General features: G+C 41.5%; 4 protein-coding genes across 6 annotated transcripts in view; 2 read left to right on the top strand and 2 right to left on the bottom strand.

The window, feature by feature from the left end:
* The window catches only part of bnip2 (BCL2 interacting protein 2), a 102,494-nt gene extending 101,155 nt beyond the window's left edge, over positions 1-1,339 (top strand). For all 3 annotated transcript variants that reach the window (XM_039772952.1, XM_039772950.1, XM_039772951.1), the window contains one exon: positions 1-1,339. This exon is cut by the window's left edge and continues 339 nt beyond it. The gene's annotated coding sequence lies outside the window, so the exon portion shown is untranslated.
* A 19,691-nt stretch (positions 1,340-21,030) lies between these two features.
* gtf2a2 (general transcription factor IIA, 2) lies at positions 21,031-33,610 on the top strand. Its single transcript, XM_039772949.1, has 4 exons — positions 21,031-21,294; positions 28,703-28,807; positions 32,020-32,146; positions 33,098-33,610. The coding sequence occupies exons 1-4, from the start codon at positions 21,223-21,225 to the stop codon at positions 33,121-33,123; spliced, it is 330 nt and encodes a 109-aa protein (XP_039628883.1). The 5' UTR covers positions 21,031-21,222; the 3' UTR covers positions 33,124-33,610.
* Positions 33,611-42,852: 9,242 nt separating this feature from the next.
* Positions 42,853-44,524, bottom strand: gcnt3 (glucosaminyl (N-acetyl) transferase 3, mucin type). Its single transcript, XM_039772489.1, has one exon. The coding sequence runs from the start codon at positions 44,263-44,265 to the stop codon at positions 42,976-42,978; it is 1,290 nt and encodes a 429-aa protein (XP_039628423.1). The 5' UTR covers positions 44,266-44,524; the 3' UTR covers positions 42,853-42,975.
* A 5,259-nt stretch (positions 44,525-49,783) lies between these two features.
* LOC120541377 (proprotein convertase subtilisin/kexin type 5) lies at positions 49,784-141,483 on the bottom strand. The gene is made up of 16 exons (XM_039772941.1): positions 141,250-141,483; positions 128,596-128,799; positions 121,311-121,379; positions 118,083-118,125; positions 109,233-109,378; positions 104,175-104,369; positions 95,720-95,806; positions 92,691-92,889; positions 89,214-89,437; positions 82,382-82,621; positions 75,509-75,754; positions 72,141-72,336; positions 69,289-69,491; positions 63,877-63,977; positions 60,685-60,856; positions 49,784-50,463 (listed from the first exon to the last, which is right to left on the bottom strand). Exons 1-16 carry the CDS (start codon positions 141,419-141,421, stop codon positions 50,069-50,071), a joined length of 2,892 nt encoding a protein of 963 aa, XP_039628875.1. The 5' UTR covers positions 141,422-141,483; the 3' UTR covers positions 49,784-50,068.
* Positions 141,484-144,179: the final 2,696 nt, after the last annotated feature.

Below are 144,179 nucleotides of genomic sequence, written 5' to 3'. Positions count from 1 at the left end.
ATTAAGACCTACTTTACCCTCTGTCAGTAAAATGGCACCCCTAGAAAGTAAAAGAAAGCAACAATAAATATTACATAGAGTTATTATATAGATTTAAATTACTGCTGCATCATGTATTTTGTATGTTTTTAAAGCGGTAGACACACCACCTCCAGAATGGCAGCCATCATAACAGAACCATGATTACGGAATAGAGTCATTATTTTGATTTAACATATTTGCCACATCATCTATTTTGTGTGTTTTCAGAGAGGAATAAATCTCCAGAATGGCAGCCATAGTAATGGAAGATGCAAGTCAGAGTTGCTGCATCTGATGATTCTTAAGTCCATACGAGAAACGATACCATCAGGACCATAATGACAATATGGCAGCCGGGTGGTCTAAGCCGACAAGTCGTTTTGTTAGGCAGTAATCTTGATTTTCATTTCCTTGCCTTTGTTTTTTTTTTTTTTAACTTTTAATCCTTGGCTGCTAACTGTTACTTCTTTGATCGGCGGACGTATGTTGCACTGTAATGTCTTGTATTAACTTGAAGTGTCGAGGTATACCTGCCATGCTAACGGACTTACAGGTCAAGTTGCTCAGTTGGTTCAGATTCACTGAATTTATGAAGTTTGTATTTTAAAATTTTTTGGAGACAAAATACATTTAATGTTTTAATATTTTAAAGAGGATCCAATGAAAAATCTCTGAGAGGAACCTTTAATTTCTGAAGTGCTCATTTCTACAGAAGGAGTGTCCTATGGAGAAAGGCAAGTACGGTATGGCATTTGCAGTGATTCAGTTGTCACCAGCAGACGTCTGGATGCAGAATTTTCCTAATTAAGAGATGTGCTGTTTTTGTACACATTCTCTATATATTTTTGTGTAAATATATGTATGTGTGCTTATATGTTTTAAAGCACTATATTTTGTTTGAATAATGCATGTTCTTCAATACCAGTGAAATATATATTTATATTTATATTCAACCATGACAAAGGACAAAGATTTAATATATTTTTTATGGTAGAAGAGAGCCTGGGGAATGTTATCTGTATTAGTGAACAAAAATGTTAAGTCTAAGACTGCAAGGAGAGACTTTGGCAAAATGGCTGCTTAGGCCGCCACTTGAAACGAGCGCAAAGGGCCTCAACCGTGTTTATTGCACATGCAGAAAAGCCAGTTAGAAACGTGTTCTGTATTTGAAAACTGAAGATGTAAGTAGCATATCTTTTTTTCTTTTTTTTGTTTCTTATGTACAAATTTACGTTTGTAGGCGATTGTAATTGTGAGACTGAAGTGTAACCATGTGTACATTTATTATTTGCTATTAAATTGACAACTGAAAAATCGAGCCGGAGAGAGAATTTGTACAGTCATATGAAGGAGTGAGTACGCCCCGTGGATATTGTAGACTTTTTCGGCACATTTGAGCAGTTTGTTGTTTATTTCGCCTTATACAATTTCTCATATTAGGAATTTATTAGTTTTCGCATACTCCTTGGGGTCAGGGCGCAGGGTCAGCCATTATACAGCACCCCTGGAGCAATTACAGGTTCAGGGTCTTGCTCAATGGCCCAGCAGAGTAGGATCTCTTTTGGCAGTGATGGGGATTCGAACCAGCAACCTTCGGGATACCTGCACAGATCCTTAGCCTCAGAGCCACCACTCCGCCCTAGTAGTAGGTTTAGTAGCAGATCTTCATGCAAACTGTGCCTACAGATTAAGGCAGTGCATGCCAACATTTTTTTGTAACCAGAAACATGTCAAGGTGCACCGCTGTTCTACTAACTACAAACGCCTTCTGTCTCGTACACGTGCTCAACTGTTCAAAGGGGCGAGACTACCGGAGAAGCCAATGAAAAAGCAGCTGCGAGATCAGCTTTCGCAGACACGGCACTTAGTGAGCACTTTGGTGGCATCTCCCAACTGCTCCGTACCTTTGCCGGCCCCTCTCTTCTTCTTAGGCAAGAAAAAGGCAAGCTCGGTTAGGCTAAACAATGTTTCGGTGTATTCCTTATTTAATCAAAATCGCTAACAACCTACATAGGTGGGACAGGGCTGTAGATCGATAGGTAAACTGAGAACAGTAACCTCTGCTGTTGATCCAGTCTGTCTATCCGTCTCACTTTCTTTATTTCCGTTACCCAAGGTACTCCTCCACTAAGGGCAGTTGTTCGCCCAGCACCGGGAGAGAGCAATCCAGTCTCTTCTGAAGTGTCCAGTACGCTACAAAAGACCTGAGTGTCCAGAGAAAGTAAAGACTACAGACAAGTGGCTCCTTACGTCCCAAGTCATTATGGCACTTCGAGAGGCTGGTCTTGGACTGTAAGCTGTGCCGACTGCACCGTGTTCTTGTAGAGGTTCATGACAGCAGGTGGGGAAATGTGAGCTAACCTCACATGTCTGAAGAAGCAGAGATTCTGGCGAGCCTCTTTGAAAAGAGACCAGTTGTTTTGTATCCGCTTGAATTTGTCCGTGATGATAACTCCAAAAAATGTAAAGCTGCCCACCCTACCGCTGGCGTTCCCTCCGATGTAGACATCAGTATGGTCCACCTTCTCTTTCTTGATGTCTTAGATAGATAGATAGATAGATACTTTATTAATCCCAAGGGGATTTGACCAGCTCCTTGGTTTTACTGAAATTAGCCCCCTTAGTATTATGGTTTACCCCTAGAAAAATGAGCCAAAAACATTGAATTTTTTCAACAATAAAAACAAAATGTTATTAAGTGGAACAGAAACGTAAATATCAGAATGTCAACATGCACACACTGGCCACTTTATTAGGTACACATTGCTAGTACCAGGTTGGACCCCCTTTTCATTCCAGAACTGCTGTAATTCTTTGTTGCACAGATTCAACAAGGTGCTGGAAACATTCCTCAGGGATTTTGCTCCATATTGACATGACAGCATCACGCAGTTGCTGCAGATTCCTCAACTAACATCCATGATGCAAATCTCCCTTTTCACCACATCCCAAAAGTGCTCTATTGGTTTGAGATCTGGTGACTGTGGAGGCCATTTCAGTCCGGGGAAATCCTTGTTTTGTTCACGAAACCAGTTTGAGATGATTTGAGCTGTGTGACATGGCACGTTATCCTGCTGGACGTATGCATCAGAAGATGGGCACACTACAGTCATGAAGGGGATGGACATGATCAACAACAATACTCAGGTAGGCTGTGGTATTTAAACGATGCTCAGTTGGTACTAAGAGGCCCAAAGTGTGCCAAGAAAATATCCACCACAACATTACACAACCACCAGCTGCAGCCTGAACTATCGATACAAGGCAGGATGGATCCCTGCTTTCATGTTGTTGACGCCAAATTCTGACCCTGTCATCCAAATGTTGCTGTAGAAATCGAGAGTCATCAGACCAGGAAACGTTTCTCCAATCTTCTGTTGTCCAATTTTGGTGATCCTGTGTGAATTTTACCCTCGGTTGCCTGTTTTTAGTTGACAGGAGTGGCACCCGCTGTGGTCTCCTGCTGCTGTAGCCCACCTGCTTCAAGGTTTGACATGTTGTGTGTTCAGAGATGTTACAATCAAAGTATGTAGAAGAGCAAGTAGTTGTTTGAGTTACTGTCACCTTTCTATCAGCTGAAACCAGTCTGGCCATTCTCCTCTGACCTCTGTTATCAACAAGGGATGTTCACCCAGAGAACTGCTGCTCACTGGATATTTTCTCTTTGTTCAGATCATTCTCTGTAAACCTTACAGATGGTTGTGCGTGAAAATTCAGCAGTTTATGAAAAACTCAGACCAGCCTGTCTGGCACCAACAACCGTGCCATGTTCAAAGTCGCTTTAATGACCTTTCTTCCCCATTCTGACGCTCAGTTTGAACTTCAACATCTTGACATGGTCTATAGGCCAAAATGCATTGAGTTGCTGCCATATTTGTGTTAACAAGCGGTTGAGCAGGTGTACCTAATAAAGTGGCTGGTGATTGTAACTACAGTACAAGAGGTATGTCTGGTGCCTGCTGCTGTCCTGATGCAGATTTAGTTCACATCCTTTGTGTGACATATTTTGAAACAGTCGTCAAAGCACAGCTCGTCGTCGCAATTAGGAAAGTAGAAGTGTGGAAAGTTTCTTTGTGCCCTTTGCTGCTTGCACATGAGGGGGCAGAATGTCAGAACCTGATCGGTATGATCGGCACAATACTTGTGTGATTGAAGGCCACCACACCGCAACGCTTAGTGAATTCCATACTTCCCTTGACACAGTGGCGTAGCATAGTGGGGGCGGCAAAATTTCACAATAAATAATAATAATATCTTGTAAAAATTTGAACCATTTTCATTTCAGATTTTTGTCGCTCCTACGATTCGGACCGATTGAAATGAGCACGGAATTTTTTCATTACTTATTCTGTGACGAAACTGTGGAATCCCCTTTCCTTAAATGAATGTGTAATAATAACATCTTGCTCATTGTAGCGACTGGCAACACCGTCTGTACTCAGTGCAGTAAAACATATATACATGACTTTTTTATTTGTAACCTGTACAATATACAATAATGATGATTGTTCTTGCCGAAAAATTCTTTAGAATTACTGTAAATATTAGTCTTTTAAATCCATCCATCCATTTTCAAACCCGCTGAATCCGAATACAGGGTCACGGGGGTCTGCTGGAGCCAATCCCAGCCAACACAGGGCACAAGGCAGGAACCAATCCAGGGCAGGGTGCCAACCCACCGCAGGACACACACCAAGCACACACTAGGGCCAATTTAGAATCGCCAATCCACCTAACCTGCATGTCTTTGGATTGTGGGAGGAAACCGGAGCGCCCGGAGGAAACCCACGCAGCCACCGTGCCGCCCTTCTTTTAAATTGAAATACCTAAATAAGGGGGCGGCGGAATTTTCCTCCGCCCCGGGCGGCTGACACCCACGCTACGCCACTGCCTTGACACAAACATTGCGAGTTGCTGCATTGTGAACAGTGCTTAGGGGGCTGTCGTCTTTCTCGTCTTTCCACTTGTTCGCCATGTAGATACTGCACCGTGCTGAAGCTTTACGTGACTGTCGTACAGGGACATATGCATCAGTTTCATCATCCATCTCAACGTCTGCTGACCTATCCACATTGCCACCACTATCGCTTGATTCAACCAATGGCTAAACTTCAGTTTGTTCTAAAACAGACTTTACGGTTTCTCATTCGCACACCGTCGTGTTTTGGTTGAAGACTCTGCCCCACTCGGAGTTATATTTTAGCACAGCGGTTCTCAAACTTCTTTAGAATTTCTTGCACGGTGGTCCCGTTGAAAACTGTTTGATGGCTCGCAGACCCTTTTATTAAAAATTTAAAAATCAATATTTCAAGAAAATTGGAGGCGCCAAATACTTTGCACAAGGGTGCCACATACCCACTGCGTGGCACAGCATAGTATTTTTCCTATTTCTTTTTAGCAACAAAACACTATTTCACAAGAAGAATTTGGATCTTATCTAATTCTATCCACTATTAGATGTCGTTCTGCTTCAATGAGACCTTAAAATTATGTTCAACTCAAAATCAATGGAACGACCAGATCATCAAGAATCTTTTCTTCATTGTCGATTTTTTAAACCGCCTCTTAGCAATCGCTTTATTTTGAATTGTCTTATTATGAACATTTTTACTTCATTTGCATTGAGCGGGCAATTTCACCACTTAAAAACACAAAAAATGTAAAATATGTTGTTTGTTGATTATCTGTATCCACCTTTAGCGCTCTTATTTGCTTCTAAAATATACGAAAACTGTTCGTGAGTGTTTTGATTCTACGAAAGAATGGATAATGTTTGATTATGATAAACATAATAAGGGCTGGTTTGTGCCAAGCGATAACGGTGGGAAAACAATGCGGTGGCAGCGAATAACGGAACAGCGGATTAGTGGTCGGGGTAACGACGGAGTTCAGTCACTCACTTCCCCTCGGATGGTAAAGGATAATAATTATAAAAATATCCATCCATTTTCCAACCCGCTGAATCCGAACACGGGGGGTCTGCTGGAGCCAATCCCAGCCAACACAGGGCACAAGGCAGGAACCAATCCCGGGCAGGGTGCCAACCCACCGCAGGACACACCCACACACTAGCGCCAATTTAGGATCGCCAATTCACCTAACCGGCATGTCTTTGGACTGTGGGAGGAAACCCACGCAGACACGGGGAGAACATGCAAACTCCACGCAGGGAGGACCCGGGGTCTCCTAACTGCGAGGCAGCAGTGCTACCACTGCGCCACCGTGCCATCCATTATAAAAATATAAGTAGTATAAATATGCAATCATTTCTCACGGTCCCACCGAAACCGTTTCGCCGTCCCTTAGGGTACCGCGGACCCCAATTTGATAACCGCTGTTTTAGCAGAATGCTTAGAAAAATTCATGATTTTTTTTGCAGTATGATGTTATTTCATCCACTAGATGGCAGCACAAAACTGTCCTGAGAGATGTTCAGGCATAACACTGTAAAGTGGATCTTCACGCATCACCGCAAGTCTGACTCGGACATAACTGTAATTACATAAAATTTCGAGTGCATGTCACACCAAGGAGGTTAAAGATCAGGCTGTTGTTCTGCAGGCAAATCTTGTATCTATACTCCACATCTCATCACCGTTGGTAATCAGACCTTTGATGGCATCCGCAAATTTCGGTTGTGTTGTTCTCAGAATTTGAAGAAGGACCTATTCTTCAGGATTTAAATGATAAGAGATCAGAAGATAAAACCTAAGTGAGATTCATAACGAGAAAGGCAAATTGATCTGTCATCAGGCCCAAAACAAAACTGTAATTCGTAGGCAATAGAAGGTTGGATAATTTTTTTTATTCAGATATCACTAATCAATAATAAGTTGCATGCTGACAAAGTTTTATCCGAAATCTCTGATAAGCAGGCTGTGCACAAGGCTGACCTTTAAACCATCGCAGTGGTGACATCATATGCCATGCCCTTCGTTTTTTACCAGACAGAGTTCCACAAAATAACAGAGAAAAGATGTGAAAATATTTCACCCACTTTAAATACATTTTTGAATCAAAAGTCGAATCTGCATGCTTCAGAATGCCAAATAGATATAAGAAAAGATGGTTCCTGCCTTGTGAGTCCAGCACAAACACACACACACACACCCCACAACTATCCACTGAAAACTAAAGTTCACTAAATATCAGGAAGAAAACAAATCTTCAAGCTGAAAGCAAGTTACATAGTCCGGTCACAAGATGGCGCCATTCGGCAATAAATTACACACGCGTGAATTTAACGGATTAAAATCGCAAATTCGAATTTGGTTGCGTCGTATTTCAGCAGCTAGATATGGCGATGAGACCATCTGAGGAAGGAATGGACAATGACATCCTAGAAAGGGACCGGTTTTCTGGATTGGACTGCTTACACATGCAGATTAACAACATAATCAAACCACACGAAGCACACCGGTAATGGATGTCGCAGGTTATGACTAATGTGGGATTTCTCCGCGGTGTCTTCACTTTACGCTTGTGACGGAACAAATGGGGAATTAATGACTGACTTTGGTAGTGGGACAGTGCCAACTGCAAAACATTTTTTTTAAATATTAGATTATCAATTAATCCAAAGGGGAAGTTTAGATGCGTGCAGCGGCAGAAACATAAAAGCAAAAATAAAACTCATAGAACAAATAATAAAAAAGTATATTGTGCCAAAATTGCAAAACTTAAAGATTATTATCATTTAGTTTGCCATTAAATTACTTGTTAGCAGCTTGCAGAAGAGACCCCCAGAGGTCCTTTTCTCCGCACTGTGGTGTATGATGAGCCTGTGGCTAAAAGTTTCCCAAGAGAGCGCCCCCTGGAGGGGACTTTTTTCATGATGGCATCTAATTTTGCCTCCATCCTCTCTGCCACAACAGCTTCTAGTGTGTCCAGGGTTCATCCTGTGATGCCGCAGCCTTGCCTGATCAGTTTGTTCAGACTTTGTGCTTCTTTTGAGCTCAAGTTGCTTCCTAAGGAGCCCACACTGGTTACTATGGACTGGTAGAACATTTCCAGCAGCTTGCTGCACACCTCAAAAGACCTGAGGCTCCTCAGGAAATCCAGTCTGCTCTAGGCCTTCTTGTGGAGTGCCACCGTGTTACCAGACAAGTCCAGTTTCCTGCAGGGCTGTCTTAACGTATGGGCACTGGTGGGGGGCACCTATAATGTTTTGCTGTCAAAACAGGGGCCCCAGTGCACTACTTTGTCTGGGGGTCTATGATGCTGTTAAGATGGCCCTGTGTGGACTCCCAGGTAGGTGTAGCTCTGCACCACTTCCATGTTCAAATATAAACCAATATTTGCTTTAAATCAGATAAGCGTAGATGCTGACCTACTTTCCGTATCTTAAGTTAATATTATTTTATCATTTGAATAAGAGAGATTTGGCACATAATGCGGTAAAGCTCCGTCACTGTTGGATGAGCAAACCCCGCTGAATTTGCTTGGCCTTGAGTCAATGGTGTCAAAGGGGGCGGGGCCTTTAGCCCAGGGGTCCCCAACTCCGGTCCTGAAGGACCACCGTGGCTGCAGGTTTTCATTCTAACCCTTCTCTTAGTGACCTGGTTTTGCTCCTAATTGACTTCTTTTGAATTCATTTTAATTGACTTGTTCTTGAAGACTTTGGCCCCTTTAATTGATTCTTTTTCCTTAGTTAGCTGCCAAACAATAATGAAATACAGAATGAACCAAAACAACTGCTGTCCATTGTACAGTATCTGAAAATAAAGAAAGGTGAAGGTCTCAAGAATGCTGATCTGCTCAGGTCCACAAAACATTTGAACAGTTGCACTTAGAAAAGAGAAAATCAACAATTTCTGAAATGTCTGCTATTGTACAATGAGAGCAGCAACAAGCCACAGAATTAAAGAGCGGGTTTAATTAACGAAAAGACTTTGCACCTCATTAAGCAACTGGTTGGAGTGAAACGGGTTGGAGTTTGAGGCCCTGAGTTAGTTTGGCTTCTGTCGGCTCACTCGCTTCACATTTCATTTCTGTCTGGGTGCCATTTAAGGAAAGAAATGAAGCAATTCAGAGGAATGAGGAAGAAATTCAATTTAAATGAATTCACAAGAAGTTACTTAGCAGCACAAACAGGGCACTCATTAAAAAAAAGGTTAGCATGAAAACCTGCAGCCACAGTGGTCCTCCAAGACCGGACTTGGCGACCCCTGGTATATAGTGCCTTTCATATTATGTGTCTGTTTATCTGTGTCATAGTATATAGTGCCTTTCATATTATCTGTCTATCTATTTCATAGTATATAGTGCCTTTCATATTATCTGTCTATCTATGTCATAGTATATAGTGCCTTTCATATTATCTGTCTGTTTATCTATGTCATAGTATATAGTGCCTTTCATATTATCTGTCTATCTACAGTATGTCATAGTACATATTGCCTTTCATATTATCTGTCTATCTATATCATAGTATATAGTGCCTTTCATATTATCTGTCTATGTCATAGGACTTGCCGACTCCTGTTCTAGACAATACACTCCATGAGCCTTTCCAGTCACAGCCCAGCACTGAGACAGCTCTTTTCCGGTCTGCAGACTATGGTTCACTTCATATTCTCCTCCTTCTTGACTTAAGTGCAGCAGTGGACACTGTAAATCATGAAATCTTCCTGTCATGTCACGTCTCTCTGCCCTAAGGATCTCTGGCTTAACCCTACAATGGCGCACATCTTATCTCTCTAATAGGCAACATGTTTGCCACACTCGTCCCATAGAAATCCTTCGCCTCACCTGTGTCTCGTGGTGTCCCTCAGGGCTCAGTCCTTGGGCCATTACTTTTTCTACTTTGTGTCCTTCCTTTGAGTCAGATTATTCACAGACATGACCTTAACTTCCACTGTTATGCAGACGATATACAGTGTGAATAAGGCGCTATATAGGCACCTGACCCAGCACACATTCACACTGAGGCATGTGGGCAAATAACAAGGCTTTTTATTTTTCTCTTCAGCCATGGGGCACCTCTTCCTCATGTACCACAGGCCAACACAGTCCATAAAGTATGCGCAGTAATCTAAAATCCTTCTTCAGGCACCGGCGGCGGCACTACCACTCCCACTCCCACTCCCACTCCCACTCCTCCTCCTCCTCTTCGTCCTGATTCTGGCCATTGAGTAGTGGCTGCAGGCTCTTTTTGTAGCCTTCCCGGAAGTTCTCCAGGTGATATTTGGCCTAATTAGGCTGCACTTCCGGGTGTGGCTGCATTCCAGCCCACAGAGGTTTGTTAAGCCGTCCAGCTCCTCCAGGTGGTGGCCACAGAGCCCAACAGGTTTGAGTCCTGATGTCCCACACCTGTGGCCCTGATGTAACCCAGGAGGGCTGCCACCACACGTCCCGGGGGACGTACAATGCATCCTATGGCTGCTTCCCCGGATCCAGTGTTGAAGGGGCATCCTGGCTGGGCATGGGACCCGGCTGCCCATCACATGACTTAGTACACATGACTCCCCTACAGATTCACCTCCCAGCACACTCACTGACTGCATCACTGATCTTAAGCTATGGATGGAAAATAACTTTTAAACTTAATGCCAATAAAACTGAAGTGCTACTGGTAGGTCTAAACTCCCAACTTTCTAAGGCACGGATGTCGAACTCCAGTCCTGGTGGGCCGCAGTGGCCTCAGGTTTTCGTTCTAACCATCTTCTTCATTAGTGACCAGTTTTTGCTACTAATTAGCTTCTTTTGCTTTAGTTTTAATTAACTTGACTCACTCCCCTTAGTTGTCTGTTTTTCCTTAACCAAACCATAATGAGACACAAAACGAGCCGCCACATGAGCAGCTCACCTGTGCCCATCACACGATATCTGAAAATAAAGAAAGGTGAAGGTCTGAGTAACGTTGATCTCCATCCATCCATCCATTTTCTAACCCGCTGAATCCGAACACAGGGTCACAGGGGTCTGCTGGAGCCAATCCCAGGGCACAAGGCAGGAACCAATCCCAGGCAGGGTGCCAACCCACCGCAGGGCACACACAAACACCAAGCACACACTAGGGCCAATTTAGAACCACCGGTCCACCTAACCTGCATGTCTTTGGACTGTGGGAGGAAACCCACGCAGACACGGGGAGAACATGCAAACTCCACGCAGGGAGGACCCGGGAAGCGAACCAGGGTCTCCTAACTGCGAGGCAGCAGCGCTACCCACTGCGCCACTGTGCCGCCCAACGTGGATCTCTCAGGTCACCAAAACATTTTGATGATGTTCATAGAAAAAACAGAAAAATCAACAAATTTTTGAAATGTCTGCTGTGGTAGAACGAGAGCCGCAACAAGCCATGGAATTAAAGAACGGGTTTAATTAACAGCAAGAATCGGCTTCTCATTAAGAGAGTGGTTGGAGTTTGAAATCCCAGTTTAGCTGGTCATCTGTCGGCTCGTTTCACATCTCATGTCTTTTTGGCTGCCATTTAATGAAGAAAAGAATCAATTCAGAGGACCGAATCCTTTAAAATTAAGGGAAAAGAAATTTAATTAGCAGTGAAAACTGGTCACTGATTAGGAAAAGGGTTAGAATGAAAACCTGCAGCCACTGTGGCCCTCCAGGCCCGGAGTTCGACATCCAACTTCTCTGTTTCTGTTGATGGTGGTACGCTTGTCAAACCTGCTCCTGTTGTGAGACATCTTGGTGTCTTGTTTGATTCATCACATAATTCTGAGCTACACATTAGGTCTCTTTCCAAAATTTCATTCTATCATCTCCGTAACATTGCCTACCTCTATCCTTTAATGATGCTCAAACTCTGCTTCATTGCTTCATAATGTCTCATATTGATTACTGTAATTCCCTCTTCATCAAAATCAATACAGAAGCTACAGTACAATTCAGAACTCTGCAGCCACATAGTGTTTTTCTCACATGTGCCCTGTTGTCTCCTCTCCCAGCTTCACTGGTTACCAGTTCCATAAAGGATTAAATTCAAGATTCTGTTTCTCACCTTCAAAGCCCTACATAACCTCACCCCTTTCCACCTCACTCAGCTCCTAGCTCCTTACACTCCTTGTCGCTCTCTCAGGTCCTCGAGCAGTAATCTCCATACTGTCCCACACACCAGACTCTCCACCCTGGAAGGGCAGCTCCTTCAGTGCTATAGCCCCTCAACTCTGGAACTGTCTTCCTCAATCTCTCTGAGATTGTTCCTCTTTTTCCACCTTTAAATCTCAAATGAAAACTTTCCTCTACTACGAACTTTTGTCTTCTGAGTATTTTTTTTTTTTTTACTCTGTATACGTAAAGCGAGAGAAGGTTGGATGATGTGGAGATAGTGAATCAGGAAGTGCAATGGATTAGCAAGGAGGAAGTAAGGACAGCTATGAAGAGGATGAAAAATTGAAAGGCCGCTGGTCCAGATGACATACCTTTAGAAGCATGGAGGTGTTTAGGAGAGATTGCAGTGGCGTTTTTAAATCGGATTGTTTAATGGAATCTTGGAAAGTGAGAGGATGCCTGAGGAGTGGAGAAGAAGTGTGCTGGTGCCGATATTTAAGAATAAGGGAGATGTGCAGAACTGTAGTAACTACAGGAGGATAAAATTGATGAGCCACAGCATGAAGTTATGGGAAAGAGTAGTAGAAGCTCAATTAAGAAGTGAAGTGATGATTAGTGAGCAGCAGTATGGTTTCATGCCAAGAAAGAGCACCACAGATACGATGTTTGCTCTGAGGATGTTGATGGAGAAGTTTAGAGAAGACAAGAAGGAGTTGCATTGTGTCTTTGTGGACCTGGAGAAAACATATGACAGGGTGCCTCAAGAGGAGCGGTGGTATTGTATGAGGAATTTGGGAGTGGCAGAGAAGTACGTAAGAGTGGTACAGGATATGTACGACGGAAGTGTGACAGTGGTGAGGTCTGCGGTAAAAGTGATGGAAGTATTCAACATGGAGGTGGGATTACATCAGGGATCAGCTCTGAGCCCTTTCTTATTTGCAATGGTGATGGACAGGTTGACAGACGAGATTAGACAGGAGTCCCCGTGGACTATGATGTTTGGTGATGACATTGTGATCTGTAGCGATAGTAGGGAGCAGATTGAGGAGACCCTGGAGAGGTGGAGATATGAGGAGCAGAGGAGAGGAATGAAGGTCAGTAGGAACAAAACAGAATACATGTGTGTGAATGAGAGGGAGGTCAGTAGAATGGTGAGGATGCAGGGAGTAGAATTGGCGAAGGTGGAGGAGTTTAAATACTTGGGATCAACAGTATAGAGTAACGGAGATTGTGGAAGAGTGAAGAGAGTGCAGGCAGAGTGGAATGAGTGGAGAAGAGTGACAGGAGTGGTAGGAGTGATTTGTGACAGATGGGTATCAGCAAGAGTGAAAGGAAAGGTCTACAGGACGGTAGTGAGACCCGCTATATTATATGGGCTGGAGACGGTGGCACTGACCAGAAAGCAGGAGACAGAGCTGGAGGTGACAGAGTTAAAGATGTTAAGATTTGCATTGGGTGTGACAAGGATGGACAGGATTAGAAATGAGGACATTAGAGGGTCAGTTCAAATCGGACGGTTGGGAGACAGTCAGAGAGGCGAGAATTGTGTTGGTTTGGACATGTGCAGAGGAGAGATGCTGGGTATATTGGGAGAAGGATGCTAAGAATAGAGCTGCCAGGGAAGAGAAAAAGAGGAAGGCCTAAGAGAAGGTTTATGGATGTGGTGAGAGAGGACATGCAGGTGATGGGGGGTAACAGAACAAGTGGACAGAAAGATATGGAAGAAGATCATCCACCGTGGCAACCCTTAACAGGAGTAGCCGAAATAAGAAGAAGAAGAACTCTCTATGTAAAGCAACCTTGGGTTTGTGAAAGGCGCTCTATAAATGCGACTTATCGTTATTAAAAAACCGGGATAGAATTTAATATAAGGGCCGTAAAGTTAGCATGAATTGAATGAGGCTTGACCCCCACAGATCAGGCTGACCAGATTTGCATGATACCAAAATGGGACACAACTCGTTACACCAGTGAATGTGGTAGACGCAAATTAAATCAAAGGTGGGCTTCCCCAGTGGAGTTTTGTGCACCTTCTGAAAATATACATGAAATCGTAGAGCTGGCGTGGGGTGTTGATCCCCCTTTGAGTTTCAATTGGCTAAAAACAGGGCAAAGGCAACATTTTGTTAAATTCCAGGATGCGACGCACGAAAACGGAACTGTCTTGGGAAAAACGGGATATCTGGCCAGCCTGCCACCAATACATCTTGGACACAGTGATGGAATTTAATATCTGATTGCCAGGAGTTGCCACAGGAGCAGGAGGCATGAATTCACTGAGGCGTGGCCCCCACAGATACTGTATTGTAATTCTCCTCTCTTTTGTCTCCCACATAAGCTTCTTCATAAACTCCAACTTGTTCAGAATTCAGATGCCTGTCAGACCTCTTCCATGCAACACGTCACCCCATCTCTTAAACAGCTTCATTGGCTTCCTGTAAAATTTTGCAATAATTTTAAAATTCTTCTACTTACCTTCAAAGCCCTTCATAACTTTACTCCATTATAGCTCTCTGACCTCAGACCTGTTTATACACCTAACCACACTATTAGGTCCTCTCATCACCCCCACAAAACCCCCTGATCACCATGGGCTCCTCATCTCTGTAACTCACTACCACAAAACATTCGACACAGATACCTTACCTATTTTCAAGTCTCGTCTTAACACTTATCTGTTTAGATTAGCTTACACTATATGACCTTAGGCTGTATTTTTATTACTGTATTATCAGTTCCGTAGATACAGATATATGTGTGTGTGTGTGTACAGTCATGCTTTTGTTGGTTTTATGATTTTATCAACTGTACTGTGTCCTTGGGTGTTTAGAAAGGCACCTTGAAATAAAATGTATTATTATTATTATCTCTCTATTATAAAAGAAAATCTTGAAACAACACTATTGCCAAGAGATTTTTTCAAATCCTGCCCTGCTCTCAATCATTTCCGGTTAATGGCCCACGCCCGGTCCTCTCACCTCTCATTCGTGTGAATGCTTTTGTCAGACGCAGTTCCTGCACTCTCAGTTCTTATAAATGTTCACGTTTTCCTCACTTTAAGTTCCCAATAAAAAGAAGACGTATTATGTCCAAATCTTATTGATGACTTTCATCCCGAAGGGTTATCAGCAGAAGAAATGAATAGACGGCAATCCTAGCACCGAGAAACAATTAAAGTCAAATGAATTAACACAAAAAGTGTTGATTGGTTACACAGCAAGTTGGTTAAATGTGTATCAATAGACTCTGCTGAAACAGTTGGCGGTGATGGTGCAGAAAATGAAAACATCAACTTACAATATCATGTAGAATATCTACAACCGTTAACACCGTCAGGTCTTCCACCGGCTGAATTACGAAGGATGTATCGTAATGTTATTGCGCAATCTGAGTGATGGGCTATGCAATAAGACGAGATTAGTTGCATTCTAAATTGGTCAAACAATTCTGACATGTAAAATTTTAACAGGCGACAAGAAAGGTAATGTAGTACATCTTCAACATTAGACACCAAAGGAGATCTTGATATGCCATTCATATTAAAACGTTTACAGTTTCCCGTTAGAATAGCTTTTGCAAAGACAATTAACAAATCACAGGGACAAACATTCGAAAAAGTCGGTTTATTTATTAGAGAAAAAAAGAAATGATATTCACTCACGAGCAGTTTATACGTTGCGTTATCACGATGTAAGTCCAAACACGGAATCAAAATTCAATGCGATATTGACAAAATGTTAATTCCAAAAATTGTTTTCACTGAAGTTTTACAGTAAACGTGTAAGTTTAAAAAATATTTGCGTGTTAATTTCAAAGCCAAACAGAACGAAAACGTATAAAGCAACTAATACGTCTAACGCAACAGGAGACATAATTTTCTTTCAATTTATTACGTTTTACTATTTTTTACCCTGGTTAATTACTCGCTGTAATGTAAAATATTTAATTCTATTATGCATATGTAACAATTCCCATGAAAATAACAATCTATTTAAATTGTACATCCGCATCCCCATACGCGAGCGGCAGAACCGTAAAGTGGCTAGCGCATAGCGCCCAACCCGGGGGTTGGCGGGTGAAGTGAGTACTGGGCACAGCCCCCGAGTTGTTGTTAATAATAATAATATTTATTATTATCTGAGATAAACAGGGACATAATTTAGAACACTAAAATGTATTGCAGACAACAGGAGAAGGAAGTATGAATTCAATGAAACTTTACCCCCGCAGATCAGGCTGACCAAATTTTCCACATCTGTCCCACCCTCTCGAAATGAGCCTCTATCTGCCGCAGCGAGGTGTTTCGTGGGTTGTCCCCATGGCCTGGTCCTGCCACTCAGGTCCTCAAGACTGACGATCCTGCAAACCGGATCGCCCACAGGGAATCGTGCCACATGGCCGTATAGTGCTGTAACTGACGCTCCCTCACAATGCAGGTCATGTGCCTCATTCGGGACTCCATGAGCAACACAAAGTCAAACCAGCGGGACCCAAGGATTTTCCGGAGTGACACAGTACCAAAAGAGTCCAGTCTTCGTCTCAGCAGGCCACTGGATAGCGTCCATGACTCTCAACCATATAGCAAGACAAGAAGCACCAGGACTTTAAAGGCTTGGATCTTTGTCCTTTTTCAGAGATAACGGGAGCGCCACACACACCTTTCCAGTGACATCATGACCCACCCATGCTTTCCCGTCTACTGACTTCATAGGAGTGAATGTCCCTGCCTAAGTAAGTAAACCTCTCAAGAAGGTCGACACTCTTTCCACAGACAGACACACTGCTGATGCCCAAGAGGTCATTAAAGGCCTGAATGTTGTTTTTATCCAGGACACTCGTAAGCCCAGTATCCGACAGAGTACTACGGTGAGCTTGTAATATTTTGGAAATGTGAGAATGTGCTGAAAAGTCGTCATGGAGTCATGTAATTTGTCATCCCGTGCAATAAGTAGTCATGTAATCTGGCATCTTTCGGTGACAAGATCAGCAACTGCAGTTGACAAGTTTGACAGACCCTCCGACTTGAAGTCATCTAATGTGCCACCGGCTGAAGACTAACTAAAAAGTTTATAGGAATGTTAAACTTCAGGTTGGGAATCGTTTCTTCAGGTGATGATAACAATCTGCCGAAGGTAAAGGCACTGCATGGCAGAGAGTCCAGGGCAGGTGCCATCGTGATTGGACAAAATCCTAAAACATTTGTGTGTGTTTTCCTTTCGATGGCTGTTCAGCTGCAATTTCCAGAAATGAAATGGAAATGAATGAATACCTTTATCAAATTCAATAAATGCAATTCTCTGTTATTCAAGTAATTCTTTGTGAGTTGTGGTAATCAAGTCTCAAAGACACATGATATCCAATATGGTGTTCCACAAGGCTCTATCCTGGGTCCGCTGTTATTTTCAATCTACATGCTTCCGTTAGGTCAGATTATCTCAGGTTACAACGTGAACTACCACAGCTATGCTGATGACACACAGCTGTACTTATCAATAGCTCCTGATGACTCCGACTCTCTCGATTCACTAACACAATGTCTTACTGGTATTTCTGAATGGATGAATAGTAATTTTCTCAAACTAAATAAAGAGAAAACTGAAATTTTGGTAATTGGCAATAATGGATTCAGCGAGGTTATCAGAAATAAACTTAATGCACTAGGATTAAAAGTTAAGACGGAAGTAAAAAATTTAGGGGTAACCGTTGACTGTAATCTGAATTTTAAATCGCATATTCATCAGACCACTAGGACAGCATTTTTTCACTTAAGAAACATAGCTAAAGTTAGAACTCTTATATCATTGAAAGATGCTGAGAAATTAATTCAAGCTTTTGTTTTCAGTCGACTAGATTACTGTAACGCACTGCTCTCAGGACTACCCAAAAAAGACATAAATCATTTGCAACGAGTGCAGAATGGAGCTGCTAGAATCCTAACTAGGAAAAGAAAATCCGAACACATTTCTCCAGTTTTGATGTCACTACACTGGTTGCCTGTGTCATTCAGGATTGACTTTAAAATACTGCTTATGGTTTATAAAGCCTCAAATAATCTCGCTCCATCTTATATATCGGAATGCCTGACACCTTATATTCCAAATCGTAACCTTAGATCTTCAAATGAGTGTCTCCTTATAATTCCAAAAGCTAAACTTAAAAGAAGTGGTGAGGCGGCCTTCTGCTGTTATGCACCCAAAATCTGAAATAGCCTGCCAATAGGAATTCGCCAGGCAAATACAATAGAGCACTTTAAAACACTGCTGAAAACACATTACTTTAACATGGCCTTTTTATAACTTCACTTTAACTTAATACTGATACTCTGTATGTTCAATTCTTCATAATAACTACTCATGGTGGCTCTAAAATCCGTACTGACCCCTACTCTCTCTTCTGTTTCTTTTTCCGGTTTCTTTGTGGTGGCGGCCTGCGCCACCACCACCTACTCAAAGCATCAAGATGCACCAACATTGATGGACTGAAAGCCAGAAGTCTACGTGACCATCATCATCAGGTCCTTCGATGAAAACGCTAAATACAAAGAGGACTGTTTGATTTATGTTAGGTAGATTGCCCAGAGGGGACTGGGCGGTCTCTTGGTCTGGAACCCCTACAGATTTTATTTTTTCTCCAGCCTTTGGAGTTTTTTTGTTTTTCTGTCCACCCTGGCCATCGGACCTTACTCTTATTCTATGTTAATTAATGTTGACTTATGTTTATCTTTTATTGTGTCTTCTATTTCTCTATTCATTTTGTAAAGCACTTTGAGCTACATTTTTTTGTATGAATATGTGCTATATAAATAAATGTTGATTGATTGATTGATTGATATTTAAATCTCATGATTTGGGCACACTGCCCAGGGCTCTTCCTTGCATTGAAATGGGTTCTTGGGACTTTGAAAAGGTCCTAATATGTGGATAAAAGGAAGAATCTTTAATGGTAGTAGTTTACTTATAGCGGGATACTGACATCAACAAAACGTGACCTCAGGCCATGTTGCATGCAGAAAGAGTGTTAAAATCAGGAACCCGTTGGTATTTCTCAAATGTGCTACCATCTATGAATGGCTACTTAAGGGACCTGATACATATATAATGAATAAAGGCTCTACCTAGGACTGTCATGTAAATCTGGGCTTCTTAACCACTTTGGGGTCGCGGGTTGCAACTATCTATAATACTAGTAGGGGGTCGCCGATGATGATGCTCTATTTACCATGATGAGTCAAGAAGACACGGGGAAAAATGGATCGCGACACCCAAAAGGATGCGAAACTCTGATGTAAAATGGTTCTTTTGGGAGGCAAAAGTTGTTCCCCTATGACATCGCTACTTTGTGACTACTTTGGCAGCTTTATGAAGTGTGCTGCAATGGCTGAAATTAATGGGTGTATTGGCTTTCATTGGGTCTCTACTTCTTTTTTTACACTGGCTGTCCTTTCCTGCTTTGCGGCCAGTGCTGCAGGGATTGGCACCGCGTAGTCAGACATTCAGCTGAAAAAGCGCCTTAGAAAATGGATTGTTGGATGGAGTTTGAACGTTTACCGTTTTCGAAGCGCTAAGCAGGTACACGCTTGCTTCCAAAAAATAATTTCTTTTCTTATTGCGAGTTAAAAAAAAAAAAAGGTGGGTATCTTCGACAGAAGTCGGTTAAGCTTTGCATATCCTGAATGAGCAGGTTCGCTACAAAGTAGACAAAAGAAACAGTAAAATAAAAACGTTATTTAAAATCTGTCAATTGATCAAATCACAAGAGCATGATATGTTTATTCAAAGTTAGTCGGGAAAATCCGTAGAGGCTCCGGCTGGAATGGCAAATAGACGGAAATCTAACTGATCAGTCTTCACATCCACGCACACTCCACAGATCTTAAGAACTTTTAAACAGGCCAATTTATCTTGTCGGCGTCAACCAGGAAAGCGAAGTTCACAGAAAAAAAAAAATCGAAACCCCGGGAAAGCCTTTTTAACTCCTGACTCCGCGAGATCACGGGGGAAAATGCGAAGTTCACACGCTGTCTATGTCTAAGAGGAAGAATATACGAATCCAGCTATTTTCTCAACATGCTTCTTCCAGTTCAGCTCTCGTTTTGTGGATGGCATGGAGATCGGCAGGATCGAGCACAAGGCAGGAACAGCAGTCCTGGTTGTGGTGCCAGTCCATCGCAGGGTACACGATATCCATATTTACTGTAAACGGGAGGTCATCGTGTCTAACTAACCTAACCTTTCTGGAGGGGCAGACGGGGTACCGAAAGAAAACCCCACGAGCAGAGTAGGTAGGCTATGATGGTATCTGAAGTAATCTGAAACTGTCTGATGCCGCAATAAAAACATTGTTCAATGTTTAGAATAAAAAAACGAAAATTAAACTTCTTAATACGTCGAAGCAACAGAGACTGTCCCCCCTTGACACGTCACACTTGCTTTTGGCGACACCGTGGACGCGATCATTCTTGTCCACATCTTCTCCGCCAACATATATCATTTTTGGATAATACTCTCAGAATGACCGACAAACATTATATTATTCGGCGCTTTTACGCGATTTTCAACTATATATGTATACGGAATGCCAGAATCGGTAAATTTATAGATTTAGAGACTTACCGGTAAATCAGAGATAGTTCAGTGGACCGGGCCTCCATAATCGCACGCAAAACATTTCTATCCTAAAAATAATAATACAATGATCATTCTCTATAATTAAAAAAAAAAAACACAATGCAACCCCAAATTAACCGGGTTTTCGAATGTCATGTTTTGTTATGTAAGCACAATCACCACAACGTATAGCTCTTATTGTAACGTCACATTTTACAAACTTTATTTTAATATAAATTATGCTTTGCCAAACGTGATCTTGCTCAAATTAAGCGGGTTACAAAACCATATGATATAAATTATGTTTATGAAGGGAGCCGTCGCTAAACTGTGCTGGCGTGTTATTTATAGGAGCCTTGTGAGACTCGAATTGCACTCGATGTTTTCGCGCTGCTTTTAAAACGCGTCTCGGCGCAGACGTGCATTTTGATCTCTTCGTCTTGCCGTAGCCGGAGGCGTTGTGTTACTGGGTTCGTTTTCAAAGAGACAACACAGAGTACAAGTTTAGATTACAATTATCCGTTTTGCTGTATTCAACTATTAATAACCATCATAATTTAAATCTGCAGCACGGCATTTGGAAATGGCATACCAACTGTACAGAAATACAACGCTCGGCAACAGCTTGCAAGAAAGTCTGGACGAGCTGATTCAGGTAAGGGGGTACGCCGTCGTCGTTGTTTTTTTTTGCCGGTAATAGAAATATGTGTGTCAAAGTGTGTGTTTAAAGAGGTGAAGTATGAATAGCCAATGTTTCAACTTATAAATAATGACGATGTATTAATGTGCGTGAAAGGAAGACTGAGATGTGCACATGTAGAGCTGGGACGGCCCGTCTGCTGGATACTTTCTTGTTTTCTGTTGGTCGTTCTTCTGTTTAGGTGGATTTCACTGCCTGTAGTCTATTTATACTTTTCAGTTTATTGTGAAAAGCACAGTTTTTTTTAAATGTTTTGATATTTTAATGTATTGGCTACGTACACGAAGGCTGTAATGGCGATCATCTCCGTGAACACGAAAAACACACGGGAAGCGTCAGTTCGTGAGCAGAGCAAGGTCATGGTGTGATTAGGAAAGACGGGATTTACAATATAAAATGATTACAGTTAATAACAGCAGCACACCTTACCAATTCAGGCAAGTAGATTCAATCAAAGTAACAGACTGGATCGAATCTGTGCGGCTCAACCGTATGTCGTGCGAGTGACATCATAAGGTTAACGAGCGCTCGGCCTTCTTGAGAGTGTCCAGGCGCGGCTGCTCTGCGCATCACATCTTGATGCCCTTCTCCCAAAAGAGCTCCGTGCCAAGGCTGGGAGTGCCACCCCTCTGTGCGAAGCGCACTCATCAGGAAGTTTGTTTGCACCTGACTGCGAATTATAACAGACACCAAATTAACACCTAATAAACAAACCCGTCCCTTACAATGTGTATATCTATACTTATACTGAGTATTCTGTAAAGCCCTGAAAAAGTGGGATAGTTCAGTTTGAAATCTTTTGGAAGCATAGGTTAGAAATGTAACTATCACAAGTAGTGGTATTTTGCGCGATCTGTTAAATTTCCCCAATATTAATACTAACAGAACGTGAACTTTATTGCCAGGCAACACGATTACTAGGAATTTCCCCTGGTCTAACATCCATATACATAGCAAGCACACAGTGCAGTTAAGCAAAGCAATATACCATGCATGACCCCATCCCCACTAAATATACACTAACTTAGTGTGTTTACATGCACACGCACAACTGGTGAAGGTGATTAACCCAGTTATGGCAGAAACATGATTTCCTAAAAATCTGCGTTTACATGAGCAAGTAATCTTTTGGAGTTCTACTTTGACAGAACACTCCAATGTCATTAAACTGTTAAAAAAAGACAGCGCGAGTTAAAACGTCATCATCAGGCGCCATGAATAAAAAAAATGCACAATGCCTTTGATCATGTACTTGTGTTTTGTCAAGCTGACGCTTTATTTACAGGCTTCTGTTACTGGATTGCAGTGAGCCCTACAAAGGTTTGCTATACCAGTGGTTGTCATTCTTGTCTTACACCCGCTGGAATAATAATAATAATAACGCAGGTATTTTTACTTCAGTATAAGTATTGCATTAGGTCACATGTTACTTTAAAAATAATCGGACTTCGTAATGCACAAGTTACTTTTAATGTTACTCTACTGCTCTTGGGATTGTGTTGCTCAGTTTAGCACTGTATGATAAATTTAGTCATTTCTAAAAAATGGAGATAAAGTATTTCAGTCTGGAGATGGAATAATGTGATTGTGTGACATTTCTTTCCTCTGAAAATTCATTTTGTGGATACCTCTACCTGTGACTGCTGAATGCACGTCATGAAAGCTGATAAGTGTCCATAACAGATGCACAAGTATGAGGGGAGAGACGGAGACAGAGAGAGAGAGCATTGTCTGGCAGCTTGTCTTCATTCAGAAGTTGATAATGTGGCTGATGTCCAGGTGGATGAGCTTTTTTCTTTTTTCTCAGTCTTTTGGGCCGTATTCCCCACGTGAGCTTCCATACCCTGTGATGTTATCCACAGATCACTGAATGGTCGCTTTGATGATGGATAGCTCAGAATTATGTGACACCTTATTGTATCAATGGTGTTGGCCTGTACTGTATCCTGTTCCCTATGGATAGACGCATCTCATCTGACCTATGATTTATGAACTGGTCGTTCTAATATAGGATTATAATGTGTGTTATACACTGAGACAAAAGTATGTGTAAACATTGATAAAATGTATGTAATGTATCAAACTCTCTAATGTGGAGTCTCCAAGTAGGGCTGTGGGATGTGAGCTTAAATTGATCAAGTAATTAGTTTTACAGAAGATGAAAGATTTCTTCGTTTTCAAAACACCTTAAAGATTAAAAATCAGCACCATATACCAGGTTTCTGTATTGTCTATATTTTCTCACAATAATAATGTTGCATATTAGCAAAGGAAACCTTTTTTCTTTTAAAATATAACAATTTACAGTAATCCCTCCTTGATCGCGGGGGTTGCGTTCCAGAACCCCCCGCAATAGGTGAAAATCCGCAAAGTAGAAACCATATGTTTGTATGGTTATTTTTACATATTTTAAGCCCTTATAAACTCTCCCACACTGTTAACATTATTAGAGCCCTCTAGACATGAAATAACACCCTTTAGTCAAAAGTTTAAACTGTGCTCCATGACAAGACAGAGATGACAGTTCTTTCTCACAATTAAAAGAATGCAAACATATCTTCTCTTCAAAGGAGCACCGTCAGGAGCAGAGAATGTCAGAGAGAGAGAGAGAGCGTGACAGAAAAGCAAACAATCAAAAAATCAATACGTGCTGTTGCACACCGCGATAAAGCAGTCGCAACAGAAGGCAGCAATGTGAAGGTAGTCTTTCAGCATTTTTAGAGTATTGTCCGTATCCTCTAGGCAAACGGCCTCTGTGCAAACAGCCCCTCTGCTCACACCCACTCCGTCAGGTGCAGAGAATGTCAGAGAGAGTGAGAGAGACAGAGAAAAGCAATCAATCAAGCACCGCTCAGGAAGCACATCACATATCATTGAGGAGTTTTATTTAATACGTAATATGTGCTCTGATTGGGTAGCTTCTAAGCCATCCGCAAATAGCGTCCCTTGTATGAAATCAACTGGGCAAACAAACTGAGGAAACGTGTACCATAAATTAAAAGACCCATTGTCCGCAGAAATCCACAAACCAGCGAAAAATCCGTGATATATATTTAGATATGCTTACATTTAAAATCCGCGATAGAGTGAAGCCGCGAAAGTCGAAGCGCGATATAGCGAGGGATCACTGTAATGGATAGTTGGGCCTAAAAAAAGTCATTGTTCTATATCCCCTCAACATATATTTGAATTTGCATAGTTCAGCACCTTGTCTGCCTTGCTGGCATTTTTCTCTGCCATTCAGTAAACGCTTCTCTCTCTCTCTCTCTCTCTCTCTCTCTCTCTCTCTCTCGTTCTAAGGAGTGATTTTAATTTTTTTTTTTTCCCTTGGACGTGGAGCTATTTCGACTACCTTTGCTTTACAAACCAAATTAAAATGGATGTCACATTAGTACTTAAAAATGTTTCAATCTATACTAATAAAAGGCAAAGCCCTCACTGACTGACTGACTCACTCACTCACTCATCACTAATTCGCCAACTTCCCGTGTAGGTAGAAGGCTGAAATTTGGTAGGCTCATTCCTTACAGCTCACTTACAAAAGTTAAGCAGGTTTCATTTCGAAATTCTACGCGTAATGGTCATAACTGGAACCTATTTTTTCGTCCATATACTATAATAGACTTCTGCTCGATAGCCACGTAATTTAGTGCCTGCCCATATAAGGCCGTCCGTCAGCGGCAATCCAATAGAAACACTGCTGCTAAATATTCACGGGTGGAGGACTGTGCTTGTGCAGAAGAAGATGAGATGGTCAGGGTGGTGTTTGGCAAAAACTCAGTGAAACTGCAAAAGAAACTTTTAAGTGCCGGGTCTTAGCTAACATTAAATACAGCCATGGACATCGCACGAGATGGCACCAGCACAGCTGGGAACCTTCGATGCATGAACACTGAGCGGCTCACGTGAACTAACGCACTGCACAGACAAAAAGCAACAGTTCCAAAGAGTGCTGAACAAAAACCGAATTACACAATTGAGAAGGCAGAAAAAAATATGAATCATGTGACACATACAAGCATATTCATAAGTGCAGCTACTGCGGAAACAAAGCACACGGTGGAAAAAGTGAATGTCCCGCTAAAGGAAGACAGTGTAAAAAAAAAAACCCGTGCATGCAGTGTGTCAGGTCTCAGATAAAGAGGATGATGAGCTGTTTATTGATGCAGTAAGAAACAAATCAATGAATGAAACCTGTTATCTTTACGATGATTGACAAACACGGAATGTAACTTGAACACAACACATCCTACAAATACGAACCTGATTGAAAGAAATAATGATAATCAAATCCTTGATGACAGCAACACTCATAACACTCACAAAACAATTACTGTATATTAACAATCATGTTACGTTATTTTTAAAATGTTCCCTTTTCTTTTTCATAATTTCTTTAACACACTACTTCTCCACTGCGATACGCGGGTATATGTATATATACCCCGATCTACATACTCTCAAATAGACAAACCACACACCGTGGCGCAATGGAAGAGGCTTCGCCTCTAGCGCCGACGTCCCAGGTTCAATTCCCGAGAGGGGGTGCACTGAGTATGTATGCCTGATGACCCCAAAATTAGGGCGAAACACATGTCGCATACTCTGCATTATTTCACAGTAAAACTGTTTCAATATATATATACATACATACATATATATCGGTGCTTCCCGATTCATTTTACCCTCGCATCCCCTTGGTTTGAGACGTATGAAAAAATATGCGGTTAACGCAGAAAGACAGATCACCAATTGAAGCTTTATGAATAATGGATACTTTATTCGCCATCAATGATTGTTTTGGTAAACCCATACTCGGTGTAATCATTAGATGAACGGTAAAAAAGTAAGAGCGAGGGGAGGATGACTTATTGAGGCACGCAGGCGAAACCACAATAGCACGTGAGCCCGATGTACTGTAGTGCGCGTCAACTCGATCTGAATTGCGCGATCACATTCGAAAAAATATATCTTTTCAAGTTCTATTTAGTCGACACAAATATCTTTGGTTGGAATGTAAGGCAAATTTACTCTTTACATTTTTATGGTAAGGAAAAATTTATGCAATGATGCCTACATTTAACTTGCATTCCTACCAAAGATATTTCTGTCGACTAAATAAAAATTCCTTCTATTTAAAATTTAAATAGAACTTAAACAGATATGATAGTTCATAATATACACGCAGACTTGCACGTAAGAGAAATTTTTCTTCCTTGATGGATTCTGGCACCCTCAGCAACAGTTGCTCGCACCCCTATGAATATATATATATATATATATATATATATATATATATATATATATATATATATATATAAAATGTGTGTATATATGTGTGGGTGTTTTCATTACTTCTTTAACACACTACTTCTCCGCTGCAAAGCGCAGGTATTTTGCTAGTACATTATAAAATTATAAGAAATAAGCTACACTGTAGGATTTTTGGCTATACTGAGCATTCCCTATCATGGTATAATTTAAAAAATCTGATGATTTTACTAGATATCGATATGATGCATTTATATATACGTTTTTAGACTGAAGCATATTTTTTGCTTAACAAATATACTACTAATTATTTAGACTGGTGCTTGCTGATGCTCCGCTTCTCAAACTGATCAGACAGCAGGTGTTCATCTTTCTCAAACTGATAAAAGCACAGGTTTTGCTTACTCACTCGTACTGCCACCTCTGCACAGTTTCTGTTTCCTTTTAAGTGCACATATGTTTGCAAGTTTTCCACTCGTTTTTTGCATACTTGGTAGTGTTGGGCGTGTGCTAGAGTTTTGACTTTGATATCAATACCAGCTCTCAGACCTCAGTATCGGTGCAAAAATGGTTCCCAAGTACTTGGCGATTTTTTTTATTTTTTTTTTTCTCTTTCAAATTACTGATCACAATAATACAAGGTAGACTTGAACTGGAGAATTTTCCCTCTTAATGTCTGATTGGCCATTCAGCTTATATGTGGTCAGTTTGTTTTGCAATTTATTGAGGTAAAGAATGGTGACCAAGTACTTGTGCAGGAATTTTGGTATTTGCTAGCAAGGAAGGATTATTTGTGTGGGGAGGTTTTTTAAAATTGGGAGTGCAGCTATCTGAAAAATATCATTTCTTTCTTGGTATTTTATGTGTTACCAATACGGTAGTTTTGTTTGCTTGATTTTCTGTGTAGGGTATTTTTTTTATGATGTTAAATATTGTTTGTTCACAGTCGACGAAACAGATACACAAGTATAGCATGTATATCTGTAATTCACAAATTAGCCAAAAACATGTGGTGTATAAGGCAAAATGTTGGAAAATGGCATGAAGGAAACGGTTTAGATCACCAAGCACCAGATGCAACTGTTCACCTCATTCATACTATTGAGTGAAAGGAGCCACACACTCTGGAAGAGAAGGGCATATGGAGCCTGGCACATCTCTTGAAAACCTTCTGGAACAGTGAAAAGAAAGTTACATAGCTCTTTGTATCCTTGCTGCTTTGTAGTTGACTCCTTTTGTTTTTTGTATTGTCTAAACAATAGTTTTGTTCATGTCTGAAATGTTTGTGCTTTGAGTATGTTGTGTAAAATAAGTCATAAGCATAGCCTGTGAACATTTCTGTTGCTGCTATTTTACTTTTAGTTAAAAGAAATAAAAATCAGTAGGCCCCTTTTCACTTTTATACATCGTGCAAAAGAATGCAACAAATTTAAAGTCTGACCTTTTTCATTTTTTCATTACCTCCATTGCTTACCTCAGATAAAAATCTGAATAACATTTGTTGATGGCATTAAAAGTACACTGAGCAAAATTTGGAAAGGTGGTGCTGACTAATCGGCACATTTATTGAGATTAATATAATGAAAAAAAAAAATTACACATATCTTCTGTAATAAAACTTAGATTTAAAGTGAATGCAAATTGTTTTCTCAGAAGTGTCAGATTTTATTTATTTTTTTGGTCCATTCCTCACTGTGACAGTGTCTCCTCCTAAGAAATACATTATACGACTGTAATTATTTGGACGTGGTGATGCCCATGATTTTTGTCAATTATAAAGTCCACTTAGTTTCAGGGTCTCAGGGTCTGGCACCCACTGCAGCAGTATTAGGTACAAGGCACAAACAAACCCTGGATGTGCCTTCAGTCCGCTGCATTCACTCCAGAAATCATACTGAGCGATGTAAGAGTCGCCAATTAAATAACGAAGTGTGTGGTCATTTTTTTCCCAGATTTATTTTTTTGGGTTTGCAATAATTGAAGAAATGATATAAAGGCTAAATTTGCTTCTCCTTGAAACTATGCTACGTGTTCATGTATGTTTTTTGTTTTGTTTTTTCTTCTTCTTCTTCTTCTTCTTTCTCCTCCTTAGACCCAGCAAATCACCCCTCAGCTTGCCCTTCAAGTTCTTCTTCAGTTTGACAAAGCAATAAATACAGCACTGGCACACAGAGTTCGAAACAGAGTAAACTTTCGGGTGAGTTTTCTGCATTTGCTCATCACTAAGATTATATAAATAAAGTTAATTATTGTATTATCCTTGTGATTAATCAGTTCCATTATCTGTAATTGAAAAATATTGATTTCTTATAATAAAAATGTTAAGTAGTCATCATTAAAGATGAATTAAATAATAATAATAAAACCTTTATTTACCTGACACTGTGGTCCAAAGTAGCTTAGCCTACAAGTACAATTCTGTTGTCTGTCTGTCTATCAATCAACAGGTGCATCTCAATAAATTAGAATATCATAGAAAAGTTAATTTATTTCAGTAATTCAATTCAAAAAGTGAAACTCCTATATTATATAGATTCATTACACACAGATTCGCTCCTCAGGTCCTCCCTGTGTGGAGTTTGCCTGTTTTCCCTGTGTCTGTGTGGGATTCCTCCCCCAGTCCAAAGACATGCAGATTTGGTGCATTGGCAATCCTAAATTGTCCCTTGTGTGTGCTTGGTGTGTGTGTGTTAGCCCTGTGGTGGGCTGGTGTCCTGCCCAGGGTTTGTTTCCTGCCTTGCGCCCTATGTTGGCTGAGATTGGCTCTAGCAGACCCCCGTGACCCTGTAGTTAGGATATAGCGGGTTGGATAACGGATGGATGGATGGATGGCATTACACACAGAGTGATATATTTCAAGCATTTATTTCTTTTCACTTTGCTGATTATGGCCTACAGGTAATGAAAACTCAAAATTCATTATCTCAGGAAATTGGAATATTACACAAGGCCAATAAAAAAAAAATGATTTTTAATACAGAAATGTTGGCCTACTGAAAAGTATGTCCATGTATGCACTCAATACTTGGTCAGGGCTCCTTTTGCATGAATTACTGCAGCGTGGTGTGGAGGCTATCCGAATGTGGCTCTGGTGAGGTGTTATGGAAACCCAGGATGCTTGGATAGCGGCCTTCAGCTCGTCAGCTGCATTGTTGGGTCTGGTGTCTCTCATCTTCGTCTTGACAAATACTCCGTAGATTTTCTATGAGGTTTAGGTCAGGTGAGTTTGCTGGCCAATCAAGCAGAGTGATGCCATGGTCATTTAAACCAGGTATTGGTACTTTTGGCAGTGTGTGCTGTTTAATTGGACTAGGTGTATTTTTCCTTGAAGGCAGAAGCAACATTTATCTGTAAAAAAAAACTGCTAGTTTTTCCACTTTATAACCGTAGAAGAGCACAGGCAGTTCATGTGTTACAAGCATACTAAACATATACAATAAACAGGAGCCAATGCTACTAAAAAAGGCCTACATTTTATTGAGCAGGAACAAGAAAGCTCTGTAGTGAAGGTAAGACATAAACCGGTGCTTTAATCCTTCTATATAAAAGCGGTTGGGATTGTCCTTCCGTCCCGTGTGTGCTATGAGGTGCGGAGTTTCACACACGCCCCATTTATTTTGCAATGCACAATGGGATTTGTAGTTTCATTTTTCCAGGTAAAAGATGATTTTCTACTCCAGACTGTGCGATATCTTCTTCTTCTTTCTTACTATATAAAAGCAGTCGGGATTGTCCTTCCGTCCCGTGAGTGGAAAGCGTAGCGGTATTCCGCTTATCACAGACTTACTACTTGCAGCTTGCGGTACGAAGCGACATGATGTGAGCAGAGTTCTGGTGCTCCCATCATTCCCTTGCTTTTGTGCGCGATGTGCTGGAAAAATAGACAAAATTATATCTCTGGAAATAATTAATGTTGATGGAGTACAAATGCCTCACCGCGTAGTAAATATCAGGGGGGCTCAAAAGGGCGACCTCAATATAGAAAAAAAATTTAAATTTCATCACAAAAATAACAAAATACGAGTATTAAAGTAATACCGCTCAAATGCAATATAACCAAATTAATGAGTTTGTATAAAATATCAAATTGATCTACATATTGAATTGCCTTAAGAAGTGGTCAACTTAAAAGTCGGTCGCTTTAAAAGGCGGGTCAGCCTAGTAAAATATATTTATTCAGAAACAGCAGAAATGATCGCGTCTGATCCCAAAGTGGCATTAATTCAGTCTCCTATGATGAAGTACACAGTTGTTTGTGTATAATTATGCATTTTGATTAAAGAAATTAGTTAATTATGTGACATTGTTTGTTTAATTTAAAATAATGAACTTCTGATTTATTATCTTGATATTAGTAGGTAGCAAAAGTTTGCATTATCTTGTTGTGAAACTGGGAATGTTATAAGCATGTCTCACATTGTCATCCTTGAATAGAAAAGGCAGTGTGTCAACATTTATCTCATAGGATCCTGGAGGCAGATGTTGCCAGTGTTCCCTGTCCCTTAAAAGGTGGTGGCTGCCCCGAGATGAGAGCATCAAAGAGATATTTGGTGGGAAAATAGACATGAATGCGATGTGATCATAAAAATGTGTTACTTTGTTTGAGCTGTTTTCCCCTAAATAAACTTAAACTTTAAACTTGGAATAAAATGCTAAGAACACTCTGTCTGCATGTTCAAGCTAAGTGTTTCATTCAAATATAGTAAAAGATGCGGCCATTTCAAACAATGAGTTTTGTTCACTAATAACATTAATTACATTTACATAGCGCTTTTCTAACCAACTCAAAGTGCTTTACATAGACAGAGGGGGAGGCACTTTAGCCACCAAAAATGGCAGCCATTAATGCAGCAGTATGCTTATGCTCACCAGACATTGGCTACTAGGTGGTAAAGGATTAAGAGACAGCCAATTAGAGACGAGGGATGATTAGGGACCAGAATGGGCAAAGTCATACTTGTCAGTTTTGTCAGGGGACACCATATTCTTTTTCGAAAGATGACCACAGATAGTCAGGACCTCAATTTTATGTCTCCTCCAAAAAATGGCACCAATTCTTTTCCGCACAGTGCCCCGTCACTGCACCCGGGCATTGACATCTACACATGGACTACAATGTTGGCACCCCCTAATTGGACTCGCCCACACCTCTTCCGGCAGCAACCCAAACTTTGTAGTCCATAGTATGTTTTTAATTGTTGTGCGTGTTTTTTTTTTTTTTTTGTTCCAAATGTATACATTACAGGGGAAGTTTTATGCAATGACAATCAAGCATAATTTTCAGGATGGATTTAAAAAATCTGTTTTAATCAGAGATTCAGTCCATCTCATACTTCAGAGATCCAATTAACATTTCTAATCCTAAACCACACTAAACACCAGTAACTTTTACCCTTTTCTGTTTCCTAGGGTTCCCTCAACACCTACAGATTCTGTGATAATGTCTGGACGTTTGTGTTAAATGACGTTGAATTCAGAGAAGTTACTGATCTAGTAAAGGTTGATAAAGTAAAAATCGTTGCTTGTGATGGAAAAAGTAAGTATGATCACTATGATTTCATCTCCTGCTTTTTATTGTTGGCTGTTGTATTTTATGTTTGCTGAAAATATGCATTGCCTTATGTGTTGTGTGTGTGTGTGTGTGTGTGTGTGTGTGTGTGTGTGTGTGTGTGCATTGTTGGAAATTCCGATCCTTGTATTTACAAAGAAAAATGTCACATCCTAAACAGGTTTCATGGTCTGAGTTCAATTATGGTAACCTGTTATGAAACAGAACAATATTAAAACAAAAACAAGCTCTCTGTATTAAAATACACAGAAAAATCTGCGGAGAGAGTGTCGACCTTGTCGAGAGATTTACTTACCTCGGCACCGACATTCATGTCTCTGGTGACTATTCCAATGAAGTCAGTAGATGGATTGGGAGGTCGGGGTGTCATGAGGTCGCTAGAAAGAGGTGTGTGGTGCTCCCGATATGGTCCAAGTCTTTAGAGTCCTGGTGCTTCCTGTTTTGGTATATGGTTGTGAGACATGGACGCTATCCAGTAATCTGAGACGAAGACTGGACTCCTTAGGTACTGTGTCTCCCTGGACAATCCTTGGGTACCGCTGGTTTGACTTTGTGTTGCTCATGGAGACCCAAATGATGCACATTACCTACATTGTGAGGGCGCGTCAGTTACGGCACTATACGGCCATGTGGCGTGTTTCCCCGAGGGTGATCCAGCTTATAAGATCCTCATTATTGGGGACCCGAGTGACTGGACCAGGCCAAGGGGTTGCTCGCGTAACACCTGGCTGAGGCAGATAAAAGGTCATTTCCGGAAGGGTGGGACTGGACTGTGTGTCTGCCTGGGAGGGGTTGCCAACCGGGATCTCGAGCAGTTTCGTCTTGTAGTGGCTGTGTCAATACGCTGTACCAGTGCATGCTCCCCAGCTTGACCTGTGTATTAAAATCATTCTTCATTTTTTTTTTCTTTCTCCTCAGATACTGGTTCAAATACAACCGAGTGAAATCATGTAGCTGCATCTATGTAGTAATTAATACTAAAAATGAAGTTGCCCTGCCAAGCCAGAGACATGCTTCAGAAAATTCAAGTTGGACTATATTTATATTTATTGCAGTGAATTATCTGATTTAAAAGCCTTCAACAACAGTATAATGGATCTCAAAGCACAGACGTGCTGGAGGTGTTCAAGTGAAATGAACAATGTATGTATTTTTTTTTTTTTAAATGAGAGATTTTGTATTTCAAGCTCACTTTTTTCCTTATGTTAAATTTGTTTAATAAACTTTTATTTAAAATATTGGCTTTATAAATGTTTCTGTTCAAAGGAAAGTGTTTGTTCAGTTCAGCCTACTTCTACTTTGTGTATCAAAGCGACCTCTGCAGTTGTGTAAAATAATGTCACATGAAAAGTGTAATGAAAGGCAGTATTTATCACAAGTCATTGTAGAATAAGACGAATTATTGCAATAAATTGCCTTCATTCTCCAGTGTATTTAATGTAATTCTTAACTTCTGTCTTCTCCAAAGATATGCAGGTTAAGGCCGTGTCACATTAGATGATTTCCCAGCCATTTTCAGTCGTAGCCTTCATTTGCATACTCTTAGCCGGTCGGAGCCAGTTGGCAGTGTGCTCCCCGTGAAGACTGAGACCAGCTAGTCTGCCACTGGCTAGGACAGAATCAAACAGGTTTGGTTTTCTCTTTGGTCAGAGGGGTGGGCTGTTTACGTGCGAGAGTTGGCAGCCAATGAGCATTCAGCTGAAAGTCCAATGCACGTTTTGAGCTTCTCAAATAGAAGAGCAGCTCATCTGTCCGATGTCTTGTGTTTTATGTACTGAAACATAATATGGGATGTGAACGGAACCCGGACACAGACAGGCAGACATGTTGTTTTCCACCACCACACGTTTATTTACACTATATACAAAGTCAAAAGTCAGTGCACACAAACCCCAAAGTCCAGGCCTCTCTCACTCTTGCCTTTCTTCGGACCGCCTCCACTCTCGCTCCTCTTGCTTTGTTCTTCTTCCACCCGACTCCAGCCTCAAATGAAGGGAGGTGGCCCCTTTTATCCACACCCGGATGTGCAATCACCCACCGACACGCCCCAGTGTGGCGGAAGTGCCGGCTGTACTCCCGGAAACACTACGGGTGTCACTGCTTCTCTACCCCCAGCACTTACTGGTGTGGCGGAAGTACTGAGGTCCAGGGCTCCAAAGGCATCGGGGCGCTCCCTGGCGGTGACCACGGGCCCCTACAGGGTTGGGCTTCCAAGCCCGCCACCCGTGGATGTGATCCCAGGTGGGCGCACACCCTCTTCCGGTCTTTCAAGGCTTACCAGCTGGGTCGTCACCCCTGGCATCCCTGACAGGGGGAAGGATTGAGTCTGCAGCTGAATACACTACTGCTGTTAGCCCTTTGTTAGTAGCCTGCACAATATTGGCTGTCAGATTAAGGGTTGAGCTCAACTACACTGGAAGATCAGTACACAATCAGTAAATGTGACACAGGCTGCAATTTTTCAGTCATGTAATTTGACATGGTGTAGTGATCAGTGTAGGAAGTGTGATTGGTAAATCTGACCCCCTCCACGAGTAGAAGTCGCTTAATGTGAAATCGAACGTAATATGGATTGGCAATGCTAAAATTGGCCTGCACTTGTTTGTCTGTGTGTGTGTTCACCATACGATGGAGCTGCACCGTCACAAGGTGTTGTTTCTGTCTTGCACCCAATGCATGCTGGGATAAACTCCATCCATCTGCCCTGTGATTCTCCTCAGTGTAAGTGGCTTAGAAAAATGGATGGAGAGATGGTTAGACTTCCCAGCTCTTTTCCTTATTGTGACTTTGGCTCCAGTTTGCCCCTGTCATTCAGAAGATTATTTCTTTAATATATCAAAACATCCTGATAGTTTAGAATTACCTTACTGATCAGACCTTTCTTATTCATGCAAAATTGTAATAGCCGTTTACTTAGGCTGCATTTACGTGATATCGGAGCTTGCAGCGTGCCAACTTGTCACATCTCTTCTTTCTACTTCAGAGCGCTCACGAGAGTTTCCATTCAGATTTTTGGGTGATGTGCGAGGACTCTTTGGATTTATTTGGTCTGCAAAAAAAGCAGTTAATGGTAAAACTGTTTTTTGATTTTGTGATTCTGTTTTTCAGAACTGTTGCTATTACCTTGGCTGTTTTTAAGTTGCATTGTGTAATACAGCTGGAGAAGTATATTTCTTTTTTTGTGTCTCTTCATTTCAGGCTGCAAAGCAACCAAATGTGAATCTTTTGAAGGGGGCTGATTCTTTTCTAAACACACTCTAAATCTGCAAAACGTTCTAAAAAAGTATTTTTACTTTGTTGTTATGGATGTTCAAAAATGGCAAATGTGTCCATTTCAAATTAAATCTATGACACAATAAAGTGTGCCGAAAGTGAAGGCGTCTGACTACGTATTTGAACTTACCCAATGGATTCCTTTAAAGAGCAAATGTTATCTTAAAGTCAGGAAGTTGTCTTTGTTTAATGGCTGATAAAGTTGACAGGCCAGTCGCCCTAAAGATCAGATTCATCACTGGAGTCTGATGGTCTGTTAAAGGTTGCCTCATTTCTATTCTCGCCCATCGGCTCTCAGCTGCCGTTTTTCATTCTCCCATTTAGGGACTGATGGCTTCTCCCTTTCTTGAAGGTGTGCTTGCATCAGAAGACTGCCCAAATTTCAGGTTGTGTTTATGGCTTGCCAGGTGCTTGTCCTCCCCATTCTGAAGTTCAGATTTATTTTATTTAATGTAATCTCATCTCTCTATTATACATCGATCAAGTGAAGTGGATACCATTCATTGATGGTCTCGTTACAATGGCACCTGACATGGAATCAGATATATTAGGTGACAAGTCAGTTCTTGAAGGTGACGTGTTGGAAGTAAAAATAAATGAGCAAACATGAGGATCTTGAGGGCCAAATTTTCATGTACAGATGATTGGGTCAGAGCATCTCTAGATTAGCAGGTCTCGTGGGGTGTTCCTGGTATGCAGTCTTGAGTACCTACCAAAAGTGGTTCAAGGAAGGACAACCGGTGAGCCGGCAACAGGGTCATAACCACCCAAGGCTGGCCCCAGAAGAGCTGCCATAGTACAAATTTCTGAAAAGCTTAATGCTCTCCATGAGAGAGGCGTCAGATCACACAGTGCTACTTGTGGAGCTGCAGACTAGTCCAAGTGCCCATGCTGACCACAATCTTCTATGGAAAGCTCCTACAGTGGGCAGAAGTGTGTCACAAACTGGACCACGGAGCAATGGGAGAAGGTGGCCTTATCTGATGAATCGGGTCGTCTTTCAGTTCATATGGATGTCTGTCATTTACCCGAGCTAGAGATGGCAGCAGGACGTGCTATGGGAAGCAGACAAGCCACTGGAGGCAGTGTTCGTCTGGGAGACCATAGTTTGTGGCATTCATGTGGATGTTACTTTGACAGGTACCACCTACCTGAAGATTGTTGCAAACTACGTACACCTCTTCATGGCAACGATGGCATTGGCGTGTCTCAGCAGGGAAATGTGCCCCGCCGCACTGCAAAAATTGTTTGAGGAACATGACAAAGTTACAGTCGCCTCAAAGCAATGAGGCAAAGTGTCAACACCCCCAAACCGGAACTCCCGATTTAAACCGTATTTCGTAATGCATCACTCCTCATAGCCGCCTCCCTGCTGTGCAACGATATGTTGGGGATGGGGTTGGATGTCCCCATTTGGGGGTTGAAAGGTGGTTGGAGTTCTAAGCAATAAGGACTGTGGGGGTAGGAAATCAAGGAAATCCCAAACGTGCCATACTTTGCACCTCATCACTCTTCTTTGTACCTCGTATATTTTGTATAAAGGTCACAGTTCTGCACGGTGCGGTGGTGGGAATGCAACACACTTAAGTGGGCAAGGAGCACAAGTGGCCCAGGGCTTCCATCGTACAGGACCTCGTGGTTCCTGATAAAGTTTCTGTGGATGGGAGGAGCAGATGACACTGAGTGCTGAAAAGCTGCAGCTGATTCAGTGTCGGACCCACTTTGGTGCTCATTAGGAAAGAGAGGATCAAATAACCAGAACTCCTGGAAAATTAAAATTATGAAGAAAATGAAAATCTTAAAAAAACAAAGAAAAAAGCACAGAATTAACCCCATGTTACATACACAAGTGCTCAGTACATTGTAATAAAATAAGTTACCAAACTTATTTGTATAATTTTCAGAGATGTGGATTCGAGTCGTGAATTTGATAACTTCAGACTCGACAAAATTAAGAAGACTTGCCACTCAACTTGGACTTGAATAGCAGTGACTTCCACTCAGACTTCGACATCGGCCTTATGAATCGAGAAGACCCAAGTACCTTTTGTGCCCCAGCTTTTCAATGATGGCAGAGAGAAGGTGCTGGAAATGTGCGTCCAGAGATTATACAGCATAACTACAAAACTGGAAAACTGCTGCGTAAGTGTGTTACGTTCACCAAATAAATCAATAAATGCAGGGGGCGTTTTCTTGTAATTCTGATGTAGTATCTCATAACTACAAGACAAGAATTTATAATTATCACTCGGTGCCTCATTATTATGAGATAAGAATCTTGTAATTAAGACTTAGTATCTCATAACTGTAAAATAAGGATGTTGTGATTATGATGTAGTATCTCATAATTACAAGATAAGGTCCTGTAATTACAAGGTACAATCTCATAATTTTGACTTCGCATCTAATAATTACAAGAGAAAATCTCATAATTATGATATGTTGTAATTAAGATGTAGTATCTTATAATTATGAGAAGATCTTGTAATTATGACTTGGTATGTTATAATTATGAGATAAGGATCGTGTAGTTATGATTTAGTATCTCTAGAACAAGATAAGGTCCAGTAATTACAAGGTACGATCTTATAATTTTGACTTAGTATCTCAAAATTACAACACAAGATCTCATAATTATGATATAATATTGTAATTAAGATGTAGTATCTTATAATTATAAGAAGATCTTTTAATTATGACTATAGTAGGTATATTATAATTATGAGATAAGGATCATAAGGATGAGGTAGTATCTCATAATTATGTCTTAGTATCACAATTAAGAGAAAAGGATCTTGTAACTATGATTTAGTATCTTAATTATAAGATAAAAGACCTTGTGGTTATGATGTAGTATCTTATAATTGCAAGATGAGGTCCTGTAATTACAAGGTAATATCTCAAAATTTTGACTTAGTATCTCATAATTATGAGATAAGAATCTTGTAATTAAGTAGTATCTTATAATTATGAGATCTTGTAATTATGACTTATAATTATAAGATAATAATCTTACATTTATGATGTAGTATCTTACAATAAGATAAAAGTGTTATAGTTATCACTTAATATCTCATAATTATGAGATAACAGTCTTGTAATTAAGACTTTGTATCTAACCAATTATGAGAGTACACTTGACTTGAGCGTTCATAGTTTTCATCCTCTTTATTTCTCTGTAAGTTTACCATTCGTGTGCTCAGAGGTTGATGCGCTTGTTGCTTCCTGAGCAGCCCTTCTTTTTTCCACCCTAGCGGCCCGCCTCTTCTCTTCTTTCGTCGGCATCTTTTCTCGTTAAAACTGATTAATTCAGTGTTTGTGTTGCAACTACTTAGTACATTTTCTTTAACTTTTCACTTAAGCTGGCACTTGAGCCTTCAATCTGTCTTAGGAATGATTTAAGAGAGGTAGGGGAAGTGATGGTGAAGGTGGTAGGGATGAGAACGGCGCCTTTACGCATGCGCCGCACGTCCGCCCTGCTGGCCGCTGCTGAGAGTTGATTCTACAATAAAATAAAAATAAAAAGAGGAATAAAAATCATCATGCCGAAAGCAGATAGTAGACGTCACGTAGTATATGTGTAACAAATTTCAGGTCAATAGTTCAAACAGTTTGTGAGCTACAGGTGATTTAAAATCCCGGAGAGACAAACAAACAGCCACGATAGCGTATTCTATGTAAAGATCTTTTAATTATGTCTTGGTATCTCACAATTATAAGATAAGGATCGTAAGGATGAGGTAGTATCTCATGATTATGTCTTAGTATCACAATTAAGAGATAAGGATCTTGTAATTATGTCTTGGTATCTCACAATTATAAGATAAGGATCTTGAGGTTATGATGTAATATCTCATAATTACAAGATGAGGTCCTCTAATTGCAAGATCTCATAATTATGATATAGGAATCTTGCAATTAAGAAGTAGTATCTTAGAATTTTGAGAAGATCTTGTAATTATGACATAGATTCTCATAATTATAACAAGGATCTTGTGGTTATAATTTAGCATCTTATAATAAGATAAAATCTCATAATTATCACTTAATAGCTCAAATTTTTGAGATAAGGATTTTGTAATTATGATGTAGTGTCTCAAAATCATGAGATAAGATCTCATCAGTATAACTTAATATCTCTTAAGTATGAGATAAAGATCTCATAATTACAACTTAATATGTCATAAGTAAGACAGAAGTGTTTTAAAGTGGTTCGATAAATGTCCATCTACTGGTATTGTGGAGGACGTGTTTGTTTGACCACTGTTTCTTTAACTGTATGGTCTTGTGACCCAGTTTTACTTGATAAGATTATTGTTGACCCACAGGTGGATTGGGGTTTGGCACAGGGAGTCCTTCTGGTTGGAACAAGCATGATGGCAGAGCAATGGAGGCCCTTCATGAAATGTGCACAGATACCAATGGGGATGAATGTCATGCAGTGCTGTCGATCGCTTAAGTGGCCCGCTTGCCCAGTCTCGTGGCCCAGTGGTTGAGAAGCCCAGCATTAGACCACTGAGGACTTTAAGAAACCTGGAAAAATATGAAAACTCTGAGACAAACCATCGACCACCGTTGGTAGAGTTGAACCTTTTCAAGTCGGACTGTTCGTCGAAATCTTCAGCAAGCGTTATCCAATCACCCGTCTACAATATAAATTGTGCATACATTTTTAGAACTAATTTATCATCTTTTTTTGTTTTTTTCTTTTCTTTTATTCAGTTAATTAAATTGTTAAGTGGAAACTGGTGAAAGTTAAACTATTTGAAAAATGTATTGTTAATGGTGGAGCTCATTTGAATAATGTTCATTTAAGTTAAGGTAAATAAGCTGCACCGATTTAATTAATTTTTAAATTTCTTCCTTTTATTAACTGGCACCATGAGTCAAGGGACTGCATTACATAACCTTTCATTCTGCCCTTTCAAAAATGATTACATCCTCACGCTGCACCACAAAAATGTGTTTCTCTCAGCTTTACTGAAGTTAAACAGATATGGAAAGGCACTCTATAATAAGTAGATACTGTAGATAGAAAGAAACAGGCTGGACGCAGACAGGCAGACGTCATTTTGTCACCCAACACACGTTTATTCACAGACTATATAAAGTGAAGACGCGCACAAACCAGTGACTCCGTCCAGGCCCTCTCATACACAATGCCTCTTCTCCCTTCGCCACCTCTTTCCTCTCCTCCCAAGCTTTGTCCTCTTCCACCCGAGGCGGCCCCTTTTATAATCACCCGGATGTGCTCCAGGTGCCTCCCAGCAATCTTCCACCAGCACTCCCCAGTGTGGCGGAAGTACCGGCTCTGCATCCAGAAGCACTCCAGGTGTCCCTGATTCTCTACCCAATGCACTTCCGGGTGTGGCGGAAGTGCTGAGGTCCTGGGCTCCATAGGCATGGGGGTGACCATGGGCCCCTACAGGGCTGAACTTTAAAGCTCTGTGCCCCGTGGTCCCCAAAGCCACCAGGGCGGTCGTCCCCTCGTGGTATGGAGGAGGCGCAAGCCCTCCTTCCGGTCCTCCTGGGCATCCTGGCTGGCTAGCAGCCCCAACCACTCACCACAATAGATACTTTATTAATCCCAAGGGGAAACTCACAAGCACTACACAATAGAGAGACATGTGAAGACACTATATGATACACACTTTATTTGTCCCCAGCAGAACGTTTGGCTTTTTACAGAAGCCCTTTCAATAAACAAATAAAGTACATAATGTTATTTGTGATAACGATAATGTCATCATCTACTACCAAACCAAGCTACGGGTTCGCCACAAACAAACACAGGATGGCCAGTTTATGAAGAGCCTGCAGGATTCTGGGAAAAGGTCTTGAGGACAGGCGAGACAAAGATGAACCTCATCAGAGTGATGGCAAGAGCAAAGCGTGGAGACCACAAGGAACTGCTCAAGATCCAAAGCAGACCACCTCATCTGTTAATCATGGTTTGGAGTGATGGCTTGGGCATGTATGGCTGCCACAGGTCCTGGCACACTTCTGTCCATTGATGATGCCACTAATGACGGCAGTGGCACAATGAATTCTGAGGTGTGTGGAAACATCTGATCTGCTCAAGTTCCTGTACTGTAAATCCTCCAAACTCCTTGGACGGCATTTCATCCTACAACAAGATAATGAGCCGAACACGCTGCTGAGGCCACACAGGAGTTTATCAAAGCTAAAAAGTGGAAAATTCTTGAATGGCCAAGCCAGTCACCTGATTGAAATCCAGCTGAGCAGGCCTTAAGAGAAAACTTAAGGGGACAAGCCCCCAAAACCTGAAGATGGCTGCATTAGAAGCTTCATCACCAGAGAAGACCCTCGGCATCTGGTGATGCCTATGAATCACAGCCTTCAAGCAGTCATTGCATGCCAGGATACGTGACAGCTTTAATAGGCCTGCCATTGCTGTGTCCCAAACATTATGGGGGGATCAGGGGACCACGGTGTGACCAAAATGTATGCAAATGCCCTTAAATGAAAGTCTGCAATGTGCACTTTAATCACATATGAATTGTTCAATTTGTGATTTGAAGCTGTGGGGTAATGTTTGTCTCAAACATTCCGGAGGGCTCCGTATATCACATATTTAATGAATAACATAACAAGGTGACTTTTAAACGTAACGTTCCCCCACACTACTCTGGGTATGCAGACTCCATGCTTGTTTTCAGATTCAAGACGATCAACGAGGATGTTTAACTCTTTTTAGCACATTTGTATGACATTTTGGAATGTTTTGCAGATGGAGACCACCGAAGTGGACCTTCGTGTGTAAGCGTGAGTTTTTAAAAAGCCTGAACTGGTTTACTCACCTTCTCCCAGTTTTGAGTTTGCATGTGGATGTTCTCAATGGCTCGTGCTGCTTTAATACACAATTGGCAGCACCTAGTGAAGCATGAAGGCACACGTCATATAGTCAAACAGAAGGTGGTCTTTATTGCACAGAATGGTAATAAAAAGTAAGCACCAAAGTTTAGAAGTTCCTTTTGCATAAATCATTTGCATAATCCATCCATCCATTATCCAGCCCACTATATCCTAACTACAGGCTCATGGGGGTCTGCTGGAGCCAATCCCAGCCAACACAAGGCACAAGGCAGGAAACAAACCCAGGGCAGAGTGCGCCAGCCCACCGCAGGGCACACACACCCTCTCCAAGCACACACTAGGGCCAATTTATTAGTGCCAATGCACCCAACCTGCATGTCTTTGGATTGTGAGAGGAAACCCACGTAGACACGGCGAGAACATGCAAACTCCACACAGGGAGGACCTGCGAAGCAAACCAAAGTCTCCTTACTGCGAGGCACCAGCGCTACCCACTGAGCCACCATGCCACCCATTTGTATAATAAAAGTCTCAAACCTGCTTAATCCAGTTCAGGGTGGTGGGAAGCCAGACGTTATCCCAGTGACCAACCCTGGATGAATCACCGGTCACACTCTAAGGGTGTTTTTCCCACCTTATTGTTACTCTGCATCATAAACACCACGTCGGATTCCATCTGCTCCTTTCTAGATGCTCTTCCCATAAATTGCTTTATACCGGAGATATTCTTCAAGACAATCGATGGCAACGCTGTCCACCGTCGGGTCAAACTTATTGGCAAAGAGATGATGCTGTCGTAGCATCCATTGGAGGTCTCCCGCTCCGTAAACGCAGACGGCTCTGCGATGAGTCCCAGTGCATCGTGGGTAGGGGGAGCCCTTCCTGACGTCTCCCTCCAGGTATGCCCATTTCACCAGCCGGGCGATAGCGCTCATGTCGCTGGTTTGGAATTTGTCGTTTGGGGGCACGGACCCCGGCACACCGTGCATTCTCTGTAGGGTGGCCCAGACGTGTTCATCCGGGCTGTAAGTGTCTTTGGCCCACTCTATAAACATCTGCGCATCCTTGTCACTGAACAGGTGCTCCACAAACTCCCTGCTGACCACGAAATAGGCGTTTCCGGTGAACATGGGGGAGCTGATGGGAGGTGAGGTCTTTTTGGTGTCAGTGCGGGAGATGGAATCCTTCACGTCATAGTGGTAGACCCAGCGATTTTTCTTGTGCTCCGAGGGACTCTCCGACTCGAGACTGTTCATGCCATTGAGTACTTTGAGGTTCTGGACGATCTCCGCGTTAGTCTTTATTGGGAAGTCCGTGCCACAAGTGTTAATTAAGTACCTCCAATGCACATCTTTGGACAGCAGATCCTGCATGCAGTTGAGGTCGGCTTGGACCCTTGACCACGAAGCGTAAACTACTCTTTCCAACTTGCTGGCTATAAAGATATTGGGCAGACAGGACACGATAGCTCGCACAGCCTGCTGGAAGTTCTCGGAGGACTTCCGGTCGACGTGCACACAGTAGATATTCTGTGGCGAGTAGATGGACCTCAGGAGCCTCTCGAACATTTCGATCTTCTCGTGCACCACCATAGAATAGGCAATTGGGAACTTCTCCTCTTCGTCACTCAGTGGGGCCGTCAGGAACTGTCTGGTTTCCACAAAGTGCCGACAGTCCACTGTCATGTTCAAATATTCTCCCTCGGTCATCAACGTTCTTTTATTGCCTTTCACAAGTCGAGTCAAAAGAGCCCGCTCGATTTCTTCATGGTCACCACGGATGATCCGGGAACAGTTGAAAGTGTCCTGTTGGGCTCTGCGGAAGAGCATTTGAGAATTGTCCCTCAGATGAAGTATGACGTACGCCTTCTCCATCAACCAGTGCAGCATCACCAGAAATAAGACAAGAAAAAACACCCAGCAAGTTCTCTTCAAAAGCTGTTGGAGTCGCTGATACCTTCTCTGCTTAGACATCATCTCTTTGATCTTAGCTGATTTCTCAAATCCTAAACTGAGCACAATCAGTTCTTATCAGAGGTCAGCCGCTCATCTAAGTGGAGGATGAAGTGCCAGCCTTGTTTCCCAGCAAGGTAGAAACACCTGACCGCACCTTAAATGTCTTCCTCCTGCATTCATTTACATCCCAAAAGTTAATATTTGACTATCCCCTCCTTCAGGCCATCTCCTTGGATTTCATAACAATCAGAAAGAGCAGCCGGACAAGGTGAGTCAGCAAACAAAAGATAAAAAATGAACTCTCCACCATGAAGGCGAGCCCTGTGCCCGTGGGTGATGTCGGCACTCTTGTGTTGGGAAACCGCAGGCCGCTTTTCAGAGGAAGGCCAAGTAAGCAAAATATGAGTCTGAATAGTGGAGGACAATATTCGTGGTCAACCTCCAGTAAGTGTGAGGGTGCAAGGAAGCCATGGCAGGAGATCCTGGTGGGCTCCCATGGCTCAAGGTTTTATTAGAGGTTTAAGAAACCTGTGATTAAATTCTGAGGTTTGCGCCTTTATTCTGCCATGTCAAATTAATCGTATGAGCTGGGAAGCCATCCGGCCCACTGTGGGGGTCGCCTACTTACAGTGTCCTGCATAATGTTTGGGATAAAGACACACTTGTCCTTGATGTACCCCTCTGCTACAAACTTTAAAATTACAAATCAAACAGTTCTGGCAGGATTAAAGTACACACTCTCATTTAAGAGAATTTGCATACATTTTGGTCACCCCGAACCAAACCCATTACAGGGCACCATCATGTTTGGGACACAGCAATGACAGGTCTGTTAAAGCCGTTGTATGTAGATCTTTGTTGCATATCCCAGCATACAATAAGTGCTCTGAAGTCTGTGATTCATAGACAGCACCCGGTGCTGAGAGGCTTCTCTGGTGATAAAGCCCATAATGTAGCTAATCTTCAGGTTTCGGGGGCTTGTCCCATTCACTTTTTTCCTCAGTAAAGTGGAACCTCGTGTCACAAACGTCTCGGACCACGTACAAATCGGGTTACGACCAAAAACTTCCCAAAACTTTTGCATCTGTTCATGACCACACACTCGGGTGACAAACAAGCCAGTTTCTCTTCCGGTTCAAACGCACCGGTGATTTCCACACGTGTTCAGTCTCTCCCTGTGTAGTGAGCGAGCGAGAGAGAGAGAGAGCAAGAGAGCGAGCGAGCGAGAGAGAGAGCGAATGAGAGAGAGAGAGAGAGCAAGAGAGTGAGCAAGAGATAGAGAGAGCGAGAGATAGAGAGAGAGAGTGAGCAAGAGATAGAGAGAGCGAGAGAGAGAGAGCAAGAGAGAGAGCGAGAGATAGAGAGAGAGCGAGCAAGAGAGCGAGAGAGAGAGAGAGAGCAAGAGAGTGAGCGAGCGAGAGAGAGCAAGAGAGCGAGCGAGCGAAAGAGAGAGAGATAGAGAGAGCGTGAGCGGTTAAAGAAGCCAGTAAGGCCGAGAAGGCAGTTAAAGAATGCACCGGGCTTGTTTTTAAAGAGACTGCTTTGAGCATTGTTTTAATCTCGTTGTATTTAATGATGACGTTTTTCTATTGAATCTTAACCTCCACTTCACTTCTGTTTTTATGGGATCATTTATTTATTGAAGGATTCTGAAAGCACTGCACTTTATTTAATTTGGACTTTGTTTTTGATTGTTATTTTGTTGATTTTAATAAAAGCACTTGGCACTTTTTGCACCATCCAATTGCTCCATTATAGTGCCTCACTGTCGTGCTCATCGGTAACATTACTGACGGTGAGGGGTATAAGGGCTCCCGGAAGCGAGATGGGAGCATGCAGTGTCACAGACTTTACCTTAAAACTGTAATCTCCTCTCCACCCAGTTCCTCCTCACGTCCTTCATGCCAGAACACGACTCATGCACGGTTAGTTTTCTTGGTTGATTATGGTTCGGTTTTGTATAAATTACAGATTTTTCAAATGTACATTTTTTCCATGTGCTTAAAACTCATTAAAAAAAGTGTTTACAGCAATCGGTTGATAAGGCTGTAACGCGAACTCTTGCAATGTTAGTTTTCTCTGTCCAAGTTTTTCTCAGTGTTATTCAATGTTTTTACATTTAGTTTACTATTACACTGTGCATTCTATGGTATAATTAACTATTTTGTACTTAAAAATCTTAAAAAAAATATATATTTACTTACAGTTTGTACGGTCTGGAATAGATTAATTGTATTTACATACAATCCTATGGGGGAAATTACTTCGGGTCATGACCAAATCGGGTTGCGACCAGAGTTTTGGAACAAATTACGGTCGTGACCTGAGATTCCACTGTATATGGAAGTCCTGCTCAATTGAATTTAAATCTGGTGACTGGCTCTGCCATTCAAGAACTTTCCATTTTTTTCAGCTTTGAAGAACTCTTGTGTTTGACTTGTAATTTTAAACTATAGAGCAGAGGGTGTACGTCAAGCAGAATCTTGTCCCAAAGATTATGCATACAGTGCCAGTTCATAGTCACCATTTAACCTAAAGAGAACATCTTTGGGAGGTGTGAGGAAAAACACAAATGGGCGTGAGAAGACCCACAAAATTTGACTAAGATGTAGCGTCGCTAGAGAAAGTCCAGAGAGGAGCTACTAAAGGGTGTGAGCTTTGAGGAGAACGTGAAGGAGCTCAGCTAGCGATGGGCATTCCAGCTCAATTTACTGAATCGATTCTCTCAAACTACTCATTTAAGTAAATCGATCCTCTTGATTCATTTGATTCATTTTTAAGGATAGTTTAAGTTCCTTTGGGTCCCCACTCTCAATACCTTACAAATATTTAATTAAAAATGAATTGCGATAATTTGGAATTTTATATGTATGCATTTACCATTACAATAATCCATAGAGAACCACAGACATGTGGAATAAGAGACCAAGTCTTGTGGTCGACAATAGGACTTTAGGGGCCTTCAAAACTCAACTTGATGGCATTTTAGAAGAATTCAGTAGATAGGTCTGGTGAGCTTTGTTGGTCTGAATGGCCCATGCTTGTCTAGATTGTCCAAATATCAGGGTAAATGTTCTTCATACAGAGAACCACAGACACTTGGAATAAGAGACCAAGTCTTGTGGTCGACAATAGGACTTTAGGGGCCTTCAAAACTCAACTTGATGGCATTTTAGAAGAATTCAGTAGATAGGTCTGGTGAGCTTTGTTGCTCTGAATGGCCCATGCTTGTCTAGATTGTCCTAATATCAGGGTAAATGTTCTTCATACAGAGAACCACAGACACTTGGAATAAGAGACCAAGTCGTGTGGTCGACAATAGGACTTTAGTGGCTGTGGTGTAGTGGGTCCGCAGTTTAAATAATCCATTTGGCCATGTCAGTCTCCGTGGGTGCTGATGAGGTAATTGGAGTGAGTAGCACCTGCCCATGAGGGTGCGATCTTTCTCATTTGCTTAATCAGCTTCCTGCAGTGCGTGATTGAGGCACTGCACCCACGGAGCCGTATAAGAATGAGCCGGCACAGAGAAACAGGAGAGAGACGTAAAACAGACGGAAGGAAAAAGGAAAGAGAAGGAAAAGAGAGGAAAGGCTTGAAGAGCGACAGCAGCATCGGGGGGTTAAAAAGAATGGACGAGCCAGCCACCTGAAAGAGAGGTCAGCGCGGTCCGGGGTCCCGTGTGGAGCAAAGGATCAGCACTTGAGGGACGGATAATGACCACTGACAATGTGTAGGAGTGGGTTCGATCGAGGTGGAGTCCTTCCTAAGGATTTGAGGGACGACTACGAGTGCAAGAAGGAAGACAAGAGGACAACCGACCCCGAGGCAGCCAAGACGAGAGGACCACGACTCCTGAAGTGTCTTCAGCTGAGCAAGCCTTTTGTGATCTGGAGAGCCTGGAAATGAGCTGTGTTTGGCTGGTGTGGCCGCAGTGAGTGCTGCAGGTTGTAATCTCGTTTTAGACCAGCGTTACATACTTAACTTTTATCGACATTTATCCAACTCTTATATTTATTTTTGTAGTATCAGAATGTCGTTTAAGTTCATTTGTTTTGGTTTCAATAGATGTGTTTTTCATATTTTCGATTCTTGTCTTTTTTTCACATCTTCACGTCCTGCTTTTTGTTACTTTATGCCCCTAGGGGGGGCCCGCCCCACAGGTTGAGAACCGCCGTTTTAGACATTTGGTTTCTACCTTGTCTTTGTGGATTATTTATTTAATGACTTTGAAAACTGCACTGTTTTGGACACTGATTCTGTTTGGATTTTTGTAATAAATGCACGTGCACGTTTGCACCATCCCCTTGCTTCAGGCTGATTTGTCCCCATAGACCAGCTCATCTGGTTAGGTTGCAGACGGTTTTGGGTTCTTCGAGGACTCCCAAAAAGGGAAGAGGGAGTGTGGAGCAGGACCCGCATCGTCACAGGGGCCTTCAAAACTCGACTTGAGGTTACTGTGTCTTGGAGGAATTCAGTGGATAGGAGCAGCGAGCTTTGTTGGGCTGAATGGCCTGTTCTCATCTAGATAGCTCTAATGTTCTAATAAGGAATCCAAGTGTGCCGCTCCTTGAGCCCCTTTTCCCATTCTGGGATGGCACGATTATTATCTGCGTCACTAATCTCCAGTGTCGTAGCAAAAAGAAAAATAACAGAAATGAATCAATGATGTGGTGTGCGACTAACCAAGACGACTTCCCTTCTAGCCACACAATAAGTACAGAGCGCACCAAGAGAAGTAAAATATATGACTGGAAATAGAACTGTTATTGTAAATAGTGTACGAAACGCCCAACAAAGCAATCAACTATTATGAAAAATTCCCACCCTGCAGCGCACTCGCCACACAGACGGATAACTCTACTGATAAAACATGAATTCACAAATAACAATTATCTTAACTAAGAGTGAGAACAAAGGCCCTTTAAATGATCATCAGACGAATTACTGTTCCTTCTTTCTTTATTTTTTTTTAATGTCCATTATTATTTATTACCGTATTTACGGGTGTACCATGCGCACATTTTTTCCCGAAAATTAACATTAGAAAATCAGGCACGTGTCATACACGAGGAAATGTAATTCTGTAATGTTTACTTCTTCTGCTTGTGCTCGCTCGCTCGCTCTCTCGCTCTCGCTCTCTCTCTCTCTCTCTCTCTCTCTCTCGCTTGCTCACCCACTCACGCTTTCTCGCGCTCGCTCTCTCTAAACGATTCCTATACCATCACAACGTGCATCGTACACGGGGCAGAACGATTTTTGCGATTTTCTTTGTAAAAATTGGGGTGCACGTCTTGCACGAGGGCGCATGGTACATGAGTAAATACGGTATGTCTCGTGATTTGGCTTTCGTAATGGTGTGTTTTTAGACTCTTTTTGACATTCGACTGTGTTTATTCTCCTTGTCCAGTGGAATATTGCGCCTATTAAATCTCCTCTTATTTGTCAATACACAAAGCTTTTTCTCCCAGAAAGGTAATTTGCGGTTCGAAACATCGGCAAAGCAAGCCGCACAAAATACAGAGTGGCTTCGATTCCAAAAGCGAGTCAAAACGATTATTTAATAGAACTCTTATAAAAAGACAACAGATTGGATGCTTATTTCCCATGTCAGAAATATCGGTTCATTACAAGAAAAAAGATACAAGAGATTGATAAAAAAATTAAAACAGGCAACGTACTTGCTTAGAAGGGTTGAGCGATTAGCTTGAAGCCAAAACCAAAAATGTCAAACGATTCACCTAAAGAGTCAATAAACTGACTAGACACTAGGCCACAAAAAAGGACATTGGAAGAGTTTATTTTTCTCTCTCTCTCTCTAGAAGATCTAACACTTGGTTAAGTAAGCGCTCTTCGCTTCATACTCTTCATCCTTCTCAGTGTTAGCTTTTATGAGGTTGTAACGTCGAAATATAGTGCCATCCTTGCTGGCGTAGACTACATCTGTCTCATCAGAGCTGTCGTCAGGGTCCGGGACACCATGCTCCATGTCGTATGAAGACTTGGCTTCACCACTTCCATCTAACCTCTCGTACATGTGTTTCCAGCACAGTTTTTTCCTTGAGCGGGCGTGAAGAAGTGCGATGATCAAAATTCCTGACGCGATGACCATTATCGTTACAGTGGGTATGGAAGACGAATAGTTCAAAATTCCAAGGGCCTCGCTTTCTTCCACAATTATATTTTTTGCCTGGCTGTGATCCAAATGTTCAATGCAGAATGCTGAAAATAGCAAAAAAAAATATATATATATATATACTGTATATATTCATTTACACATTCAGATATTAAAATTAGGTAATTATAAATATTGGTATAGATAATAGTCAAAGGAATGAGGAATTAATTGTTCTTTAATGTCTTATTTTGTTCATACACAGTAGCAGGGAGATGGAGCAGACCCTTACCTACTGTACAGTCAGTTATTGTCTAACCCGCTTAGTCCAGAAAGAGGTCACAGGGGTCTGCTGGAGCCTATCCATTCTAGCATAGGGCGCAAGGCAGTGGACAGGGTGCCAGCCCATCACAGGATGCACACACACACAATTTAGAATCATCAATCCACCTAAACTGTATGCGTTTGGACTGTGAGGAGCACTCGGAGGAAACCCACGGGGACACCATGCAAAGCCCACACAGAGAGGATCCAGGATGTGAACTCTGGGGCCCATATTATGAGGCAGCAGAGCTACCACTGTGCCACCCTTTCCTAAATTAACACTATTTATTATTTACTTTTAGTCAACTGTGGCTCATCCAGATATGCATTGGGTTCAAAGTGACGACCAGGCAACCCACATATCTACTGTAACAGCTTGAAGGCTTGGGTAACGGTAATTCTCCACCAAGGCATGAGGTGGCACTGTGTGCTGACGACTTCTCTTCTTCTCCTTTGGCAGAAAGGATGATTGACACCATCCTATCTGATGTCACCTCTGGAGTTCGCCCACCTGGACCTGCCCCTTCCTCTCAGAGTGCCCTAAATACGGAAGAGTCGCTATCCTAACTAGTCAACCTGAGGTAGAAGTCAAGATGACTCGATTTAGCATCATAACGCACATGGGGTTGGCCACATGGTGCCCCAAAAGTCTAACCTTGTCCTGGGGTTGCTTTTACACTACTAACATATCCAAGTGTCTTTCCAACCTGATTATAGTAATCCTTCAGTAAAGATCTTAATCCTCGCTTTAACCCTAACCTGTTATGATGAAGGGTTGCCTTTGCTTTTATGTTTTTTGATTTTTTTTTTCATACCCATTTCGGATTTTGAAGTATGGAGATTTTCCATTTTGTTAATAATTTTCATAAATAATTTTCAATAAATACATTTTTCATCAGTGTTTTGCCACCATTTTGAGGAGCGGCTACTACACCATTACTAGTGTCTCATGCTGGGAGGTCATGACCTGTGATGTCACAAGTTAAAAGTCGATGCAATACCCTTTGTGGTCTCCGGATGTTCTGACCCAACAGGGAGTAGATTAAAAAAGGAGAAGGAGAGAGGAGGTCAGAGTCGCGAACAACAGATTGAAACCGTGAATTCAGTCAGTCCGAAACGAGTCAGTAAACGTAGCAAAACCACAAAGAAACACCGGAATCGCAAGCTGTAAGTCTTATCTTCATAAAATTTGGACGGTGAACTGTTTCGTCTGGCATCGCTTTAAACTGCTGACGTGATTCACAGAGACTTCCAGGGAACATGACTCCCCACATAATAACCAGCCACAAAATAATAAAAGTAAAAAATAGCAATAACTATACAGGATTATTCAAAATGAAACAGCAGATTTCAAAAATCTATTTCAGACAAACTGTATAAAACTACGGAAGCTGAGAGAAGACGTGCAATATTGTTATTTTTTAAAATTGTCTCCTTGAGATAACAGACTAATTTTATCGAGATCTTGAGAAAACAAACTTTGTTTTCTTGAGATAATGTAATAATTTTATCGCGATCTCGAGAAAATGAAACTTAACCTTCGCTCCTGGCATCAGGCTCGCTTAGATTATATACATATTTCAGCCTGCGTCAGCCCTTGATTGAACAAAAATGTGATGCGCTGATCAATACAGTTCTGCTCTTCTGCCATTTCAAACAGGACGTGGCTTCAATAAGCTAAACGTTAGATACAATTATTTCATAATTTTGAGAAAACAAGATCTTTTGTTTTATCGGGATCTCGATCAAATTAGTCCGTTTTCTCGAGGAAACAATAAAAAAATAACTATATTACACGCCCTCTCTCGGCTTCCGTATAATACAGAAACACATTCCGCACATCACTGGATATAGGAAAGTTCAAAGTTTGGTCCTATGGTCCTTGAGGTTGCATGCACTCAGCATGAGCACGACGTGTAGCGCGACGAACATAAAAACAATCAACTGGTCCCTAGTTACTGAATTCACAGCTTCCTCAATTCGATGTCGCAGATTAGCCGGCATAGGTGGAACTAACACTCTTTCTTTAATGTACCCCCATAGATAAAAATTGCAGTAGTTAAGATCTGGAGACCTGGGAGGCCACAGAGAGATGGAAAGTTGATTCATCCGAAAAAATTAATCATTCGGGAAAATTGTCCTCTTCCATATCCTCCAGAATTGCAGTGCAAAATTCAAACCTTTTTTCTATGGTTGTCAGGATGCATTGCCTGCACTCATTGCAACTTGTAAGGCTTCATATGCAGATGCTGTCTAAGAACACGCCGTACCGTTGTTTGAGGAATTCCAAGTTCAATGCTTGCCCGTGATGTAGATTTCCTGGGGCTCCGTTTGAGCACACCTCCGATACGCTCGACATTTTCATCTGACGTGCGTGGACGACCAGTGCTTTTAAATTTGCAGATGCAACCTTCTTCTACTAATTTTTTTATGCCACTCATAAATTTGCTTATGACCGTCAGTAGAATTCACGTTGCACTTGAACAACGGACTCACACTTCGTAAATTACAGCACGCAAAATGATTTCTCTTGTGGTGTTGTCGCCATTTTACTATAAACGAGAAACAGCACTCGGTGGCATTCACTGGTACTTTTAGGGGTGATGTTAAACTTTGAAGTTTCTTCTATCCAGTGATGTGCGGAATGTGTTTCTGTCTTACACAGTTTGTTTGAAATCTGCTCTCTCATTTTGAATAGCCCGGTATTAACAGAGGCGTCCTACTTAGAGCTTACCAAAAGATTCCCACAGTTAGAAAACCCCAAATTAGAGACTGAATTCAGAATACTAGTTAGCACAAAGCAAAGATCAAAACCGGGAATTCCACATAACCTTTCAGAAAGGGGTCAGTAGGCGGAGCAAAAGTCACGCGTAAGCAGCTTGATTTGCATGTGGCTGCTTCAAATTCCCACCGTCCTTGGTAAACCTCCCAGCTGTTATGATTGGGCTTCATTTTTAATTGGTATTTCATTTTCTAGAATGAATTCTGCATATAAAATCAGATTTATTATTATGTTTTTTTGGGAAAGCTGAATTCATTCCCAGTGTCAGAGGGGAACATTTTTTGTATACTGGGGGGTTTTCATTTTTCTCTTAGGCAAAGAAACATGTAAAGGAAGGGGCAATAGGCACCCATTGTTGGGACTGGGATGATACAGTAAGAGGAATGGCACATTTCCTGAGTAATTGTGTTACAGGATACTGTTGCCGGCTGTGTACAGGATGTCGATATTTACCTGATTTGATTCTGCTGTTTAAACAATGAAAATATATTTACACTACTGCTGAATAAAACAAATTGGTATGTACCATTGTTTAAACAATTGTCCTGTTAATCTAGGCAGGGACTGAAGCAGGTACAGTATATACTTCTGCACAGTGGGTGGTGTGGAGATGGCATCTAGAAGGGAACGGTCCAACGAGAATGCAGTCAAGACAGAGGAAAGGGGCTCGCGGGCACACGAGGGTACGTGGCTGGCAAGATGCCAGGTACAGGGACAGCGAGACCTACCTCCAGCGAGGAGGAGACTGTTCCGCCAGACAGATGCCGGTTGTGGGTCCAGCGAGAGGGCTGGCATGTCGAGGTCATTGTAGCAACCCAAGGAGACCAGAAAGGACGTACAATTCACGAGGAAGAGACGCTGACAGGGATTCAACAATTTGGCAAAACATCTGCTGGGAAACGTGTGTCCAACAAACAGAGTGTATACGTGGACAGTTGAACAATTAATTGTTGTGGCAACACAGTGCTAAACTGGGCAGCGCACCACTAAAGGTTGTATCCCCTACTTTTATGTTTTTAACGGACTTTTAGAGCGTGGTCTGTGTGCTGTTATCTGTAAATCTCAAGAACTCCCAGGCACTTAATAAAACTGGGTGGCGTCATCAGGCATTTTAACTGTGTCTAGGTTAGAATTATCTGCTAGTGTGACCAGACACCAGTAACACCAACATACATCCATCCATCCATCCATTATTCAACCTGCTATATCCTAACTACAGGGTCACGGGGGTCTGATGGAGCCAATCTCAGCCAACACAGGGCACAAGGCAGGAAACAAACCCCGGGCAGGGCGCCAGCCCACCGCATTATATTGTGTTGGATTGTGTTTTATTGTGGTAAGATCCATCCATCCATCCATTACCCAACCCGCTATATCCTAACTACAGGGTCACGGGGGTTCGCTGGAGCCAATCCCAGCCAACACAAACCCCGGGCAGGGCGCCAGCCCACCGCAGGGCGAACACACACACTAGGGACAATTTAGGATCGCCAATGCACCTAACCTGCATGTCTTTGGACTGTGGGAGGAAACCGGAGCACCCGAAGGAAACCCATGCAGACACAGGAAGAACATGTTACACCAACATTACGTTTTTTAATCTGATTTTGTTTCCAAGCACTTTAAAGTGATTTACATCTTTTTTCGATGTCATCCTGGTTGCCACAGTATAATAGAGAGCATGCATGGGCTGGCGTCCCTGCCAGGCAATGGAGGCCATGGGAAGAAAAAAAAAAAAGCAGGTAAAAAAGAAGGATGTTCCCTGCCAGACCACTGGTTATGCTGGTGTCCCTGCTGGGAAGCCGATAGAGTGATAGAATCAGAGGAGTTATCCTTCTCAGATTATTTACTCCCCAAGATGCTAGATAGCTGCATCAATGGGACAGGATTTACACACAGATGCCCGCAAGGGATGCTGGGACCTGTAGTCCTATGTGACTGCCCTGTTGGTTTCTAGGGGGACCAGCTTCCCTACTTTTGAGAGCTTTTGTTTAACTGGGAAACGCTAAGAGTGCAGCAATGCAATGTGTACCAACTCTGCTTTTATACACACATTGAGTTTATAAGTAATCAAGAAAGTTGGGACACCTGCAGGAATTGTGTGCATCAACTTTCATGGCCACAAATATGTTGCAGAAAACCCATAAATTGTTAGTCCATTGGATTGGAGAGCTGAGAGTCACGTGTGCTTTGCAAACGCTAGAGTCTGTTGAGAGTTGTTGGTTTTTTCTGTGGTGTGAGATTTACAATAAAAAAATACATTTTGCTCTTAAAAACTTGGGTTTTGGTTTCCGCTAAGGAACCGTGTGGGAATTTTTAAAGCTTTTTTTCCCTTTAGAAGGGTTTTTTTTTTGCCCGCACAAGAGCAAAAGTAGCTGGGTGTTTGGAAGTGCGCTTGGAAAAGTTATTTGTACTTGTACGTGTTCTTTTTCTTGTTATCTGTATTTGAATTAGCATCGAGGCGGCAGGGTAGAAAGCAGCAGTACCTTATATCGGCATTTGTAAATAAATAACCGCGTCGTCGTAACAGCGATTCCTTAGTTTAAAGGAAAAGATAAAAAAAAGGCCGCGGCTGACTTCAAAGCAGTAAAAGGTGGAAACTCAGTAGTGCGCAGGTAAGCGGCCTGCGTTAAGACACCGATCAGGCACAAGGAGCAGTAGGAGCAAATAAGGTAGTAAAGTTTTATTTATTTGTTTATTTTAGATTAAACAGTCCTTAGCGGTCCAGAGGCAGAACAGTTAAGTGGGCGACAGCGTATTGGTTCATTAATACGGGGGAATACAAACAGTGCGAGTGAAGAGCTTATAAGTAAGAAGAGCGCAAAGCTAGAAGAGACAGAGAAAAGTAAAGTTAACCTCATAGAAAGGCAAATAGCAGGCAGCTGAGAGGGAGAACAGTACAGGAGCTTAAGGGGAAAAGGTGTAAAATATCTGTAGCAGATCTTAGTGTTACCATTTAAGTTAAGGAGCAGCTGAAAGAAGAAGAAATTTAATTTTAAGAAAAAAAATATATAGTTAAGGCAGCTTAGTAATCCCAAATCAAATTTTAATAATGAGGCCAGTGCAATGCAAGTCCTGTTGGATGTTGGACTTTTAGATGATGGTTTGGAAGAGCCAGTTGTCTATGAGGGCTACATCTGCAAGAGATGCCAGCTGATCCAGCACCTCGAGCTCAGGGTCGCTGAACTGGAGGAGGAGTTGGCTGACCTGCGTTGTAATAGAGAATTGGCGGACTTGGCCCAGGTGTCCTTTAGAGAGATAGTGTGCACCCCTAAGGAGGAGATTACAGACCAGACAGGTAGGAATAGGTGGGTCACGGTCACAAGGCGTAAGGTAAAGGGTGCACACTGTCCGGGGGCATCAACCCCAGAATTAGAAGTGTCTAACCGTTATCATGTCCTGCGGAGCTGGACGGTGACTCTGATAATTCTGAGGTGGTAGGCAGGGTTGAGGAGCCCCAACGGGCCACCTCAAAACCAGTTCCCAAAAGAGAGAGGTAGTGATAGTTGGGGACTCAATCATTAGGGGATTGAAGCGCAGGTGTGCTCCAGAGAGAGAGAGTCTGCAGGTGTGTTGCCTTCCGGGAGCACAGGTGGGAGACCTCCTGGAAGGGTGGATAGGCTCTTGGCCAGAGCGGGTGGATCCAGTTGTCATTGTCCACGTTGGAACAAATGACATACATAAGGGTAGTCTGTCAGTTCTGCGATCCAAATTCAAAGAGTTAGGTACCAAGCTGAGGAGCAGAACTGACAAGGTAGTCTTCTCCGAAGTTCTGCCTGTGCCACGCCAGTCCAGGTAAGACTGAGGAGATTAGAAGGCTTAACGTGGCTCAAATCTTGGTGCAGGGTAGAAGGGTATAGGTTTATGGGGCATTGGGACTCCTTTTGGAACAGATGGGACCTGTTCCCCGTGACGGGTTACATCTGAACCGGAGGGGCACCAATGTATTGGGGAGGCGTATGTGTAGGCTAGTCGAGGATTGTTTAAACTAGGGAATGGGGGCAGGGAGTTTAGGACAGGCCAGATTTAGATCTATACATGGAAGAACAAACAATGGTGTAGAAATAAAAATGCATAGTAATGTAAATTTTAAGCAAACACGTAAAGATAGAAGGATTAACACATTAAAAATAGCTTGCCTTAATGCTAGAAGTATCAAAAATAAGGTAAGTGAGTTGGAGTTGTATGTAGCAGAGCACAATTATGATATTATAGCAATAACGGAAACCTGGCTAAATAACAAAGATGGGGATGAGTGTAACATAGAGGGATACACATTTTTAGGAAGGATAGACAGAACAGAAAAGGAGGTGGGGTTGCTGTTTATGCCAAACAGGAATTAAATGTAAGTCATCTTCAGTTGGATGATGAGCCCCATCTTAGTGAGGACATGTGGCTTCGCCTGGAAAATATTAGGGAAAAGGTCTCATTTTAGGAGTGTGTTATAGACCACCCAATTCAGACAGTAATTTCAACACACATCTTTTAGTAATATCAAAAGGCAAGTTTACAGGGGATATTATAGTCATGGGGACTTTAATTATCCAAATATTAACTGGGATAACCTTACAGATGGAGGAGCACAAGAGCAGGAGTTTTAGAAGTAATCGTGACTGTTTTTAACACAGCATGTTAAAGCACCAACAAGGGGTGAAGCCTATCTGGATTTAGTATTCTGTAATAATCAGGATAGAATTGAGGGTGTAGAGGTGATTGAACCACTAGGGTCAAGTGACCATAATGTAATACAATTCTCAGTATTTTGTAAGAGTACAGATGCAAAGACTAAAATTGTTAAGTTGAACTTTAGTAGGGCTAATTTTGAGCAGATGCGACAAAGTCTAAGTAGGATAGACTGGGATAAGCTTTTAAATGTGGAGACAGTCGAGGAGCAGTGGAACAGGTTTAAAATGTTTTACATGTAATGCAGGACAGATACATACCTAAATTTGGAAGTAATAGGAAACTAAGAAAAACTCCACGATGGATTAATAAAGATTTAAAAAAGAAGTTGCAAAGGAAAAAACTGCTGTATAAGGCATATAAGACTAATGACTGCAAAGAGAACCGTAGCGTATGAGAAAATGAGGGCAACCATTAAGAAGGATATCAGAGAGGCTAAAAGACAGTTGGAGAGGAATATAGCAGATAAGGCGAAAGAAGACCCCAAGAGATTCTTTCAGTATTTTAGTAGTAAAAGAACAGTTAAGGAGGAGGTCAAGTTCATCAGGAATAGTAAAGGGAATTAAAAGATACAGACAATGAAATAGCAGATGCCCTAAACTTACATTTTTCTGAGGTGTTTACAAGTGAGCAAGTGGATAACCTGCCAGAGGTAAACACAACTACTAAGGAGGTACTGAGGGATTTGGAAATTGTAGAGGGAGAAGTGCTGCTCAGATTAAATAAGATGAAATCAAACAAATCACCAGGCCCAGATAATATTTATCCTCGTGTTCTTAAGGAGGCTAGTGAGTACATATATAAACCCTTGACACATATTTTTAGGAAGTCACTGTGCACTGGAGAGATTCCAAAGGACTGGAAAATGGCAAATATCATCCCATTATATAAAAAGGGTGACAGGGCAGATCCAAGCAACTATAGGCCAGTAAGCTTAAGCATCACAGGAAAATTAATGGAAGGAATTATTAAGGATAAGATTGAGCAACACATGACAAGGACAGGAGTTATTCTGAACAGTCAGCATGGATTCAGAAGGGGAGGTCGTGTTTTACTAACATGTTGGAATTCTATGAGGAGGCAACAAAAGGATACGATCAAAGTGGAGCTTATGATATTATTTATCTGGACTTTCAGAAAGCATTTGATAAGGTGCCACATGAGAGGTTGGGCATCAAGTTAAAAGAAGTGGGAATTCAGGGTGATGTTTTTAGATGGGTGCAGAATTGGCTCAGACACAGGAAGCAGAGGGTGATGGTGCGAGGAACCTCATCAGAACTGGCTGATGTTAAGAGTGGTGTTCCACAGGGGTCAGTGCTAGGGCCGCTGCTATTTTTAATATATATAAATGATTTAGATAGGAATATAAGTAACAAGCTGGTTAAGTTTGCAGATGATACCAAGATAGGTGGATTAGCAGATAATTTGGAATCCGTTATATCATTACAGAAGGACTTGGATAGCATACAGGCTTGGGCAGATTTGTGGCAGATGAAATTTAATGTCAGTAAATGTAAAGTATTACACATAGGAAGTAAAAATATTAGGTTTGAATACACAATGGGCGGTCGAAAATCGAGAGTACACCTTATGAGAAGGATTTAGGAGTCATAGTGGACTCTAAGCTATCAACTTCCAAACAGTGTTCAGAAGCCATTAAGAAGGCTAACAGAATGTTAGGTTATATAGCACGATCTGTGGAGTACAAGTCCAAGGAGGTTATGCTCAACCTTTATAATGCACTGGTGAGGCCTCATCTTGAGTACTGTGTGCAGTTTTGGTCTCCAGGCTACAAAAGGACACAGCAGCACTAGAAAAGGTCCAGAGAAGAGCGACTAGGCTGATTCCAGGTCTACAGGGGTTGAATTATGAGGAAAGATTAAAAGAGCTGAGCCTTTACAGTTTAAGCAAAAGAAGATTAAGAGGTGACATGATTGAAGTGTTTAAAATTATGAAGGGAATTAGTACAGTGGATCGAGACTTGTATTTTAAAATGAGCTCATCAAGAACACGGGGACACAGTTGGAAACTTGTTAAGGGTAAATTTTGCACAAACATTAGGAAGTTTTACTTTACACAAAGAACGATAGACACTTGGAATAAGCTACCAAGTAGTGTGGTAGACAGTAAGACGTTAGGGACTTTCAAAACTCGACTTGATGTTTTCTTGGAGGAAGCAAGTGGATAGGACTGGCGAGCTTTGTTGGGCTGAATGGCCTGTTCTCATCTAGATTGTTCTAATGTTCATTTCTTGCTCCCCGAAAAAGGCTTTTTTGTATAACTCTGAAAATCGCATACATTTTTATTTCATTTTTAAATTTAAATTTTAACCTCTAGCAGTTTAGAGCTTCACTTTGCACCATTTCATGTTACTCACTGAACTGGAACCTCTTAAGTTTTGATAAAAAATGGAAAAATTAAGTCTTAAGGACCTTTGGACGTTACTTTCAGGTTGTGTTGCTTTCTGTCTTTATCTTACGTGATTCTTTTCTCTAGTTTTGAATGACAAATTGATGTCATTCTACTAAAATGTCAATACCTGAGTTCCCGTTGCACAGGCAGCAGTCTGTCTGGTTTGTCTCCGTGTTGCAGCACGTTATACACCTTCGTTGCGTTGGGTGCAGCGCAAAGTCAGCTTTACATGTCAGACACTGATTGGGACTGGGACCAAAGCAGTGCCTGCAGGAGTCGTCACAGAGCTCACAAATTTCCTGGAAGAGAGAAAAATGGAGTCAGTATTAGAGATTGCATTCTGTACAGCTATAGAGTAACTAGTGACTAGCAGTGAGGTTTTAAAATCTGTACCTTGCTGCAGCACAAAAAAAAAAAAAAGGTGAGGCCTTCCAAAAGACCCACAAAATGTAAGCCAGAATCCTAACTGGACTGCCCCAAATAAAGGTCTCATTTCAGTGAACCCTGACCCTAGGAAATTGGGAGGCTTCAGGGCTGTCTAGGCATCAAAAGAAGGAAGTATTTGAAACTCCAGCTTGAACAGATGCAAGTCCCACCAGAATCTTTATGAAAATTGCAAAAATAACAACATACTCAAAAAGAAAATATCAAAAAAGGAGGCCAAACACCAATCCTCAACAAACAAGTTCTGTGGTGGAGAAGTCTTCAGAAAAAATGAGCAGAGTCTTAAGAAAGGCAGTCAGAATTTAGACTTTATTGCACAGCACAGGAAACAATTTCAGAGCACATAAAGGTGTCTCAGTTCATGAAGTGAGCCCAGTGGATTGGGCACGGCTTGTTTTTATTTCAGTTCTAGATAGATAGATAGATACTTTATTAATCCCAAGGGGAAATTCATATACTCCAGCAGCAACATACTGATAAAAAACAATATTAAATTAAAGAGTGATAACAATGCAGGTATAACAGACAATAACTTTGTATATTGTTAATGCTTATCCCCCCGGGTGGAACTGAAGAGTCGCATAGTGTGGGACAGGAACGATCTCCCCAGTCTGTCAGTGGAGCAGGACGGTGACAGCAGTCTGTCTCTGAAGCTGCTCCTCTGTCTGGAGATGATCCTGTTCAGTGGATGCAGTGGATTCTCCATGATTGACAGGAGCCTGCTCAGCGCCCGTCACTCTGCCACGGATGTCAAACTGTCCAGCTCCTAATCACAGAACATTGATTGATGTTGATTTCTGAGTGAAGCCATTGTTTTTTGGAAAAAATATTCAGCCCTCAAAGAGTTAACTAACTCTTAAATTCTTATATTGTTCAAAGCTAACTGATATAATAATAGAATAATAATTTTTTACCTTGATTACACTGCTATCGTGGGCTGCATCAGGAGTGGGCAGGAGGAGGAGTATAGGAAACTAATCAAGGACTTTGTTAAATGCTGCGACTCAAACCACTTACATCTGAACACCAGCAAGACCAAGGAATTGGTGGTGGATTTTAGGCGGCTCAGGCCCCTCATGGAACCCGTGATCATCAGAGGTGATTGTGTGCAGAGGGTGCAGAGGGTACAGACGTATAAATACCTGGGAGTGCAGCTGGATGATAAATTGGACTGGACTGCCAATACTGATGCTCTGTGTAAGAGCCGACTCTACTTCCTTAGAAGGCTGGCCTCCTTCAATATCTGCAATAAGAAGCTGCAGATGTTCTATCAGATGATTGTGGCGAGCATCCTCTTCTACGCGGTGGTGTGCTGGGGAGGCAGCATAAAGAAGAAGGACGCCTCACACCTGGAAAAACTGGTGAGGAAGGCAGGCTCTATTATAGGCACGAAGCTGGACAGTTTTACATCTGTGGCAGAGCAACGGGCGCTGAGCAGACTCCTGTCAATCGTGGAGAATCCACTGCATCCGCTGAACAGGATCATCTCCAGACAGAGGAGCAGCTTCAGAGACAGACTGCTGTCACCGTCCTGCTCCACTGACAGACTGAGGAGACCCCACACTATGTGACTCTTTAATTCCACCTGGGGGGGTAATTATTTGGGGGGTAGTTATTGTCTGTTACACCTGCATTGTTATCATTCATTAATTTAATATTGTTTTTTATCAATATGTTGCTGCTGGAGTATGTGAATTTCCCCTTGGGATTAATAAAGTATCTATCTATCTATCTATCTATCTATCTATCTATCTATCTATCTATCTATCTATCTATCTATCTGACAGCTCCTCCTGGTGGGCCCCAAAGAACACAACAAGGCAGCCCCATGGGACCATAACCCCCATGCTGCCCTGCAGGCGTCTATGCTGGGGCTCGCTAGATGGGATGTGTAGCAGACAGTCACCCACTGTCCCATCTTTCCATCCTCCTAAGCCCATCCAAGGTGTCCCTCCATGGCTACTGGGACACTAGTGCTAGTGTAACATCTGCTGTAGTGTCCTTCTGTGTCCATGTTTTGGCGTGGAAGGGGAATATTGCAGCTCCTTCCCTGACCTTTGTTTTATAATAACCTCCCAGTCAGTCAAAGAAACAGTGTCCATCCCTGTTTCCATGGTCGAGCAGCTGCACACAACCCTAAGATCCCAATATGTAATGCTAAGTGTTGCCTGGAGTGGTGATAAGCACACCACCATTTGACTTCTGGAGTAGTGGAAATGTGTTCTCTGGTGTGATGAATCACACTTCACTATCTGGCAGACTATGGGACGAGTCTGGGTTTGGTAGATGCCAGGAGAACACTGCCATCTGGACTGCATAGTGCCTACTGTAAAGTTTAGCGGAGGAGGGCTAACAGTCTGGGGTTGCTCTTCGAGGTTTGGACCCCTTGGTTTCAGTGAAAGGTCCTTCTATTGTTACAACATACAAAGACATCTTAGACAATTGTGTGCTTCCAACTTTGAGTAGACAGTTTAGTGAAGACCCTTTCTGTTCCAGGACGTCTGTGCTCCTGTGCACAAAGCCTGGTCCATAAAGACATGGAGGAACTCTGCACAGAGCCGTGACCTCAACTCTATTGAACACCTTTGGGATAAGTTATAACTCAGATTATGAGTCAGGTCTTCTCATCCAACTGACCTCACAAAAAGCTCTTTTGGAAGAACGGACACAACCTAAGACACCCTCCAAAAAACAATGTGGAAAGAAGAGTGGAGGCTGTAACATTCGGCAGGTGGGGGCCAACTCCATATTAATAGCCATGGGTTTTCAATGGGACGCCCATCACGCTCATATAGGTGTGATGGTCTGATGCCCAGAGACATTTTGTGCATGTATTGCCTTATAAAATAACGAGATGACTTAGACTGTTACTTACTTTTTTGGACAGGTACCTCTGCTCTGCACACCGAGGGTAACAGACCCCGTCCAGGAGTGTGCTTCCCCAGTCGCACGTCAGGCAGCCCTGTGGTGTTGAGTCTATAAAGTCAAATAAAGCTGTTACAACAAAGCACACCTTTCTTAAATATTTATTGTCTTTTTTGGATTTTTACACATTCACCGAGGGTGCTCAAACATGTTTGATAAGATTTATTCCACCTCATTTACGCCAGCCATGCTGCACCTACACCAGAGCAAACACGGCGCTGCCAGCTTTTTGATGGCTGTTTCCTTGACAGATTTGCTAGTAAATGTAATGCTGACCTACTGGTCAAATACACTTTGGACGATCAGATTGCTCAATGAGGTGTACAATCAGGAACTTCAGAATTATATTTATCACTTCCTCAATTATAATAAGGTCTGTCAAACTTACCAGCTAGTTACAAAAGAATTTTTTAACAGTCTGAGGATTTCTTAATAGATGTGCATTACAAATAATAAACACGAACTTCCTGCTACCTTCTCATGCAATTGAAGACCTGCACGGCATAATGACCATCTCTCTCTAATCTCCCTTTTTTTGTTTTTTTTTTACCCTTTCCATTATTCTATGGCTTTCAGGGGAACTCACCCAGACTGGTTGGAAGGTAGGCCAGAGTGTGCCAGGGGCAGGGTGTGGCAGAGCAGGACCCCAACCAAGGAAATTAGGTATAGGGCAGGAAAATAGCTGCTTCTTGAAGTGAATTGAAGGTACTTTTGAGGCAAACACCTCTTGCTTCATCTTTACGGTTCTGATTACCCTTTCAAAATGAGATACTGACACGGTCCTGGGTGGTGCGACGCATGTCCATTTATAGTGTTTGAATGGTTATTCCAACAGATATGGAAATAAGAAAAACATTCATAGTACATTTTGTTGGTAAAGAAATATTACTGAGGTGGCGCAGTGGGTAGCGCTGCTGCCTCGCAGTTAGTAGACCTGGGTTCACTTCCCGGGTCCTCCCTGCGTGGAGTTTGCATGTTCTCCCTGTGTCTGCGTGGGTTTCCTCCGGGCGCTCCGGTTTCTTCCCACAGTCCAAAGACATGTAGGTTAGGTGGATTGGCGATTCTAAATTTTGCTTGGTGTGTGTGTGCCCTGTGGTGGGTTGGCACCCTGCCCGGGGTTGGTTCGTGCCCTGTGTTGGCTGGGATTGGCTCCAGCAGACCCCCGTGACCCTGTGTTCGGATTCAGCGGGTTGGAAAATGGATGGATGGATGGAAATGAGTTTTTCAGCTTATTACCCCAGAATGAAGCATGCCACTCTCATGTATTTCATTTGCAAATGAATCATTACCCGAGAACAAGGTGCACAACTCTCACTCACTTGAGTCACAAACTAAACGAGACGCACAATTCTCATTAAATTGTTATTCTCTGACATTTCGCCTTATTTTTAATTACGCATTTTACTTGTATTGTCACACTTTGTGTACTGTGTTTTTCAGGTTATTATATCATACCAGAATTCTCCAATACTTTGAGGGGTAGAACAAGAATTTCGAGAGAAGCATGATGAAGTTATAGGTCAGTTAAATCAGAGTAGCAGAAAATGGACAAAAACAAAGTTAAGTTTAAAGGGGTAATGATTTCTTTTTCTGCAACATTTTCTGTGTGCATACTGCATTTAAAAACTAGGGAATTTGAGGAGAGTCCACTTATGACGTTCCAACTTTTTTATGATTGGAATGTCGCACGCAAGTGATTTAAAGCCAAGTAACAATTTCTCCTTTCGCATTTGAGTCCATTAAACCTTCTGGTGATCTGCTTTCATTAATGTAGTAAAATGAGAGCAGGAAAAAAAAGCATGTAAATAAATAACAACTTCCATTAACGCTATAAAGGGGGCACCCACAAGACCTGAGATTCAGACCCCCATGTCTCAGACCATTAGCTACTTCCCTGTGTGTATCAGTCAATGGACCCCATGGTATTAGTACTTTCTCTATCTGACTTTATTCATCCATCCATCCATTTTCTAACCCGCTGAATCCGAATACAGGGTCACGGGGGTCTGCTGGAGCCAATCCCAGCCAACACAGGGCACAAGGCAGGAACCAATCCTGGGCAGGGTGCCAACCCACCGCAGATCTGACTTTATTATTTAGTATCATTTTCCTTTAGCAGCTTATTGTCTGTTGTATGCGCCATCTGTTGGAGTGAAAAATTAAATGCATTTTATTAGTATATGATAGTGATGGGAAATTCGTGAATGATTCAGTCTTTTTAAAAGACCCTATTTAGTGAGTCATGTGATTTGATTCCTGAGCGCAAACCTAAGGAGGTTAATTATATGCAATCCAACATGTTAACTACATTGAAATGAAATACACTTTTATTAACCAAATGGTTGTTTGCTTTTCACAATGGAGCACAAGTTTTTGTTTCAGTTTAAAATGAAAAAAACAATAGCAAAGCTGAATGTAATACTTAAGCTTTGCTTTTAGTTTTATCATGCAATCTATGGACATAAATTAAAATGCAATGTGCTTTTGTATTGCATTTTAAACTGACATGAAAATTGTCTGCTGTAGTGAAAAGCGAATGGATCATTACCCAAGAATGAGGCATTCGATTCTTACTCATTTGATTTCTGGGATCAAGGGATCAGATCTCATTTACCCCTGCAGGAGGTTCTCATTCATTAGATCATGAATAAATCATTACCCAAGGATGAGGCACACGAATCTCGTTTATTTGGTTTTGGAAATGATTTATTATACAAGAAAGAGGTGCATGAATTTCATTCATTAGATTTGTGAATGAATCTTTACTCAAGAATGAGGCAAACGATTCTCACTCACTGGATTCATGAATTAATCATTACCTAAGAACGAGGAGCATGAATCTCATTGATTTGATTCATAAATAAATCATTACTCCAGAATGGAATATGTGACTCTCATTTATTTCATTTGCAAATGAATCATTACCCAAGAATGAGGCACACGATTTTTGCTCAGTGGATTCACAAATTAATAATTGCCTAAGAACGAGGAGCATGAATCTCATTGATTTGATTCATACACAAATCATTACTCCAGAATGATAGATAGATAGATAGATAGTGTTAGGGATTCCAGGGGCGACGACCCGGCCGGGACGCCCTGAAGGACCGTAAGAGGGTCTACGCCCGCCCTGGATCACGTGGGGGCCGCCATCCTGGTTGCTTTGGGGTCCACGGGTAGAGGGTTTGGAAGCCAAACCCTGTAGGGGCCCATGGTCACCGCTGTAATTTTATTATTTTTTTCTCCAGCCATCTGGAGTTTTTTTTTGTTTTTTCTGCCCCCCCTGGCCATTTGACCTTACTCTTATTCTATGTTAATTAATGTTGACTTATTTTGTTTTCTTATTGTGTCTTTTATTTTTCTATTCTTTATTATGTAAAGCACTTTGAGCTACTGTTTGTATGAAAATGTGCTATATAAATAAATGATGTTGTTGTTGTTGTTGTTGTTGCCGGGGCGCCCCAATGCCTTGGGAACCCAGGACCTCTGCACGTCCGCCACACCAGGAAGTGCTGGGGGGAAGAGAAGAAGGGACACCCGGAGAGCTTCTGGGAGTACAGCCGTCACTTCCGCCACACAGGGGCGTGTTGGTGGGTGATTGCCGAAGTTCACCTGGAGCACATCTGGGGCTGGAGTCGGGTGGAAGCAGGACAAGGCAGAAGGAGAGAGAGTGGAGGCGGCCCGAAGAAAGGCAAGGTGTTGTTTGGCCAGGACTTTGGGGACTGAAGGGGTTGTGTGAGCTCTTGTAAATATTGTAAATAGTCATGTAAATAAACGTGTGGTGATGACTTTCAACATGTCTGCCTGTCTGTGTACAGGCCACGTCCACAATAGATAGAAACATGCGACTCTTATTTATTTCATTTGCAAATGAATCATTACCCAAGAATGAGACACAATATTTTGTTCAATGGATTCATGAATTAATCATTACCCAAGAATAAGGAGCATACATCTCATTGATTTGATTCATACACAAATCATTACCCCAGAATGAAGCATGCCAATCTCATTTATTTCATTTGCAAATGAATCATTACCCAAGAACAAGGTGCACAATTCTCACTCACTTGATTCACAAACTAATCATTTCCTGAGAATGAGATGCATGATTCTCATTAAATTGTTATTCTCTGACATTTCGCCTTATTTTTAATTATGCATTTTAGTTGTGTTGTCACACTTTGTGTACTGAAATAGTACAATGTCAAATGAATTACCATCATAATCAGTATATAACTTATTATATATAACTAGCCAACCCGCGGCGTACCATACGCCGCATAATCAGGCTAGTTTTTTAAAAATTTTTAAGCACAGGGAGAAAATTTAACATTTGCAAAATCGGTAATGTAATAAATCAGCAAGAAAAGCAACATTGTAACAATGCACGGAACGAACCAACACACAATCGTCCGTGCGGCGTAGCGAGGTGGGAGGGGGGTGTGTACAAAGTGCAGGAGCATCTAAGAAGACGCATGTTTGTCACGGATGCGAATTGCTGTATGTAGCGTGTGCAACACTTTGCTATGCTGCACGCGGTCCTGCGCCGAAAACTCTTTTTTTAAAGACTGCTCACTTCATTGTGTTTTAACCTCAGTTGTAAAGGAATGTTTTAATGATCCCATGGGATACCCCTCGCAAACCGATATGGCGATTCACCTCCGCGAGAAACATGCCTCTATGAACAGTCAACGTCGCTCGGAGGTACATGACATTAACCTGACCTGCACTGCATGTGGCCTCTACGACAGACGAACATAAATGACGCCATTTGTTCTGTGTCGTCGCGTCCGAGTTGGTGGGCGTGGCCTTGCGAGTTGTCGTCGTATCCAATGGTCTTGGAGTTGGTGGGCGTGGCTCCTTCCTGTGTGCGCCATAGGTGTGTCACTTGTCGTCGGCTTAGTGAATCCACGCCCTTTCCGGCGTGCTTTTCATGGTTGTCTTGCCTTAGTGAATTATATATATAGATAATCTCTGAATTGCTAAATTATATATTTGTCATGAAATTAGAGAAGAACCCAACTTCCCAATCTCGATTCCTTTTGATGAATCAAAAGAATTGATTCACGTAAACATTCAAAAGAATTGAATCAATAAAGTGAATCAAAATACCCATCACCAAGACATATGACAAGCGCCTTGTTGAGAAGGACGCCATTGAGTGCCCGTGTCGTATTGCAGACTGCAGTTCCATTCTGTTGAATTAACTGAATTAGATGACGTTTCTGCACATAGATTAACACACTAGACCAACAGTCCATAACTTATCACGAACTGTACCAGCTAGTAAACTAACATTTATAAAAGTCCATCTGATTAAAGGTTAGGAGGGTACAGAATGCGTCTCCGCGCGACTTGCCTTTACAGGTTTTGCAGCTGGAGTGACACGGCTTGCACACTCGGCTCTCCTGGTAGAATCTCTCTGGGCAGCGCTCAGCGCAGAGCTTGGTGTCCTGCAACTGAAAAGCTTGAGGGGGACACAAGCAATCCTCGGGACCTGGTCCAGAACATGACTGACAGGATGGGTCACACTTCTCACACTGGGACTTTCCTCGATAGAATCTGCAAGCGAAGCAAAACAGACTGAGAGAACGGCTGCAATTTGATCCAAGTAACCCTCACCTATTGCTGTGTTTCGTTGTGCTTTGTGAACATCTCATAAATGTTTTATTAACTGTCATTTGTTATCTCTTCCTCTTTTTAGCAGTTAGAAAAGAAAGAGATGAGAACAGGCCATTCAGCCCAACAAAGCTTGACAATCCCATCCACTTAATTCGTACAAGATAACACAGGGTGGAGTTTTGAAGGTCCCTAAATTCTTATCGTCTACCACAGTACTTGGTCTCTTATTTCACGTGTCTGTGGTTCTCTGGGTGAAGGTAAACTAACATTTGTGAAAGATTTACCCTTTAACAAGTTTTCAGCTGTGCCCCCGTGTTCTTGATGAACTCATTTTAATGTCACCGTCTCAATCCACTGGACTAATTCCCTTCATAATTTTAAACACCTCAGTCATGTCTTCTCTTAATCTTCGTTTGCTTCAACTCTAAGGGCTCAGCTCTTTTAATCTTTCCTGATAATTCAACCCCTGTAGCCCTGGAATCAGCCGAGTCGCTCTTCTCTGGACTGTTTCTAGTGCTGCGATGGCTTTTTTTGTTGCAGCCTGTCAACCAAAACTGCACCCAGTACTCCAGATGAGGCCTCGCCAGTGCGTTATAAAGCTTGAGCAGAACCTCCTGTGACTTGTACTCCACACATCAAGGCGCTATATAACCTGACATTCTGTTAGCCTTCTTAATGGCTTCTAAACACTGTCTGCCAGTTGATAGTGACAAGTCCACTTTGACTCCTAAATCCTCCTCATGAGGCGGACTCTTGATTTTTAGAAACTCCCATTGTGTATTCAAACCTCACATTTTTACTTCCTATATGTAACACTTCACATTTACTGACATTAAGCTTCACCTGCCACAAATCTGCCCAAGCCTGTCTGCTGTCCAAGTCCCTCTGTGATGATTCAACTGATTCTCGATTATCTGCCAGTCCATCTAGCTTGGTGTCATCTGCAAACTTAACCAGCTTGTTATTTATATTCCTACCCAAATCATTGTAGTGAAAAGTTAAGCAAAATGAAACCTTTTATTGGCTAACTAGAAAGATAACAATATGCAAGCTTTCGAGGCAACTCAGGGCCCTTCTTCAGGCAAGATGTCAGTCAGTCATTTCCCAACCCGCTATATCCTAACTACAGGGTCACAGGGGTCTGCTGGAGCCAATCCCAGCCAACACAGGACACAAGGCAGGAACAAACCCCAGGCAGGGCACCAGCTCACTGCAGGGCACACACCAGAGACAATTTAGGATCAACAATGCACCTAACCTGCATGTCTTTGGACTGTGGGAAGAAACCCACGCAGATACGGGGAGAACATGCAAACTCCACACAGGGAGGACTCGGGAAGCAAACCCAGGTCTACTTACTGCGGGGCAGCAGCACTACCCACTGCGCCACCGTGCCGCCCTCAAGCAAGATGTAAATCATTTAAATATATTAAAAACAACACCGGCCCCCAGCATTGACCCCTGCTGGACACCACGCTGAACATCAGCCCATTCTGATAAGGTTCCTCTCAACATCACCCTTTCTTTCCTGTGTCTGAGCCAATTCTTCACTCATTTACACACCCCACCCTGAACACCCACTTCTATTAGTGTCGTCATTGTGCAGCTGGATGATAAATTGGACTGGACTGCTAATACTGATGCTCTGTGCAAGAGAGGACAGAGCTGACTATACATCCTTATAAGGCTGGCGTCCTTCAACATCTGCAATAAGATGCTGCAGATGTTCTATCAGACGGTTATGGCGAGTGCCCTCTTCTACACGGTGGTGTGCTGGGGAGGCAGCATAAAGAAAAGGGACGCCTCACACCTGGACAAACTGGTGAGGAAGGCAGGCTCTATTGTAGACACGGAGCTGGACAGTTTGACATCTGTGGCAGAGCGACGGGCGCTGAGCAGACTCCTGTCAGTCATGGAGAATCCACTGCATCCACTGAACGATCATCTCCAGACAGAGGAGCAGCTTCAGAGACAGACTGCTGTCATCGTCCTGCTCCACTGACAGACTGAGGAGACCCCACACTATGCGACTCTTCAGTACCACCCGGGGGAGTAAACGTTAACATGATACAAAGTTATTGTCTGTTTTACCTGCACTTTTATCACTCTTTAATTTAATATTGTTTTTATTGTTTTTATCAATATGCTGCTGCTGGAGTATGCAAATTCCCCTTGGGGATTAATAAAGTATCTATCTATCTATCTATCTATCTATCTATCTATCTATCTATCTATCTATCTATCTATCTTAACCTGCCTACTATACTAACATTAATATTTATCTATCTATCTATCTATCTATTATATAGTGCCTTTCACATCTATCAATCCATTATATAGTTCCTTATCTATCTATCTATCTATCTATCTATCTATCTATCTTAACCTGCCTACTATACTAACATTACTATCTATCTATCTATCTATCTATGTTAGTAAAACACAACCTGCCCCATGTGAACCCATGCTTGACTTTTCCCTAAAACTCCTGATCTTGCCACGTGTTGCTCAATCTCAATGCTCAATGAAACTAAAAACGGAACTCATGTCGACAACAGAATACATAGTTGATAGATTTAAATGTTTTACCCATTTGGACAATTTGCAACACAAAGGCTCTGGAATTTGACAAATCCCGAGGCACAAGTGAGGCAGTCTTTGGAGGAGGCATCAGTGCAAGTGGCGCAGACGTGGTCACATGGAGAGCACAGGCCAAGTTCTACGCCGTCGGCTTCTTCACTCGACTTAAACATGCCAGGCGGGCATTCGGGCAGACAGGAACCATCTGAAAGCAACAATGAGTTTGGAAAAATGAGTAAATTGAGAAAGTGGCCTACTTCAGTTGTTATTCAGTTCTACACAGAGTACCGCAGAACACGACAAATTAGGGAGATTCCGATTACCAGGATGCACTTGGACTAAGCTTTACATTTTACAAAGAGCTTTGGAAGCCGGCAGAACAGAAACTCCAAATCATGTTTCCAGCGAGTATTTGCAACGCCGGGAGATGCTATCATATTAAATAACTTTCACGTGCAGAGGGGGTGTGCGGGGCTTAGGGCAGACCAACCCCACGTGGGGCCAGTTACGTCAAACACTGTTACCGGTATGTGTGGACTGCATAAACGTGCATGTGAGTTTAATAAAAATAATGTTAACATACACTGGATTTTCTCATTACAGTATTCAGCTAAATTTTTTCAAGATAACATGCGGACTTTATCAAAATATAACTGGAGAATATAACTTGACAAATCCGCTCGAACGGGATACACAGACCTCAAAAGTGGGGCCCCCTTAGGCGCGGGGTCTGGGGTGGTCACCCCACTTGCCATCCCCAAACGTCGCTCTTGTTCATGTTTTCCTCTTATTTGCTTTCATTTTCATTTTAAGGCTGGTGCCTCCTGTTGACATCTTGTTTTGTTTTTTTACTTGACACCACAGGCGCCACGTGTCGTCACATTCTTAGTGATGTCACTCTAGCTGTACATACAAACATCACACCGCACGGCAGGATCGGTATCCCTTATGCTTTGCAATGTTCTTTCTTAGTGGTAGTCGACTTAAAATTTAAGTGGGCCTAGCATGAGGATTCTTCAGTTGTATCTGCCGCAGTTCTGATTCTTGTCTTTCGTATTCAGTCTTCCCCAGTTGGTTTTTACGGCTTCATTTGACTTTTCTAGCCCTGATTACAATTTCAGCCTGTCGTCTCATCTCCTGGTTACCATTTCCTTCTGGTGCTTTTGTAATACACAACACATAAAGAAGCTCTTAACAGATGGCTTGTGCCATGCGCATGGGCATGGGCGGCAACTTGAGGGCTCTAGTGAATGCAGTTACCCGCCGAGCCAGGGGATGGCACTGTTTGCTGAGCCTTTCTTTCTCTGCAGAGTGGATGATTGACAGCCCTTCCACCAATGATATCCAGACTCCTAGGCCCGCCCCTTCCAGCCGTCTATCCCCAGATGACCCAGAAAACCGGCTACCTGCTTCAGTTCTGTTTTGAACTTGTGTATGAAAAGACATCTCTGCAACTAATTATGTGTTTATTTCCCTCAGACCTTTCAGATTATATGAGGTTACTGAGCTGGTACCCCAAATCTTTATCTGTGCTCCTTGTATCATTTTACACTTGCTTATCTACATCGGTTTGTACAGTTATCTGTTACTCTTACACAGGACATACCCTGAAACTTTATAGGCTGTTTAGTTTTATGACTGTGTAATTTATTGATTTGAAGTTCAGCATTTTTAAGTTTGAGTGTTAGGGTTCTATATAGAGTGAGGCAGAGGACTTGGGGAAACCCATAGTTGTTGTAAAGGTACATGCAATTAGCATTGAAATTTATATTCGCTTTAAAGTATTTTGGCAAAGTTTCATTTTGATTTCCCCATTGGGAAATTTGGCTTTTCACAGAAGCTCTTTAAATAAATGAATAGGTGCGTAGAAAAAAAAAAAAAAGATAAATGGTGAGAAATCCAGATGTTTCTGTCATTCCAACAAATGGTGACTCACAAACATTAACACTGATTTTGCAAATCACAAACCAAATGGCATATAGCAGAGACATATACATTGCATTTGTAATTCCAAACAGATGCGGCATCACAAGCATTTTTAGTAATAAAATGCATTGCGTTTCTCATTCCAACAGATGGTGTATCACAAACGTTAATGTGGCTTCTATGAATCCCATACCAAGTAGTGCATAACAGAGACATGTGCACTGCATTTGTAATTATAAACAGATGAAACATCACAAACATTTTAGCAACAAAATGCATTGTGGTTGTCATTCCAACAGATGGCGTATCACAAACATTTGTAGTAATGAAATGCCCTGCATATGTCATTCTGCATATGGTGACTCACAAACATTAACACTGCTTTTACGAATCACAAACCAAATGGCATATAGCAGAGACATATACATTGCATTTGTAATTCCAAACAGATGCAGCATCACAAACATTTTTAGTAATAAAATGCATTGCGTGTCTCATTCCAACAGATGGCGTATCACAAATATTAGCACGGTTTCTATGAATCCCATACCAAGTAGTGGATAACAGAGACATGTGCACTGCATTTGTAATTATAAACAGATGAAACATCACAAACATTTTAGCAATAAAATGCATTACATTTGTCATTCCAACAGATGGTGTATCATAAACATTTGTAGTAATGAAATGCCCTGCATATGTCATTCCGCATATGGCGACTCACAAACATTAACACTGCTTTCATGAATACTATGGCAAATGGAATATAACAGAGGCATATACATTGCGTTTGTCAGCCCAACAGATGGCGAATCACAAACATTAACACTGCTTTCACAAATCCCATTTCAAATGGCATATAACACAGATATAGGCATTGCATCTATAATTCCAACAAATGGCACATCACAGACATTTGAAGTAATGCATTTTATCACTACAAATATTTGTGATGTTGAAATGGCAAAGGCAATGCATTTTATTACTATATGCATTACAAAATACATTCCAATGGATGGTGCACTGCAAATGCTATTGCTGAGGCCTGCATTGACTGTTTAGATTTCAATCCATTTTATTTAGGTAGTACATCTAGTTTAGATATATTAGCACAGTGTCTTATGGATCCAGCATCCCAGGTTACATTTCTGAGCCCAGTGGTGGTCTCCATGTCTGTGTCGGTTTCACTTCATCTTCAACCCCCAAAGGCATTTTTTATTTAATTAGCTAACCTAATCTGCACATCATTCATAACTCATCTTAACACAGGGAGAGCACACAAACCCACACTGACAGGACCTGGAACAGAACTCAGGTCCTAGCATCTGCTGCTCCAGAGTGCCACCCTGGCACCCAAACAGTTGAATATCGTTAAAGATCAAGAACTGCATATTTAACTTCAAATTCATTTTTAAAGTATGACACTTTAGGGGCACTTGGGCTCCTCTTACTGTAAAAGTAGCTGGGTAGAAGGCAGGTATCACAATCATAAGATTCTTGCCCGTGGCACGATTCGCACAAGTCGTGGCAGGCGATACAACTGAAGAGCTTCTCATGCAGGAACATCTTGGGTGGACATTCGGAATCTCCAATCACACCGCACATCATGGAATTGGGATCCAGGGCTAATCCTTTTTTGCATTTGGTGCAGTCAGTCGGGTCAGGCCCAGTGCACTTGGAGCATGTCTGATCACATTCTAAAAAGAGAAGAAGAGGAAAAGCTATTTGCTTTTGAATGTTTCAGACCACAGAAACTATGAATAATAAAAAAGGAGTACAACACATACTCTTAACTAATATGCACAAATTCAAAGACGATGAAAAGCTCGTAACATTTTGTTCCAACTAATCTGAACTAGTGTGGAGCTGAGGTATCACCTGTTGCATAGCTGCACTCGGGTCCGAATCTGGATCCTGGGATGGTTTGTCGTGTGATGGGTGCGGCAATGCACTGTATCAGTGTGTGCTCCTAACCTCATCCTCAGCCTCATCTATATAATAAAACATTGATGTCAGTGTGTGTTTATGTGTTTGTGTCTAGTCCCAGCCAGCTATCTGATTGGTCGGTCTGGCTTTGGCCTGATTGGTCAGTTTCGCTTTGGTTGGAGACAGGAATAGCCAGACAAGAGAGGTTGAAACTCATGAGGAAACACGTAGGAAGAACGCTGAGAGTCTTCTTCAAACATGGGGAGTATCTGCACGAATACTAATGATATTTATAGAGCAGGTGCACTCATCACGAAGTCAGAAGCCATCTCCATGCCGCTGGGCGCTGTCGCACCCATGCACAGGAGGCAGATAAATTAACCAAAAGATGGCAATTCCATGCCAGGCCAGGGGGTGGTGGGGTGCATTAAACCTTTCTCTTTTATCTCTGCCGACCGGAAATGGGAAATTCCATAGACATACAGTATATAGATCGACGCCACATTCACTGAGTTGCCCAGTCAACATGATACGTCAGCGCATCCAGCACATTGCGAGTGGTAAAAGTGCCATTTAAACTAATACAGATAGATGTGGAAACCGGGTTTTAACGTTTAAAACAGTATCATTTACATACAACAGATTTTGGCGAATCGTTTAAATGCAATTATTTATATCAATTTATACACTAATAATGGCAATTATTAAATAATAATAATAATTATTAATATTATTAAAATAATTCCTCCCATATAAGTAACATTTCTCGGACTGCCTTCTTCAATCTCTGAAACATTTCTAGACTTCATCCTGTTCTTACGCAACACCTTAGTGACGTATCAGTTAATGTCCGAGTCACCTCACATATAGATTACTGTAATGCTATTCTATCTGCCATCCCACAAAAACGCATCCATCGCTTACAACTTCTTCAAAATTCTGCTGCCAGGATAATAACCTGCTGTTCTAAATCCACTGAACATATCACACCGATTCTCTCTCAACTTCACCGGCTCCCTGTTCACTACTGAATACAATACAAACTACCGCTCTTAACGTTTAAAGCTCTCCACAGCCTCACTGATCTCCTCCAGACTGGCACTCCTCTCACTCACTCAGATCCTGTAATTTGAGAGTATTCAGTCGGCAATATGGTGCAGCCTTAGTTTGTGGAAGACAGACACAACTAAAGACCTGAGCATGAATTGATGGCTGTCAATTTCAAACTGTGTTTCCTCAATGTGCTCCTTCATCTGAACTACTCTCAGCCCGAACAAACTGATTGATCAAAGATACAGTGACAGCTTGCCCTCATGTCGACTGTCGGATAACACGCTCAGCTACTTTGACCACCTTGACTGGACCCTTAGAAGGAATCATCAAACCTCCTTTGTTTTTTAATGTGAGCGAGTGGTAGCTTTGACCATATAACGCCGGTACACCATCTGTTACCAAACTAGCACGGCACACATCACAGAACAGCTTTCTCAAAATCCAGTCTAAGGGCTACCTGACCTAACACTGCTTCCTAAGGTGGATTTCTTTGGAAAACCTTCAAAATTTGAGAAATGTTAACAGCTAACAACAATCTACATAGTTAGTGACTAAATACGTTTAGCCAAAACGTTGGTTGGAGGCTCACTTGAGAACATAAATGCATAGGTTTGCTAGCTTAGCCTGGCGTTGCTAAAGTTAAGATTATAAAACGGGATTTTCTAATGGCCAAATATAACCAAAATAACTGCTCAGCCTTACCTATGAAATGTAATCCCCCGGGATCTGGTTTGGAGCGCACAGTGGTTTGTACAATCCCAAGTAGCACTCCACTTCCGGTCATTGAGGACGATCACAAGAAGAGATGTTTACGCCGAGCTCGTTGCATTCTTAAGGACTCCTCTCATCCAGCTAACAAACTCTTCCAGCTCCTCCCCTCCAGAAGGCGCTACAGGAGCCTTCCAACTAAAACCAGCAGGTTTAGGAACAGCTTCTTCCCCACAGCGGTCACACTTCTGAACTCAGTCCCCCGTTGAACCTTCACATCCACACACACTTAATCCTCTACACTACTCCTCCTCCCTTCCTTGTACATATCTGTACATATCTGTGCACACACAGCATACCTGTACATTGTACATCGTATATCATATATTGTACATCTGTATATATTACAATACTCATAGTATTACAGCACATACATATCACATCTGTATATTGTACATCTGTGTATATATATAATAGTAATTATATTATTACTGCACATACATAACACACCTGTATGTTGTACATCTGTATGTATATATATATATATAGTACTTACAGTATTATAGTACATACAAATACATGTATAGGTACATAAATGTATATTGTAAAATATGTATATTTGCCATCCGCATTTAGAACATTTGTATATCTATTTATATATATCTATATATCTATTCCCATCTTCACTGTGCTCTTAACTGTACATATCATATTTAACTGTATATATCGCATTTAACTGTAAATATCGTATTTAACTGTACATAATATGCACATATTATATTTATTGTACTTCTGCTCTTTGCACTTCTGATTAGATGCTAAACTGAATCTCGTTGCCCTGTATTTATACATGTGTAATGACAATAAACTGAATCTAATCTAATCTAAACATGCATGATCTATTACTTCACTCCACAGCAGTGCCACTCGCAATATGGCAGCGACGTTGACGTACGATGCTGCTGGTCATGCGGCGTCTAGTAATTCTATGTCTATGGGAAATTCAGCCTGATTCAGGCCCGAAGACGTCACTTCTGGTTTCTCCCCCAAGGACATCACTGACCTCATTTCCACCTGCCTGCCATAAATACAAGACCACTTCCGCTGTAACTTCAGTTCTGTTCTGGACTCAGCTCTGTACACGTCTGTGCTGCTTATTTGCCTTTTTTTGTAGCCAGGCTTCAAGTATTCGGGTGGCTGCTCCAAACCTTTTTTGTGTGTCGAGGCTATTTATTTCACGGCGTATAGTCTCGGCATTTCTCCACCTGAAGAACTGGCTGTGATGACTGCACTGTTCCTTGGCTTTCCTCCGGCTTGGGTATACATGTATAAATCCATCCCCTGCTATATCCTAACACAGGGTTACGGGGGTCTGCTGGAGCCAATCACAGCCAACACAGGGCACAAGGCAGGAAAACAAACCACAGGCAGGGCGCCAATTCAAATCAATTATGAGTTGTATTTTTGTGGGATTGGATGTTGTCTTTTAAAGCAAGTTAAATACATACGAGGTGAGCCTCATAAATAACCGGACTGGAAAACCATCTGGAGGTCAGCCGAACATGAATTCTAGAATTATATCCCATCCTACACACCCTCTCAAACCGCCAACCAGCTAGGTATATCCTATGAATAGCCCAGTCAGTATTTGCACAACAATCGCTACACGAGTTGCCGCTGTAATGTCGGGTGAAAAAAATCGAACAGCGAATCAACATCAAATTTTCTCGCGAAATTGAACAAAACAGCCACAGAAACTTATGAAATGATGAAAACAGTGTACGGTGATAACGGTTTGTCTCGCGTGTAAGTTTCTGAATGACACAAACGTTTCAAGGAAGGACAAGAAAATGTGGAAGACATTCAATGCCCAGGTCGCCCACGCTCATCTCAGATGGATGAAAACATCAAAACGGTGAATCAGATTGTTCGAAATGATCGTAGTACTTTTTCCGTAAAGAGGTTTTTGACCGATAAAAACATTCCTGTCCTTGATCATTCTCCCTGTTTGCCCGATTTAGCTCCCTGTGATTTTTACTTGTTCCCGAAAATCAAAAGTGACCTGAAAAGGGAACACATATTTCTTCAATGGATGAAGCAAAGCCTGTTGAAGAGCCTCAAGCAAGAAGACTTCCAGCACTGTTTCAATTAATGGAAGATACATATGGAGCGGTGTAGAGATTGGGAAGGGGAGTATATAGAAAGTGACAATGTTTAGAATGCTGTAATTCATCAATAAATATATTGTTTTTATTTAATCTGGTTATTTTTGTGTCTCACCTCGTATATCACTTTTTGTACCATATTTCTCTCGTCTGATTATTTCCGCCATGGTTACAAAAGAGATGGGTATATGGCGCCAGTCTGTTCTGCATCAATAAAGAGTGTAATCCCAGGGACACAGCACCCCCTGCTGGATACGTGAGGTTTTAACGAACTCCTAATTTAATGAATGTATTGGATCTATGGGTGCACCAGAACTGATTATCAATCCAGTGGGGAGATTGGGGAGAGGCCCGTTAATCGAATTTGCCCTGGGAGGCGCTTTGAAAACCCGCACCTTTGGTAAGGTGGGATTGTGGATACCCCTTTTCAGAGTACGTATTCGTAAGTCTTAATGAGATGTGAAACTGATTTGTCTGTAGTTTCTAGTTTGTCCGGCCCCGATGAAGGGGTGAGTCCCGAAACGCGTCGGCCTGACGGCCAACAGATATGTGAATGTTTATAACGAGGAGGACCTTTCACGAAGTTGTCTCCATTCCTGGGTGTATAGTCTCGGCATTTCCCCAGCTGAAGAACTGGCTGTGATGAGTGCACTGTTCCTTGGCTTCTCTCTGGCTTGGGTATGTATGTATAAATTAATTGCGCGTTATATTTTTGTGGGAATGGATGTTGTCTTTTAAAGTATGTTAAAAGCATATATCACTTTTTGTGCCATATTTCTCTCGTCTGATTATTTCCGCCATGGTTACAAAAGAGACGGGTATATGGCGCCAGTCTGTTCTGCTTCAATAAAGAGTGTTATCCCAGGGATAGAGCGCCCCCTGTTGGATACCATGAGGTTTTAACGAACTCCTAATTTAATGAATGTATTGGATCTATGGGTGAACCAGAACTGATTATCAAGCCAGTGGGGAGATTGGGGAGAGGCCCGTTAATCAAATTTGCAGACGCTTTGCCCTGGGAGGCGCTTTGAAAACCCGCACCTTTGGTAAGGTGGGATTGTGGATACCCCTTTTCAGAGTACGTATTCGTAAGTCTTAATGAGATGTGAAACTGATTTGTCTGTAGTTTCTAGTTTGTCCGGCCCCGATGAAGGGGTGAGTCCCGAAACGTGTCAGCCTGATGGAGAACGACGTGAATATTCATTTTGAGAAGTTTGATTCCTGGACTCTTTTTGGATTCCTTTGACCCTCTGGACTTTGTTCCTTCTACAATGTTATTGGTTTTTCACCGGACCTGCCAATGTTTCAAAAATTGTTAAAAATGTTGGAACCTTTGCGCTCAGATCATAATGTTAAAATCTTTTGTATGCAAGTCATGAACTTATCTTTGTGAAATGGAGTGTCGCAGGTGTTTTCTGCAGGTGACCTGGCCGGGACGGCCCAGAGGACCAGAAGAGGGCTTACGCCTGCCCCAGACCAAGTGGGGGCTACCGCCCTGGTGTCTAGGGGGACCACGGGTACAGAGCATGGAAGCTCAGCCCTGTAGGGGCCCGTGGTCACCGCCAGGGGGCACCCCAATGCCTTGGGGACCCTGGACCTCAGCACCTCCACCACACCCGGAAGTGCTGGGGGGAAGAGAAGCAGGGACACCCAGAGTGCTTCCGGGTATGCAGCCGGCACTTCCGCCACACTGGGGAAGATTGCCGGAGCACACCTGAAGCACATCCGGGTGCTTATAAAAGGGGCCGCCTCCCTTCATATGTTGGGCTGGAGTCGGGAGTGAGGAAGACAAGGTCTGTGAGGAGGCGAGGATGCGGCCTGAAGAGAAAAGAAAGGCATTTGAGGTTGGCCTGGACTTTGGGGACTTTGAGGGGGTTTTGGGGTGCACTACTGTAAATATGACTGTAAATAAACATGTGGTGGGTGACGTCAACGTGTCCGCCTGTCTGTGTCCAGGCCGGTCTCCACGGGAGGTTGGCAGAACTAAACATTTTTTTGATAAATGTTCCTTAATGGGTGTCTTTATAATAAGAATCCTGGCCCGCTTTTAGTCGATTCTTGTTGAGCCATGGCATCCATTTTGCCAGGTTTGAGACTCCATTTCATAAAAAAGAGAGCAAAAAAAAAATTGTAAACACGGCACAATAAGGCAGAAGGAATTGCCTGAAAAGGGCAATCCAATGCAAACAAGTTCACATTCACAGAAGCAAAAGTCAAATAACCTTAAGAATAATTTGTAGGAAACTAGGAAACACATTCCACCACAATTAATGAACCTGCTTCTCCGGCCTGAATTATAAATATTCTGGGTGGTTCCTCAGCAGTGACGCCATCATGCCCTTGACCTTTAACCTGTTCAGCATCTTGTACAATATTGGGTGGCTTGTAAATGGTCTGCTTTCTGCAAGCTTCTGCCTTCCACAGACACCAAACATGGTGGGGAGCTAGGTTACCCCCAGAAACGTTTCCTACCTTGACATTGTTCTGAAGAGAGTTCATAGGTACCATCAGGACATTGCTCAAAGCACTGCCCTTCATACAGCTTGGGGTAGTAAATAGAACAGCTGTCACAGTCATTATAGGTGGTCCCTGAGCAGGTGGCACAGGTAGGATGGCATTGAACACACTTCCCCTGGTCAAAGTCCTCAAAGTAACCCTCGGGGCAGGTGGCCTTGCAAATGCCATCAAGCAGAAGATACAAATAACTGCACTCTGGAAAAGAAGAAAAAGATAATTAGGCAGCTTGTTTTAAAATGAGGAAATCAGAGAATCAGAGTTTAGCAAAGACAACACGATATGCACCAATCGGCCACAGCATTAAAAGCACCTGACTAATATCATGTGGGTCCCCCTCGTGCCGACCCATCCAGGCACGGCCTCCACAAGAGCTCTGAAAGGTGTCCCGTGGCACCTGCGCCAAGACGTTGTTAGCAGCAGGACCCTTAAGTCCAGGGAGTTGCAATGTGAGGCCTCCATGGATCAGACTTGCTTTTCCAGCACATCCCACAGAAATTGAGATCTAGGGAATTCAGAGGCCAAGTCAACATCTTGAACTCTTTGTAATGTTACTCAAACCATTCCCAAACAATTTGTGCAGTGTGGCGAGGGCACATCATCCTGCTGGAAGAGGCCAAAGCCATAAGGGAGTATCGTGCACCATGTAGAGTTTACATTAGCGAGGCGGCACGTGGCAAACTAACATCGACATGACTGCCAGAAGACCATTGCCCACAGTATCACACTGCTTACCTTCTTCCCCTATAGCGCATCCTGCTGCCATCTCCACCCCAGGAAAATGATGCAACTGTAACAGGATTAATCTGGTTTTCTGTGTTATATATTTTTGTACTTTGTTTTTTTTTTTTTGTATTTCCCCAAAATTGTTATACTACTTTTATGTAATATGCACAATTCCAGTCCTGGAGGGCCCCAGCGGCTGAAGGTTTTCATTCTAACCCTTTTCTCAATCAGTGACCTGTTTTTGCTGCTAATTAACTTCTTTTGAATTCCTTTTAATTGACTTGTGTTATAAGATTTATTCCTCTGAATTTCTTTATCATTCCTCTGAATTGATTCATTTCTTTCCTTAAACAGAAATGGAATGTGGAGTGAGCCAACAGACCCTTAGGGCTCATTTATACTTCACGCGACGCGACGCATGCTGCAGCGGACGCTCCTGCTACGCAAGCGTTGAAGTGTTTATACTTGCGCGTACTTTACGTAAAGCTGGAGGAGTCCACCAAGTGGCAGTGTGAGATAGTATCGCGGTGAGAACATGTTTGGCTTCTCTGTGTTGTGAATTGCCTAAAACACCTATTAAATTCCGATAACACCTTACCGCAATATCTGTGAAAAGGATGTTTATTGATTAAATCCATCAATCCAGGGATGTGCCCATTCCAACAAGCATTGGGCACGACTGAGAAACAGTCCCTGGACGAGGTCTCTGCTCATCGCAAGGTGAATACAAGCACACATACAGTAGCGTCATTTTAGCGGCACCAAATCCCCAAATCTGCTTATCTTTGGAAGGAAACCGAAGCACAGTGTGGAATACAAGCAGGAAATACCAGCAACGTAACTCCCTGCGAGACAGCAGTGCTATTGCTCCGCCACCGTGTCACCCCCATGTGTGTAATTATTAACAGTATTCATTATTTAAATGAAATTATACGTAAAATGTAACATACACACTTTAATGCATTTCATCATGAAAGTGATATCAAGTATGAATCTAAAGATTCTAAATGTGCAGAGAGTTGGAATATCATACATTTAATTTGTTCTGTGTGGTGATCTTTTGCTGCTTGCCGCAGCTGTCAGGTCCAAGAAGCTCGTAGCGATTAAAAACTGGGATGACGTTTACGACCGTCTGCTTTAATGATAAAGTAAACTACGAGGTTAAAGTGGACAATTCGGGATTAAAGCCGAAATTTCCACTTTAATCACAAAATACACGTTTTCACCGCGTCAAATATAACGCTATACATTATTGTTATATGTTGCTGTTGTTAAGTTGCAAAAATAAAAAAATTAAAAAAGACGACACAAAAGATGGTATGTGAGACTTTTAAAATGTGTTGTGTCATTACATTCGGGAACTATCTACATGTGACAGAAAGTATGGCGTTATTTCAGTGCCACTATTCTGAGCGCACGTAAAAAAATATTGCAAGTGCAAGTGTTGCATTTTGAGGAGAAATTTATTTTGAGCGTACAAAAGCTGAATTTGAGTGAACAAAATTCATTGCTGCGTGCAAAAAATGTATTTCAGTGTTTGCACTTATCCATATACACACACACAATAGCACCCCCTCTCGCTCAGTTTTTTCATTTGCGCTTGCTCGCAATGTGTTGCTTGCGCTCACAACATTCTCTGCTGCAAGCGCTCAACTCTCTGTACACCGTTATAAGTGTGCCACAAAACCAACCAATCACAGACTCGGTTTCAAAAATTCTGATTGGTTCTTACGGTCTCCAATCAGCTCGCTAGCTGCTGCATTCCGGAAACAGTCCGAAATGTAGCTAAATCCAGCTAAACTCAATTAAACCCCAATTTGCGGATAATATCTTTAATTATTTTCTCTTCTTTGGCTGCAGAGTAAATCAAAACTCCCTCTATCTGCAAGAAGCGAGGCTGAGTGGACAGTGTTTCCGGTGTTTTTTACGTGCGGTCAATATTTTTTTACGTGTGCTCAGAATAGTGGCACTGAAATAACGCCATACTTTTAAAATGTATCGTGTCATTACGATCGGGAATATGCGACGCTTGAATATAAAAGCACCACGAATGCATCTGTATGTCGGCATTTTGCTTCAACACTTTGAACCATTCATCAAACAGCAAAGCGCGCACATCGATCCCCGAAGGATCTCCATAGAGGCTTGCTGTCACATGTAGATAGTAAACAGAGACTCTGACGTCACGTTCCGACTTTTAGCACACTGCGCCCCCGACTTTTTGCTGGTACTGCAACTCGCGCACGCGTCGCGTTAATTTCTGAGGACCTGCTCAGAGGACGCGTGAAATGAACGCTGGGAACGCGTGGCAGCCATGATGCGGACGCGTACGCGTTCTGAGCGTGAAGTATAAATGAGCCCTTAAACTCCAACCAGTTGCTTAATTAGGCGCCGAGTCTTGTTGTTAATTAAACCCGTTCTTTAATTCCGTGGCTTTTTGCTGCTCTCATTGTGCATTAGCAGACATTTTCTCTTTTCTAAGAGCAATTGTTAAAATGGTTTGGGTACCTGAGCAGATCGGCATTCCTGAGACCTTCACCTTTCTTAATTTTCAGATATTGTATGATCCACGCAGTTTGTTGGTCATGTTTTAGTTCATCTTATATATAATTATTTTTTGGCTGCTAATTAAGGAAAAAGAAACAATTAAGGGGTCAGAATCTTCAAGAGCAATTCAAATAAAATGAATTCAAAAGATGTTAATTAGCAGCAAAAACGGGTCACTAATTCAGAAAAGGGTTAGAATGAAAACCTACAGCCACTACGGCCCTCCAGGACCGGAGTTTGGGACCACTGATGTACATAATATTAGGTAGGAACCAATCATTGGGAGAGTTTGTGTTGCAGGCTCTCGGTTAGGGTGCATTTATGGGTACTCATATCCTTATATCAGCTGGTGCTTTTTGGAGTTGCGTTTATTTTTGTCTGTTTAAAAAAAAATTATAATTTTTTTTTATTTTTAGGATTTAGCAATTTAATTCTTTTTTTTCCCTTTGTCCTTTCAGGTATTGCCGTTTGTTTATACATTCTGATAGTGTATGCTGATTGTAGTTAGCTCTCTATGTAAACTTTTATTTATATATATATATATATATATATATATATATATATATATATATATATATATATATATATATATTGTAGTACTTAAACAATGTTAATGTCTATTTGCCAGTTTATTTTGCGTTAAGATTATTTCAGCAGGCGCGTATTTGGCTTGCTACAGATAGGATGGACTTTTGGAGCTCCGTTATGTTTTTTCTCTTTATTTAGTTTTTTTTTTTTTTTTTAATTTTTAACATTAAAGTGATTCTTTGTTTGTATTGTTTCCCATCTCTTTTAGAAGAAATTTAATAGAAGCACCCCAGAAAATTGTGCAGGAGCCCCGTTTTATGTTACAGTTTAATTCTTTTTTTTTTTCCCTTCGCTCTCTCAGGTATTGCCGTTTGTTCGTACAGTTTGATAGCGTATGCTGATTGTAGTTAGTTCTCTATGTAAAACATTATGTTATATATATATATATATATATATATATATATATATATATATATATATCCTCGTTTTATGTTACAGTTTAATTCCTTTTTTTTTTACCTTCGCTCTTTCAGGTATTGCCGTTTGTTCGTACAGTTTGGCTGATAAACGTGGTCATGGCGCCCCCTAGTGGTGATTGTGTTTGATTACAAAATGTTTCCTTATCGGAAGAGAAAAACAATCTCTAAGGCAGGGGTCCCCAACTCCAGTCCTGGGGGGCCACTAGTGGTTGCAGGTTTTCACTCAAACCCTTTTCTTAATTTTTTTGCTGTTAAAGTTTTTGCTGCTAATTAACTCCTTTACCTATCATTTTAATTGACTTGTTTTTCGTGATTTGTTCCCCCTGAATTTCTTCATCGTTCCTCTGAATTGCTTCATTTCTTTCCTTAAAGGACACCCAAACAGAAATGAAACATGAAGTGTGTGAGCCAACAGAAGACCAACTAAGTCAGGGCCTCAAACTCCAACCAATTTCACTCCAAGCAGTTTGCTTAATTAGCTGCCGCTGAGTCTTGTTGTCATGGCTTGTCGTTGCTCTCATTGTGCAATAGCAGACATTTGTGAAATTGCTGATTTTTTTCTCTCTTCTAAGAGCAAACTGTTGAAATGTTTTATGGACCTGAGCAGATCAGCATTCCTGAGACCTTCATCTTTCCTTATTTTCAGATATTGTATGATGGACACCAGTTGTTTTGGCTCATTATTATTTGTATCTCATTATTGTTTGGCAGCTAATTAAGGAAAAAGAAACAATTAAGAGGTCTGAATGAATTCAAAACTAGTTAATTAGCAGCAAAAACAGGTCACTAATTAAGAAAAGGGTGAGAATGAAAACCTGCAGCCACTGTGTCCTCCTGTCTGTATTGGTGTTTCTCTGAGTATTCCGGCTTTCTTTGTTTTTTTTTTTACACAGTCTCAAAAATGTGCAAGTTACTTAAATGTGTGACTCTTCTTTGACTTGTGCTTTGTGTTGAGCGTGGGTGAACCCTTAAAGGGGCTGCTGTCCTGTCCAGGGCTGGTTTGTGCCATATGACGTGCACATCAGAACAGGTCATCGGTACTTGTGTCCTAAATGGGCGGCAGTGAAACTTCCAAATTGAAACCTAATAATAAGTTCCAATTGTACGTCTGTATTTCTATAATATTCCAACTTCTGTAAATTTCTCTATATTCTTTTGTAAATTTCTCTCTCTATTTTTTTATCCCAATAAATATGCTATGCATTCATCAAAACACTTCTGTTTTCCTTTGTCATGCCATCCGTTTAGTACACAAGTACCGGTCATCCACCAAAAGCTACGCATATTCAAGTTCAGCCAGCAGACAAACAGGAAAAGCTTGGGCTGCTGCTGGAAGAGGTGTTGGTGAGGCCAACAGGGGGCGCTGACCCTGTCATCTGATGCCCCCCAGTGCAGTGACGAGGACACTGTGCTGTAAAAATGGTGCAGTTCTTTGTATGAGGCATAAAATCGAGGTCCTGATTCTCTGTGGTCATAGAAGATCCCTGGGCACCCTTTGTGAAGAGTAGGGTGTATCACAATGTCTTGGCTAAACTGCCCACCATGGCCTAATCATTCTGGCCCCTCTTATTGGCTGTCTTTCACCACCTCACAGCTAATGTGTGATGAGAATAACTGACACAAAATGGCTGCCGTCACATCATCCTGGTGGGTGCTGCACATTAGTGGCTCCTCATTCGCTTTGTAAAGTGCCTGGAGTAGCGACAAAAGTGCTATATACTGTAGATATAAAGAACTATTATTATAATTATTATTGTGGAGAAAGTAGGGTGAAATGACACCTTTTATTGGCTAACTAAATAGATTACAAATGCAAGCTTTCAAGGTAGCTAAGGCCCCTTCATCAGGCAAGGCGTAACAAAGAAACTGAAAAATTCTCTTAATTGCATTTCTAATCTATTTAGTTAGGCAATAAAAGGTGTCATTTCAGCCTACTTTCTCCTGTATCAATCTATGGCTAACACGGTACAACACTCTGCTGCTACAATTATTATTGTGGTCAGTGCTGTGGGATTTGCCTACAGTCCTTAGCAACCCTAAATTTGATTAAGTGTGCTTGAGATTGTAGGTAGGATGCTGCACGTGCGCCACACTTAGTCTATAATGAAAATGTGGGTTAAGAAAGACTAGCAGGACTGATGGATATTTCAAATGTTGTAATGTAGTGAGAAGTCAAGCAAAATGACACCTTTCATCGGCTAACTCAAAAGATTACAACATGTGAGCTTTCGAGACAGCGCAGGCAAGAAAGCCTGAAGAAAGGGCCTGAGCTGCTTCAACAGCTCACATGTTGTAATCTTTTGAGTTAGCCGATAAAAGGTGTCATTTTGCTTGACTTCTCACTACATTCATAATGGCTAACACGGTACAACACCCTAGTACAAAACACTGTACTGCTCAACATGAAGGGAAACATAAAAATAAAGCTGGCTAGATTGCTTAACGCCCTCTCATTAGAGCACCAGGTTGAAGGTGACCATCCAGCACTTTCAGTCGGCTTAGCCTCCTACCTGTGCAGCCTGTTCCATCTCTACACAAATCACAATGTGCCGGGCAGCGTCGACAGGTCCCGTCCTCATCGGGGTAGTAGTTGTAGGAGCAATTAGCAGTGCACTGGCCGTTCTCCAGGTAAAAGTATGGCACACAGGATAAGCACTTGCTTTTGGATTCTTCACAGGTTAAGCATAAGCTGTCACAGACTTCGCATGTGTCTTCAGGGCTTCCAAAGTAACCACTAATAACATCAAAAGTACCAGAGATAGACAGATAATATTAGACATATAGAAATAACTGTAAATGCTACTAACTGCATAACTTTCACCAGTCTGTGACATAACAGTTCAATGGCTAGCAACTCAGCTACCAGTAATTTGATAGATAGATAGATATTAATGTTAGTATAGTATGCAGGATGAGACAGATAGATAGATAGATATTAATGTTAGTATAGTAGGCAGGATAAGATAGATAGATAGATATTAATGTTAGCATAGTAGGCAGGATAAGATAGATAGATAGATATTAATGTTAGCATAGTAGGCAGGATAAAATTGATTGATAGATAGATATTAATGTTAGTATAGTATGCAGAATGAGATAGATAGATAGATATTAATGTTAGCATAGTAGGCAGGATAAAATTGATTGATAGATAGATATTAATGTTAGTATAGTATGCAGAATGAGATAGATAGATATTAATGTTAGTATAGTAGGCAGGATAAGATAGATAGATAGATATTAATGTTAGTATAGTATGCAGGATGAGATAGATAGTATTTATAATTGATATATATTAAATGGACCATGCAATAGATAGATAGATAGATATTAATTTTAGTATAGTAGGCAGGATGAGATAGATACTGTATATACTCACGTATAAGTTGCATCTTGAAACACGAAAAATCGATCATAAAATCAGACCCCGACTTAGCCCGAATGCTACTAACTGCATTACTTTCACAGTATTGTGCCATATGCTATCATTGTATATAACAACCAAAGCACAACAGTAATTTCACAGTAAACTGGGCAACAAAATATATGTGATGCAGCAGCACATTGCTATTGAATTACAGTAATTTCCTGAAATTTTAAACATTAATGGAAATCGTACTGCAATTCAGAAGCCAGTAATCTACTGAAAATTTACTAAAGCAATTTAATTTAAACATCCACATGAAAAAAAGCCAGTCTGTGACATAACAGTTCAATGGGTAGCAACTCAGCTACCAGTCATTTGGATTCACTGGTGCAATTTTAACATTAAGTGGCATTAACTCAGGTTGTCTGGCTTAAGAGAAAAGCTTGCTATTGTGATGTGGGGTGTGACAGTTATGGTGGCGGGACATAAATAGGATTGCATAACCACAAACACACTTCAGTACACACACAGAAGAAAATGAGGATGCTCACCATCTTTAAGTTTTGGTTTCTCACAATGCAAAGGTGAGGAAGAATTTAGAGTGCCACTGCAAAGGGGGCGTTCCTTATGCAAATGTGGCAACTTTATGTAAATCTAGGTTTTGATTGCCATTGTGCGGTGGCCCCAAAGGGAAAGTGACAAACAATGCAAAGATGCAACGCACACATTTAAACAAGGTGATGCGCCACTGTGCCATTGTGACTTAAAAGCAATACAAGTATTCATAAAAATAGTCCTGCACGTGGAATAATTAATAATTAATACTGACAGCTAAAACACTGCCTAAATGTAAGTTCATCTGCATTCATTTATTTCAAATTATTGTTTTAACTGTTTATTGCATTACAGTTTTTTGACTATATTTGAGGTATTTTTAATAAGTTTTTTTTCCAGTGTATCACTAATTTTCCCCAAAATTTACATCAAGTTGAATTTCAAAGGTCCATGAATTCCTTCTATCTGCCCATATCACAATTTGTTCACTTATTCCTTGTGCCTGTGGATCTCTGTGTTGCTACGATGTCAGACAAGTTTCAATCAGTGTCCCTGTCACCAGGATTTCACTTTTAACTGCCATCTTACCACACATATAAGTGGAACAGTGCGAAAATGCACACAAACCCAAAATGTCCCACAATGCAACGCAAACCAGTCCACATAAAATTTTACTGTAGTTTGCCATCCTATGATGTAAGATGGCTTAGCCTGCTGTCATTACACAGTTTCAACGCAGTATTTTATTGTGGAAAATTAAAGCTAACTGCAATGAAATGCTGGCAGTTTCTACAGTGTATAAAAAAGATAGATAGATATTAATGTTAGCATAGTAGGCAGGATAAGATAGATAGTATTTATAATTGATATATATTAAATGTACCATGTAATAGATAGATATTAATTTTAGTATAGTAGGCAGGATGAAATAGATACCGTATATACTCACGTATAAGTTGGATCTTGAAACCCGAAAAATTGATCATAAAATCAGACCCCAACATATACGCCCGTTCAAAAATGCGACACTTAATTTTTTTTTCATATCTTCTTCTCCAATCTCACATCAGTTTCTCAGATACATTGAATTTTGTTGCAGCAGTGCAGTTATCAATTTCTTTTGCTAATTCAATGACGTTTAATTTAAAACCAGGTTCATATTTTCTTCTGATCCATCGTAGGTAAGAGATGCTTTTACGATAAAGGTGTATGAGGGTGTGAGATAGAAAAAAACACAAAACAGTGCAAATGTCGCTTTGGAATAGTTCGGGTATTACCGTGTGGTCATGTAGGTCAGGAGGACACGCTGACCCATTGCCACACCCATATAGAAAAAAAAGGCTGCGTGCTCATTGGTTACTCTCTCAGGTGGGTGTTAGCATATCGTAATCTCTTGGACCAATAGCGTGCATTTTCCCCATTTGACTTATACAGTATGACGACATTATAAAATACCAGAAATGATATGGTAAAAATCAAGTCCTGACTTATCCGCTGGAGAACTTAAACACAAGTATATATGGTAGATAGATAGTATTTATAACTGATATATATTAAACGGACCATGTAATAGATAGATATTAATTTTGTATAGTTGGCAGGATGAGATAGATAGATAGATAGTATTTCAAATTGATATATATTAAACATACCATGTAATAGACAGCTAGATAGATATTAATTCTAGTATAGCAGGCAGGATAAGATTTATCGATCGATAGACAGATGGCAGTGCCCTCTGGTGGCACCCAAGGACACCAACAGAGGTCCATACTGGGTCTATGCCAGAGGAGCTGATATAAAGTGAACTGACCTGGATGAAGTGAATTTGATGTTATTTCAGGATGTTGTTATACATTTTGCATGTAACCCTGACCATCTACAAAGTGCATGTAAAACCTGGAAGCTGTTAGAACTGTTTAGATAAAAACACCTAGTGAAATATGCCCAGCACTAAGCACAAAATGTGTCAGCCAGAAGAGGGTCTGGATTTCTCTGTGGTGGCTGCTAAAGAGGATAAGCTCTGATTGCGGTCAGACAAATGAAGTGGATGATGAGTGCTTACTCTGGGCAGTTAGACCAGCAACTGCCTTCATAGAGGAAAAGGCTGTAACCATCCTTCCTGCAGCTCAGACAGTTGTCCATGGAGTCCTGACAGGTCTCACAGTTGGGGGCACATTCCTCACACAGAAGGCTGGCAGGGTTGGCAAAGAAACCTGGGGGGCACTGCTCCACACAGGAACCCTCTTGGTCAAGAAAGAAGCCTGCAAAAGTCAAGAAAGAAACCAAAACTGTGTGAGAATAAAGCTCTGTCAAGCACAGACTGAGCAATAACTTTTTATCTAGCCTAGAAATGAGCTTCTTTAGTATGCAGAATGCTTTCAATCAATCATTTAAACATACATGACAGTAAATTCATTTTCAACTCAGTTCTCTTCCTGACTGCACAAGGAAAACGGGTTTCCAACTCCAACCCTGCCTGTGCAGACTTTGCATGTCCTGCGTCTTCGTGTTTTTCTCCTGTTTAAACACTTTACTCTGCCATGCATGTTTGTCTGTGGATTAGCCTCCTGCCTCATCTTGGGTAAGCAGTCCCACCCCAGGACGAGAGGGGGCACTGTCACTAATGGTATCATCGCTTTCTGCTCCCAAAGATGCCCAGTGATGGCAGTTGACTCCGCCCCTTCCAGTCCGAGGAGTATAAAGGTGAGACACTCACAGAAGGTGTTGTCACATTCTGGACTGACGCTCGAGAGTGACAGAGCTTCAAAAGCAGACCAGATTGTTTTCGGTTCTCTGCAGTGGGCTGTTAATGTTTTGTTATACCGCCATTGTGCGCCACATTTTAAGATTTATTTTAAAAATCTCACGACCACAACTCCCACATCCGAAGCATTCTGGTTTGGTCTGTAGGAGACTCTTGACTGGTGTGCATATGTGGAGGTGTCTGAGTGTGTGTGTGTGCTTCAGTGATCAGTAAATAGATGGGTGAATCAATTGCAAGATTCATTGGCCATTTTCAAAAATCTATTTTGAAATTGTTTTCTTAAGATTCCTAGATTCATATTTTTACTTTGTTTTTAGAATCTGAAATTTAAAAGACCATCCACCTTAATAAAAGGTGTGCACTATGCCCAGCAGTTTCTCCCGGCCAAGTCCCACAAGCCGCCAAATGGAGCCCTCCCTGCAATGTGGAGATGCCCCGAATTCCAGCAGGTCATCATGGACTTTGGAGTTGTAGTGCACAGCCCTGCTGGATAATGTCGGGGCCGCCAGGGGACGCTGCAGGGAGACACAGAGACATTGGCTTTTCCTACAGCCCGGAAGTACTTGCCGGTCACGAGGACGGAAGGAATAAAGTGCTTCCGGGCTGACAAAGAAAGAAGAGTTCTGATTTAACCCGGAAGTGCTAGGAAGTCACATGGACTGCAGGTTAAGGAGCACTTCCGGGTCGTGGACTATAAGAAGGACAATGAAACGCCAGAGCGTTGAGCTGAGCTGGGTGGTAGGACGGCAACGCGTCTGGGAGTGGAGGATTGATTTATTATTGGAGTATTGTGTTTATTTATGAGTAGTGTAGTGTGGAGGGTGCTTGGTGCACTTTATTATTATAATAAAAATAATTATTATTGCACTTTTACCTGGTGTTTGGCGTGGTACCTGAGGGTTCAAGGGAGCGATAGTGCCCCCAACTGCTACAAAGGATACGTGTCTGTTTGTCTGTATGACCGTCTGGTTGCTATGTCTCTGTCATTTCAACAAGTGGTGCATCTCAAACATTAACATTTGATTTACAAATTCTACACCAAATAGCAGAGACACATGCATCACATTTGTCATTCCAACAGATGGCACATCACAAACATTAATACTGCTTTCACAAATCCCAAACCAAAAGGCATATAATAAATATATATATATGTATTGCCTTTATCATTCCAGCAGATGGTGTATCACAAACATTAACATTGATTTTACAAATCCAAAACTAAATGGCATATAACAGAGACATATGGATTGCATCTGTCATTCCAACAGATGTGCGCATCACAAACATTAACACTGCTTTTATGAATTCCACACCAAATGGCATATAACAGAGGTATATGCATTGTATTTGTCATCCTAACAGATGGTGCATCATAAACATTAAAACTTCTTTTACAAGTCCCATACCAAATGACATATAACAGTGAAATATGTATTTCATTTGTCACTCCAACAGATGGCGCATCACAAACATTAACATTATTTTTATGAATTCCACACCAAACGGCTTATAACAAAGACGGAGGTGTTGCATTTGTCATTTCAACACATGGTGCATCAAAAATATTTGTGGTAATGTTTTTTATTATTTCAAATGTTTGCGACGTGCCATCTGTTGGAATGACAAATGCAATGCATTTTACTACTACTACTACTACATCCATTACAAAATACATTCCAATAGATTGTGCACTGCAAATACTAATCCTGAAGCCTACACTGATCATTTAGATTTGAACCCATCTTAGACAGGCAGCACAGCTAGTATAAATATATTTTTATTATGGATAAATTCAGATACAGTGTATCCATTGTATGCCACTTCTTACTTGGCACACATTTTAAAGTTCAGATTTCTTATCTCTCGTCTGAATAATATTGCTTGGGTGACAGATTGAAAGACTGATCCTTTTATTATGAGATAAAAACTTTAGTTTAGAAAGACATGAAAAAAATAAAAACTTAGCGAGACACAGTGAAACCTTTTCTCGACCAGCTCCTTTGCCACTGTGCCAGTTTGCTAGCCCTAAAAGCTGCTGCCTGAAGTCTATTTATTTACTGACATCCATTGGGCTTGTGAGGAGAATGAAAAAGGAACTGTTCTTACTTTCATATGGTGAGGAGTCAAGCAAAATTACATCTAACTGAACAGATTACAATATGCAAGCTTTCGAGGCAACTTAGTCCCCTTTTTCTGGCAGAAATCTAAAATTTTGAAAGAATAAAATAGAAGCCGGTGGATATCAGATCATCCCTTTACAAGACTGGAAGATCAGATGGTACCCAACCTTCATTATTTGTCCCGTATTTCCTCCACATGCTTACCGACATAACAAGAGGAGCAGTCCAGGGCTTGGGGTCCAAAACAGGTCATACAAGAAAAATCACAGCTGTAGCATCCGCCATCTGTGACTAATAAAGAAAGAAACACAAATAAAACGATCATTGTCTTGTCATAAGATTAATACAAAAATGCCCCCCTGAGTAGATGTATCAAAAGGGTAAATCACAAAACAAATTCGTGTTCTAGCTCTCCTGCAGGATCACATGAATCCCCACTTGGCTGTAATGTTTAGGACATAATCATTGATCCATTCACCTGTCCATTTTCAGGACTCACGGTATCTGAGTTGAGTCTATCCAAGTAGAAATCAGTTCAAAAGAGGATGGAGTTCAGCTGCGGAGGGGAGCAGGAGGGGTGCCATGGAGTTTTGCCGCAGTAGTTTTTATTGAATGATGGACACGATGTGCTGAGCTTATCACATGCCTTGAGTAAAGTTGTTGGTAGTGACAGGTAAATATAGCCATATACAGGGCATCATATACAGTACTGTGCCAAAGTCATAAGCACGTTTCAAAATTCAAAAAAATATTTGACTAGCTATTGATGCTCCAACCATGTTTTTTAAGGCCGATACCGATCATCAATTTCACGTTACTTCATCTTTTTTTTTTCTCTCCTTTATCCCTTTAAAATCTTTTTACAGTAAGCTCCTGCATCACCAGGCACATAGAAGCCTTGTATATTATATTAAAGGGTACTTTTATAATTAAAACTAAAGAACACAGGCGTTAACTGTTCATTTTTAATAACAAACTGAAATTCTACAGACTTATTGTCCAGTGACCATAAAAATGCTAAAATAAATCAAATTTCTTTAAAAACATGTAGAATGTAGAATTCTTTGTTGTCATTATGCATACACATAACAAAATGTTTTGTTGGTAGGACTCGGTTTCAAGGCAGAATACTTAAAATACACTATAAATAATAAAATAAACATAATAAGTATAAAAGACAGCAGCAATAAAACATCATCAAGTCAAGACTTTTTCTGAGGTAGTACGCCTGCAGAGACCAGTGATCTGTGTGTGTGGATCTGCAGGGGAGGATTATGAGTGAAAGTGCGTGTACACGTCTACAGGGGAGCAGGTTAGGCTAGATTTAGATGTATGTGTGTGTATCAGCAGGGGCAGATGGACTTCAGCTCTGGGAGAAAAGCTGTCCTTCAGTCTGCTGGTACATGTTTTTATGTTTCTGTACCACTTTCCCGAAGGCAGTGGTACAAACAGTCCATTTCCCGGAAGGGTATACATTTGGCTCTCTTCTGCACCCTTCCAGCACAGACAGAGTCCAGGTCTAGGAGAGGACTTCCCACTGTCCCCTGTGCTGTTCTCACCACCCATGCCGTCCTTTCTGTCCTGTACTGTGCAGCTGCCGTACCACACTGTCATACTGTGACAGAGAATGCTTTCTATAGCAGATCCGTAGAAGTTTGTGAGCAGCCGAGAGGAGAATCCAGCACGTTTGATCTTCCTGAGGAAGAAGAGTCTTTGCTGGGCCTTCTTTACCAGGTGAGATGTGTTCAAAGACCAGGTCAGATCCAATGTAATGGGGATACCCAAGAACTTGATATTATCTACACACATTACAGCATCCTCATGTATGAATATAGGAGCATGTTCTCTTCTTCTGGACCTCCTATAGTCCACAATTACCTCTTTGGTCTTGCTGGTGTTCAAGATGAGGTTGTTGGCTGAGCACCATAGTTCTAGGTGTTGTATCTCCTCTCTGTAGTGAGTCTCATCATTGTCTGATATGAGACCCACCACGGTCGTATCATCTGCAAACTTTACAACCATGTTTGTGGCATGGATGGTGGAGCAATCGTGTGTAAATAACGTGAAGAGTGCTGGGCTAAGCACACAACCCTGTGGCGTGCCTGCGTTCAGAACCAGTGTGGCTGATGTCCGACCTCCAATTCTAACCACCTGAGGCCTGTTGGTGAGAAAGTCCCCGATCCAGAGACACAACAATGTGGACAGACCCAGATTATGAAGGTTTTGTACCAGCTTGTCTGGGATTACGGTGTTAAACGCTGAACTAAAATCAATGAATAGCAACCTAACATAAGTGTTAGGGCACTGCAGATGAGTCAGGGCTGTGTGAAGTACTATTAAGACAGCATCCTCTGTCAATCTGATCCTCCTGTAGGTGAACTGATGGTTGTCAAATCCAGCAGGGATGGCATCCTTGATGTACTTTAGGAGGATTCTCTCAAAGCACTTCATTATTACTGGGGTCAGAGCCACAGGGCAGGTGACCGCTGATTTTTTAGGCTCTGGCACAATAGTGGAGGATTTGAGGCAGACAGGGATCATTGCAAGTTGTAGAGACAGGTTGAAAATGTCCAGAAAGACTCCTGCCAATTGATCAGCACATATATTGAGTGTCTTACCCGACACCTTGTCCGGTCCTGCAGCTTTGTTGGTGTTGATCCTTTTCAGGGTGGACCTCACTTTGTGTAGTTGCAGGACTATAGGCTGATGCTGCTCCTCAAGCCAAGGGAGATGTGCAGGATGGTCCAGATCTAATTATGCAGATCCAGATCGTCTGGATGACTTTGATTAATGCGGGGACAATTCCAGTTTGGTGCAAAGACGATTATTTATGTCGTCAGTTCGCACATTTCTCGATGGTCTGGGATTTTTCGGGTGATTTTCTATGTAATAAACTTAATAAGTTATAGCATAATGAAAATTGCATAATTAGATCTGGACCACCCTATACAGTCTCCCTACTGCTAGATGCATCAAAGCGTGCAAAGAAACTGTTCAAGGTGTCAGGGAGACTACGGTCATAGCTGAACCAGCTTGAACTAATAAAATACTGCATGATAAAGAGGTATTGAACGCGTCAATGTTTTTTCTCCATAAATATTTTTCTAATGGGGCTATTGGCGTGAAATTCTCACCAGATGTCAGCAACAACCCAAGTAATTCACACATGCAAAGAAATCAAAACAAATAAGACTATAAATTAAGTTATGTGTAATAAAGTAGAATGACCCAGGGAATAAGTATTGAACACGCTTACTGACATTTATTGAATACTTGTTGGTAATGACAGCTTCAAAACGCAAAAGAGAGATTGCATTTTCATTTTATAATTTCCATTTTCATTTTTACAGAAAATACCTTGCACAGAAGATAGACATTTTCAAGAAAAGAAGACCAAAATTAAAAATTCACACCCAAGCTATTTTTTTTATTTTCTCGTATACGAAATACAGTGATCCCTCCTTTATCACGGGGTTTGCGTTCCAGAACCCCTTGTGAAAGGTGAAAATCCACGAAGTAGAAACCATATGTTCATATGGTTATTTTTATATATTGTAAGCCCTTATAAACTCTCCCACACTCTTATAAACATTTCCCGCACAGTTATAGAGCATAAACCCTTTGTATTCTCTTAGAAATTTGGTAAGATTTGTTGAAATTATGTATGTAAACACACTGCTTATATACATCCATCCATCCATCCATTCTCTTCCGCTTATCCGAGGTTGGGTCGCGGGGGTAGCAGCTTAAGCAGAGAGGCCCAGACTTCCCTCTCCCGGCCACTTCTTCCAGCTCTTCCGGGAGAATCCCAAAGGCGTTCCCAGGCCAGCCGGGAGACATAGTCCCTCCAGCGTGTCCTGGGTCTTCCCCGGGGCCTCCTCCCGGTTGGACGTGCCCGGAACACCTCACCAGGGAGGCGTCCAGGAGGCATCCTGATCAGATGCCCGAGCCACCTCATCTGACTCCTCTCGATGCGGAGGAGCAGCGGCTCTACTCTGAGCCCCTCCCGGATGACTGAGCTTCTCACCCTATCTTTAAGGGAAAGCCCAGACACCCTGCGGAGGAAACTCATTTCAGCCGCTTGTATTAGCGATCTGTTCTTTGGTCACTACCCATAGCTCATGACCATAGGTGAGGGTAGGAGCGTAGATCGACTGGTAAATTGAGAGCTTTGCCTTACGGCTCAGCTCCTTTTCACCACGACAGACCGATGCAGAGCCCGCATCACTGCAGATGCCGCACCGATCCGCCTGTCGATCTCACGCTCCATTCTTCCCTCACTCGTGAACAAGACCCCGAGATACTTGAACTCCTCCACTTGGGGCAGGATCTCTCCTCCAACCCTGAGAGGGCACTCCACCCTTTTCCGGTTGAGGACCATGCTCTCGGATTTGGAGGTGCTGATTCTCATCCCAGCCGCTTCACACTCAGCTGCGAACCGATCCAGAGAGCTGAAGATCACGGCCTGATGAAGCAAACAGGACAACATCATCTGCAAAAGCAGTGACCCAATCCTGAGTCCACCAAACGGACCCCTTCAACACCCTGGCTGCGCCTAGAAATTCTGTCCATAAAAGTTATGAACAGAATGGTGACAAAGGGCAGCCCTGGCGGAGTCCAACTCTCACTGGAAGCGGGCTCGACTTACTGCGGCAATGCGGACCAAGCTCTGACACGGTTGTACAGAGACCGAACAGCTCTTATCAGGGGTCCGGTACCCCATACTCCCGAGCACCCCCACAGGATTCCCGAGGGACACGGTCGAATGCCTTTTCCAAGTCCACAAAACACATGTAGACCGGTCGGGCAAACTCCCATGCACCCTCCAGGACTCTGCTAAGGGTGAAGAGCTGGTCCACTGTTCGCGACCAGGACGAAAACCACACTGTTCCTCCTGAATCCGAGGTTCGACTATCCGACGGACCCTCCTCTCCAGAACCCCCGAATAGACTTTTCCAGGGAGGCTGAGGAGTGTGATCCCTCTATAGTTGGAACACACCCTCCGGTCCCCCTTTTTAAAGAGGGGGACCACCACCCCGGTCTGCCAATCCAGAGGCACTGTCCCGATGTCCATGCGATGTTGCAGAGGCGTGTCAACCAAGACAGTCCTACAACATCCAGAGCCTTAAGGAACTCCGGCGATCTCATCCACCCGGGGCCCTGCCACCAAGGAGTTTTTGACCACCTCGGTGACTTCAGTCCCAGAGATGGGAGAGCCCACCTCAGAGTCCCCAGGCTCTGCTTCCTCATTGGAAGGCATGTTAGTGGGATTGAGGAGGGCTTCAAGTACTCCTCCCACCGACCCCAACGTCGAAGTGAGGTCAGCAGCGCACCATCCCCACCATATACGGTGTTGACACTGCACTGCTTCCCCTCCTGAGGCGCCGGACGGTGGACCAGAATCTCCTCGAAGCCGTCCAAAGTGTTCTCCATGGCCTCTCCAAACTCCTCCCATGCCCGAGTTTTGCCTCAGCAACAACCGAAGCAGCGTTCCGCTTGGCCTGCGGTACCTATCAGCTGCCTCCAGAGACCCACAGGACAAAAAGTCCTATAGGACTCCTTCTTCAGCTTGACGGCATCCCTCACGCGGTGTCCACCAACGGGTTCGGGATTGCCGCCACGACAGGCACCGACCACCTTGCGGCCACAGCTCCGGTCAGCCGCCTCAACAATAGAGGCACGGAACATGGCCCATTGGACTCAATGTCCCCACCTCCCTCGGGGCGTGGTTGAAGTTCTGCGGAGGTGGGAGTTGAAGCTACTTCTGACAGGGGACTCTGCCAGCCGTTCCCAGCAGACCCTCACAACACGTTTGGGCCTACCAGGTCTGACCGCATCTTCCCCCACCATCGAAGCCAACTCACCACCAGGTGGTGATCAGTTGACAGCTCCGCCCCTCTCTTCACCCGAGTGTCCAAGACATATGGCCGCAAGTCCGACGACACGACCACAAAGTCGATCATCGACCTGAGGCCTAGGGTGTCCTGGTGCCAAGTGCACATATGAACACCCTTATGCTTGAACATGGTGTTCGTTATGGACAATCCATGGCGAGCACAGAAGTCCAATAACAAAACACCGCTCGGGTTCAGATCGGGGCCATTCCTCCCAAGGTCTCACTGTCATTGCCCACGTGAGCATTGAAGTCTCCCAGCAAAACGAGGGAATCCCAGAAGGTATGCCCTCTAGCAACCCCTCCAGAGACTCCAAAAGGGTGGATACTCCAAACTGCTGTTGGCATACGCACAAACAACAGTCAGGACCCTTCCCCACCCGGCGGAGGGAGGCCACCCTCTCGTCCACGGGGTAAACCCCAATGCACAGGCTCCAGTGGGGGCAATAAGTATGCCCACACCTGCTCGGCGCTCTCACGGGGCAACTCCAGAGTGGTAGAGAGTCCAGCCCCTCTCAAGGAGATTGGTTCCAGAGTCCAAGCTGTGCGTCGAGGTGAGTCCGACTATATCTAGCCGGAACCTCTCGACCTCGCACTAGCTCAGGCTCCTTCCCCTTCAGAGAGGTGACATTCCACGTCCCAAGAGCCAGTTTCTGTAGCCGAGGATCAGACCGCCAAGGTCCCGCCTCGCCACCACCCAACTCACACTGCACCCAACCTCCTTGGCCCCTCCCATAGGTGGTGAGCCCATGGGGAGGAGGACCCACGTTACCTCTTCGGGCTGTGCCCGGCCGAGCCCCATGGGTGCAGGGCCCGGCCACCAGGCGCTCGCCATCGAGCCCCACCTCCAGGCCTGGCTCCAGAGGGGGGACCCGGTGACCAGCGTCCGGCAAGGGAAAGCGTCGTCCAAAGTTTTACATCATTGGAGGTTTGTTGAACCGCTCTTTGTCTCATCCCTCACCTAGGACCAGTTTGCCTTGGGTGGCCCTACCAGGGGCATAAAGCCCCGGACAACATAGCTCCTAGGATCATTGGGACACGCAAACCCCTCCACCACGATAAGGTGACGGTTCAAGGAGGAGTGCTTATATACAGTAAAACCTAAATATTATTTTAAAGATATCGAGCGTCTCTGATATCACATATGTTACAGCCATTGCGATAGACAGATCGTTTTGGGGCCATAACGAAGGGCTTGACTACGCAGAAAGATAAACACAAAAGAGCACAAAAGTTAACTCTTTGCACAGCAAAACACGTTGATGCTGAATGAGCGAGACGAGACTTCCTGGTTAACACAGCGCATTCAAATTCGGCGCTCCATTGCTGAGCCAATCAGCACACAGAAACTTAATTGCGTGCTCTGATTGGTTAGCTTCTCAGCCATCCGCCAATAGCATCCCTTGTATGAAATCAACTGGGCAAACCAACTGAGGAAGCACGTACAGGAAGTAAAAAGACACATTGTCCGCAGAAACCCGCGAAGCAACGAAAAATCGGTGTTATATATTTAGATATGCTTACATATAAAATACCCGATCGAGTGAAGCCGCACAAGTCGAAGCGCGATATAGCGAGGGGTTACTGTATAGGGTAAGTATTATAATCGTCCAAAAATTTGATTTCGAGATTTTGATGAATCTCAATGTTTTAGGCCTCCCTGAGTCTGAAAATACAATTTTTGGAATTATGCCTGAGTGTCTGTGTCTGTGTGCGTGTGCGTGTGCGTGTGTGTGTCTGTGTGTGTAAACACGATAACTTGAGTACACTTTCACTTAAGTCAATCAAATTTTGCTTACAAGTATTAGGTACAAAACTTTTGAGCTATTTCTGCCAACCAGAAGTGATACTTAACTCGAAACGTTTCCCCAAAAACATAAAAAATTTGATAATTTCACATTATATTATGGTAAGGCACCACATTCTTAGAATTGTTTTTTCTCGGTTTTCAAGACAATCGTAATTTTCCATTTGATGCTCATATAGTAATACAAATACATTTAAGACATTTTTGCTTTGCATACATGAAATCTTGCATACATATATTACATTACACACATTTCTAAAGTCCCTTGCAACTTTTGACCCACTTCCACTTACTGAAAGTGGTAATTTGCCTGAACTGTTCACCAAAATAAAATTATCATGGCTGCAGAGTCTGATTTATTCAACTTTACTTTTATAACAATTGTTCAATATATTTTTAATTTGATTTCATTTGTTGTTGATGGTTCTTTAACGTACATAATATAAAAATATAATCATCGTCTTGTGGTTTACTTCTCAAATATCCATCCCGATATCTGGGTATACAAGACAGTCGAGGAGAGACCACTCCTGATTTGTTTTAAATGGTGATGGATTTAAAAATATCCCAGTGGGGCAGGAAACCACCCAATCATGTTGATTAGTTATGTGTGCACATTTAGGTGTGGTGGTCCAGAATGTTCTCACGGATGGTGTCGTGCCTCACGCCCATTGAAGTTGCCACGGCTCCCAGCTTTCCATTACCCTGCACTTCAAAAAACTGAAAACGTGCTTTGAGTCTATTTGAGTAGGGTGGCATTAAAAATAGCAAAGCATTATGGTTTGATAAGTTTGACACAATTGTATGGAATGATGTTTTCTCCAAATAATATAAATGAAAATAAGAGCAAAGGGCATCAATATGACAGGTTATATGCAAAGTTTATATTGAAGTACATTTAAGTTATTATGTTCTTCCCAATATAAAGGGTTCCAGAATCGAGAATCAAGAGAACCTACCCTCCAGATACTGTCCCTCCTTGCAGCTCACAGAAGGGCACTGGCCGTAAATTGGCATATTTCCATCCGGACAAACTCGACAGTCTCGTGCCAGGGGTCCGTTGCAGGTTTGGCAGGAACTGTGGCAGGACTCGCAACGCCAGCTGTTTGAGTCCTCATAGGTGCCATTCGGACATTGGTCCACACAGATTCCATCTGCGGGCGAGGATGTGGATAAAGTAGGATTAACTAATGAAAATCCCAAAGCATGCAAAATGTCCTATAGAGGTTTATCACAGACTCTCTACTTAATAAACATTTAAAAGGTAGACAATAATATAATTAAATCAACCTTTTGACACTTATACTGTAATTTAATCATTTACTAAAAATAAAAAGCAATATCAAATGCAAATAATGTAACGTTATCTGATCCATTTAATCCAGTTCATAGCTTTCATTGGCCAGAGTTTATCTAAACATCAGTCGCAAGTCTGAATTCAGAAATCATTAGAATTCCCTTTATACACACTGCTGTACTGCAGAAGTAAATTCATCTTTTCAGAAAAATTTGTTGTATTATTGAAATATTTATCTGATGATCACTAGAAGACGGCAACATTGATAGGTTCACCAATTGTTAAACCCACCCAATCTAATTCAGGATCATTGGGGGCAAAGCAGGAGCAAGCCTTAGAAGGACCACCAGTCCCTCACAACATAGAAGAGTATTCATCACAAAATTACAGATTATCCACATTAATAAAAGGATATGTGTCTGCGGGTCTGTCTGATTGCTGCATTTCTGTCATTCCAAGAGACGGCGCATCAAATATTTTTAAATAATAAAATGCATTATATTTGTCTTTCCAGTGGATGGAGCAGCACAAATATTAACACTGTTTATACGACTCCCATTCTAAATGATATTTAACAGAGGCATTGGTCATTCCAACAGATGGCACATCACAAATATTAGCACTGCTTTTACTAATCCCATGCCAAATGGCCTATAACCGAGGGAAATGCATTACCTTTGTCATTCCAACAGACGGCGCATCACAAACATTAACGCGGCTTTTACGAATCCCATACCAAAAGGCACATAACAGAGACAAATGTATGGCATTTGCCACTCCAACAGATGGCACCTTTATTATTTAGAATCAGCCCATCTTAGATGGGTAGCACAGCTAGTAAAAGTATACTTTGATCTGTCTCATTCGCAATTATTCTGTTACGAAATGTTCATCCATTCATTTTCTGACCAGTCCGACTCAATTGTAGTATCATGGAGAGCCGGAGTGTATGAATATTAGAACATTAGAAAAACCCTATCTGCAGTGCCCTCCATAATGTTTGGGACAAAGACACATTTTATTTTTGATTTCCCCCTCTGCTCCACAGTTTAAAATTACAAATCAAACAATTCAGATGAGATTAAAATGTACATTGCAGACTTTTATTTAAGGGGATTTGCATTTCAGTCACACAACATTTTTTCTAAGTGGTGAGGCGACCTTCTGCTGTTAGGCACCTAAAATCTGGAATAGCTGACCGATAGAAATTCACCAGGCTAATACAGTGGAGCACTTTAAAAAACTACTAAAAATGCATTATTTTAATATGGCTTTCTCATAGCTTCATTTTTAGTATAACCCTGATATTTTGTATATGCAATGAATTATCATTTCTATTATGGCTCTGCAATCTGTACTGACCCCTACTTTCTCTATTGTCCTTTTTCCAGTTTTCTGTGGTGGCATTCGGTGCCAGCACCACCTGATCAGGGCACCATGCTGTCCCTACATTGATGGATCGAAGGACAGATTTCCACCATCATCATCTAATTCTTCCATGTGAAGCCAGAAAGCCATGAGGATTGATTGAGATCATTTATGATAGGTAGAATGCCCAGTGGGGGCTGGCCAGGTGGTCTTGTGGCCTCAGAACCCCTGAAGATTTTGTTATTTTTTTCTGTCCTCCCTGCCATTCAGACCTTACTTTATTCTTTGTTATTTAATATTGCCTAATCTTCATTTTTTTATATTTTTATTGTTTGTAAATTTTTTTTTTCATCTTGTAAAGCACTTTGAGCTACATTGTTTGTATGAAAACGTGCTATAGAAATAAATGTTATAGATGTTGTTCTTACATGGTCCTCTCCCATTTCACGGCTCCATAATGTTTGGAACACAGCAATGGCAGGTCTATTAAAGCAGCCATATTTAGAGCTTTGTCGCACATCCTTTGCATGCAATGACAGCTTGAAGTCTGCAATTCACAGACATCACCAGGTAAATTAAGAAAAAAACTGTGCAACTGCCACCAGCAGATGAGGTGGTATGCTTTGGATCCTGGTCAGTTCCTTTTCATCTCAGGTTCCCAAACAGGCTCATTTTGTCAAAGACCTTTCTCCAGAATTCTACAGGCTCTTGAAAGTTCATTTCCTCCATCTGGCTATCTGGCATCTTGCAGTGTGGCCTCTGTGTTTCAATTCCTGAAGTCTTCTGCTGATAGTCGTTTCTCACATGCACATCTGCCCCCTGAAGGGCGGAGTTGGGGGCTTTTTCTTGAGGATTCTTTTGTCATGCTCAGTGGAGGTCTTACTTGACCTATGAGTCCCTTTGTAATTACTGAACCCACCAGTGCATTCTTTCTTCTTCATGATATTCCAGACAGTTGATTTCGGTCATCCTAAGGTTTTACCGAAGCCTTGAATGGTTCTCTTCTTGCTTTTCAGCCTCATAATGGCTTCTTTGACTTTCATTGACACAGCCCTTATCCTCATGTCGAACAATGGCAGCTAGAGACTCCAAAGGGTAGAAGCAAACCGAGGTCTCTTATTTTATCTTGGTAGAGTAATATATTGCTCTACTTTCCACTTTGTATTATTAAGATGTTGCCTAATCTCACAGACTTAGTACTGTTTATAAGGTATTATTGTATATAACTTATCCCCACCTTCCCTTCAATATCTATAACCTCACGAAATTAGATGTAGTAAAAAGACAAGCAGGAGTTAAGTTACACATAAAATAATGTATTATTGATAATATTCATAAATAATAACAAAATGCAAAGTACATTTGAATATTGGCAACCATGCAACCTGATAAATGGTGATGTGTAGTTTCAGGCGACACACAGATTTGTTTGTTACTTAATGTCTCTAGTTAAGGCATCATTTGTGGTCAGCTTTTAGCCACATATGGCTGTCGAGCTGTGCTCTTCATTGTGTTGTTCTTGTCAGTTCATGGTGTGATGGTCTTCATCAGTTGTTAGTAAGAGAGTGATGCTTCTTCATCATCAGAGGTTAGTAAGAGAGATAGTGTGAGGTTAAACAAATACATTTATAGATGTTCTGTCCGACCCCTAGAGCCAATAGGGTGTCATAGTACTTAAAGGCCTCTGAGACAAGCCAATTCCAAACAGCCATACCTCAGACCAATGGGCGAATAGAACATCTTAACACCTGCACCCCAAACCATATGTTAAAGTACAGCCTGGCTTTCTTGCGGGGGTTGAAAGACTCTAGCAGAGAAACATTTGTGTCAAACACTTCCCCCAACTCTGCCGTAAAATTCAAAGAGACTCAGTCGTAAATGGGGAGGGAGGGTAAACATGAATGCTTCTCACTAATGTAACACTAATATTACATTGCTTTGCCTAAAATACAAATAAAGATATACAAAATATGTATCAAGTTATATGCAAAATCTTACATCACAACACTTTTGAAGCAATGAAACCCACCTGGGATGCCAATTGTGCAAAACATTACAATGACCTGAAATGGTGTAGAAAAAGTGTTGGTGTGACCAAAATGTTTGCAAATCCCCTTAATTGAAACTCTGTAATGTGAACTTTAACACAATATCTAAATTATTTGATTTGTAACTTTAAACTGTGGAACCCCGGGAGATTTTGGATTTTTTTGTTTTTCTATAGGGTGACCCGGTGGCGCAGTGGGTAGCACTGCTGCCTTGCAGTTAGGCGACCTGGGTTCGCTTCCCGGGTCCTCCCTGCGTGGAGTTTGCATGTTCTCCTCGTGTCTGCGTGGGTTTCTTCCCAAAGACATGCAGGTTAGGTGCATTGGTGATCCTCAATTGTCCCTAGTGTGTGCTTGATGTGTGTGTGCCCTGCAGTGGGCTGGCACCCTGCTTGGGATTTGTTCCTGCCTTGAGCCCTTTGTTGGCTGGGAATGGCTCCAGCAGACCCCCGTGACCCTGTTGTTGGGATTTAGCGGGTTGGATAATGGATGGATGGATGTTTTTCTCCAGCTTTTATTATTTATTTATTTATTTTACTTCTCTCTGCACTGGCCAACTGACCTTGTCCTTGTCCTGACATTTAGAGAATAATAAAATTACAATTCTTTATTTAAGGATTGTATTTCTCTCAGTTGGTTTGCATGTTCTCCCCGTGTCTGCGTGGGTTTCTTCCTGGTGCTCCGTTTTCCTCCCACAGTCCAAAGACATGCAGGCTAGGTGGATTGGTGATTCTAAATTAGTGTGTGCTTGGTGTGTTTGCGTGTGTCCTGCGGTGGGTTGGCAATCTGCCCGGGATTGGTTCCTGCCTTGTGCCCTGTGTTGGCTGGGATTGGCTTCAGCAGACTCCCGTGACCCTGTGTTCGGATTCAGCGGGTTGGAAAGTGGATTTCTCTCAGTTATATATCTGTTTTATGTAAGTGTGCATTTCCTATTTTAATGTACTATTAATGCATTATTGTTCTTATCTAATTTTAATTTGTAGTTCTTTGAATGTAATTACTTCTTTGATATTTTGTAAAGCACTTTGAGCTACACTGTTTTTATGAAAATGTGCTATAGAAGTAAATGTTGCTGTTGTCAGAAATGCAAATTCTTACACTTAGAGGGCAGTTGGGTGGCATGATTTGCTCGAGGTCACACAATGAGCTGGTAATGCGGTGGCAAATGACACCAATTTGACCCGTGACCACTTCTTTAGCTACATATCCACCCACCCTGTCCTAGCTGTGCCACTTCAACCAGAATTAAAGAGACTATTTTGAAGGTAACGATAGATGCAGGTTGACATCAATTAAATTGTCCTCACCACTTAAATAGTAGCCATCCTGGCAAGAAAAACATTGTGTTTCTCCTCTGCAATCGTTGCAGTGTTTTGGACATGCAAAGCACATGTGTCTTTCATTATCTTCATAGGTCTTCTGTGGGCAGCGGTGGCGGCACTGTTGTCTGTACCTACATTAGACAGAAACAAATGGAAGACATTAAGTGTTACTTTATGCTTTCTTTGTAATTATTTTACTATGAGGTGCTTTAGCTTTACACATCTCTGTGCCTGTGTGGGTTTTTCCTCCATCATCCCTAATGCATGTGGATTAAGGAAGTCGCGCTGCCAGAATCTCACTTTGTAGTTTGCCTCGTTGAGTTGCCGCCACGTGATTGGCTGATTAAGTCCTTGCGTTAACGAGCAGTTGAACAGGGGGACTGTACCTATTAAAATGGCTGGTTACAGATTTGGGCTCTTGTTCAGACAGCAGACGCCACTTGGTTGTTTCACAATAATTAAGATCAGGTATATAAGTAGGTTTCACATTTCTGTTATCATTTTAGCCCTAAAATAGTGACTTAACATCAGGGACCTATTTTATTGACCTTAAGGTTAGTGTTTGGGTAAGGGGAAGACCGTCTCAAGTGGCATCCACTTTCTGAACAAGACCCCATATTGGAAGCAGGTAGCTCATTTTTCCTCCTCACACACCTCATAACCAGGGCTGATGCCATCATGGAGTCAGTCTGGCTCAGGGCTCACGTCTGGAAAGATGTTATTGTGTTTTTCTTTGAAACATTTTGTTGCTTTGGGGAAGGTGCCCCAAATCTCAGTAGTCTATTTGTCCTTTTGTTACTATTTCTGATAATCGTAATTCCCTAATGCTCTAGAGCAGGGGTGTCGAACTCCAGGCCTGGAGGGCCGCAGTGGCTGCAGGTTTTCATTCTAACACTTTTCCAATCAGTGACCAGGTTTCAATGCTAATTCATTTCTTTTCCCTTCATTTTAATAGCCCTGTGCTCTGACTCGATTCTTTTCTTCATGAAATGACAGGCAAACAGAAATGAGACGTGAAATGAGCTGACAAGTGACCAGCTAAATTGGGGCTTCAAACTCCAACCAGTTACACTCCAATCACTTACGTAACGAGAAGCCGGTTCTTGCTGGTAATTCTATTCGTCTGAGGTGGGCTGACGCCCTGCCCGTGGTTTATTTCCTGCCTTGCGCCCTGTGTTGGCTGGGATTGGCTTCAGCAGACCCCCGTGACCCTGTGGTTAGGATATTATGGTGTTATTTCAGTGCCACTATTCTGAGCGCACGTAAAAAAATATTGCAAGTGCAAGTGTTGCATTTTGAGGAGAAATTTATTTTGAGCGTACAAAAGCTGAATTTGAGTGAACAAAATTCATTGCTGCGTGCAAAAAATGTATTTCAGTGTTTGCACTTATCCATATACACACACACAATAGCACCCCCTCTCGCTCAGTTTTTCATTTGCGCTTGCTCGCAATGTGTTGCGCTCACAACATTCTCTGCTGCAAGCGCTCAACTCTCTGTACACCGTTATAAGTGTGCCACAAAACCAACCAATCACAGACTTGGTTTCAAAAATTCTGATTGGCTCTTACGGTCTCCAATCAGCTCGCTAGCTGCTGCATTCCGGAAACAGTCCGAAATGTAGCTAAATCCAGCTAAACTCAATTAAACTCACCTGATACTGTGGTGTAGTATTATTGGAGCCATTATTTGATTCTGCCATCTCTTCTTTGGCTGCACAGTAAATCAAAACTCCCTCTATCTGCAAGAAGCGAGGCTGAGTGGACAGTGTTTCCGGTGTCCGGAATGCAGCAGCTAGCGAGCTGATTGGAGACCGTAAGAGCCAATCAGAATTTTTGAAACCAAGTCTGTGATTGGTTGGTTTTGTGGCACACTTATAACGGTGTACAGAGAGTTGAGCGCCGCAGAGAATGTTGTGAGCGCTAGCAACACATTGCGAGCAAGCTTAAATGAAAAACTGAGCGAGAGGGGTGCTATTGTGTGTGTGTATATGGATAAGCGCAAACACTGAAATACATTTTTTGCACGCAGCAATGAATTTTGTTCACTCAAATTCAGCTTTTGTACGCTCAAAATAAATTTCTCTTCAAAATGCAACACTTGGACTTGCAATCTTTTTTTTACGTGCGCTCAATATTTTTTTACGTGTGCTCAGAATAGTGGCACTGAAATAACGCCATAGGATATGGCAGGTTGGATAATGGATGGATGGAATTAAACTTGTTATTTAATTCCACAGCTTGTTGCTGCTGTCATTCTGCCACAGCAGACATTTCCAAAACTGTTGATTTTCTGTTTTTTCTAAGAACATCGTCAAAATGTTTTAGTGACCTGAGAGATCAACCTTACTGAGACCTTCACCTTTCTTTATTTTCAGATATTGTGTGATGGACACAGGTGAGCTGGTCATGTGGCGGCTTGTTTCTTGTCTCATTATTGTTTTGGTTGCTAATTAAGGAAAAAGAAACAACTAAGGGGCCTGAGTCAAGTGAATTAAAACTGAGGGAAAAGAAGTTCATTAGTAGCAAAAACTGGTCACTAATTTAGAAGACGGTTAGAATGAAAACCTGCAGTTACTGCAGCCCTCCAGGACTGGAGTTCGACACCCCAGCTCAAGAAGTTGGCACTATGTCCTAATGCCTTTTTTCTTTCTCCCTCTGTTATAACATTATTGATGTCACTGGTGGTGTCCATCCACCTGCACTTGCCTCTTCCTACCAGAAGGTCTTAAGACTGAAAGATCAGCCATCTTGAGGCAGTTCAGTTGAGAACTTGTGTCTGGAAAGACGTCTCCATAATTATTATTCATTTTTTTAAAATTTCGATTATATCAGGTCACCAGGATGGTGCCTCAACTCTCTTTATCATTGTCTGTCTATTCTCTTACGATATACAGTATATATGTAAAGATAGATAGATTGATAGATGGTGTGACAGAGAGGGGGCGCTATCGCTCCTTTGAACCCCTGTCCACGACTCCAGACACCAGGGAAAAGTCCAAATGATGACTTTATTTTTATGCCACAGTGCACAAAGCACCGTCTCCTCCACTATACTCATATAAATAAACAACCAATAACAATAAACCAATCCTCTGACTCCCAGACACATCGTCACCCTTCCACCCAGCTCAGCTCGCCGTCTGGGAGCTCCCACAGTCCTTTTATCCTTCCTGATCTGGAAGTGTTCCCAATCCCCAGTCCACGTGATTCTTCATCACTTCCATGTCAGGTACGAGTCCTTCTTCCTCACCCCGGAAGCACGTCGCTCTTCCTTTGACGCACTTCTGGGTTATAGGGCACAAATGAGTCTTCGGTCCTCCCTGCAGCTCCCTCTTGCGGCCCCTGTGGTATCCAGCAGGGTCGTGTATAAAAACTACATAGTCCATGACTCCCTGCTGGTCTTCGGGGCACCTCCATACTGCAGGGAGGGCTCCATCTGGCAGCCTGGGGGTATTTGGCCGGCCAAAGAGCACAATGGGTATGGCACAAAAATAAAAATCACCCATCCATCCATTATCCAACCCGCTATATCCTAACTACAGGGTCACGGGGGTCTGCTGGAGCCAATCCCAGCCAACACAGGGTGCAAGGCAGGAACAAATCCCCGGCAGGGTGCCAGTCCACTGCAGATAAAAATCATTAAAATTCAAAAATGAATCAAAATGAATTAAGCAGATGACAAACACATTTCTGACACATCAGACAGCACAATGTTAAAAGCTACGGGACACGTACCGCAGGAGTTAAAATGGTCTTCACAGCTGTCACATTTTCAATCCTTGCTCTTGAAAATTCCAGTTTGTTAGATGGCATACAGAAGCCAAATCACTAGACTGGTGGGAAATGAACAAAGGGAAACTTCCCCAAGAAACTTTGAAACAATTGTTGAAGGTGAGTAGAGGGAAACTGTAATCAGTCAAATCAGTGAACTGTTTCAGCACAAAGAACATCAAGAGTAACTCAATGAGGCGTCGCTGAAATTCTTCAAGGGAGCTAAATGTAAACTGATCCCACGACAACATGCCTTGACTTGAGCCATACAAATGATTGCCGTAAACTACTCTATCATTTAGGTAAAATAAAAGATTTCAGTGATAAGTGCATTATTTTATATTAACATGTTGTATTTTTGTGTTTTGTTCACATAAGGATTCAGGTTTTTTTAGATTGATTTTATTTTAAAGAAAACAACATTCCATACAATCAAGTCGAACTTAACAAACCAGAAATCAGCCCCCGCCCGAGAGAAAAAGAGGAGAGCCAACAGCAAGTCTTTAAAAACAACAAAGGTAGGAGAAAGTCATTTCCCTGATATAAATGATATTCTAAGATTTGATTAATTAGACCAGCGTTTCTCAACCTTTAAGTATTTGTGACCCGAGTTTTCATAACAGTTTTAATCGCACCCCCCTAAACATTTTTTTGAAAGGATCCCACTAATACCAATTTGTTCTTTTTTAATTAATGATATATCATATATGCATATTTTATTATGCCTACTTAACTTTTATCGACATTTATCTAACTCTATATTTATTTTTCTAGTATCAGAATGTAGTTTAAGTTAATTTGTTTTGGTTTCAATAGATGTATTTTTCATATTTTCGATTCTTGTTTTCTTTTTTTCACATTTTCATGCCCCCATTTTTGTTACTTCGTGCCCCCCTAGGGGGGTCCGCCCCACAGGTTGAAAACCACTGAATTAGATATTGCCATATTTTTAGAAAGTTTTGAGCAGATCCTCTTAGTGAGAATTTCATTTTTTTCCAATTTCAAATAGTACAGAACATCAGTTACCCACTGATTTATAACAAGTGGGCTGGGATTCTTCCAATTGAGCAAAATATACCTGCGTGCAAGTAGAGCGGTATAAGCAATCACAATCAATTTGTCCTTCTCCATTTTAAGCCCATCCGGGAGCCCACCAACCACAGCTGCTAATGAGTTAGGGTTGTTTGTGTCTGTTTGGCTTTCAAAATGTTTTATCCAGAATGATGTGAACTTGGTACACGCCTAGATCATGTGACCCAGTGAGGCGGGAGCTTGATTGCAATGTTCACTGGTTAAATCTCGCCCTGGATACATTTTGGACAATTTTAAACAAGATAAATGTGCCCGATAAAAGATTTAAAGTTGAATGATTGAATGCTTTGGGAAAATTGAGCTGGAGTGTATTCTGTGCATGGCTGCCTTCCACTCCTTTCCTGAGATATTAACTGAAAGGTCCTTACCCCATCAAACCCTGGGATCTTTGAAAGGGAGAGACCTTATGATGTTTTTATATATTGTGGTGATGCTGTCTGAGTCTTGAAGACTGATCAATATTTCTTCTGGAATAGAAATGGGTGGTAAGTGAGGAATAGTAGGTAGGTTCCTTTTAGCAAAGTTTCTAATTTGAAAGTGGTGAAAAAGTTATATTTGAAGCATAATCTCTATTTATATAAACTCTAACGTCTCTCTGTCTATCCACTTTTCACGAGAGAACTACTTAACAGATTTAGATTGGGTTTTTTTCTATAATTTGCTTTAACATTCTGGTTGATTTTGCAATTTCTCTCATTGTTCTAAGTATTGAAGTTTGTTCGCGGGACCGGTTTATTTGTGCCAATACAAGAGAGATGTGCGGCCCTCGACACTCATGCGCTAGCCTCAGGGCGTATCTTACATCTGCTTAGCTAGTGAACGAGAGAACTACTTAACGAATTTAGATCTTTTTTTTCTATAATTTGCTTTAACATCCCGGTTGATTTTGCAATTTCTCTCATTGTTCTAAGTATCGAAGTTCGCTCGCGGGACCGATTTATTTGTGCCAATACAAGAGAGATGTGCGGCCCTCGACACTCATGCGCTAGCCTCAGGGCGTATCTTACATCTGCTTAGCTAGCGAACGAAAAAACTACCTAACGAATTTAGATCTTTTTTTCTATAATTTGCTTTAACATCCCGGTTGATTTTGCGATTTCTCTCATCGCGCTAAGAATCACAGTTCGTTTGCAGGAGCAATATATTCGTGGTAATCTGAGACAGAGGCTGCGAGCTGAGAGGAGGAGAAATCTTGACGTCAGGAATGGCGAGTCGGTCTACCTCTGTATTTCGGAGCATAACTTAACTCCGCTTAGGTAGTGATACCTTTTTGTTTATTAATTTTTAAAGTTTGTCCTGTTTCACTACTACGCGGGTGGAACTGTGGGGGACGGCTAGTTGTTCATAAGATGAAAAGACATTATTTATACACAGATCTCTAACTGTTTTAATCCCGGACGTTTTCCAAACATTAAATACTATGTGGCTGCTGCCTCGCAGTTAGGAAACCTGGGTTCGCTTCCCAGGTCCTCTTTGCGTGGAGTTTGCATGTTCTCCCCGTGTCTCCGTGGGTTTCCTCTCACAGTCCAAAGACATGCAGGTTAGGTGCATTGGAGATCCTAAATTGTCCCTAGTGTGTGCTTCTTGTGTGGGTGTGTGTGTGTGTGCCCTGCCGTGGACTCAGTTCACCGATTTGACTGATTACAGTTTCCCTCTACTCACCTTCAACAATCGTTTCAAAGTTTCTGGGGAAGTTTCCCTTTGTTCATTTCCCACCAGTCTAGTGATTTGGCTTCTGTATGCCATCTAACAAACTGGAATTATCAAGAGCAAGGATTGAAAATGTGACAGCTGTAAAGACCATTTTAACTCCTGCGGTACGTGTCCCGTAGCTTTTAACATTGTGCAGTCTGATGTGTCGGAAATGTGTTTGTCATCTGCTTAATTCATTTTGATTCATTTTTGAATTTTAATGATTTTTATCTGCGGTGGGCTGGTGCCCTGCCTGGAAATTGTTCCTGCCTTGCACCCTATGTTGGCAGGGATTGGTTTCAGCAGACCCCCGTGACCCTGTGTTAGGATATAATGGGTTGGACAATGACTGACTGGTAGGTTTGAGAGGATAGAAAAGGCGATTAGTGTGTAATGGAATGACAGATAAAAGCTTCTCTGCCTTGAACCGCTTCCTGCATTGGTTCCAAATTCTGAGAGATTGATGGACAATTGGATTAGTAGTGTTGGTAATAGATTGTATTTACTGGGGCACAAAGCAGGCATATCAAGAAGTGCAGCAAGATTTTATTTCTACTGTAGGCTTGTGGATGATCATTAGTTTGTGTCGATGTCCAGGTCTTTACAGCTTGTATATTTGCTGCCGAGTAATACAATGGAAAGTTGGGTAGTGCCAGGGCGGCACGGTGGCGCAGTGGTAGCGCTGCTGCCTCGCAGTTAGGAGACCAGGGTTTGCTTCCCAGGTCCTTCCTGCATGGAGCTTGCATGTTCGTGTCTGCGTGGGTTTCCTCCCACAATCCAAAGACATGCAGGTTAGGTGGATTGGCGATTCTAAATTGGCCCTAGTGTGTGTTTGTGTGTGTCCTGCGGTGTGTTGGCACCCTGCCCAGGATTAGTTCCTGCCTTGTGCCCTGTGTTGGCTCCAGCAGACCCCCGTGACCCTGTATTCGGATTCAGCAGGTTAGAAAATGGATGGATGGATGGGTAGTGCCATGCCACCTTCTGCTTTTGGTCATTGTAGAGCTATCCTTTGAATGCTTGGAATTTTCGAATTCCAAATAAATGGGGTTATAATTGAGTCTTATTTCTTAAAGAACAATTTGTTAATGTATATGGGGATGCTCTGAAATAGCTTGAGAAGGATGTTCATCTTGACAGTTTTGATTCTCCCTGCTAATGTGAGATGCAGAGTAGACCATCTGTTTACACCTTCTTTCATTTTTTTCCATGCAGATAACAAATGTTTGTTGAAAAAGATCTTTATATTTGCATGTGATGTTTACCCCTAGGTATTTAAACTGATCTGTTAACATAAATGGAAAGGTGTCCAATCTAATAGTGTGTGCTAGAGAAAAAGCACAAATTAATGTTGAGTTCAGATATCTTTAAAATTCTGCTAGGACATTGAGGAGTTTGTGGGTCAGATATATATATATACAGTACCATATCATCTGCATATACTAATATTTTCTGATCAAGTCCTTCTCTGGCAATCCCCTTTCTCTCTGATTTATTAAAGGATGAAGTGATGGTACAGTATATTAACACACTGGTTCACTTCATGCACTGTTCTTCTGACAAAGTCAACGGTTAGTTTCTGAATTCAAGTAGACTCCAGCACTAGGTTTGGGCTTTTGGTTCTGATTTGTTTTTGCTCCCACCTTTTAGGTTTTTAATTATTTCTGATCTCCTAGTTTTGCCTGGCCACGTCTCTTTCTTGATTAAGCATCTCCTGGTTAATTGCTACCTCGCAATAATTCTTGGACACACCTTGTGTTCCTACATATTATGGCACACCTCCACAATTACCCTTTGAAATTTGAAGTGTCAAGAACATAAAATGACATAACAATGGATTGCAGAAGGCAGAGTTAGCTCCTGGGTGGGATCACTAGTCCATTACAGTCCCACACTTAGACCCATACTCGGCCAATTTTCACTCACCAATTAACCCATTTATGAATAAAATAATGTACATTTAGCACAAACATGCTGATGGGGTTTGTGTACATCCTAGTATAGACAGCCCAGTCCTCTGTATACACAGTACCAACATGCCTTCTTGTGTAAAAACAATGTCTTGCAGGACACATATGCTAGTTATGGATTTGTTAAATAAATGAACATTTGCCTGTGCAAGGCAAATTACCATCGGAAGGAAAATATTAATGCTGTTTATTTTAAAATAATCCAGCCTAATCAAAACATTTGCCTCTGAAGGCAACAGGATTCAGACAAGAAATAGGTAACATACACAGTCGAGAGGGAAGTGTACTGTATGTAAGAAACTGATACTTACAAAAAATAGCCTTCTATGCAACTGCTGCAGAATTCTGGATCATCTGTTCAATTATAAAATTAGAGATTTTTACCACAGGAATCTTTGGACACAAATAGCGCAATATATTTAGTATGAGTTCTCTTACAGCCAATATACAGTATACTAGCTGTACTACCCAACTAAAACAGGCTGAAATTTGAAGAATCAATGTAGACCCCAGCATTAATGTTTGCATTGGAATGTATTTTGTAATACATGTAGTAATGAAATTCATTACAATTGTCATTCCAACAGATGGTGCATCACATCATGTTTCAACCAGGGTTTCTCCCCTAGCTGGAGTTCAAATTCATGTTTTATGGCACTTTTCTTCATTTTTGATTCTTTTACTTATGTTTATTTGCATCTTTCTTTATTTTTGATTTGTGAAAAGCTTCCATTGTTATGTTCCACATGTTTTGTGGGTAGCTTCCCAAAAGGCGGGGCTACCTGTCAATCACTTCTAGGAACTGCCCTCTGCCCTACAAATCTGGAGGTTCTTCAACAGTTGCTAGTAGTTCATTGTGAGTACACTTCGGAGTGGTGAGGTCCTGTGTTGTGCTTAGTGATTTACTGGATTCTGGGCCTATTCCTCTGTATTTTGACTGTTCTTGGGATTTTGTAATTTGATTTTGAATTTGCTTTTAACAGGCTCTGCGTGCCTTTTGTGCTCTTTAGAGCTTTACAAAACATTTTTCTTGTGAAGAATAAATATCTATATCTATAAAGTTCTTTTCGCGTTTGAAACGGAAATTATGTATGACCACAGAACATATTATAATGCACTCGCGCACTCGTGTTTGAAGTGGAAATTACGTATAACAGTCAGGTTACACAGAGAAAGGGAGACAGAAGCAGATCGAGAGAGATGGCTCGCAGGCTCGCTGATCAACGAATACGACAATCACATTTGAGGGCCTCACAAACACCCAAACAACGTGCTGAACAGAATCGAATTCGACGGATGCAGTATTCACAGGCTACCACGTGACATAGGCGTCAGGGTCTGTATATGGAGGGATTCAATTATAACATTGAAAAAGATCATTGACTACATCCAAAAGTTACAATAGAAGAAATGGACATCATGTGTGAGTACTGCCAAGCACAGAGGGTTACATTTGAATCACGTGGGATGTGTTGTTCAGATGACAAGGTGAAAGTAACACCTTTAAGCCATCCACCTGAACCGTTGTTGTCTCTTATTTCTGGCGCAAATCCACATTCAACTCATTTTCTACAGAACATTAGGAAATACAATTTGTGTTTTCAGATGACATTGTTTGGCATCACGGCTGCTACCGAGGAGTCTGGCTTTATGCCGACATTTCAAATGTGGGGACAAATCTATCATAGAATTGGGTCATTAATGCCGTTGCCTCATGAGAGCCACAAATTTTTCCCTTCCACTCAGTGAGTGAAGCCACTGGGTGATCTGCTAGTATTTATATACAAAGATTGTTGTTTGCCCTTGTTTGCCCATCTTACTAGCTGGGTTTAATGATTTCCCCCCTCTAGTGGGCATTTTTAGGATTTTGTGCTTGGAACTCTTAGTTATGACACATCACAGACATTTGTAGTAATAAAATGTATTATTACAAATATTTGTGATGTACCTTCTGTTGGAATGATAAATGTTTTGTATATGATTGTGTTATATGTCATTTGGTATGGGATTAATAAAAGCAGTGCTAATGTTTGTGATGTGCCAACTATTGGAATGACAAAAGCAATGCAATTTATTGCTAAAAATGTTTGTGTTACACCAACTGTTGGAATGACAGAGACATAGACAGACTGACTCACAGACACTTGTCTTTTTATAAAGGTGGATAACTTTCTTATAAGGAAAATCTGTTTAGTTTAACTTTTTCAGGGTTGATATCGACTTTTGTCAAAAGGAGGAGTTGACGATGGTAATCGACTGTAAACTGTGACAAAACCAACCATTATGTTTTAGATGGACTCTCGTTGCTAGAAGGAAAGTTAGATTCATTGGTTTGACCGAGATTTCCTGCACTCGTGTGAGTAGCAAGGCGCAAACAGCAGCAAAAATGGCACTGACATCTGGCGAGAGATCAAAGCGAATGCGTAAAGCAAAACGCTCCGTGGACGACATTTTCCTATTATCTCTGACCTGGACTATGACTTGTCAGACTCAGATTTTGATACAAGTGACCGTAAACAAACGTGAGATTTCAGCTTCTGCCAATTGATCCCCAGTTAATCACTGTACTGACAAATGTTTACCAGGGAGGACTGCCACTTAACAATAAGAGGTAGAAACCAGATTGCAATGCACTGCGTCCCAGCCACGCAAAGACAGCCTGGCCACACATTCTTGGAAAACTGGTAGCCACAGCATGCAGCAACAAATGTTTTATGTTGATTTCTGTGTGAAACCATCGCTTGTCAGAAACGATGTTTTTTTGGAAAAGATATTCAACCCTCAAAGAGTTAAAGTAATAGAATCTATCACAAACTGCAATAAAAATTATCCTTTCATTCGTTAATTTTCCAAATACACTTATTCCAATGTAAGGTTTTGGGAGGTTGGGACTTGAGCAGCTATATGATCCAGCATTGGATGGAGTGTCAGCCCATTCCAGATAGAGAACTACAGTTTATGATAAATAGATTAGTGTAAAATTGTAAAATATCATAGACTACACAAGTTGGCTGGCATCCCAGGAGGGGGATGGAAGGAGGTGGATGGGCCTTGGTTGGTTAGCGGTACCTTTCCCAGATGGGAGGCCATTATAAGAGAAGGATGAAGGGAGGCTGCCCCCCCCTACCCCATCATCCAGGGGGCCATGTTTTCCTCCAGTGGTATCCCTCTTGTATGGCTCACACAGGGCTGCATGGGAGTTGTAGTGTAAGTGGGTAGCCTAGTCGGGCACCACTAGGGGGCGAGGGTGGTTCTGCCTGGCCCAGAAGTGCTTCCAGGGTGAAATATGTATAGCTAATTTTGGTAAATATTAAATTTACAAACTTATTAAAATAAAATATTCATATATGATTAACTATAGTGCAGAAGTGATTACAAATGTACAACTGATAGCTAAACATGTTCTGTAAAAAATATTACATGATGGTGAAAAACAGTTTGAATTTTTGAATGTAAAATATTTAAAAATCACTTGAAATAATCAAAACTTTTTTTTCAAATTGTCAAGGCACTTTATAAAGTAAGGTTAGATTGGCTACCTTTTAAACAAGTTTTGCATCCAATTTCACAGTCAATGCATTCTCCTGTTTCTGGATCTTCCACTTGTCCTGTAATCAATAAATGATTCAAACATTCAGTAAAACAATCAAAGAAAGCTCACTGCATGGTGGTGGAAATGAGACATCATTAGTAAACATTCAAACAGCCAGTTACAGTTGCAGTAAAATCAGAACTGATCAACGAGCCGCAATCATCATAACCTGCACGACTGTTGTCTTAAACAAAACATGTGAAACTGCTTAAGTAAGTATTCACTTTGGCTCTTAGGCTCGAATTTATATTTAATATTTTGCACTTTTTAAAAGGTAGTGGTGCAAATTGCTAAGTATCGATTTAAACTCTGAATCAGTATTGATTTGAACATTGCAGTCAGTCAGTCAGTCATTGTCCAACCTGCTATATCCTTCAGTTTAGCATACCCTGACTAGAGCTGCTGATTAACTGTACATACTGCATCTCTGTTGTTAGTCATTAGCACTATAACATAAGTAACATGATAATTATCTTTGAATACTAACCCTCACCTATTCTGTTTCTTTTTTCGGTACCCAAATGTGGCAATTGGTGCCACGGCCCACCTGCCAAGTTGTTTGCTTGCCTATGGTAAAGTCATCCCTGATGGAGGATCACAGGAATCATGGGAAAGAGGGGTCCTTTCATCGGAGCAACGTTTCAGCCGTGGCATGGTCAAATGGGGAGGCAGCTACATGGATGAGGTCTCCAGGACTCTAAAAATATCCAAACCTAATTATGTCATATCATCTACTGTTAAACCGTACTTCTAAAACTTTTATTATTATGCTGTCTTAAGGAATTGTTCTGTTCTGTGTATTGTATTGTATTGACCCCCTACTTTTGACACCCACTGCACGCACAACCTACCTGGAAAGGGGTCTCTCTTTGAACTGCCTTTCCCGAGGTTTCTTCCATTTTTCCCTACAAGGTTTTTTGGGAGTTTTCCTTGTCTTCTCAGAGAGTCAAGGCTGGGGGGCTGTCAAAGGCAGGGCCTGTTAAAGCCCATTGCGGCACTTCCTGTGTGATTTTGGGCTATACAAAAATAAACTGTATTGTATTGTATATCCCAACACAGGGTCACGGGGTCTACCAGAGCCAATCCCAGCCAGCACAGGGAGCAAGACAGGAAACAAACCCCGGGCTGGGAACCAGCCCACCGCAGTGAACATTGCATATTTTACTTAATCATGTTAGAACCCCAATAAAAAGAACACACTGCTACAAGTGTCAGCTATTATTTTTGGAATGAGAAATTATTTATTAGCCTGGGCATTGATAAATATCATCATGGGCATCAGCCCTGAAAATGAACGCAATTTTGTAATGTAAACATATCAATGGTCATAATATTATGGATCATTTCTGTAATCATAATTAACACCACATGAACAGAAAGAGAGAGAAGATCGTCACCTTCATCCAGACAAGGCGTCTGCATTTCAACTGAAATTGACAGATAAAAGACATCTGTATACTGAAAAGAAAAACTATATATATATATTTATATATATGGTGGTGCGGTGGCACAGTGGGTAGTGCTGCTGCCTCGCAATAAGGAGACCTGGGTTCGCTTCCCGAGTCCTCCCTGCATGTTCTCCTCTTGTTTGCGTGGGTTTCCTCCGGGTGCTCCGGTTTCCTACCGCAGTCCAAAGACATGCAGGTTAAGTGCATTGGCGATTCTAAATTGTCCCTGGGTGTGTGTGTGTGCACGCCCTGTGGTGGGCTGGCACCCAGCCCAGGGTTTGTTTCCTGCCTTGCGCCCTGTGTTGGCTGGGATTGGCTCCAGCAGACCCCCGTGACCATGTGTTAGGATATAGCAGGTTGGATAATGGATGGATGGATGCATATCATTCTATTAATCATCGTTGAGATGTTTCTACACCTTGTTTGGAATCCATCTGTCAGGTCAGGTCAGGTCAGGTTGGGGAGCATGCATTGGCACAGCATGTTGATGCACCCACAACATGATGAAACAGCTCGGGATCCTGGTTGGCAACACACCAGGTAGACATGTGGTCCAGTCCCACCCTCTGGAAATGATCCTCTATTTGCCACAGCCAGGTGTTATATGGGCGTCCCATTGGCCTGGTCCAATCACTCGGGTCCTCACCAATGATGATCCTGCGAGTTGGATCACCCTTGGGGAATCGCTCCACATGGCCGTAGTGCTGTAACTGACGCTCCTTAACAAAGCAGGTAATGTGCCTCATTCAGGACTCCATGAGCAACACAAAGTCAAACCAGCGGTACCTAAGGATTCTCTGAAGAGTCCAGTCTTCATCTCAGGCCACTGGATAGCGTCCATGTCTCGCAACCATAAGGCAAAACAGGAAGCACCAGGACTCTAAAGACTTGGACCTTCGTCCTTTTGTGTTGATATCGGGAGCACCACACTCCCCTTTCCAGCAATCTCATGAACCTCCATGCTCTCCCAATCCGTCTAATGACTTCATAGGAAGAGTCACCAGAGACATGAATGTCACTGCCAAGGTAAGTAAACCTCTCAACGAGGTTGACACTCTCTCTGCAGACAGACACACTGCTGATGGCCGTGCCAAGAGTTTATTAAAGGCTTGGCTCTTGGTTTAAACTGCATCTAGCCCTGCAAACGGTCCTCCAACTTCCAGGGAAATCAAGGGGGTTGGTGGCAGGATTGGCACTCCACCACCGTAAAAAAAACTTCATGCAGCTCTGAGACAACAGACAGGACTCCTTTCTGCTCTCTGTGGGAGTAGCTCTGCTGCTGCTTGCATTATGAAGTGGATAGTGGAAAAGCCCTGGGGAGCTCCAAACCCGGAAGAGCCAAAACCGTCGGAGAGCCAGTGAGCTGAGGACTATTGGGGATCAATACTGGTGTGGTACTGAGGTGTCTCTCACTACACGGCAGCACTCAGGTCCTAATTTGAGGTGGCCCATCTGGGTAGGTGTGTGGAATGTTGCATTTCTCCGGCATGAAACCACCTGTGGTGAATTCTAATGATAAGATCTGATTAGGAAAGGCACACACCTGCCTATAGAAGTACACAATATGCATCGGAACAAAAACCAAACCCTGAGGACAAAGGAAGAGCCTGAAGAGCTTACTGTGAGGCGCAGAACTGGGAAAGGCTACACAAATCTTTCTACAGCATTGACGATTCTCAGGAGCACAGTGGCCTCAATGAATTATATAATGAGGAAGTTTGGAACAACCATGACTTCTCCTAAAGTTGGCTGCCAGGCCATACTGAGCAATCGGAGGACAAGGGTCTTGGTAAGTGATGTGAACAAGAACCCGATGGTAACTCTGGTTTATCTTCACAGAACCCATGTGGTGATAGGAGAAACTTAGAGCAGAGTAGCAACACATCATATGAAAGCCTCCTTGGGGCTTTTAAAGAGGCATCTAAAGGACTTTCGGACTACAAGAAATAAGATTTTCTGTTTGATGATGTTAAGATTGACATGTTTAGTCTCAATTTTAAGTGTCACGTCTGGTGGAAACCAGGCACCACTTATCACCTGCACAGTACCATTTCAACTGTGAAACATGGTGGTGGTAACAACATGCTATGGGTTTGTTTTTCAGTGGCCAGGACTGGAAAACTACATAGGGTTGAGGGAATGCTGAATGGAGAAAAGAACAGAGATGTCCTTAATGAAACCCTGCTCCAGAGGGCTCTGGACCTCAGACTGGACCAAAACAGAGTCCAGACTTGAACCCAATAGAACATCTCTGGAGAAAAATGAAAAAAGCTGTCCATCCAACCAGAGAGTATTTGCAGAGAAGAATAGATAGATAGATAGATAGATAGATAGATAGATAGATAGATAGATAGATAGATAGATAGATAGATAGATACTTTATTAATCCCAAAGGGAAATTCACATAATAATAATAGCAGAAAATCCCTAAATCCAGGTGTTTGAAGCTTGTCATGTCATACCCAAAAAGACTCCAGGCAGTTATTTTGCACTTCCACTGTAAAAAATGTTAAATTTATGGTAAAGTACTGGCAGCTGGATGGCCAGAATTTTACCGTAATAAATAAGGTGACAATATTTTTAGGTCTACAGTATAACTTTGTAGTAAATAACTGTTTTTCTTTACAACACATTTAACCATAACCAGAAATCCATGCACTATAATAAATATACAAATCAATAAACCCTTAGAAAATATTGTCAGGATCAAACACCAGTACGCAGTTTGCATCAGAAAAGCAACAACAACCAACATCAAACATATCTCATTTAATTATATACTGTGGCAGACAACCAGGAACCTTGCTCCACCCGGACGCCTGGAACAAGGAAGGACCAAGAGAGGGACAATATATTCCCCTGGATGCAAGAGGGCAGCACCTCTGGATTCCATCAGGGCCACAGATATGGAGCTAGGAAGCTCAGCCCTGTGGGGGTCCGTGGCTGCCATCAGGGGACACCTGGATGGTCCCTGAGCCAAAGACATCAGCACTTCCGCCACACTAGGAAGTGCTGCCAGAAGACCATCACAGAGCACCTGGGGAATATCTGGGGCAGGATAAAAGGGGCCGCCTCACTCCATTTGAGAGGCCGGAGTCGGGTGGCAGTAGACGGAGCTTGCAAGGGGGGAGTGGAGGCGGCTGAAGGCAGGGGGAAGAAAGGACAGAGCTGTATTGTGCTGATTTGGGCACTGTGTGTGTAATGTATCAGTAAACATAGCATATCTATCTATTTTGAAGGTAGAAAAATATTGATTTTATAGGACTTGGCTGTAAAAAATAACGAAATGTATTGTTTAAGATATACGGGTAATTTTCAGTAGAACATAAGGTAAGTTTCCTTTTATTCAGATAAGGTATTTTACTTTTACCATTTACAGTATTTTTCCTGTTAAATTTACTGACATTCTTTACAGTGTAGGCCAAGCTTATTAGTTCTCCGACAGACTGCTTGGTAGCTAACACGTGTGGCTGGATTTTCCCCTACTTTATGATAAGCACCCTAGGTAAATGCCTAATTCACCTTAATGGTGGTGCCTGCCGACCCTGACTCCAGGCTGGAATCACTTATGGGGGTGCTTCAACAAATTACTGAGTAAAAGATCTGAATACTTGTTTTTAGAGGTTCTCTGGAGATCAGCCAGAGTGACCATCTGGTTTCATGGTCACCTATCTTACCAAGGCCTATCTCCCGCAATTGCTTAGTTTAACCAGGCAGCCAGCGCTAGCCAGTGTCTTGGTTGTTCCAGACTTCTCTCATTTAAGAGTTATGAAGGCCACTGTGCCCTTGGGGACCTTCAACGTCCAATGAAGTTGCAGGAAGTTTCTGTAACCTGATCCAGATCTTTGGCCCGACACAATTCTGTCTCTGAGCTCTGCAGACAATTCCATTGGCCTTTGTTCCTGATACACATTGTCAATTCTGGGACCTTCTATAGATGGGTGTGTGTCCTTCTTTATCATGTCCAATTAATTGAACTGACCACAGGTTGACTCCAAACAAGGTGTAGAAACATTTCAATTATGATCAATAGAATTGGATGCATTTGTGCCAGATTTTAGGTATCATAGCAAATGGTCTCAATACTTGTGTCTATGTGACTGTTACAACCTACTATTGATCTTTTTGTTAAACTCTACTCTAATTTGGTGCTGATAATTTAATTGAGTCCGGCCCTAATTACCCATTGTTAAGAAATCACCTGGGTTATGGGTGGGGTGCAGATTATAAAAGACGTTTCTTTGGGTTTTAGGTTAGAGGGAGAATGTGAGAGGAGAAGGACAGAGCAAGGTATGGAGGGTTAGGGTTAGGGTTAGGGTTAGGGTGAGGGTAGGGGATAACAGCCCGAAGGCCAAATCCAAAATGCATGGGTACACTTAGTCTATCTATAAAACTTTTATTTTATACAAAACACCCATCCTACTAATTTTAGTTCAGGTATCTTTTATTTTTGTCCTACCTATCCTAATCTTTAAGTTTAAACATATCTAAAATTTTACAAATCTCATATTTTATAATTTTGATACCTAGTAAGGGCTTTCCATTAAAATGTCCCCGCCTGGTCAAATTTTAACACTTCAAATTGTAATTAATCCAGATATTACTTTTTCTTTTTACTAAATGGATATCCAGAGGATGCTATTAGCAGATCACAAGAACTATACATTAAATAATAAAATCATATTCATAATTCCAATACCGAAATGTATTTATTTTTTTTCAAAAATAGGGATCAGGTTTTAAATAATCCTGTCCCATCCTGTATTATTCCTGGTGGCCAAATATTAGGATTCCTAAACAATAAATAAACAATAAAAAAAAATAAACAAATTACATACCACATGAAACAAACTTTAACATCAGGGACCTGGGTAACAATTTTGTTTTTAACCTCAGGGCCCTGTTTTAAAGGGATTAAGATTAGGAAAGGAATTGGGGTATACAGTAAAAGCACAAGAAACACACCTTTAACATCAGGGACCTGGGTAACAATTTTGTTTTTAATCTCAGGGCCCTGTTTTAGGGTTTGGGTTAGGGTTAGGGTTGGTTGGCCTGGCTTTAGGTTTTTGTTTCTTGTTGTTTATTAAGGAAATGTGGATAAATGTATCTAGCTGGGTAAACTTTGTGTAGCTAGACAGTTAAGTTAGTGTTGTCCTCCTGCCTTGTTCCTGTTTTGTGTAACTTTCTCCATATTTTGTGAGTTTCTTTTCTTTTTGATAATAAATGGAGTCTGTTTTTATTTAGCTGGTTTAGTTTTCTCTGTGTTTTGTCTCCCTCTCTCTCTCACTTCGGTGTGGCCTATTTATATACCCCTAGGCCTTTTGGCGGGCCGTAACAGTGACATTTCACTTATCTATTTTTAATACACTTGCAAAAATTTCTAAAATCCTGTATTTGATTAATCATTCTGGGGTGTTGAGGGAAAATTTGAATTTGAATGATTGTAGCATAAGACTGAAATATAACAATGTGAAGAAAGTGAATGTACTGTATGTGGGGCTGAATGGTCCATTGTTGTCAAAATTGTTATGTCCTTAGGGTGCCAGTCCTTCAAAGAGCCTTCTCTTACACACACACACTGGGGCAGTGTACAATCACCGGATAACCTACTGTGACACACACATCTTTGGGCTGAAGGAGGAAACCAAATTAGCAAGAGAAAAACTCCAGCAGACAAAGAAAGAGAATGCAAAGTCCAGGGACAAAATTCAAACCCATAATGCTTAGACTGATGTTCATTATACCGTTAAAAAGAAACAAAATAATCTCACCATAAATACCTACCTTCATCACATTCTCTCGTTTGACAAGATCCGTCCTTCAGCCTGTAGTTTCCTTTGCATTTAGTACAGATGTCCACATCAATACAGAGGTCACAGTTTTGCATGCAGGTTTTGCAGGTAAAGGTGTCTCGATCTGAATAAAAACCTCTGGGACAGTGCAGTCTGCAGCGATCGCGATGGAGGAAGCGCTCCTGTCCATTTTCATCTAGAAAGACATAATGGCAAGGTGAATGGATTATCTGACCCTTGGAAGGAATTTGTATGATACGAAATATATTTAAACCAGTAACGGCGCACTGCATGATAACATGCAGTGAATACACCTGACTTGAGCATTCCTAGTTTTCATCCTCTTTCTTTCTCTGTATGTTTAGCATTTATTTGCTCTGAGGTTGATGTGCTTACTGCTTCCTGAGCAGCTCTTCTTTTCTCCACCATAGTGGCCCACTTCTTCTCTTCATTCGTCGGCATCTTTTTGCATTAAAACTGATTAAGTTGTTGTTTGTGTTGCAATTACTTTGTATGTTTTCCTTAATGTTTCACTTAAGCTGGCACTTAAGTCTTCAATCTGCCTCAAGAATGATTTCAGATATGAAGAGGTAGGGGAAGTGATGACGAAGGTGGTAGGGAATGAGAATAGATAGATAGATAGATAGATAGATAGATAGATGATATTAATTTTAGTGAGAGATTCTTGTCCAAGTTGAGATGATTGCGTCTAAGAATTTTTGTCATCTCTTCATTCGTGCTGCAAATCACCCGTTCTATCACATCCCAAAGGTGCTATGTTGGATTTAGATCTGGTAACTAGGAAGATCACTGAAGAACATTGAACTCATTGTCATGATCATGAAGCCAGTTTGAGGAAAACTTGGTGCAATATCGTCCTGGAAGTAGCCATTAGAAGATGAGTAAATTGTGGCCATGAAGGGATGCACCTGGTCAGCAACAATACACAAATAGGCCATAGCGTTCAAGCGATAACTGGTATTAATAAACCCAAAGTGTGCCAATGGTGCCCAACAGTACATCTTTAGAACACCACAACCAATTCTTCCGAAGCTCCTTTTTCTATTTCAAAACATTCCAATATACATTAATAAATCATTCTTTAAGCAATTAGATTCAACAATAACCTCGTTTATTTCAACTCAAAACATCCACGCATCCAAAGAGCGACCCTACAAAGACAAAAGGCAGAAGGCGGCATGGCTCTACCTAACTTCCAGTTTTATTACTGGGCAGCAAATATACAAGCGATAAAAACCTGGACACAAATAGAAGAACATACACAGGCTTGGTCCGCAATAGAAGCAAAATCCTGCAGTACTTCTTTGTATTCCTTGCTCTTCGCTCCAATAAACACACGTTATCAGCAATATACTAATAACCCAATTGTGCTCCACTCACTTAAAATCTGGAACCAATGTAGAAAGCATTTCAAGACGGAGAAGCTGGTATCTGTGGCACCTCTGCAAGTGAACCACCTCTTTCAACCTTCACAAACATATGCAGTTTTTAATATCTGGAAAAAATTTGGAATTAACTTGCTTAGAGATCTTTATATAGACAACGTCTTTGCATCCTATGAACAATTACATTCCAAATTTAACATTCCAGCTACACATTTCTTTCACTATCTTCAAATCAGGAACTTTGTTAAATAGAACCTTCCCGATTTTCCTCATCTTGCACCCTCATCCATGCTGGAAAAAATATTGCTCAATCTCAAGGACTTAGACTCCATCTCTACAATATATAAAATCATATTACAGTCCCTCCCCTTCAAAGATCCAAGAGGACACTGGGAAAAAGATCTCTCAATTAACATATCAGAAAAGGAGTGGAAAGTAGCAATGCAGAGAATTCACTCAAGCTCCATATGCGCAAAGCATACAATTATACAACTTAATAATTATATATCGAGCACCTCTGTTTTGACTAAAACTCTCCAAAATGTATCCAGGGCATGATCCAACCTGCGAACGTTGCAATCAAGTCCCAGCCTCAACAGGTCACATGTTCTGGGCCTGCACCAAATTAACATCATTCTGGACAAACATTTTTAATTACCTCTCAGACAGCCTTGGACACACAATCCCTCCTAACCCATTAACAGCTGTGTTTGGGGTTCTTCCAGAGGGGTTTAAAGTGGAGAAAGACAAACAAATTGTGATTGCATTCACTACACTCTTGGCACGCAGACTTATTCTGATAAACTGGAAGAACCCAAACTCTCCTCTTTTAAGTCAGTGGCAAACCAATGTGTTATATTATTTGAAACTGGAAAAAATCAAATACTCAGTTAGAGGATCTGTACAGAATTTTTTCAAAACATGGCAGGATCTAATCAGTAATATTTTAAAATAAGCTCTTAAAGCACAGAGGAAGCAATTATTTCCGTATTTCTTTGTCTTCTGCATTCATCTCTATTGGCTTATCAAATTTATTAATTTAGGTATGTTTACAAGCCTTAAATTTCATGCCATTTGCCTTGCTCTCTCTCTCAGGTCGTGGGGATCGATTTGTCCTTAACTCAATTTTTCTTTTTGTAAAAAATTGATTGATTTGTATGGCTTGCAATAAAATTAATAAAACTTCAAAAAAAAAAAAAGAACACCACAACCATCTGCCTGGACTGTTGACACAAAGCAGGTTGGGTGCATGCATTCATGCTTTTGGCGTCATATTCTAACAAACAGCAGCTCCGGCACCAGAAGTACTCCCAGGTCTTCAATAAATGGGGCCGCATTCCCTTGTCCAGGCGAGTCGGAGCTGGATGGACGGAGAGCAACACTTGACTGGAGAAGGACAGCGCGGTGGAGAAAGGAGAGGTGATTGCGAAGAGAGAAGACCTGTTACTGTATTTGTTATTTTTTGGTGGTATTGTGCAATAAACCATCCTTTATTTGTCTCTGTTTTTGGGGTCTGGAGTTCACTGGTGCCCCGGTTCCATCACAATGATTACATCCTAGCAAACATATGAACATTTAGAAGAGGCTTTTTCAGAGATATTTGCCCTTGTACAACAACAACTTATGACCTATCTTTTTCAAAACAAGTTGCAATGTGTATATCTTGTTACAGGCCCAGGTTGGTCCAGTACTTGTGCCCAATTGAATCTAAACGATATGAAGATATATCCAATGATAACTAACATAGAAATTGTTTGATTGACCCAGGATTATTGCAGTCTGTTTTATTTACTCATCAGACCAGGCCTGTTAATTTGTAAAACTTGTGCATGAGGAGGTTACAAATTACATAATCAATTTTAAAAATACAGGGGGTCCTCGGGTTACGACACAGTTCCATTCCTACAACAGTGATGTAACCCGAATTTTGGTGTAAGTCGAAACACACTCTAGCCTAAGTCACTTACCTATCTTAACACATTTGCAAAATCATAATCTAGCACATTAAAACACAAAATCTAAGCCTGAGAAAAAAGAAAATGACATAAATATACTGTACTGTAAACTGTACTATAGTAACAGAAAAAATGAGTGTAAAAAAATGCTTACCTTTATTCTTTCTCATGTCTCAGTTTTTTAAAGTTTTTATGGGAGTGAGTGTTGTAAACTTGAAATGTTGTATGTTGAAACGTTGTAACCCGAGGACCCCCTGTACATGTATATGGAGATACACAGAGGTGCATGCAAGCACTCACAAGTGCATGTCTGCTCATAGGCACACGCACACACACACACTCAAACAAAGGTAAAAGTGAAAATGGCTGACAGCTTGTTTGCCCTACCAGAATACATGCTTGATAATAACGAAAAAGAAATGAACACATAAACACATGTAGATCTTGTCAGACACACACACATGGCAGGCAGTCGATGGGCTTGACTAAATGTGTGGTTACACCGGACCAAGGGTCGGCAGTGCACTCTAACACCTTTTTTCTTTCGTCTACAATTCCACAGAAGAAAAGAGAACCCAACCCCACTTCCGCATCCTGCACTGATCTCCCAGCCAATCCCCTGCCTCACCTCACAAAGACACGCCTCTTCCTGCCTTTCGTTTATAAAATCCCTGCACTCTATGTATCCCATTTAGTCAAACTACAAGAAGTGGAAGTTCAGGGTGATGTTTTTAGATGGGTGCAGAATTGGCTCAAACACAGGAAGCAGAGGGTGATGGTGCGAGGAACCTCATCAGAACTGATGAGAACTAAGAGTGGTGACCAGCAGGGGTCAGTGCTAGGGTAGCTGCTATTTTTAATATATATAAATGGTTTAGACAAGAATATAAGTAACAAGCTGATTAAGGTTTCAGATGATACCAAGATAGGTGGATTAGCAGATCATTTGGAATACGTTATATCATTGCAGAAGGACTTGGATAGCATACAGGCTTGGGCAGATTTGTGGCAGATGAAATTTAATGTATAAAGTATTACACATAGGAAGTAAAAATGTTAGGTTTGAATACACAATGGGAGGTCTGAAAATCGAGAGTACACCTTATGAGAAGTATTTAGGAGTCATAGTGGACTTGTCACTATCAACTGCCAGAACAGTGTTCAGAAGACATTAAGAAGGCTAACAGAATGTAAGGTTACATAGCACCCTGAGGTGTGAAGGACAAGTCCTAGGAGGTTCTGCACAGGCTTTATAATGCACTGTTGAGGCCTCATCTGGAGTACTGGGTGCAATTTTGGTCTCCAGGCTGCAAAAAGGACTTAGCAGTGCTAGAAAAGGTCCAGAGAAGAGCGAATAGGCTGATTCCAGGCCTACAGGGGTTGAATTATGAGGAAAGATTAAAAGAGCTTAGCCTTTAGAGTTTAAGCAAAAAAAGATTAAGTGGTGACATGACTGAAGTGTTTAAGATTATGAAGGGAATCAGTCCAGTGGATCGAGACGGTGACTTTAAAATGAGTTCATCAAGAACACGGGGACACAGCTGGAAACTTGTTAAGGGTAAATTTTGCACAAACATTAAGAAGTCTTTCGTTACACAAAGAACGATAGGCACTTGGAATAAGAGACCAAGTAGTGTGGTAAACAGTAGGACTTTATGGACCTTCAAAACTCGACTTGATGTTATTTTGGAAGGCTGAATGGCCTGTTCACGTCTAAATTGTTCTAATTTAGTCCTGCATTGGACTCAGTCTTGAGAGATTACTCGCTTTGTGAACAATTTGTTTGCAACTTAATCCTTATTTTTTCCAAGTGGATCCCCAAACCTTTCTCTGGCTTTGTGTTTCTTGTAAGGGTTGACGTTAACAGAGGCATTAAGACTCCCTTGTACTAATCTGTCTGTGCAGTTTGCTTATTCATTTGACTCAATGTATTTCGTTTCAAATTAAATATTATTAAAGCTGTTCACTTGATTCTGTTTCCTCTTCATGTTACTCCTCAATTGTTTGTGTGCATCATAAATATTATATAATGTGCCTGAATGTACATTATTGCACAGTACACTCAGTTGTATTATATTATGAAATCTTCCATTAAATGATTTCCTGTGGTATTACTAAAGTGACATTTACAGTACATGAAGTATTGTATGGAGCATTCAATACCAGTTATTTCTGGGTGAGAAGGGCAGTCCAATGTATACACCAGAATGCATACAGTTTCTAACTTGTTAAAAAAGGAAATTGCTTATTTTGCAGCAATTACAATAAGTTGACAAACTAACCAAAGTAAGCAACACTTTATGTCATTCAAATATCACATATTCAAGTGGTATTAGCACTTTTTTTGTTAATGTAACTGTGACTTCATATTGTATCTTTCTTTTAAAAATAATTTACAATATTTGGAATGGGATGTGATGTAAATATGTAGCAGTAAAGGTGTTAAATCTGAAACAGGCAATTATCTTTATTGGCCCATCTGACACTCCCAAACCTCAATGACAAACTCTTTAATTTGTCACCTTGTACTTCTGACCAGCATCATGCAGGAGAGCCATTTTTCATCATACACACAGGGCCGTCTTAACGTATGGGCACTGGCCTGGGGCCCCAGGAGCATAGGGGCCAATTGATGTTTCTGATGCCTATGTATGTTTCTGTTTTGCTATCAAAATAGGGGTCCCAGCGCACGACTTTGACTGGGGGCCTATGATGCTGGTAAGATGGCCCCTGCATACATACTGTATGCATTTAGACAATGTATGTGACTATTTCATTAACCTGCTGTGAACCGATCTGCCACATACCATTGCTCATGTTTAGTTGTTTAGCACGTAATTTCAGTTGTAAAACAGTGTCCCCCTGCAACACAAACATCAGCAATCCTAATCACTGTGTGTTATCTACTGTCACACACGTCAACATCACTAAGACCGACCGACAGCTGCACTGGGCTCCTGTTTGTACTTTTTCTCTAAGAACCTTTATCCTGTTTTGCAAATGGTACATGCATGACACTTCTCTTCCCATCCCTAGTGAACATGCAACTGCCACTCAAGCATCTAGCCCGACCTGTAATGTTGGTCAGGGTTATCTCCCTGCCTTAAGTGAATTTTCTTTTTATTTAATCTTTTTGTTAGTTTCTATAAATTGCTTTTTATAAATACTATTGATTTTGTTTTTGTTTTCTTATCTTTAATTATTTTCTGTTTATGTATGAAATGCTGAATATTTTATTTGTTAGGTATCTGCCTATTTATTAATGCATGTTTTATTAATTAATTGTTTTCTATTTACATGAGTGTTTACGTGACTACAGTCAATGGAAACCCCAGACAGGTGATTTCTAGTAAATTATAAATTGATTTTTTATAAATAATATTGATTTTGTTTTTGTTTTCTTATCTTTAATTATTTTCTGTTTATGTATGAAATGCTGAATATTTTATTTATTAGGTATCTGCCTATTTATTAATGCATGTTTTATTAATTAATTGTTTTCTATTTACATGAGTGTTTACATGACTACAGTCAATGGAAACCCCAGACAGGTGATTTCTAGTAAATTATAAATTGATTTTTTATAAATAATATTGATTTTGTTTTTGTTTTCTTATCTTTAATTATTTTCTGTTTATGTATGAAATGCTGAATATTTTATTTATTAGGTATCTGCCTATTTATTAATGCATGTTTTATTAATTCATTGTTTTCTATTTACATGAGTGTTTACATGACTACAGTCAATGGAAACCCCAGACAGGTGATTTCCATTGAACTAAATCTGTGACTTCTAAAACCAACTGGCTGCACCAGTAATGAGAGAAAGTGTCATTTAAAAGGAATAAATACCTAAGTGGTCAATTAGTTTGTGTTTTATATTGTGTTCAAAACAGTCACTTACCGTATATACTCGCGTATAAGTGAAACCCGAAAAATCGATCATAAAAATCGACCATGACTTGTACACCCATTCAAACATATGACACTTCTTGCTTCCTCCAATCTTGCACCACTTTCTCAGACACATCGAATTTTGTAAGCGCAGTTACCAATCTCTTTCTCCACTTCAACAATTTTTAATTTCAAACCAGCTTCATATTTTCTTCTGATTGAACGCTCCATCATAGATAAGGGATGCTCTTACAATAAAGGTGTATGAGAATGTGAGACACAAAAAACACAAAACAGTGCAAACGTAGCTTCGGAATAGTTTGGGTATTACCGCGTGGTCACGTAGGCAACAATACAAAGAAAAACAAGGCAGTGTGATCCGCGGTTACTCTCTCAGGTAGGCATTAGTATATCATAATCTCTTGGACCAATAGCGTGAGTTTTCCGCATTCAACCAACATTATAAAATACCAGAAATTATACGGTAAAATCAAAACCCAGCTAATTCGTGGGAGAACTTAAATGCGAGCATATACAGTATTTATGAACGTTTTGGAATCACTTCAGGTTTTTATGTCAAGTGCCTCCTGACTTACCGGTATGACAAAAACCCCACATATGAAATACCATTCAACTCATCTTGATGTCTAATTTTGCAAGATTGTGAGCTTTGTGGGTTTCCCCCTATCCTTTGGTAAAGTAGCCCCAAACAACCTTCATGTTTAGGCCATTTTGGACAATGTTTTGTGCAGGAAATTACTCCTCTATGATACATTAAATTTGATTAGATAAACTTTATTAATCTCAAAGGAAAATTCACATGCATATAGCAGCAGAATCATAAAAATAAGGATACGGCCAGTCAATCAATCAATAGATAGATAGATAGATAGATAGATAGATAGATAGATCCCAAAATGATGTTTCAAAATAAACTTAATGAGTGCCCAGGGAGCAAACATTGAAATGTCTGATAGCACTGGGCAGAAAAGACCCCCAGAGATACTTCTTAGCACACCGTGGTGGAATGAGCCTCTGGCTCAAAGTGCTCCAAGAGAGCACCTCCTGGTGGGGATGGAGGGGATTTTTCATGATGACATCTGATTCTGCCACCATCCTCTTTTCTACAACAGCCTCCAGTGTGTCTTGTGATAGCTCAGGTTCTCCTGATATGTTTATTTAGACATTGTGCTTCTTTTCAGCCTAAGTTTTTTCTCCAGGAGACCACAGTGTAGAACACCATACTGGCTACTATGGACTGATAAAAAAAATTCAGTACCTTCTGCACACATCAAAAGACCTGAGTCACCTTAGCAAGTACAGTCTGCTCTGGCCTTTCTTATACAGAGCCACTGTTTTGTCAGACCAGTCCAATTTGTTATTTATTTGGACCCCAGGTACTTGTAGCTCTGCACCACTTCCACATCCTCACCCTGGATGATGACTGGTCTCAGAGATTCCTGGCAAATCAAAAATACACCACCATCTCTTTTGTCTTGCTGCAGTTAAGTTGCAAGTTATTGTCCCCACACCACAAGACAAAGTCCTCCTCAACTTTCTTTACTCTGACTCATCTCCATTATTAATGTAGTCTATGATGGAAGAGTCATCTAAAAATATCTATAGATAGCAAGCACTGATATTGTGCTGGAAGTCTGGTGTGTGGAGGGTGAACAGGTCAATGGAAGGGACAATTCCCTGAGGAGCTCCAGTCTTACACACCAGAATTTCTGAAACACATTCCCTCAGCCTCAAAAACAGCTGTCTGTTGGCCAGGTAGTCCATGATCCAGAAGATAGTTGGGGTATCAAAATGCACGGCCTTTAGCTTTTCTCCCAACCAGTGATGTAGAATGGTGCTAAAGGCAGTGAAAAAGTCAAACTAAATTATCCTGACTGTGATGCCTGCTTTGTCCAAGTGGAAGTAGGCTCTGTGGAGCATATACTGTAGATGAGAGCAACCTCCAGAACTATATGTGCCTAATAGGCAAACTGCAGAGGATGCAGATGTTCTGAAATTAGAGGCCGTAGCTGTTTTAAGACCAGTCTCTCAAAGGTGTTCATGAAATATGAAGTAAGAACAACTGCTCGGATGTCCTTGGGGGTTCAGTGGAATGCATTTTCTTTGGCACTGGAACCACACAGGATATTTTCCACAGCTGGTGGACTTTGTTTGAACCCTGGGGCTGGATGGAGCCTTGTTTATGCAGAGGTTTCCCACTTCATAGCAGAGTCACACAGTCCAGGGAGTGGAGAGGAGCTGGAGAGTGAACCAATAGGTGTCTTCAGTAAAAATAATCAGAAGTATTTAAATGTGTGCATGCCACATCAACTGACCACAGGGGTCAACTAACTAATGGGATGCAAAGGGTTCAAGTTAAACCTTTTCATAAAACTTTGGAAAAAAAAAGTGTGATCAATAATATAGACACATATTTTGCTATTTTAAGGTTGCTGATTGTGAATATGATAATATTTTTGAAACCTGATCCATTACTGGTGGTCCATCCCTCAAACAGCCACTCCCAGAAAGTTAAAAATGACAGAATTCAAATATAAGCAATAATAAATTACATTTATATAGTGCTTTTCAACCACCACCAATGTGTGGCACCCGTCTGGATGTCGCAACAGCAGCGATCCATTTTGCACTAGTACGCTCACCACACATTAGTTGTTAGGTGGTGAAGTGGTGAGACAGATAGCCACTTAGAGACAGGGGATGATTAGGGGGCCGGGATGGACGAGGCCAAGATGGCCAATTTAGCCAGGACATCAGGATACACCTTACTTTTTTCAAAAGTTGCCCAGGGATCTTTAATGACAGCACCTTGGTTTTATGTCTTATCCAAAGAATGGCACCATATTTACAGCACAGTTTCACCATCACTGCACTGGGGCATTGGGATCCACATTGAGACTACAGGGTAAGTGGCCCCTGCTGGCCTCACCAAAGCCCAAGCTTTTCCTAGGTGGTCTCTCATCCAAGAACTGGCCAGGCTTCTGAAGCACAGATGGTATGGTCAGCAATTATAAATAAGATAGTATTTTTGATTTTTATCCTTGTTTATTATGTACTTGTACCTCATGAAGTAAATCATTACATTTCTTATGAACACTCCGAATTAGGACAGCTTATGCTAATTCAGACTTTTTTTGTAATTAATTTAGACCACTTTGCAGAGATTTGTATTCATTTGTATTCATTTTGATATTAAAGACTTTTTCAGTTGATCAATGTCAAAAAAGCCAAATTAAATCCTATGTGATTCAACGTTGTATGTTAGCAAACTGTGAAAACTTCCAAGGCGGTCAATACTTTCTATAGGCGCTGTATCAAATCCATCCATCCATTATCCAACCCACTATATCCTAATAACAGAGTCACGGGGGTCTGCTGGAGCCAGTCCCAGCCAACACAGGGTGCAAGGCAGGAAACAAACCCCGGGCAGGGTGCCAGCCAACCGCAGGTGCTGTATCACAGATAAATTTAAAGATCCAACAAACATATTGCTTTCCTTGACATGAAAAAGACAAATGAAGTCACAGAAACAGATTTTTGAACCTTTTGCCTATTGTTTGTTTTTTACTTGAAACCAAACCTGCGAGTGTAATCTACAGCACACAAGATCCTAAATGCATTGATCAGGTTTAGAAAGTAGATTGTACAATGGATTATTGCTTGTGTTCAGTTTTGTGATTTATTATAAATGCCTGTGTTTGTCAAAAACTAATATGCACACTGATAACTCAGCCTCTTACCACCACAAAAGCGTGACTGTTTAAGCACCATTAAATGACACATAGATTAGAAAAATACACAGTAAGCTGAAGTCTCTTGACAATTCTCTGACTCACTTGCCAACCATTTGTTTTTTTAATATGCATTCATAAAATAAACTCTACAAAACTGGATCGGCTTCATTATTCAGTTAAAATATTTAAAAAAATATATTTATTGACATGGGTTGAAAAATGCCAACGCAACAGGTATGCTGAAAGACTGCAGTGACCTTTTGTGAAGAACAGAAACATGGCAATCAGGAATGAATTGACAATACAAGCTCACGAAGAAACCCACATTCTCCAGGGATTGAATGAAAAATGGCATGGAAGGGAGAAGGAAAACCTGAGTGACCGTAAAGCATGTGTGAATAGCCCTTTTGTTGCTCTCAGATAAGGGGGTCAAAATAAAGAGTGCATGCTAGGGTTTCAGCAAAGTGCTCTCCTATTACAGTTTAAGTAGTCAATGATAAAAAGTTCATTATAAGTAGCGAACACAAGATAAAATGACTAGTTTACTAAACACAGTATGCAAAGTTTCTCTGCAAGTGCCCTGATTAAACTCCTACAGGGAACCAGCAGGTGTATGCAAACTCAAATCCAAATAGGCAAATCCTTTGGTTAAAAGCTACGATTTCTATTTATAGTACCTTAATATGTCATGTATGTACTTAATGCACTGATTTCTTATGGTAGTTTGGTCCAGTTTTGAGTCATGGGGGGGTGGGGGACTGGGGAATTATCCCGCCAGCGCTGGGCACAAAGCAGGAACCAACCAACCAACCATGGAGAGGCGGCCAGTCCTTTGTAGGGTAAAGTCACACACACCTACTCAGACTTGCACTAGATGGAGCCAGATTAGAGTGTCCAATTCATAAAACAAACACACATCTGTGAGGTATGGCTTGAAGACTCTATAATAGTTAACATTATTCAATTGATTATTCAGCAGACATGTGTCAAGAAGCACTACCAGATATCTACTAGATAGATAGATAGATAGATAGATAGATAGATAGATAGATAGATAGATAGATAGATAGATAGATAGATAGATAGATAGATAGATAGATATTAATTTTAGTATAATAGGCAGGATAGATAGATAGATATTAATTTTAGTATAATAGGCAGGATAGATAGATAGATAGATAGATAGATAGATAGATAGATAGATAGATAGATAGATATTAATTTTAGTATAATAGGCAGGATAGATAGATAGATAGATAGATATTAATTTTAGTATAATAGGCAGGATAGATAGATAGATAGATAGATAGATAGATAGATAGATAGATAGATAGATAGATAGATAGATAGATAGATAGATAGATAGATAGATAGATAGATAGATAGAATTGAATATCAGTCCTGTAGAAGCTTGGTAAAATTTAAAATCCACAAATACACATGCTATAAAATAACACCATGGGTTCTTCCACACTCACATCTACACTCACGCTTACACAATTATGCTGCCTCAGCCCACAATACTTTAAAGTTTTTACAAAGAGAGTTCAGCCCAGACAAGGCTATAATACCAGTCTGGTGCCCCTATCTTGTTATGCAGTATAAAAGGACATCTTTACAATAAGCAGTTCCTTACCTATGCCACATCTGGTGCACTCAAAGACTTCATGCCCACGACATTCCCAGCAGGTTGCATGGCAGTTGAAGCACTGATTTTTCAAAGCAAACTGTCCACTTGGGCAGGTGAAGGAGGCAAATGCATTCATGGCTTGCCCAAAATAAAAGAGCGAAATGAACGACTTGAACATTTTTCTCCTGTTGTCACTGGCAAAAGTAAAATGAAGAAAGAATCAGAGGTGGAACAGGTGCGTGCCTGCGGCAGATGAGTTCTGTGCTAGGTTTTCTCAATTTATCCATTACCGCTAAGAAACCAGAGACAAAACGAGTTCAACCAGTCCCTTTACGGGGGAGGGCTTTCTTGTACACTGAATAGGCAAATTGTTCCTTTTGAATGGCAAAAAATCCTACATTCTTTACCAAATGTCTATATCATGTGGAAAATGAGGGGGGGCTAACCTGTTCGGAGTAGCAGGAATCTTTGAGGATAAGCAGGTAGATGAAATTCAAACTAATAAGGTGGTGACAGACAAGTCTAGATTGTAAAGCAGGGATGGAATCCTTTTGTAAAATTAACCACATCATTTTTAACATTGTTACAGTAAATCCTTTACTGTGATCCAGTGATAGAAGGAGACAATTTGTTAAAACATTGATCGCTGTGGTAATGAAGCAGAAAAGAGTCCAACATTGTGCTTTATATTTTATTGAATTCTTTATTTTGATTCAGGCATGTGGACCATTACTACTTCAGGATCAAGCACTATATCAGCCTGAACAGGATGCCAGTAAATTTCAGGGATTTGCTGCAGAGTATTCTTTGTCCCTAAAACCATGACAACTCTATGCATGTATTCACCAGACTTTCAAGTAAAGGGGCTCGAGAGGATGGAACCCATCCTGGCAGCATTACACATAACAGAAAAGTCATCTCTGGACAGGACATTGGTCAATCACAGGCTACTCTCAATAATCAAATTTAGAGTCACCAGAAAGCTAAACTTGCATGTCTTTGATATGTAGGTGAAAAAATGTCACCTGATGAAAACTCAGCTACATTAGGAGAACATGCAAACTTCACATGAGCAGGATTTCAAGCACTGTGCCCGTATGCTGCTTTGCCTAGGTTAATATCCATTCCAATATGGAGTCTCTTTAATCAGGATTTATCAGTAAAGCACATTCTCAGAAAAATCTTCAGTCTTGGTCAGAATGGTTCAAGTATTGGTCAAAATACAGGGGGTGGAAAAAAGGAGTAAGTTAGTAAAGGCAATAAATAAACATTGATTTTTGTGTTATTCATGCTTTGCTTTAACCCACTTAGCCCCAAAGAGAACAAGCATGCATTTAAAATGGATACTGTACAAGAAATAACTGATTTATTTATGAAATGATTCATGAAATTGCAGGTTAAACAATAAATCAATCATTAATTAATTACATTTATATAGCACTTTTCTCACTACTCATAGAACTTAACATTGAGTGACAGGAACCACTTCAACCACCACCAACGTGCAGCACCCACCTGGATGATGTGACAGCAGCCATTATTGCACCAATATGCTCACCACATATTATCTATAAGGCGGTGAAGGGGGGAGACAGATAGCAATTCGAAATAGGGGATGGTTAGGGGGCCAGGATGGATGAGGCCATGATGGGCAATTTAGCCCGGACACTGGGATAGAGCCGACTGTTTTCAAAAGATATCCAGGGATCTTTAATGACCACAGAGAGTCAGGACCTCAGTTTTATGTCTCAAATGAAGGGTGGCACCATATTTACAGCATTGCACTGTGACATTGAGATCCACACACAGATCCACAGGTTATGCACCCCCTACTGGCCTCACCAACACCTCTTTTCCGACAGCTACCTCAGCTCTTTCCTACATGGTCTCTCATCCAAATATTGCCCGGGCCTATAAATGCTGCCTGTTCAGAAACACATTAAAGAAATGAATGAATAATAAATAAACATAGCTACTTTGATTGGCCAGCAGTCAATTCAATCACCTACTGTGGTTTTTCAATCCAGTTTCTTCTAAATACTCTAACCAAGAAAAAATACAATATGTAAAATAAAATATGTTGCTTGCCTGTTTTTATAAAGGACAGAACCGGTTATGTACTGTCAGATACATAAGAAATCTTAAAGTAAATGCATGTGCCCATCTTTTAATTTTAGTGAAACCATGTAGTCCAGTGCAGGATCATGCAGAATCCATGGTAATCCAGTACTGGGTTTAAGGCAGCAATTAAACAAGTCATCATAGAGCACACTTATACCAAATAACCTAAGATGGACATTTTTTATTCTGTAAAGAAATTAAATTACTAAGAGGAAAGCCATTCAGATGGAGGAATAATGCACAAACTCCATGTGGGCAGTGATGGGGCCAAGAATCGAACCTAGAGCTCTGGAACAGTGAGGTGTTAGCGCTAACTACTACTAGTGTATTTTCAGAGTAATAAATATTTGCTTTTGTTAAGTTCAAATTTAGTGCTCTGTCTTCATAGCAGATATAAAATATTGAATCACATGAGCTGTCTGTATTTACATAGTACTTGCCATAATGCATAACATCACAAATAAAAAAGACTGAATTGGATGCGGAGTCTGAATGGGTCCTTTATAAAGCCAACAGTCATCTATAATTGCCAGCATTTTTAAAGGTGTGGTTATTTTTTAGGCCACTTGCACATTTTTTTGTCTGACCTTTTGCTTTGGTTTCTTTGTACTTTGTTCACATCCTGTTTCCTGTAGTGTTGTGTACTGATGACATTAAGCTGCATGGTTCACATGTGTACCTGCCTGGGACAAAACAAGCACGGTCATACAGAATCACGTAGCAGAGAAGAACAATTTCAAGAAAGAAAAAGACACAGTTGCTTTGTTAAAAATACTTTTTGGTCTAGTTTGGGACTTTTTTTTCAGTGTGATTTC

The sequence above is a fragment of the Polypterus senegalus genome, chromosome 12, assembly GCF_016835505.1.
Source record: "Polypterus senegalus isolate Bchr_013 chromosome 12, ASM1683550v1, whole genome shotgun sequence".
Taxonomy (NCBI): Eukaryota; Metazoa; Chordata; class Cladistia; order Polypteriformes; family Polypteridae; genus Polypterus; species Polypterus senegalus.
The sequence above is the reverse complement of the archived record's forward strand: the minus strand, read 5'-3'. Positions and strand labels throughout refer to the sequence as shown.

Bases quoted from the DNA above. Each gene is read 5' to 3' on its own strand.
- gtf2a2 (XM_039772949.1), top strand. From the start codon at position 21,223: ATGGCATACCAACTGTACAGAAATACAACGCTCGGCAACAGCTTGCAA. The intron at 21,295-28,702 runs GTAAGGGGGTAC...TCTCCTCCTTAG, and splicing joins GTCTGGACGAGCTGATTCAG to ACCCAGCAAATCACCCCTCA. The intron at 32,147-33,097 runs GTAAGTATGATC...CTTTCTCCTCAG, and splicing joins CGTTGCTTGTGATGGAAAAA to ATACTGGTTCAAATACAACC.
- gcnt3 (XM_039772489.1), bottom strand. From the start codon at position 44,265: ATGATGTCTAAGCAGAGAAGGTATCAGCGACTCCAACAGCTTTTGAAG.
- LOC120541377 (XM_039772941.1), bottom strand. From the start codon at position 141,421: ATGTTCAAGTCGTTCATTTCGCTCTTTTATTTTGGGCAAGCCATGAAT. The intron at 104,370-109,232 runs GTGAGGACAATT...CCTCGCCCGCAG, and splicing joins GGATGGCTACTATTTAAGTG to ATGGAATCTGTGTGGACCAA. The intron at 50,464-60,684 runs GTATTGACATTT...TGCTATTTTCAG, and splicing joins CCTGTGCAACGGGAACTCAG to CATTCTGCATTGAACATTTG.